The sequence below is a fragment of the Myotis yumanensis genome, unplaced genomic scaffold (assembly GCF_028538775.1).
Source record: "Myotis yumanensis isolate MYYU_CA2020_CCGP unplaced genomic scaffold, mMyoYum1.0.hap1 SCAF_19, whole genome shotgun sequence".
NCBI lineage: Eukaryota > Metazoa > Chordata > Mammalia > Chiroptera > Vespertilionidae > Myotis > Myotis yumanensis.
Genome location: NW_027223770.1, coordinates 23,569,679 through 23,708,480, shown reverse-complemented (window position 1 = coordinate 23,708,480; position 138,802 = coordinate 23,569,679). Strand labels below are relative to the sequence as shown.

Below are 138,802 nucleotides of genomic sequence, written 5' to 3'. Positions count from 1 at the left end.
TTGAATGGTGCCTCTCTCGTCTATAAGCTCCACGAGGGCGGAGCTGTGCCTTTTTGGCTCATGACAGCTTCCCATGCTCCTCGCCCAGATGCTGACATACAGTCCACGCTCAGTCCATGATTGTTGAGTGAATATTTGAGGAGGGGGCTTGTGTCAAAAAAAAAAAAAAAAAAAGTCCTGAAGGAGTGACTCAAAGGCAAAGAATTTGAGGCTGGAATGGGTTGCTTTGGCCATTTCTGGGCTGGAGAAAAGGGGCCTGTTTGGGGCCAGCCCAGCCCAGCGCTGGCTCTTTCCAAGCGCAGGGACATTCACATATTGAGTTTCGGGTTCCTCTTCTGTGAAACAGGGAGAAAAACACAAAACTCAGCGAGCTGTCAGGGAGAGTAAATAAGACGCTGTGAGTTCATGGCCTCCAAAGCCAGCTCTGTCCACAGACACAAGTTGCGTCTTCCACTTCCCTGATTTCTCTTGCCCCAGCGCCCGACGCTCTAGAATTCTCCCGGGAGCCGGGAGCCTGGGGATGCTCTGCGGTGATGAGGCCAGCGCCTGCCGCGAAGTCGTAATTGCTGGGGCAGATTTAATTGCACCGAAGAGCAGATGGCCACGCCGGGCAGCGCGGACACATCGCTCTGTTTACTCGCCTGGCAGCACCGCCCCGGTGGGCGCAGGGGCCTGTGTTCCTAGGGTTTGAGCAAAAGTCAGGCGGGTGTTTTCCAGGCTATTCTTGTCCTTCGTGGAGGCTTCTCCAGCCATTGCTTCCTCTTGGTCTGTGATGGGGGACTGGAGCCCAGGTCTTAGGGAGGGACAGCAAGGGCATGGGAAGAGTTGGTGAGGAAGAGAAGTCCCCAGAGACAAGAGTTTTGGCTTCAGCTCTCAGAAGGGGACAGCAAACAGGGTCACCCAGGGGCTCGGTGTGCCAGCACCATGTGCAAACGGCTTTACCTCCCCGGGCCTCGCTTTTCTCATCTCTACAATGGGAATCACGGAAGGTATAGGATGAGGGGATGAAACTGTAAGGAAACTTTAAAAACAACCTGAGGTGTTGACACTCTAACCCAGTGGTTCTCAACCTTCTGGCCCTTTAAATGTAGTTCCTCATGTTGTGACCCAACCATAAAATTATTTTCATTGCTATTTCATAACTGTCATGTTGCTACTGTGATGAATCGTCATGTAAATATCTGATATGCAGGATGGTCTTAGGCGACCCCTGTGAAAGGGCCGTTCGACCGCCAAAGGGGTCTCGACCCACAGGTTGAGAACTGCTGCTCTAACCCCACAGCTATTTCCTCCTTTGCCCATTCCCACGCCATCCAGTCCACGCACACGTGGCTCACGTGGCTGCAGGTGCCACGCGCACGCTGTTTCTCCTAACCTTTTGCTGGGTCACTCTTCCCTACTTTGGGGACCATCTCCCTTTCCTCTCTCCGGTCACAGACTGTGGATTTGGGATAGGGCTGATCCCACCCCCTAACGCCAGGTGTGGGCCTTGATGTGGACCTGGGCAAGGAGATGTCACTGTGACTGGCTGAGACGTGGGCCTATCGGAGTCAGCACGTGGCAGCAGGATGACGTGGGCTGAAAGGACTATGTAACAGGCCTTCTCTTTCGGGTGGGGTTGCTAAGCTGCAGGAGGCCAGCCTTCAGCTCCTGGGGGCCTATCTTATCATCACAGAGGGAGGATCTGTCTGGAAGGCGGCCAGAACTGAGCCAAGACGCGGAGAGAGATTGGTTTCTAAATTGAGCACCTGGATGCAGCCATGCCTGAAACTAATTACGTGAATCAGTGAATTGGCGTCTTTGCATCAGCCGGTTTGAGCAGGGCTTCTCTTTCCTCCTAACGATTCTGTTGCCTCCCATCAGACCCCTTTCCCACATCACTGCTACCCAAGAGCTGGAATCATCTTTCCAGCGTTACACACGTGATGATGTCACTGCTGTTTAAATCTTTCCCTGGCTCCCCAGTGTCTTCAAGAACAAGTCTAACTTCCTTAGCCTGGCGTTCGAGTCCCTGGGACATGGGTCTGTCAACCGCAGCCTCTTTTTCCTCTCTGTCCCTCAAGGGGGTTCTGCTCGGCTACCCAGTCGTCCGTCTCCACAACTTGGTGTCCCCCAGTTTGAATGCCTGTTTCCCTGGAACTTACCTTTCCACGCTCTGTTCCACGGCCATTCAATCCCGATGGCACTTGGTTGGGCTTTGCACATTGAAATCATTTGCTCTTGTACCCCCAGAAGCATGTGGTGTAAACCCAGGTGCCCCAACTACTGAGTTGAATTCTCGGGGGGAGGAGGCCAGAAATCAATTCTCATAAGAGCCCCCGGAAGACCTCCCGCTCCCCTGCTGTGTGACGTCCCCCTCTGAGTCTCAGCTGCCTGGTCTGTACAATGGGCATGATCTACCTGAGAAGGTCACCAGGGAAATGGGGTGACAGTGTTTACATAAAGACCTAGCGGCACCCCGCTCTATAACTCTGTCTTGTGAGGTGACCCACTGTCCCCAGCTGTCCTAGACACAGAGGTTTCTAATATAGTGGTTCTCAACCTTCCTAAGGCCACGGCCCTTTCATACAGTTCTTCATGTTGTCGTGACCCCCAGCCATAAAATTATTTTCGTGGCTACTTCATAACTGTAATTTTGCTACTGTTATGAATCGTCATGTAAATATCTGATATGCAGGATGTATTTTCAGGGGTCGCGACCCACAGGTTGAGAACCGCTGTAGCGAGAGGTTTCTTTGAAAACAAGGTTTTCCGTTTTACCACTGGGAAGGTCTCTGGCAAATCAGGACGAATTTGGTGCCCCCATCTCTCGCTTTCTTGTTCCCGGACCAGATATCTTTTTTTGTTGTTGCTAATCTTTATTGTTGAAAGTATTACACAGGTTCTCCTTTTCCCCTCATTAACCTCTTCCAGCCTGCTCCCGTCTCCCCCCCATCCTCCACCCCAGGCCCTCACCACCCCATTGTCTGTGTCCGTGGGTGATGCAGATATGCAGACAAGTTCATTGGTTGATCTCTTCCCACCCTCCCACCCCTGCCTTCCCTCTGAGGTTCAAGAGTCTGTTCATGTTTCTATGTCTCTGGGTCTGTTTTTGATCGTCAGTTTATTTGGTTCATTAGAGTCCGCATCTGAGTGAGATCCTGTGGTACTTGTCCTTCCCTGACTGGCTTGTTTCGCTCAGCATAATGCTCTCCAGGTCAGAGACCAGGGATCCTGTGTGCCTGCCTCAGCCCCACTGGCCAATAGAAATCGCTCCATCTGGGGCCCCCGACAGCAGGGCTCAAAGAACAAACGCACAAACAGTTTTGAAAATACTAAGAACTGGGTTTTTTTTTTTTCCCTCCCAGGAGTGATGCGGTCTGCCTGTTGCCCTTCGTCCCACAAAACAGGTCACATTCTGCCTCCTCCCTCTGATCCAGCTCCCATTCCCCGATCTCTCAGCCTCACCCACATGCGGGATGCAGACGAGAGAGCCACGCGGGCCAGACCCCATCTTGGAGTTTTGTGTTCGCGTTGCTCCAAACTATACATCGAAATATTTCCTCCGTGAGCGGCGGCAGTATTTATTTTTTCCTGCATTGACTTCCTGGATCTATCGGGAGCCAGACAGCTCCTCGCCCAAACTCCTCTGCCTCCTTTTAAAACCCAAGGCCACGTCCAACCTCGCAGCCCAAACCGCGCTTACATAACCTCCAGTGACACTAAGTGTTTGTGAGGCCAGCGGCGCGGGGCCGGGCCGCCCGCTCTGGAGCACAGGGGACATTCTGTCCTGCGAAATGATGCTGTTTGGGGTGTGTGCGTGCGCGCGTGTGTGTTTTTCCTCTCTTGAAATTCAAAAACAGCTCCTTTTGCTCAAGCTGTCAAAGAGGAGAAGAAGAAGAAGAAGGGGCGGGGGGGATGGGGAAAAGTCTGCAATAATTTCAGTGCTGGGCCCAGATCAAGAATTGCAAACGCTAAGAGAATATTTTTCCAAAGTCATAAGGCGAGTAGGAGTTGCCGGATTATGGGAAGTCAGAGGCCCACCTTGTGTAATTTCCAGGGGTTTCTGTCTCCTGGCTGCTTCCTCACGGGGGATGGGGTTTTTCACGATGATCCGGTCCTTGCGCGTGCCAGGCGCTTCTCTCCCCTAGCTTACTAGTATTTCCTCCTCACCAGAGCCAAAGCGAGGTTGGTTGGAGGCGTTGAAGGGACCCGTCCAAGGTCAGTATATTGATTATTGGCGATCCATGGTTGGAATCCAGGTCCACCTGGCTCCAAACACCAGCCGCTCATCACCGCCTGACACTGTCTGTAAGCACCTACTGTGTGCAGGCGGATGTGTTTTCATCATTTCGTGTGGCTTTCTTGCTGAATATCCAAGACTTAGCATGTCGGCTTCTCAGCAGTCCTCCAAAGGTGGCGTTTGGCGTTTTCCTAGGAGGGCAGTGATGCTCAGGAGGGTGGCAAGTCACGGATTGGAAGTCACCAGCACCGGCGGTGAAGGGCTCCGTAAATCACAACCGGCCTGGTTGTTATGAAGGCTGTTAGGATCATTTTGCCTCGGAGACTTCCAGGACCGAGGCCCCGGTCTGCCCTGAGCTCATCTTGGCCCTGATAGGAAAGCACAGGGCAGGTTTCATTTAAATGGTCACTCCCCAATTTGAAACATGTCCCTTAAACAGTTGCTGAGCCGTTTCACGGTGTGATCTCCCTGGCCCTGCTAATATCTTCAGGGATTTAAAAAATAGATTCGCAACAAAGAGGCCTTTGTCCGCTGAGCTGGGGCAGCCTGGCGAGGATATTACTCGAAACCTGATCATCAGCCACAAACCTGCTGCACCGGGCCCCCGCCGTGGCAGCGATGACGGCTGCTGGGTTAAATTGGGCCTTTTGTCCAGGTGGAAAGGCCACCGGCCACGTGACATGGTGGGACCTTCACCCTGCCGGGGTCAGTGACCCCCTTCCCTGGAGCGTCCTGGCCCTGGTGACCCATCACAGCAGCCCTGGCTCAGGGGGGTGAGGGGGCACTGGCTCTATCCCTGCTTTCCAGATGGGGAGTGGACAGGGACTTGGTCAAGGTCACCCAACGTGTGAACGGCACTGTTGGGATTTAAACGTAGATCTAGACAGGCCTGGGCCACTCGGCGGGACCAGGCCCTGGGTTTTAGGTCCAGCCATTTAGCAAATGTCTGTTGAGTACTGACCACACAGAGCCCCTTGTTCTAGGCACCTGGGATCCAGTAGTAAATAAGACAAAGACACTGGTTCGTTCGTTCATTCATTCATTCATTCATCCATCCATTCATTCATTTGGCTACTATTTATTGAACTCCTACTGTGTGCTGGGAGCTGGAGAAGCAAACGAGGAACTGTTCAGCAGGTATTTCACACACCTCACCCCATGGTGTGTTGTACCGACCCGACATGACTGGTGTCCTTATAAGGAGCGGGAAGTTTGAATACAGAGACGCACAGAGATGCCGTGTGAAAACAGAGGCAGAGGTTGGGGTGATGTGTCTACGAGCCCAGGAAAGCCGAGGACCGCTGGGAGCTCCCTGGAGGCTGGAAGAGGCCAGGGAGGAACCTCCCCTAGAGCCTTGGCGAGAGCATGGTCCCGCCAACACCTTGATTTGGGACCTCCGTCCCCCCGAACTGTGGGAGAACGCATGTCTGTCGCTTTAAACTGCCCAGTTTGTGGTACTCTTACGGCAGCCCCTGGGGTCACTACCCCATCCGGTTTCAGCCGCTTCAAGATGATGCTTTTCCAGTTGGAGACATGACGTAAGAATGAGCATTGAGACGGCTGGGAGAGAGTGGCTTAGGTTTAGAAGAAGGAAGGGAGGAGGGAGGGAGGAAGGAGAGAAAGGAGGAAGGGGGAGGGAGGGAAAGAAGGGTTTATGTAGTTTCACAAATCTGATCTCAAGATGGTCAGCTCTGTGAGGGGTGGGGCCCTGTCAGTTCCATTCAGTGTTGTGTCTCTCTAGAGCCTAGAACTGCTGGAGCACTGGTTCTCTATTTATTTAATATGTTTTTATTGATTTAAGAGAGAGAGAGAGAGAGAGAGAGAAACATCAATGATGAAAGAGAATCTTTGCTTGGCTGCCTCCTGCACGCCCCTACCTACTGGGGAACTGAGCCTGCAACCCGGGCATGTGCCCTGACTGGGGATCAAACCGTGACCTACTGGTTCCTAGGTTGATGCTCAACCACTGAGCTACACTGACCAGGAGCTGTATCTCTATTTAAAAAAACAAAACAAGGCACCTAGCTACCTTCTGTTTGTTCACCCAGTTTTAGTCCAAGTCTTTGGTTGCAGGCTCTTGCTGTCTTCTTCCCCTTCCGAGGGGTCCCGATCTCTCCGTAATCCTATGCTGTTCCTGTAACTGTTGCATGAATACCCATCTCCCTCTGGTGCCCTGCAGGCTGGGACCACATCTGTTTGAATCCATCAAATGCCTCGTGCCCGGCACATAGTAGGTACTCAATTAAAGTCTGTTGAAGTCAACTGTCTTTTAGAGAAATCCTAACCCATCTCCTTCCTGCTCTCAGCCTCAGTTTCCCCAACGGCGCGGGCTCACTCGAACCCAGTTTGCATGGTGCCAGGGAAGTCACTGGATGTCTGGTTTGGCGGGAAGGGGGAGGGGGTGGTCTCGATGTGTCGTTAGGGCTGTGACTGGCCCTCTCACGGGGAGGAAGGCGTGGGCATGGAAAGATGTTCTCTTTAGTTCAGACAGTGGGTCTCTTGAATGCTGATGCTGGGGTGTCTGGGGCCAGGCGGGGCTTGCACCGTCCTGTCCCTCTTCCCCCAACACCCTTCCTCCTCACCTCTCCTCTACCTCTTCCTGCCTCCGTGCCAGCCAGTGCACCCCGGACACATACATGACCTTCCTTTATGCCAACGAGAGTGAAAGCCAGCCTTCCCGTCCAGCCCTCCAAATAGAAAACCAGGGTCTGTCCGGGGCCCCTGTGTACCTGGTGTCCACTCCTGGGCGGGGTGGGCAGAGATTCATGAAAGGATCCCACGAGATAATGTCCAGGCCTCGGCCAGGAGGGCATCCCAGTGCGGCAGGAGTCGGGGGGAGAACTCCTGGGAGGATGTGGCCCTGAGGTGAGCGATGGCTACACATTACCTGAGCCAAGGGGCGTGGACAGGAAGGAGCCCTACAGCCCCGTGGAGAAGGAAGGCCAGAGGGCGGCCTGGCTGGGGAGAGCAGGGTGAGCATAGCGAAGTCTCCGGGGCTGGGCCTGGAGGGCCTCCCAGGTGATGGTGAGCCATTTCATCTTTATTCCAAACCATGAGCTCCACTGACCTCCTTTAAGGATGGGGGTGGGGTGGGTGGGCGGGAGGAGGGACACGTGCGACTTGATTTGATCAGATGTAGATCCTGGCAGCTGTCCAGGTGGGGAGGGTGGTGGCCAGAAGGATGGAGCTGGGAGAGGTTTCAACAGAACCTGGGGATGGACAGGAGTAGCGTGTGTGCGCGCGTGCATGTGAGTGTGTATGCACGCGCATGTGCGTGCGAGTGCATGCATGCACCCCGCTGAGTGTCCAAGCCGGACAGGCACCTCCATCTCTCTCTCCTCCCGCCTGAGGCTTTCCCCAAAGAAGGGAAGCCATGGCATCCATGGCAGGGGGAGGTCCCGTGCCCGGTGGTGGTCCCCCCCCTTAGGACCCTGCCTTTGAAGCGTCACCAGGCCCCTGCACCTCCTGCCCCGGCTCTCTCCCGGCTCCCTGTGATTTAAGAGGCATTTTCCTTTGGGGTGATATAGATTCCAAAACGCCACATCCATCTCCCAGGCCGGTGAAGCCAGCCTGTCTGAGTTATAGCAGATTGCTTTCTGCATGCGCGAGGGGGGCGGAGGGCACCCGCTTGCTCTCTCTGCTCCCTGCGCCTGGAACATTTGAGCAAACATTCCTGGCTGCTTTGGAAGTTACCAAACCCAGATGAGCTCATCCGAGCCAGAGGTGGGGGCAGCTGGCGCCTGGAGCCGGCCCGGAGCTCACCAGGTGGCCCAGTGGCAAAAGTCAGAGGCGGCTGGGCCTCAGCTGGGGAGGGTGGGCCCTGCACAGCTGGGCCCGGCCCAGAGAACCTGGGTGGGGCCGTCTGCGCGCCTCAGACCTGGCAGCGTGTTGGTGTTGCAAGGTCGCTGGATGGAAGCTGGGAGCCTGGGACCGCACAGCCAGGGTCTGAGAGGGAGCAAACGTGTGATGCAGGCACCTCATCAATTCTCAGGGCTGCCCTGTGGGCGCCTGGCCCGCCCTGCAGGGGCCTCGCTCCATGTAGTAGCACTGCCATTTATTGAGTGTTAACTATGTGCTAAGTGCTCTGTGCCCAGCTCACCCGCCTGACAACCCTAGGCACCGTCATTCTCCCCATTCGGCAGATGGAGAAACTGAGGCTCGGAAAGATAGAGCGCCGACCCAGAGTGGCCGAGTTGAGGCCGACCCTAGTCACCGCTAGTCGGTCCTTGTCTTCCTGTTACACGGAAGACAGCGTTCGGAGGAAGAGCTGCCGGCACTGTCCCGGGCCAAACAGCGATCGTTCGTGAACAGCTGACTCCAATGAGCACAGAGCTTCCTCCCTCGGGGCTCTGTGTCCTCCTCGGGGTGGGCAGGGCCCTCACAGCCCACCAGTCCCTTGGCCGCTTCACAGCCTGGGTGGCAGGGAGTCGGGTGGGGATCCCACTGACTCTTCCCTGGGGAGTTCAGTGTCTTTCCTGCCTCTGTCCTTTGGGTGACCAGGTGCAGGCTCTTATTTCGAAGGCGCTCTCCTCACGTTCCTTCCCAAAGCAGTGTTCCTGCCTCTAAGTTCCCTTCTGTGAAATGGGCGCATGCGGAACCCCGCCGTAGGGTTGGTGTGAGAATGACACACACTCCCTGGAGAGGACTTGGCACCAAGGCTGGCACATGGCAACACGGGAGACCACTTCCCTCCTGTTGTGAGCTGCCAGAGCATCCCTCTCCCACCCCCATTGCCCACAGGGCCCCCACACCCAGGCAGCCTATAGAGGAAGCGTCTAGCCCCTCCAATGGCCCTCCGAGGGAAGGTGCCAGACTGCGACATGGGATGAGCGTTCCTTCCTCACAAATGCCCTTCTACAGGTGGGGAAACTGAGGCACAGAGAGGGGAATGGCCTGTTCAGGGAGCTTAGATCTGGGTGATGCTTTGAGCCACTGGAGCATGAACCTCTGTGATGCACAGCGAAGGGGAACAGGACAGTTCTGAGCAAACGGGGATGAACCCGGCAACCCCTGGCAACCAGGGCGTACCTGGCCACCCCTGTAGCTGCCGCTGCTTCTCAGACACAGAGCGTGGCTTCAGATTCCAACCGCACTTGGGGTTCCTTTCGGGGAGACAGGTCCTCGGCTCTGGGCATCGAGGGGCCAAGTCTGGGTGACCTTCCCCTTGCTTTGGGGGGCGATTCTCCCAGTCCCTCCCACCCCCAACCTACCACAGCCTTTCCTAGCAGGGGATGGGGGATCAACGGAGGATGGATTTGAAAGGCTTTGGCTAGGGACAGGCCGGGCCCGAGTTTTCCCATCCTATATGCTTGTTTAGTTCTGTTTACGAGGCTGGCTTTCCAGCCAGATTCTTGATGGTAATGAGCCCGCGTGGCTGGTTGCTGCAGGGAGAGAAAAGGAAGGGGTGGGGGTGGGATCATGCTAAACAGGTTTGTTGAATAATGATGAACTTGCGTGTTTTCTGACTCATTGTGGGGCGCGGGGCGCCTTATGTGTGATGCCTGGTGTTTGTTGCCGATTGGGAACTTTTTCAAGTGGAGGCTGGCCTGGGCCGCGGAGTCGCCGAGGCCTCGGTTCCAGCCGTGGAGCTGGTTTGAGTTATTTTGGGACCGGGGCCTGGGTTCGGCGCACTCCACTTAGAAAATGGAAAATAGAAGCTCATAGCTGGATGCTGTCTGGGGAAGAGGAAGCCTGGTGGATGGAGGGGTTGGCCAAGCACCTTCAGGGTCCTACGGACCCCAGTTTGAGACGGGCCCTGCCCTGTATGCGCCGTGTGGATCTCCAGCAAGTTCCTAGGGATAGAGGAGGCCGACCTCCAGGGATGGCTTCCAAGATCAAATGAGGTGTAAGGGTGTTTCTGTGCTCAGCAAAAGGACACCTCTGACCAGTGTTGCTATTCACACTCTCAAGCCACGGTCCAGTTTCCCTAGGTCACAGTGAAGCGTGTTGGTGCTGGCTCTGAGCTAGACGCCCGCCCGAGAAAGGAGCGTGCCCCAGGAGAGCTTGATGCTGGAGGCAGTGAGTCCTGGCCCCTGTGTGTCTGGGCCCCTGGGAAGCTGAAATACCTTATGGTGGCCCTGCAGGCAGCCTGGCCTGGCCAGGTGAGCTGGGAAACAGCCACTTCCTGGTCCAGGTATCATTCAAGGGGCATTCAGGGGGCTCCCTCATATTGAAGCCCTGTGGTCAGGCCCCGGAGGCCTCTGGGAAGTGGGCAGGGAGGTGTGCAGAAAGGGGCAGAGAAAGAGAGGATCCCTCCCCAGAGTGGGAGTCTTCAGGGGCTGAAGGGAGGGGGTGCCCACGCCCCACCCCCAAACCCCAATCTGGGGCTCAGAGCCAGGCAAAAGCTGCACAGATTGTGGGCTGGTATGTGGGCAGATGGTGGGGTCAAGCCAGGCCTGATGTGAGTCCGGTCCTGCCTCTCACTTGCTGGGTGACCTGGGGCGAATCCCTCACCTCTCTGTGCTTAAGTTTCCTCCTTTATAAAATGGGAGAAAAAGAGAACAGCAGCTACCTCACAGGGCAGTAATGTAATATAACATAATATATACGATATGTTACATCTATTATATGCTGTGGGCTGTGTGCTTTCCCACACTTGCAGCCTCCCTGATACCACTGGAGACAGGTGTTCCTGTAGAGCAGTGGTTCTCAACCTTCCTAATGCCGCGACCCTTTCATACAGTTCCTCATGTTGTGGTGACCCCCGACCATAAAATTATTTTCGTTGCTACTTCATCACTGTCATGTTGCTACTGTTATGAATCGTCATGTCAATATCTGATATGCAGGATGTATTTCCATTGTTACAAATTGAACATCATGAAAGCATAGTGATGAATCACAAACACAATATGTAATTATCTATGTGTTTTCCGATGGTCTGAGGCAACGCCTGTGAAAGGGTCGTCCGACCCCCAAAGGGGTCGCGACCCCCAGGTTGAGAACCGCTGCTGTAGATCCAGGGACTGAAGCTCCAGTCGAGGTCTTGCTCCTGGTGTGTGGTCCGGGGAGGGAGGAACCGGGCTCAGAACTGAAGACGTCTAGCTCTCTCGTCAATGCCCCTTGGCCTCCCTCGCCCGGCTGGGGGACAGGGGAGAAGTCCTACCCAAAGGGAGTAGCATCTGTGTTCACTGAGGCAGGAGGGGCCTTTCTGTGCTAACAGCCCCGAGTGCAAGAGCCAGTGCGTCCTGCCTTGCTCTGTGCTGGCTGCTTGGGGACAAACTCAGGACTCTGTTTCCAGAAAAAAAACCCACAGTGAAGATGGCTTCTGGGGCCACCTTGAAAGAAAAGGAAAAGGGAGACTCTCCAGTCTCCAAAGACCTCTTTAAACTCACCTCTGACTATGTTCCTTGGCTTTGCTTGAAACCCTTTCATGGCTTCCCAGAAAAATGTCCAAGCATTCCCACCTGCCCTTGTGGTCCTCCTGAGTTGGGTCCTGCTGACCTCTTGAGCTTCAGACCCTGCCCCTCCCATGTCTTCCTCTAAAAAAAAAAAAAAAAAACGGCTGCTAGAACCTTCCCATATCTCATTCAACCTGATTCCTCTGCCTGGGAAGTCCTTTGACCCTGTTCTGGTTATTAAACTCCTATTCCACCTACAAAACCCACCTCTGAAAACCCCTATTATTGCCCCCTCTCAGCACAGTTATTTTATCCCTATAGTATATAATGTAGTCCTGTTAGCATCCAATACTAGGTTTTCCAGACTGAGGGCTGGGATCAATCTTCCACTTTTTTTCCCCCTGACTTCCCAGCCTGAGCCCTGGCCCACAGTAGGCACTCAATGTGTATTTATTCAATGGACAGATGGAAGAGAGACCCCAAAAGATAATCAGGCATCGTGCATAGAGAGAGGGAGGGGATGCTGTTGCTTAGCAACTGGCAGCTACAAGGGTCTCATCCTTTCCAACCCTCAAGGGGGTTACTATCCTTCGTCCCAGCAGTAGCTGGGCTTTCCCCGGAGGCGTCAGCCCTGGGTGCTCCCTGGACAGATGCCAACCGCACCCCTTGACACCAGCACAGTGTGGGGTGGGAGAGGTGGAGGGGACCGCCTGAGAGAGCCATCCTTTCTCTCACAGGGCGGCTGGGGAGGCCAGGCTGATCTGCCACGTAAACCTGATGTCTCTGGGGTCATTCATTGTTCCTCTCTCCACGTCCCTGAGTCCAAACACAGAAGAAATAATAATAATGATAACGGTAATAAGAGAGGCTACCATTTAACGAATGCCTGCCATCTGCCACGCTCTGTGCCACCTTTAAATGTCCAATCCCCGCCCTAACCGGTTTGGCTCAGTGGATAGAGCGTCAGCCTGCAGACTTAAGGGTCCCAGGTTCGATTCCGGCCAAGGGCATGTACCTTGGTTGCGGGCACATCCCCAGTAGGGAGTGTGCAGGAGGCAGCTGATCGATGTTTCTGTCTCATTGATGTTTCTAACTCTCTATCCCTCTCCCTTCTTCTCTGTAAAAAAAAATAAATTAAAAAAATCAATAAAATATATTTAAAAAAATAAAAATCACCATTCCCTCCTTAAAAAAAAAAAAGTCCAATCTGTGACTTTCCTTTCCAACGGGGGAAGCTGAGGCTCAGAGGAAGAAAGGATTTCGTCCGAGGTCACGCCAGATCGTAAGTGGTGAAGACAAGATTTGAATCTGGGTATGTGATGCCAGAGTTTATATCCTTCCCACCACTCGTTCAAGAGAGGGAGTCTTTCTGAGCCCCTCTACCCCAGGCCTCAGGGGAAGTAGGTTCCCCTCCAGGCCTCCTAGGGGACTCTGTCTGCTGTGATTCTTCGTGTGTCCAAGCTCTACAGGGCATAGGTGTTAGCTGTGTGTGTGTGTGTGTGTGTGTGTGTGCGTGCTGTTGTTGGGGGCCTGGTGGACCAGCATGAAGGCTGTGTGTCTGGTGGGTAAACGATGTGAATGTTGGTTATTTTGTGTTTCTGTTGAGTGGGGGCTCAGTAGTGGGGGGGTCCCCTTTTGGACGGGAGCTCCTGGGCTGGTCCAGGTGTGCAGGATCTCAGCCCCTGGGAGCATCCTTCTTCAGCTCTGGGTCCCCAGCCCAGCTGTGTCTCCTTCCCCCGCTGGAGGGGAGGCTGAAGGAAGGGGAAGGGAGGGGAGAAAGGCCCCAGGCTCCTGCTGCTCTGGGCTCTGGGCTCTGGGCTCTGGGCCGGCAGCGGGAACGTGAATTCGTGTGAGCGCTAGGGGGCAATGTGTCTGTTCCAAAGAAACCGCAGGCCCTTGCAGGCGGCGCGCACACACAGGCACATGCAGGGGCGCCCACACCAAGGAGGCGCACACACTGGCGTGTCCATGGGCACAGATGGGCACAGGCAGTGGCACTGGCTCTCACCCTCGCAGAGAAAACAGACGCGTGAGCAGAGATGCAGGCACACGAGGAATGAGGCAGCTGCACACACAGGGACGAACACAGAGGCACACACACAGAAGCTCGGGATTGGGGACACTCACAGAGACCCAGGAATGCACGCGCACACAGGCCTGTACACAAACACATGCAGAGGTCCTGCCTCCCCACACAGAAGAAGACACAAACGCAGGCACAGGCCACACGCTCGCACGACGACATTTGCAGCGTGACGGAGAGGTGACCCAGGCACACCGCCTGCACAGAAACACAGCCGAGCCCAACCGCAGGCACGCACCCTGCTTTCAGACATCCGCACACCTTGCAGACTGAGCTCTTGGAAACAGCCCCAGAGAAAAACTCCCCCACACCCCTCTCGGGAGCGCACGGAATTATTCCACAGGAAACCTGTGCAGGTGTTCAGGGGACCCCCACCCAGAGCCCTGTGAAGTCATGCCTCAGCCTACAGCACATCCCAACAGGGGTCCCCCCGGACTGCTGGTCTGTGGGCCATTCTTCCTGCTGCCTGGGCCCACCTAGGGCTCCAGACAGGCCCCCACGTTCCCTCTGGACACATACGGCGACACACTCACAACCCAGAACCAATCACTCTGGACCAGGTATGTGACCAGCTGTCATGGGGGCTTTGCCCACACAGGGGTCCTCCTCCTGGCAGCCAGTCCCCCTACTGGTCCCCTTCCAGCCCAAGAAGCTTAGGGTCCCCCCAGGTTCTGGCCCGGGGCCCTGTGGGTGGGGAGGTGCCACCAGAGGCCTAGCCAGGCCCTTTAGTTCTTTGTGCCTAAACCAGCCAAGCCTCACTCTCTTCTCCGCCTCTCACTTCCCTGTCACTTTGCTAAGTAATAATTTCCATGTCCAATTCCATTTCTTTTCTAGTTCTGAAACCTCTAAGCTATCAGCAAGAGGATAGTTCACATGAAAACTAATTACACAAAATCAATATTTAATCACAGACCAACAACCTGATCCTGCAGAAAAATCCTTTTAAAACTCCACCGCCCTGTACAAATACTTCTTCTCCATGCTTATTTATGGACCGCATGTTCGGTGGGGGTAATTTTCATTTTTAATTTCAAAAAGGAAAAAAAATATATATATATATATATATATATATATATATATATATATATCTGTCGGACGTTCACAGCCGGGAGGTCCCACTAAGGACCTGGGGTCCGAGCCGGCTTCAGCTCTCTGAGTTTTAAAGTTGCAGGTTTTTATTGTTTGTCTTTTATTTTTATTCTTCTTGGAGGGCGGCGGGGAGGTGTCATTTTCCTCCCGGAGTTCCTTGAGATTCCCCTCTCCTCTCACCCTAAGTTGAGCTCTTTCCCCAGCATTTCTGAAAACCCAGCATCTGTCTTCCCAGCAGCAACTCCGGGGAGCCATGAATTCGCTTGCGCGGAGTGGTAACTTTTTAACTCCCTCCCGCGTTGGTGGAGTGCTTAATCTGAGGTTTTTAAATAAAAAGGGCTCAGGGGTTGGTTTTATTATAACGTTTATTTCATTTCAGATTTCATGCGTAATTTAGCAAACGCTAGACAGACTTAGGCGATAAACACTTCCCTTTGTGGGGGGAGAAGGCATTTTTATACACCATGCTTAATTTTATTTAGATTTAATAGCGATATCAGGGGCACTTCAAAGAAAGTTCCTTTTTTTTTTTTTTTTCTCGTCCTCCCCTTCTCCTAAGAATGCCGGTGGCTCACAAAATTGCCTCGTGCTATTTTATAGCCAGGAGCGTTCAAGGCCTTCTCCCCTTCCTTCCCGCTCACACTTCAGGGAGGAAAATACTCACACAGGCAGGCACATAGAATAAACACCTCCTCTGCCCCCCATCACCTCTAACTTCCAACATCCAACTGCAAGATAGATTTCAGCCTCAGTGGGGATCAGGAAGATCTAAACATTTTAACTAAGATTATTGGGATAAATATTTCATAAAGAGCAGGGCAGATATTAAATTACTCCTATTGATTTTAGTATCACAACCCAATTCCTTGGCCTCTACAGTTTAATTGATCTCTTAAGGAGGCCAACCTCACGCCCCCTGGGCCTCGGTCCGGGTGCCAGTAGCGGGGTCCTCCCGCCGGCCCGTGCGTCCTCCGCGCTCTGATCTTCCTCGCGGATCTGCGCTGGACTTTGCCGAAGTGCCCCCCCCCCCCCCATAAAGTGACCGAGTGGTCACGGCTCCTCCCGGTGGAAGCCAGCGACTGAGGACTGGGAACCTCAGGCAGTGCGGTTAAGGGAACAATTGTGCATGCCCTGGCGAGGGAGGGGCGAGCAGGAGCGCGGGTGTCTGGAGGAGAACCCTAACTTCGGGGGTTCCCGGTCTGCTTTCAGCTCCCGGAAAATCCGAGGACCGGTTAAATTGGGCGCCACTGGTGAGCCGACTGCGGTTGAGAGCCGAGGGTTCGCCTCGGGTGGAAGCACAGTCCATACTTAGCGACTTTCCCGGCGAGTCCAGGCGCTGTGCCTGGAGACCCCATTGTCTGAGCGCCCCGCACCGCTTACCACCCACCTCCCCGCCCTCTGCCCACCCCGCAGGTCTCGCTTCAGTTGGGGGTGGGGAGTTGGTAACTGTGTGAGTAGGAAGGGGGTGAACAAAGCCAAGCTCCCGCCATTCTAAGCCTGCGCCCTCTCCACCCCGATGCGCTGGGAGGCCAGGGCGCGCGCCCCGAACGCACTGGCGCGGGACCCCCGGGCGAGACCCGAGCGGGGGACCGGGGAGTTGGCGAAGTGCGGGTTCGTAGGGGGGCCTGGGCAGCCAGTACCCAGGACCACCTTAACAGCGAGCCCCGCCCCGGACCCAGCTCGGGCTGTGCTGATTGGTGCAAATGTAATGGCTGAAATTGATTGCTGAAATGCAAAACTTGTTGCTGCTTCTCTCAGCGCTGGGCGAGAGGCAGACACAGAGAGGGGAGCTGAGACCCTCGGAACGCCCCACGCAGCCCCCCCCCCCGCGTTAGCCAGGAGAGGGGTGCGCGGACCCCCCAGAGCTGCCCCCGCCCCCGCATTCTGGGCTCCGAGAGCTCAGCGGGAACGCCTGAGCCGGCTCGCCCAGTGTGGTCCTCCAACCCGCGTCCGCCCCCCTCCCCGGGTCCGAGGGGGGACTAGCGAAGCACCTCGGCGCGGAGGCAGGGAACCCGAGCCTGGGAGAGACCCAACCCCTCGTTTCGCTGCCTGTCCGCGCCTGGAACCGGGCGCGGGGACCCCGGCGAACTCAGAGACCGAACAGCGGAGGACCCGAGCGGCAGTCGGCGGACCTGGCAGCGAAGCGGCGCGCGGGGGTGCGGCGCGCCGGGGTGCAGCGCACCGGCCGCGGAGCCGGGGAACCGTGTCTTCTCCTATCCCTCGGGGTCCAGCCCCGGGTGCCCGCTGCCTCCCCAGCCCCGCTGCTCCCTCGGCTCGGGGGCCGGCACGGGTGATGTCGAGCGGAGCCTCCAGCCCTCCGACCAGCTGAAGAAACAGTAGCCGCTTGCTCGGGGCCGACGGGGACTGTGCGAGTGGATCGTGCTTGGCGGAGGCTCGAGCTACCGCGCGCGGGGACTCCGGGGGAGGGGGGAGGGACCGCTCTGTCCGTGCCCGGGCGCCAGCCACGGCTTTAAAGGGTCTCCCTGCCCGGCCCCTGAGCAGCTCCGCTTCGGACTCACTCGGAGAGGCTTCGGGCGGCTTCCTGGGGCTCCCCACCCGATCCGTTCGGACTTAAGAAGGTGATCGCTCCGCTTTCCCTGCCTCCTTCCCGCCTCCTTCCCCCCACTTAACTTTTTGTCTCCACTCGCCTGCAGCTCTGTTCCCTCCCCGCAAACCCACCCGCGGCTGTGCCAACCGCCTGGGGCATGGGCCCTCCAACACGGCTCCTGGAGGCCCTGCGGCACCGCAAGATGTGAGAGACCCGTGTGGGGCAGAGCCAGAGCTTCGGGAGAGGAGCGGAGAAGCCCCAGCCTTCACAGGCCAGGAGCGGTGGCGGTGCGCACTGCGTCCCCGCGGTGCCGAGCGAGCGTCCCAGCCCAGGGCCGGATCGAGTAGCTGGCCGGAGGCGCGCCGCGGAGAGCAGGCTGTCATGCCCTATTGATTCCATCCCCCCCTCCCCCCCTGCCAAGTATGTTTGGGCTGGACCAATTCGAGCCCCAGATCAACAGCAGGAACGCTGGCCAGGGCGAGAGGAACTTTAACGAGGCCGGACTAAGCATGAACACCCACTTTAAGGCTCCGGCTTTCCACGCGGGGGGACCTCCTGGCCCCGTGGACCCTGCCATGAGCGCGCTGGGCGAGCCCCCGATCCTGGGCATGAACATGGAGCCGTACGGCTTCCACGCGCGCGGCCACTCGGAGTTGCACTCGGGGGGGCTGCAGGCGCAGCCGGTGCACGGATTCTTTGGAGGCCAGCAGCCGCACCACGGCCACCCGGGAGGCCACCACCCCCACCAACATCACCCTCACTTCGGGGGCAACTTTGGTGGCCCGGACCCAGGGGCCTCATGCCTGCACGGGGGTCGCCTGCTCGGCTACGGCGGCGCCGGCGCTGGCCTGGGCAGCCAGCCGCCCTTCGCCGAGGGTTATGATCATATGGCGGAGAGCCAGGGGCCTGAGAGCTTCGCCCCGCAGCGACCCGGGAACCTCCCGGACTTTCACAGTTCGGGCGCCTCGGGCCACGCCGTGCCGGCCCCGTGCTTGCCGCTGGACCAGAGCCCTAACCGAGCCGCCTCCTTCCACGGCCTCCCCGCCTCCAGCGGCTCTGATTCCCACAGTCTGGAGAACCGGAGGGTGGCGAACCAAGGAGCCGTCGACTCGCTGGAATACAATTACCCGGGCGAGGCGCCCTCGGGACATTTCGACATGTTTTCGCCCTCCGATTCCGAGGGGCAGTTGCCTCATTATGCGGCGGGTCGCCAGGTTCCCGGGGGCTCTTTCCCGGGTGCTTCGGCTATGCCCAGAGCTGCAGGCATGGTGGGCTTGTCCAAAATGCACGCCCAGCAGCAGCAGCAACAGCAGCAGCAGCAGCAGCAGCAGCAACAACAGCAGCAGCAGCACGGCGTTTTCTTCGAGAGGTTCGGCGGGGCCCGCAAGATGCCGGTGGGCTTGGATCCGGGAGTAGGCTCCAGGCACCCATTAATGCAGCCTCCCCAGCAGGCCCCGCCGCCCCCGCAGCAGCAGCCCCCACAGCAGACTCAGCCGCCGCCGCCGCAGCAGCAGCCTCCGCCGCCCGGGCTTCTGGTCCGACAAAATTCGTGCCCACCCGCGCTCCCGCGGCCCCAGCAGGGCGAGGCGGGCACACCCAGCGGCAGCCTGCAGGACGGGGGGCCCATGCTGCCCAGCCAACACGCGCAGTTCGAGTACCCCATCCACAGGCTGGAGAACCGGAGCATGCACCCTTATTCGGAGCCCGTGTTCAACATGCAGCATCCTCCTCCCCAGCAGGCGCCCAACCAGCGGCTGCAGCATTTCGACGCGCCCCCCTACATGAACGTGGCCAAGAGGCCGCGCTTTGACTTCCCGGGCAGCGCGGGAGTGGACCGCTGCGCTTCGTGGAACGGCAGCATGCACAACGGCGCGCTGGACAACCACCTCTCGCCCTCGGCCTATTCGGGCCTCCCCGGCGAGTTCACACCGCCGGTCCCTGACAGCTTCCCCTCCGGGCCACCCCTGCAGCACCCGGCCCCAGACCACCAGTCCCTGCAGCAGCAGCAGCAGCAGCAGCAACAACAACAGCAGCAGCAGCAGCAGCGCCAAAACGCGGCCCTCATGATTAAGCAGATGGCGTCGCGGAATCAGCAGCAGCGGCTGCGCCAACCCAACCTGGCCCAGCTCGGCCACCCCGGGGACGTGGGCCAGGGGGGCCTGGTGCACGGCGGCCCGGTGGGCGGCTTGGCCCAGCCGAACTTTGAACGCGAAAGCGGCGGCGCGGGCGCGGGGCGCCTGGGCACCTTCGAGCCGCAGGCGCCCCACTTGGCGCAGGAGAGCGCGTGGTTCCCAGGCCCTCACCCGCCGCCGGGCGACCTGCTGCCCCGCAGGATGGGCGGCTCGGGCCTGCCCGCGGACTGCGGCCCGCACGACCCTGGGCTGGCGCCGCCCCCTCCGCCCGGTGGCTCGGGGGTGCTGTTCCGGGGCCCCCTTCAGGAGCCGCTGAGGATGCCCGGAGAGGGCCACGTGCCCGCGCTGCCCTCCCCTGGCCTGCAGTTCGGGGGCAGCCTGGCCGGCCTGGGCCCACTGCAGTCACCGGGGGCTGGAGTGGGGCTGCCTAGCGCTCCCTCCGAGCGCCGGCCCCCTCCGCCGGATTTCACCGCGTCCGCGCTCGGGGGCCAGCCTGGCTTCCCGTTCGGCGCCGCGAACCGGCAGGCCACCCCGCACAGCGGCCCAGGCGTGAACTCGCCCCCGAGCGCGGGCGGGGGCGGCGGCGGCACCGGAGGCGGCGGCGGCAGCGGAGGGGGCGCGTACCCGCCGCAGCCGGATTTCCAGTCCAGCCAGCGCCCCTCGGCCAGTAAGCTGGGCGCGCTCTCGTTGGGCTCCTTCAACAAGCCCAGCTCCAAGGACAACCTGTTCGGCCAGAGCTGCCTGGCTGCGCTCTCCACCGCCTGCCAGAACATGATCGCCAGCCTCGGGGCCCCCAACCTCAACGTGACCTTTAACAAGAAGAACCCGCCCGAGGGGAAGAGGAAATTGAGCCAGAACGAGACCGACGGCGGCGCGGCCGTGGCCGGCAACCCGGGCTCGGATTACTACCCCGGAGGGACTGCTCCGGGGGCCCCAGGGCCCGGAGGCCCTGCGGGGACCAGTAGCAGTGGCAACAAAACCTCGGGGCCGCCCAACCCTCCCTCCCAGGGGGACAGCACCAGCCTCTCCCCAAACTACACCCTGGAATCCACGTCGGGGAACGATGGCAAGCCGGTCTCCGGGGGCGGTGGCCGGGGCCGGGGTCGCAGAAAAAGGGACAGTGGTCACGTGAGCCCGGGGACCTTTTTCGACAAGTACTCCGCGGCACCGGACAGCGGGGGCGCGCCCGGGGTCAGCCCAGGGCAGCCGCAGCCGGGCCTGGGGGGAAGCTCGACGGGCGAGGCACGCGGGGCGCCCACGCCCCATGAGAAAGCGCTCACCTCGCCCTCTTGGGGGAAAGGGGCCGAATTGCTCCTGGGGGACCAGCCGGACCTCATGGCCTCCCTGGATGGTGGAGCCAAGTCCAACGGGAGTTCCCCGCACGTGGGCGAGTTCGCCTCCGAGGAGGTGAGCACCAGCTACGCCAACGAGGACGAAGTGTCATCCAGCTCTGACAACCCCCAGGCCTTGGCCAAAGCGAGTAGGAGCCCCCTGGTGACAGGTTCGCCCAAACTCCCTCCCCGGGGGGTGGGCGCAGGGGAACACGGACCCAAGGCGCCCCCGCCCCCGCTCGGCCTAGGCATCATGTCTACCTCTACCTCGACCCCTGACAGCTATGGCAGCGGCGGGGGCGCTGGCCACCCGGGCACGCCTGGCCTGGAGCAGGTCCGGACCCCGACGAGCAGCAGCGGGGCACCGCCGCCCGACGAGATCCACCCCCTGGAGATCCTCCAGGCACAGATCCAGCTGCAGAGGCAGCAGTTCAGCATCTCCGAGGACCAGCCCCTGGGGCTCAAGGGGGGCAAGAAGGGCGAGTGTGCTGTGGGGGCGTCGGGCGCCCAGAACGGAGACAGCGAGCTGGGCAGCTGCTGCTCGGAGGCTGTCAAGAGCGCCATGAGCACCATCGACCTGGACTCCCTGATGGCGGAGCACAGCGCCACCTGGTACATGCCCGCAGACAAGACCCTGGTGGACGGTGCCGAGGACGACAAAACGCTGGCGCCCTGGGAGAAGGCCAAACCCCAGAACCCCAGCAGCAAAGAAGGTATATGCCCTCCCCCCCCCCCATTTCTGGTCCCCTTCTTACCCCCCAGAGACCCGCCCCGCCCCCCTTGCAGGCCTTAGCCTCTGCAGCCTGGCAGGCCCCATGGAAGGAGGGAGACCTTTGGAATTAGGAGTCCATAGGGCCTTCTTTTAGTGCCCAGCTCAGAGCTGGATACCCTTCCTCTGACTCACACCAAGGGCTCTCTGAGTCTGCCCCTCCCCCCCAGCTCCCCTTAGGTGCTGCCAGGTAGATGCTGGTGCCACTGGGTGCGAGGAACTTAGGGGGCAGTGCTTTGAGGATTATGGCAGAGTCCCCATGCCCCTCCGGCTGGTTGCTCAGAGGTCTCAGCCTCAACCTCCAGGCTGGTTCCGGTTTTTAGGGGTTGCGTGCCCGGCTCCTGGTAGGCAGGACACGTGGGAAGTTATGTTCATGCCTCCCCACCTTTTCTAGGCAGCCAGCCTTAGCTCCAGCTCCTCCCCTGTGTGCCAGCATCTTTAGAAAAAAAAAAAAAAAGTTCCCAGCGCTGGTGGTGGCAGCATCACTATCACTCAGAGGCATCGCCTAATTTGACATTTGTTCCTGATGAGTAGCTGTTTTGTCTCTTGTTAACTGTTGGAGTTTCATTGAAAAGCAGGGTACCTGTAGGGGTTGTGGGAGGCAGGCAGTCTTTCCCAGGTGCAGCCCCTGGACCTTTGGTGGGGCTGGGGGCGGGGGAGTCCGCTTGGCAGAGGCCAGGCCACTCAACCACGGTTTGCGTATGGGGAGGTGGATATATATTCTTAAGACACAAAGGACCCGCGTCTGTCAATATCTCCCTGGCTTTGGTGACAGATGTCCGGTCCCAGCTCTCCTTTGCATTCTAAGCACTCCCCTCCGTCCCCGCAATCAGGCCTGGGGGCTTTGGAGGTGGGTGGGTTGGGGGCTAGTCAATGAACCGCCTTTGCAGTTAAGTAATAACAGTTTTTTAACCTAAAGAAGAGTAGGCTGCTGTAGATATCCATTTCATTTTAATGGGGCCTTCCTCTCCTCCCTTATCCCCCTCCTCACAGATAATGGCTTCTTAAAGTTAGGTAACATCATTTCTTTCTCTCCCCCCCCCCCCCATTTCTACCTTTTTTCCTTTTAAACCCTACTTGAATCCCCTTGGTGTCAACAGGCTGAATAGTATCATGAAACCAGTGACCGGCGATGCAAACCACGTCTTTAAAAACCACATCCCTTGTTTTTTGCCCTCTCTTAGACTTCTTTTCCTCTGCCTTCATTTCCCTAGTCCTCCCCGCAGCCTGCCATCTCTTGGCCCTGGGTTCAAGGGCTGGGTAGGTTTTGGGAGAGTGGCATGGGCAGGAGGGGGAGGGGACGTACGGCAGGAGTCAGGCGGCTCAGACTCAGGGTTCCCAGGGCCGGCGCCTGTCCGGGGTAGCTTTCCCCGCTCAGGGTTTCTAATTCATGAATGCGGCCGGCCTCGCTGCTTGCTGCTTTTCTCTTTGTTCGCCTACTGCCCAGCCCGGGACGCCGCTCTCTCATTTGAAGCCGGGTGTTTAGCATGCACAGCAGACGCTCGAGCCGGCATCAGCATTCTCCAGGCTTCTCCCAGGCAAGGCCATAAATTGGTTAGTTTGGGACCCTCCGCGTCTTCTCCCCTTTTCTCCCTCCCCCCCACCGCCTCCTTTTAAACATGGAGTTGGACACAGCATCCTGCTTGCTCGCCCGCCCCCCCCCCCCCCCCTTTTATTTTCTTGTACACAACCTCTCGATCGATAGCTGGTTAGCACAAATCCCAGCCCCTGTCACTTCTACCTGGCTTGGCCTGGCTGTCCCTCCTCCTCCCCCTTCTCCCCCCTCCTCCCCCGCCCCCCAGTAATTAAGAACATATTGGCCCAAATGGGGTGAGAAAAGTTAAGGAAAGAAAAACCCGATTTAGTGAATTCATAAAGAAAAACCAGTAGCACGTTGCCTTTGAGTCTTTTGAAAGATCTTAGGTGGAAAAGGATTGAGTGGCTTTAATGAGTTGTTTTTTTTTGTTTTGTTTTTTTTTTTAAAGGTGTCCCACTACTCCCTTCCCAGTCCACCCCAGGAATCTTCCTTGACAGGGAAAAAATAAATAAATAAATGAAAAGATGCAGGCTGGGAATGGAGAAATGTCATGAAAGAAATGCTCTATTTTGCTTGTTTCATGATCACAGACAGACGAGGGAAAATGTTTTTTTGTTTGGAAACAGATGCTAGCCTCTTTAGGGTTGATTTGCCCAAGATGCCCGCCTGACGCAGCCCTCCCCTGCACCCAGGAGGACAGGGAGTTCCGTCCACCCACTTGACCTCCTTTGTTTTCCACTCGGTGATGTGGGAAGGACAGGTTCCTAGATAAAAGCCCTAAATCGAGGTCCCTTGCAGCCTCTGCAGCCTTGGGGCTTCTGGTGACGGCTGTAGAAGGCATTCGCATCCGATCGCTGCTCCCTTCCTGGTAGTAAATAAGGAAGATTAAACTTTTCATGATGATAACACCCCACAGTTCCATCTGCACATGTTGTATAAGTAGGTACACAGAGCCTTCAACAGGCCCCCCGAGTCCCCCGGCTGAAAATCACAGTGAAGTGTGCCACTTTGAAATAGAGTAAAAAAAAAAACAACACAAAAAACCAAAAAAAAAACACAAAAAAGAAACACAAGACCATTAAAGTGAAATGTCCCGCTTTTCCTTGAACACGTGCCTATGTGTTCCCATCAGCCGGGGAGCAGTGGCGTCCAGTGGCTTTGAGTAATACCTTCCCCTGGGGCCCCAGCCCCACCAAGCACTTTCGTCCACCCACCCCCACCCCCAACCCCCTCGTTTCAGGCAAAGCCCACTTTTGTAATGATATTTTTTATTTTGTCACGCCGTAAAACACGCCAGTACTAATGTGATTAAATATTAACACCGTTTCTGAAATTCTTCGCTCCGATGACAAAATACTAGTCAGTATTTAACAAAATGACCCGTGCTCAGATCGGAGAGAAGGAATACGTCTTCAGAGCTGCACAAGCCGGGTAGCCACGGGGACGTGCCCAGCGTGTCTTATGGGGTTCAGATGCCCTCCAGAGGGGAGGAAACTCCACTGGCAAGTTGCAGTTCTGGGAAAGTCTAGGCCAGCATGACATGTGATTACGATTTTTTTTTTTTTTTAAACCAGGAAAGCGAGTCTCTCCAAATCACGCTTCCCCTGACTTCTTAATCAACCCACCGAACAACTTTTATATAATGAAACTCTACATCTCATCATGAGGCCCCGTTTGCACAAAGTTGGAGTGGGGGGGGGAAGGGTGAGGTTGTGCAAAGGGGGGAAACACACACACACACACACACACACACACACACACACACACACACACACAAAACCAGCCTGCGTTTGGGCCTATTCAGGCATCCATGACATCAGTGAGGTTGCCATGCATTTGAAATGAGTTTGCAGAATTGTCCACCTATCTTCGTAATAGATGTGTGGCCATGGAGGAATTTCAAAACTGATAAAGAACTCGAAATAATGCTAGATAGCAGATGAAGGAGAGCTTGTAGGAAACAGTATGCTTCTCCCCCTCCTCCTGCCTCTTCCCCCAGAATTTTCAAAACTGGAATTCACCGTATTCTGTTACAAGTCGATCCTGGCCAAACTTCCATTCTGTGGGACACTCTCTCTCTGTCTTAAAATCGGGAGCAGTCTAGAAACGCTCTTTCACATACATGGAAGGGGGAGAGGTCTCTGTCTTCGCCCTGCACGCAATCCTGCCCTTTTTGGGAAGTAGGACATGTCTACAGTGATGCGGGAGAAAATTTTGGAATTTCACGCTCCCCTCAGCGTTCCAGTCAGAACACAGTGGAACGGTGCTGAGAAATCCGAGGCAGGCGGGATTTGAACACCGAATTTCCTTTAGACATGGGGCGGGCTGGGGGACGGAGGGGGGGCTCTGAACCGTTTCCCCCACGTCCCCCGCACCTTTGGAGAGCTTTTTCAGGCTCACGCCAACTTGTCTGGGGCAAGGCAAAGGAGCCTTGCATTCCCGTCTCCCTGTGAAAGCATCCAGCCAGGGCCGCATGCCTCCATGTGACTTTTTGCAGCCTCCGGAAGATGTAACCCAAAACTTCGCAGGTGTTAATCGGGGGGTAATGTAAATAGGAGCCCCCTTTGTGCAGCTGACGTGGGGGCCTGCCTGCTCCCTGGCTAGTCCGGGACATACTACTACTGTGCTTGGTGCTTGTTTAATATTTCATGGCTATAATAAACCTGTCTTCTTTGCCCGCCTCCCGACATAAAACCCCAACCCCGCACACATCTGCAATTATACATTTCCACTAAATATTAATAAAGGACAAGGATGTTTTCAGGGGCTGAAAGCTTCTTAGTGTGGAGCTTGCTATGGTTTCTGCCCCTGGATTTTTTTTTTTTTTTTTCCTGGCTGTTTTGCTTTTAAATAGCCACTGCCTTCTAATATGTAACATATACTTATATATTCTCCTCTGTGTAAATATATACTTTTTTTTTTTTTTTTTTTTTTTTGCAGATGGGAGGGTTTTCCTCAAGGATAGCTTTCTTTAATATAAATCCATTTAGATGTCTTGGGAGGCCCCCCCCTTCAGTCCCGGAAGTAAGAGACTGTTGAAATGGACTTCTTATTTTATTGAGGTTTCTAGGAAGGGAGTGAGGCTTGGTTAATCTAATTTCTCTTTCTAGCAATGAAAGCCTATGGTTCCTGATACGATTTCGTTTTGCCTGACAGAGGTATTTAAATTTCCGCAAAGAATCTTGATGGGTCCCGAAAATCGGGCTGCCCTCGCCAAGAAGTTACTCGATACTCCGGGCTGATAGGAAATCTACATCTTGCATAAATATTCGGGCGAGGACCCGGTGAAATTAGAGGGAGGAAAATTCCTCCCGCCGTGGAAGTCTATATCCTTGGAATGTCACAGGCATCTCCTGAGCCCAATGCATGCTGGAAGGTTTAGCAGAATCACCGTTCTCGCCACTAGAGTGACAGTACCTTTGGGTCGTGTTCTCTGCCCTGCGAGTGATCTCCTTTGCCCACAGCACTCAGCAGATAAACGCTCCTAGGAAGGAAGACGGCATTGAGCTCTGTTGAGTTCATTGTAGAGATGAAAAGGCTGTGGCATCATGTCATAGGATCAAATGTTTTGGGAGGTCGCCCAAGCCCACTGTGACATAAAAACACTCGAACCCTCTCATGCGGGGGCGGTGGGGGGGGGAGATCTGGGTTTATGGGGGGACCCCTGTAACCAGTGGGTGCACCTTCTAGCCTCTCTTCACTGCTCCCCCACCTGCTCATTCCCCCTGGCTTCATCGCGCTGCCTCCAGTTGGGATTTTGACTCGCCCAGCGATGTGTTTGTTTTAGGACGATGTCTATTTTTAGGCGTTTCTCAGGCGGACAGATTTGAGTGTGCGTTTTTGATCGCTGGCGGCGGAGATGTTGATACGTCCATGAATGCGTGATCGAGAAGGGAGACGCTTGGGGGGGGGGGGACATTGTCAAGTTTCCTCGTCTTCTCGCACACGCCGGAGCCAGACGAAGGGGTGTGGGGGCCGGGCGTGAAAGAGTCCGGCTGCGGTGGGTGTGGGCTCTGGGTCTGTCCGTCATCCGCAGAGGAAAGCAGGGCCCCGTGCAATTGCGCGTGGGAAGAGCACCCCTCGCCCCACCCTGGCGTACACACGTGTGCATGTGCACGGCCTCGCGTATTTCCATCACATCCCCCTGCGACTCCTCCACTTGCCCCCTTAATCTACTTTCTGAGGGCGAGTGGGAAAGAAAGCTAAGCCTTCTCTCAATGGCCTTCCCTGGCAGGTTTTGACTCAGTGAAGGCCTGTAAATAGAGGGAGGTATTGGAAGGTCCTAATGATGAAATCTGGGCCTCCGGGCCCCCCTGGGCGACGGGTGACTGTGACCTGGAGCATTTCGGTAGCAGACACACGTGTTTTGTGCGTGAGCGTGCATGGAGGTGCCTCTCTGGCTGAGTTCCGCTCACGCGAGACTCTTAGGCCGGGAGAGGAATCTTTGAATCAGCATCCCCCCTTCCCAATCCCCCCCCCCCCCCAACTCCGCCTCTCAGCTGTGGGAAGCAGACGCCGCTTCTCACTCGTGGAAATTCCCCTCCTGTAGGGTCATCTTCTGGTACCAGCGACGTGGCACCTTTTGCTCAGTGGGTCGCCCAGCGCAGAGGTGGGCCTGGGAGTTGGCTGCTATCGTCCCACGATGGGACAGCAGGCATCCAGCACGCAGCCTCACCCCTGGGGACCGGTGGCCTGCGGGTGTGAGTGAGGGGACACCTGTGGGCGCGTGTGCACCGCAGGGGGCTCAGCCTGGCACACGTATTTTGTGACCGGGCTGAAAAGCGGGGTGACGTTTCCTTCACTTGAGCGAGGAGAGGGACGTCGGAGAGCCGTGGTTCTCACGGGGTGGAACCGGCACAGGCTCGCTTTGTTCGCTGGCCTGCATTTTAATCAGCCGCCTCTGAGGTTTGGGAAGCGAGTGGAGGGTCTGCTCCCAACACGGTGGGTGCTGGCCCAGAAAGGACACGAGGTGGGGGGGAAGTGGGGGGGGGTGGAGGGGCGGTAGAGAAAGCGCCACTGGTTTCTTCACGGTTTGGAGTCCCAAGGGGCTGTTTCTAACCTGTGCCCGATACTTGCAGATGTTGGCCGTGCACGTCCGAGTGGGATTGGCTCCCCGGGAACCCATGGAGTCGGGGTCCCTCGCAGCCACGGTGCCCCAAGCCCTCATTCTCCGTCTGGGCTGAGAGAGCCGGTCCGTTTTCGTGATGGCTGCTTCCTTGCGCAGCTGGCTCTGAGAGAGATGTTGCTAGCGATCGTGTGCGTTCCCTTTCATGATTTTATACATCATCGTACGGACCCAGATGCCCTTTAAACGTAAAGGCAATTGATTTGAACGGTTTGGAGGACTGGGTAGCATTCGCGGTAACAAATTGGCTCTTTCTGAATGTCCCAGAAGGAACATCAGACATGGAATAGACTTGCCCGAAAGAGGGGAAAAAGTCCCAATGAACATCCCAGCGCAAACTCACCTTGGGGGGTGGGGGAGAAGCAGGTTTTTATGTTCTGATCTTTAAAGGAAAGCCCAGGGGGCCAGCGACATCAGCTTCCCCACGCCCACGCGAGCTGGTGGGATCCCTCCCGTGCGACTCCCAGCCTCTGCCCTCTTTCCACCCATGTCTCCCAGGAAGGCCTCGAGCTCCCCATGAAAGGTTTGCCGCTGGGATCCGGACCCTTGGCGCCGTCTCAGGTTCTCTGGGTTGCAGGCTGACTTACTCGTACCCGGTGTTTGGTTTGGGTGAGATGAGTGAGGTGTGCTGGACAATGGTTTACGGAAGCAGGGAGACCCTGTGTCAGAGGCATATTTGGGGTTCATTGCAAAGTCTACTGCTTTGAAGACACTTGGGTGTGTGTGTGTGTGTGTGTGCGTGTGTGTGTGTGATCTTGCTTTCAACCTTGCTTTTATCTCAAAAAAGTATCGCCATGGTTGCTCAGAAATAGACAGCCCGTTCCCTGTTCCAACAGCCTGTCTTGGGAGAACTAAGTGGCTCGAGATGCGTTTCATTCTGAGAGTTTAAAATTAGTTTGTCTTTCTCATTCCTGATCATAATTTCAAGAGTGTCGGGGTACAGAGATTTCATTTGACCTTAACGCTCGGGTCAAAAATTCACTGGAGTGACAGGGTCTCAGGCCCTTCTGACGGGCTGGCTTTGTGTGATGTGTCTTGGGAAGTCGCTGCCCCAAGTTGAGGGCCCCAGCGTGGCGTTCCTGGCCATATTTGGGAGCTCCTGGAATGTTAGTAAGTGAACAGTTAGTGAGTGAACCCCTCCACGCACACACTTGCTCTCTCTCTCTCTCTCTCTCTCTCTCTCTCTTATCCCTCCACACACAGAGCAGGGTGAGATGTCAGAAAGATATGACCCTTTTCAGTCGCCGCCGTGAAGCAGTGTGTTCAGACGCCCTTGGATCCCGGGACACAAGCATTGTCGAGTGATTGGCAACGACCACCAGGAATAAACGACTTCTGAGGGACCATCTTAAGATGGGAGAGGGGGTGGGGCAGTCTGCAGACAACATCGCCGGCTTTGAATTCCCCCAGGCTCAGGGTCGGTTGAGAATTTGCGGAGAAGAGTGAGCGGGTTCTACCCTGTTGTCCGCGGGGCTGTTTAAAAAGTCCTTACACACGTGAGCCCGAGTCCTGATGGGGACACTCTGGCCTCCTTTCCTATGAGCCAGAAACGCCGCTCCCCCCCCCCCCCCACACCGTTAGGAATTCTGGATGGAGTTGGGGGTGCAGTTTATTTTTTCTCAGGGGCGATCGTCAAGGGGGAGAGAAGTGCATCCATATGAGTCCGTTGCTGTTTACCGACACTCAGGGTTCCGGAGTGGAAAATAACTTGTTAATGTGGGAGTCATTTAGACAGCACCTCCTGGGCGCAGCCAGGGGTGCGTGGCTCGTGTCGGGACCCGTGTCGGCCACTGTCAAGGACAGAAAGTTCTTGGCCGAGCTCTCCCCGTGGGTCCCGGGGTTTCCACGTGGCCGCAGATGTTTTGGGGGGGGGGGGGAATAGATGTGGAGGACCCAGTCCAAGACGGCTGACCGCATGGTGGGTCTGTGAGCAATCAGGGCCCGTGTCTGTTTAGTTAGTGGCCTAGGCAGACACACGGGGCCGGTGGGGGGGATGAAGACCCAGATGGGCCCCGGGTGGGTCGAGCCCTGGGTACGTGCCTGAGGCTAACGTCTCTGGCAGAAGAGCCGGGCCCACGAGAGGCCTGCTGCAGACACATCCAGCTTTGCAGTGGTGCCCAGCCTGTTCCATAGAAGAGGGACGAAGGGGGTGAGAAAAAGGAGTGACCTTTTCCCCCGGTGACCTCGTTAAGTGACCACCGCGGTTTTCCTCCTCCGCCTGAGCCTCTTCAGGGATAATCTTGCCTTTCACAGACCTTCCAGGATGGTCCTGCTGCCTTGAAATGCAGGCAATGCCCTCCCACACAACATATATATATATATATATTTTTTTTTTCCCCCCTTATTTTTCTGAATGGTAACCTGAAAGAGAACGAAAGTAAGTGATGAATCCGGCAAGAGGGAGGCTTCCCTGACTTGAGATACGCCAAGTGTGGGAAGCAGCTGGAGAAATTAGAGTCCCCTCTCTCCTCCCTTTCAGGGGACCCACGGTCCAGCCGTCGGAGGCCCCTCATGCTTTTGTAGCGAGGCTTCATTGGCTCAAAACAAATGGACCGTTTTCATCCCCCGCGATGTAACTTTTGGTGGCGGTTTAGGAGTTGAGGGGAGAGAGGCTGAGGCCCAGAATTTGGCTTTTTCAAACGGGAGCAATTTCATGATCCTTATGCCGTGACTATTTCTAAATTGTCTGGGCATCAGGCTCTGGATGCCTTGGGCTGGTTTTGGCTCGTAGGCAAGCACGCACGCATACACCCACCCACTCTCGCGTGCGCGCGCGCGCACACACACACACACACACACACACAGGCCTTAGAAGTCTCAATAAGAAATGAAAAAAAAAAAAAAAGTGTGTGTGTGAGTGAGTGCGTGTGTGTGTTTTCCCCTCTAAGAAGCAGCTCATACTAAGTTTTGGCCCCGTTCAGTTTTAAGTAGAAGCTTATTGATCTCATTGTGGTCAATTTTTGCCGAATTTGTAATCCTGTTAGGCCTCCGGGAGAGGCATGATTAATTTACTTGTACATTTCACTATTTTGGGTCAGTGTAGTTAATAAGCATTTATTTTGTGCTCAGTGTGTGTGAAGCATTTTGCTGGGATTGGAAGTGTACGTGTACGTGTGTGTGTGTGTGTGTGTGTGTGTGTGTATGTACAAGGGTGAGTGTGCACACTAGTGAATCCCCTCACCCATCGGGATAAAGGCCCCCAGTCTTGGTTCCCACCACCTCCTCCCCAGGAAGCGAGGACGGGTGGCCCCTTCCCCCATCACTTGTCGGGGGAGGAGGGAGCACAAGGCCAATGGTCCAGCCAGCCTGGCCTCTCAGAGACGTGGAAACAGCCCGCGAACACGGGCTTCCTTCTGGCGTCTCGGTTCCCCGGGAAGTTTCTGAGCGTGAATTCTTAATAGACGGAGCTGAGCGCCGACACACGGAGAAGAGTTCGGAATCTTAAGCCACGTCGGGGCACCGTCCACGCTGCCGCTTGACAAATAGCGGTGCCGGGTGTGTGTGTGTGTGTGTGTGTAACTTTTAGGGAAACGCATGGTTTGACTTCCAAAGAAGGAAGAAAAAGTGTGCTTACGGCCCCGAAAGCCGGGATAACGGAAAACAAAGCCAAACAGCCCGCAGCTCCGGCCTTTCCCAACACGCAGCCTCTGACAGGGGACGTGTGTCATGTTGATGGTGCGGGCGCTTCAGCCGGGGGGGTCTCTGGGTGCCCCCCTGGGCTCCCCACAGCCTTCCTGTCTCTCTGTGTCCAGATGATGGGCTAAAATCCCACTTTCACTATTTTATGATTTTTTTAAAACCCAGGTTTGGGCCATCCGAGTTTTAGAGCAAAGGGTTTCCTGAGCACTCCCTCCCCCCCACCCTGCCTTTTGCTGAATTATCCTCGCACACGTCTTCTACCGAGATCTTGCCTCTGCAGAGCGAGGGCCGGACAGGGTGTTTTCGGCCCCCAGCCAGCCAGCAATGAACTTGAGGCGCCGAGGTTACGGGCATTGGGAGAGATGGAGGTACCGTTTCTTTTTTTTTTATTTTTTATGCGGGCTCATTCAAGGCTAATGCTCATCGGTGTCTGGTCTTACATTTGGAGAGGGTCTTCATTGAACCCTTCCAACCAGAGTCATTTCCGGTAATTACGACACCCCAGGCTAGGCCAGTAAATTTTCCAGAAGCCTGTCTGGAAGGCCGAGGCGGCGGGGCACACCTGTTACCTGTATCTGCTGCTATAATTATGACGTTTCGGGACTCCTGGTTTGAAAGGAAGAATTTAGGGACGGAGCAGCGCCCCAGGCGTTCTGGCTCAAGGCAGCGGAATCCCAGGGCCCCCCCCCCCCACACACACTCAGTGCCCATCATAGACTCTGCATGTCCTAAATGAATTAATTTAGCTCCCCGACATTTGCTATTAAGTAGTTATTTTGGGAATCCAAGAGGGAAAGAGCTGGAAGACTTAAGAAAAAAAAAACTTTTGGGAAAAATTAAAAAGTGTTGCATTTGGAAGTTTGAGACGGACGGGCGTCCAGGCGGGCGAGCGCGTTTGATGGGACGGGAGGTGGCCAAGCAGCCTGGCCCCCCCCCCCCCCCCCCCCCCCCCCCCCCCCCCCCGTCCCTGCCTCCGCTTTTGGTTCTCCGAGGAGGGAATTTTTCCGTTGTTAGGGAAGGCGGAGGCCGCAACACCCCAACTGGCGGCTGTGTGTTGGGAGGACTTGTGTAGGTTACTCTCGCTTTTCAAATGGAGAGAAACTTAGTTGAATGGGAAAATAACAGCATTACTATCTTGGTGTTGTTTGCTTTCGTGTTTAAAAATAGTTTGTTTTCGTATCCTGAATTTCATCCCTGCTTGTTTGCTTGTCTGATGGAAAGCAGTGAGAGTGTGTGTGTGTATGTGAGTGAGTGTGGGTGGTACCAGCGCACACCTCTATCCACAAGCAGGCAGGCAAATGGTTGCCATCGTGCACCCCCAAATCGGTTGCAGTTTCACAGCTGGCTAAAGGGATCCAGGGCATTTGCTTTTAACTTAAACCATCTTGTCCCTTCCTCTCCCATCAGCAAGACGGCTCCTCACCCCCCCACCCCCACCCCTCACCTCCCTCAGCAATATTTATTTCTTCCTAAAAAAAAAAAAAAAAAAAAAAAAAAAGGCACGCTGGGCCTGTTGCTGAGGTGCCTGTTGGAATCGATTTTTCTGGGGTTATGTATTAAATGTGTTGGAGGGCGATTTCGGCCCTCAGCCCAGTTGCCCCAGTCCTAATGGTAGGAGGGCCGGTTATAGAGAGGCAAAGACTATTGTAAATGGCTTATGCAGAAAAACCATTTAGATAAAAATGCAATTTTCTCTTCTGCATAGAGTGCTAAGAATTAATAGCACATTCTTTCTAAATGGGTATTTTTATATTATATTTTCCTCCTAATGAAATTTTTCCCCCCAAACAGGAGCCTGTCTCATTTGAAACTTTAGAGGAAAATGCATCTGTTGTTCTCAGCCTGCGAAAACTGGTGGCCCTCCCCTCCCTCCACTGTACCCCCGATAGTGGAAGCGAGATGGCGCACAGGATGGGGATGGCAGTTCCGCAACAGCATGGTCCACGTGGAGGCGGAGGGCAGGGAGGGGGCCTGGGTTTGCCCACATTTTTTTTCCCTCTCTTGGGGGGGTGGGTTTGGGGGGATTGGGTGGTTTCGACAACTAGAGAAGATGGTGTTGAAACTCGAGCTCTTTGTGTGCCTGGGGCCTCCCATCCCCTTACCTGCCCCGAGCAGGAGGCTCACCTCCCTGGTCCCCGGGAATTTCCCATCATCCTCTAGGTGAGTCCCTCTCTCCCTGGCTTCTTCAGGGAAGACCCCTGGCCCATGCCTCTGTTTCCCGTTTCAGGACAGTGGAAAAGGATGCTTTTAGCCCCCAGCACCCGTGGTGGTGGTGGGGGGGTGGGCAGCTCTCTGCCAGGGTCTATGTGGCCACTATGGGGGGAGTGGAAACTCAGAACTTCCTAGAAGACCGGGCTGGCTTCATGCATTCCAGCAGAAGCTTGCAGCGGCCCCGAGCGCAAAGGGTTTGAGAGTTTTTTGTGCTGGCTGCCATGGGCCGGCGTCTGCTGACCAGGTTTCCTGGTGTGTGTAACGGGGGAGATACTGGGTAGACCTAGGTTGGCAACTCAGCTGTCCAGACGTGACCGCAGTCGCAGCTGCCCGTGTCGTGGGCGGCGACCATCCCGGAAACGCACTCTTATCGTTTCTACTCCTGAAACAGCCCTCAGGGGAAAGCCTAGGTACCACTGCAGAATGGGAAAGAACGTCTCTCACTTTGGTGCCTCTTCTCCACCACATTTTCCAGCTGAGAGAGCCAAGGCCCAGAGAGGGTGAGCAACTGGGGCAAGGTCACACAGGACCGCTGCAGAATAAGGACTGAACCGTGGCTGACCCTCAGCCTTGGTCTTCCCTCGCTGCGTCTTGACCCCCGTAACCTGGGAGCTAGGATCTAGTTTCGCTGGGCTGAGCCGTGTGCAGACCGGGGCCGGGGTCTTCTTATACCAGAAGTTTCCAAACCTTGTATAGAAAGCACCGTGACATACATTCCTGGTGACGGCAGCACTGTCCCCCTTCCTCTGACGGAGGCGGGCATTGTAGAGCAGACAATTCCTGACCTTGAAGAAACCACCGTCATCCCGGATCCCGCCAGACGAGGAGTCTAGGTTTCAGGCCTGGTCCTTGGCTATTCTGAGCTGTGAGACCTTAGCTACTTCTGTGCTCCCAGCTTGGTTTCCTCTCCGATACAACTTAAAAAAGGGGGTGGATAAAGTTCCTACCTCATAGAAGTCTTGTGAGGACTGATAGGATGATCATAATGTAGTTAACGGTGTAGGCCAGGGCTCCTCAAACTTTTTAAACAGGCGGCCAGTTCACTGTCCCTCAGACCGTTGGAGGGCCGGACTATAGTTTAAAAAAAAAAAAAACTATGAACAAATTCCTCTGCACACTGCACATATCTTATTTTGAAGTAAAAAAACAAAACGGGAACAAATACGATATTTGTATTTGCCTGTGGCCCGCGGGCCGTAGTTGGAGGACCCCTGGTGTAGGCTCTGGAGCCAGATTACCTGGGGACACACCCCAGCAGCTCCCCTTCTTAGCTGTGTGACCTTGAACAGGTTGCTTAACCTCTCTGTGCCTCCATTTCCTCATTGGCGAAAGAGGGCGATACTAGTTCCTACCTCATGGGGCTCGGAGGATTCAGTGAGTTCATACGTGCGCGAGTAGACACTCGGGAGGCGGCCTGACACAGGGAAAGTGCTCTGCCGGCACCAGCTTTAATTGAGCACCTACTGTATGCCAGCTGTTTCATAGGGAGTGTCATGTGACTCTTCAAAGTCCATGGTACCGTTGCGGCTATTGTTTGCCGCATCTTGGGGACGAGGAGACGAATCGCAGGGAGGCCAGGTGGCTTGTCCTTAGGGATCGAGTGGTTGAGGCTGGAGGGAACTATGCCAGGCTGCGCATCAGGCAGCCAGCACAGGCCCTGGCACCGGGGACTTGCTCAGGAAACGTTATCCTGTCAGAGGGCAGGGCTGGGCTGGAACCGCTGCCCCTGCAGCCACAATCTCAGGCCTTCCTGTTGGGTCCGGTCCTAGTCTGGGGCAGTCAGACCCTGTGCGGCCAGCCATGGTCAGGCACGGGTGGCTGGCGGGGGACGGCAGCGCCGCGGTATTTGGGTATTTATCTTCCCCTTGACTGCTCTCTCTGCACACTGAAGGGACATTCCCTGATACTCGTGAGTAATGGACAGCCTTCTCGTTGAAGGAACTCACGAGAGGACCTGGGCCCCGGCCTCTGAGCATTCTGCCAGGAGCCCGCGCCAACGGCAGAACACCTGAGGGCTGGCAATGGAATAGGAGACCCCTGTGTCTGGTGCCTTCCGTGGGGCCTTGCGGACCTGGCAGGCTTGGGCCGAACAGAGAGAGAGAGCAAGAGAGAGCGCGAACTGGAGAGCCACTGGGCGCCCCCGCCCCGGGTGAGAGTGGGAGGGTCGAGGAGGCGGGCGGCCCCGGGTGCGAATCCCAGCTCTGCTGTTGTGTGCTGTGCGACCGTGGGCGGGTGGTTCACCTCTCGGAGCTTGGGTTTCCTCGCCTGTAACACAGCACCTCTTCCAGCCTCAGCGTCCTTGCTGCAAACGGGGGCGGGGGAGGGGGGGGGGAGTGACACCCCGTCCGGGGGGCCCTGCTGTGCTTCTCACTCTGGGGCCCTTGGCAGTGTCGGGAGATGTGTTTGGTTGTCACACCTGCAAAGGAGGGAGGGCACTCCTGGCATCTAAACGGCAGAGGCCAGCCCTGGCCGGTGTGGCTCAGTGGATAGAGTGCCGGCCTGCGGACTGAAGGGTCCTGGGTTCGATTCCGATCAAGGGCACGCGCCTCGGTCGCAGGCTCCCGGCCCCGGTCGGGGTGCACGCGGGAGGCAGCCATTCGATGTGTCTCTCTCACATGGATGTGCGTCTCTCCCTCTTCCTTCCACTCTCTAAAAATCGATGGGAAACTATCCTCAGATGAGGATGAACAACAACGACAAAAGGTAGCGGCCAGGGATGCTGCTAAACATCCTCCCACACACAGGGCCACCCCCCAGCCCCCCTCCTCCCCCACAAAGAATGATCCGGCCCCCGATGTCCAAAGTGCCGAGGCGGAGAAACCTGCCCTACCACAAGGGATTGAAGTTCATTTCAAAATAAGACTCAAAACATGGCAGCAAAGTCTGCCTTGAAAGCGCAGGGCATGCTTATTCATTCAACGAACGCATGCCAAGCGCTGACCACGTGGCAACACTGCTGTAGGTGCCCGATGCAGTGGGGAGGGAACCAGATAGGAAAAAGCCCCCTCCCCCTCCCCCTCCTGGAGTTTACATTCTAGGGAGGGGCCCGCCGGCCAGATGAATGACCAACCAGACCAATGCCACGGAGTCAGCAGGGCTGGGGACAGAGGATCAGACGGGATGTGTGTGTGAGTTTCTAGGAAGTTCCCTGTGAGGCGGTGACAGTAAGCTGAGACCCGGAGGATGAGAAGGACCCAGCCGGTGGCGTGCTGGTCACTGATCAACAGCCTCCTCTCTGGGGGAGGAGGGGGAAGGTGTTACGCTAGGAAGGGTTTGCCGATTCCCCTGGTGTAAATACCCCCACCACGGCCAATACCAAGCTGCCCATGCAACCGTCAGCTGTCAACCTGCTTGCGGAATTGCTGGATCTTTAACAATAAGGTTCCCACAGCCAGAGCCAGCCCTGTCAGGCTTGCAGGAAGGGTGTTCCAGGCGAGGGGACCGCGAGTACAGGAGCCCCGAGGCAGGACTGAGCTGGCGTGATTTTTTTTTCCCCAGAAACAGGGAGGGGCAGGTGTGGGGGTAGAGACGATCCAGGAGGAATGGGACCGATGGCTCATAGTAGATGTGCGATTAATGCTGGTTGAATCTGAGCTCGAAGGATATGAGAAAATGTCCGTTTCCTCCTGTTTTCTTCATGCCTAGCCCCTGCTGAAGAGGCAGCAACTCTTCCAATAGTTTGGTGGCACCTGGGCCACAGGTTAGGACAGCGGTGACCTCTCCCTCCCAGGACAGGGTGCTCGGGCCCCAGGGCGGGGCTCAGCCTGCCACAGGTAGAGGACTTGGGGGATGTCCGTCCTCTCCCTAATCTGGACATGGCCATGATTTATGTCCCGGCCCAGGGAGCCTCTGCTTCCTTCTTTTCCCAGGCATTGTTCTCCGGGCCGGACAGAGGTCACCGGACAGGAAGGTGCAGGCCCTGCCGGGCCGGCCTGAGGAGGAGCAGGGGCCCATCTCTGGGGGACCCGGGCTGACATCCACCTTCTAGAACAGTGGTTCTCAACCTTGGCTGCCCATTAGAATCACCTGGGAATCTTTTTAAAAATCCTGATTTCTGGGCCGCCTCCTCCTCCGGAAATTCTGTTTCTTTGTGATGGGGTGAGGCCACAACATTAGTAACAAAGAAACAGAATTTCCGGAGGAGGAGGAGGCCCAGAAATCAGGATTTAAAAAAGATTCCCAGGCGATTCTAATGGGCAGCCAAGGTTGAGGACCACTGGTTGAAGGCCTCCCAGTCAGGAGGCAGAGTGTAGATTCACACCTGGGCCTGTCTGACGTGGGAGCCCCTGCTCAGAACCCACGAAGGACCAGAAGGGAAGCTGATTTCCTACCAACAGATGCTCGGAATAAAAACCCACGTGCAGTCTCGCCCCCTCCCAGCAATTGCCAGCCATGCCGTTGATTATTCAAATCTTTACCATCTGTTCCCCGCGGGCGAAGGGCCAGAGTCTTGGGCCTCTGGGCCTGGGAGGTGGCTTGGTGTGACGGAGCCTCGGTCTGCTTGTCTGTCAAATGGGTCCATTCGGGCCTCTTGCAGGATCCCTGTCAACAGGGAGTATTGTTCCAGAACCATATCTGTGAGCAAAACAGGCATCATGCCTGTCGGGGGAGGGCATCACCCTGAAAACATGTAGGTAAAAAGGACAATCGCATTCATGTTCCACAGGAAGTTGGCCGGTGTGAGGAGAGAGGGCCTGGGGCGGGCCCTGGGCCAGGTGGCTCTGACGTGTGAGCAGAGACCAAAGGGAAGACAGTGGCAGCTCCCCCCAGCACCTGGCACTGGCTCAGCCGCCAGTAGGTGCCCGATGATTGAATGAACGAAGAAAGGGGCTTTGTCAGCTGCAGGGGTGCACACCTGCCTGGCCCCAGGGCTGGGGGGCGAGTGCCCCGTCCAGAGACGTCAGGCAGCACGGCCACCCCGAACCCACGGAGACCCAGGAGGGGTGATGGCTGTTTCTTCCGGAGGGGCAGGTGTGAGTCCAGGGTCCAGGGTCCCAGCTCCCATTTCTGCAGGGGTGAGTAGGGACGGGAGGGGAGGCCTGGGCATTGCATCTCCTCGTTCCCGGCCTGCTTTTCCCGTTTCTGCATTGCCAACACGGGTCCCTGCCAGCCCCTCCCTTTCCATGGGTTGTGCTTGCCCGAGACCTAGTGACCCTGGACAAGGCCCTGTCCCACCCAAAGCATGCTAAGACGTCAGGGTGGGCTGTGAGAGGATGCCCGTTTCCTTATTAGTCACCCGGCGCTGGCCAGGGGAGCTGGCCGCTACCTTCCGACCTCAGGGAGGAAGAGAGGGCAGGAAGCCGGGGCCTCTGCTGTAACAGCTCTGCCCCGTCCCCTGGCCTGATCCCCCACCACCCTGAACCTCAGTTTCCTTATCTGTGTTTTGGGTTGAACGGGGTCCTGATGAGGACCGTGGGAGAAAATGAGAAGCACTCAGCCCCCTGGCTGGCACATCCGAGAGGTCGCTGAGCTTAAGCTGATACAGATGCTTCCTACCTCCCGGGCGGGAGGCCTGGGGAACCTCTGAGGGGGAGGGATGGTGTGCTGCAGAGATTGGGGGAGCGGGCGCCCCTCTACAAGACCCCTCGTCCCCCCCCGTGGGCGGTGAGAAGTTTGCCGGTAGGGTTTTTGGCAGCTGAGCTTGGGTGCGGTGGAGGGTGGAGATGGTGGCCCTTGTAGCTGGCAGAAATCCCCCAGGTGGCTGGATGTTTGAGCATGTAAAGCAGTGAGACGAGGCATTTGAGATTTTAAAAAACTGAGCGTTTTCTGGACGCTCCTTCGAGTTTCCAATCCCCTGGCCCCATATGCCCGCTTCTTAGAGTCTCTGTGCGTATAGGGTTCGGAAAATCGGCCGCATGCTGGTGTTGGGAAACTTTTCTAAAAAGCACCCAACAACGCTGATAGCATGTAACAGAACACGGATCGCTCCTACTCTGAATATAGACGGTGCCCTGTGCTCCCTGGGTCCTTGGGCAGTTACGAGACAGACCAGGCGCGGCCCTGACCCACCGTGCCCGGCTGGAGGAAGCCCCGATAACTAGTACCTGCTCCTTTGTCACGGGCCGGGGTCACCCTCTTGGGACAGAAAAGACAGACCTCGAAGGGCTCTTCTTCTGGCTTCTGTTTCTCCCCAAATCCACGTGCCGCTGCGCAAGCCTGCTTGCTGGGGACGCCTCGGTTTTGCTTCTGGAAAGAAAGCTCTTCGATTCTCCACCTCCAGCATTAATTTACAGTTTAATCAAACAGAACCCTCCTTCCTGCCCAGGATGGGGTATATCCCCACCAGCTTGAGTTTTAAGGACCCGGTGCATCCACTCTTTGCCTGCCGGTCCCTGGGGGACAGAAAAACATCTCCGGCTGTGGTTCCCAGGTGTTCGCTTCCCCTCTCTCTCTCTCTCTCTCTCTCTCCCCCCAACTGCCGCCCCCTCCTCTCTTCCCTTCTCTCCTTTTCATTCCTGGAACAATTGTCCGGGCCAGTTCCTTTGGGCCCCTCCACATTCCTGGCCAAAACCAAAAACCATTCTTAACCCCCATGACCAGGCCTGCAGTCGTTTTGTCTGGTATGTGGCGTCCGCCCAGGGTGGGGTGGGGGGCATGCATGCTTCCAATTTATATTCCGGCGTGCCAGCTTCAAGGGGAGCAGGGGCTGGGGGCGAGGGAGGTGGGGGGGTCTGATGGAGCAGGGAGTCAGAACCACCAGATTTCAATAGAGGAGAGAGAGGGCGAGGGAAGGGCCACTGGCTCCGGGGTCTCAGGCCAGGGGCACAAGGGGATTCTCGGTGAGGCCAGGCCCCGGCCCTTCACCCCCCCCCCCCGCCCCACCCCGCCCCCCACTTGTTAGCCACAGCGTGCGGATTGGGGATTTTACTCTGTATTCTATTTGGTTATTATTATTTTTTAATGAGGTCAGACTGGAAACCCATCTGCCTGGGCTGGCCTGCCTGGGTTTGAAGGCAATTAAACCGGAGACTAACCTCTTAATTAGGGTTTCCCTGTGTAAATCTCATTTGATAAATTCCTTATCATCCTTGGCTTTAACTACAGCGAGGCCTCGAGAGAGGGGATTGGGCTCCCCCCTGGGACCTCTAAATGAATCCTCCCAGAGAGGCCGCCCCTCTCTGCAAACGGGGCGCCCGCCCGCCCCGCCAGAACCTCCCCCAGGAAGGCCTGGGAGAGAGGCCCCTTTCAGAGTTAATTAATCAGAAATTACAGTGGTGCCTGGTGGCTCTGGAGAACTTGTCTGCCACCTTCTCAGTCCCCGGGTCCCCCTCCAGCGCCCTTCTAGGTCTTTCTTTAAAAAAATTTTCTCGGGCGTGAACTGAACTCTGCAAAAGGGAATCTGCACGCCCCCCCTTCTTTGCCACTCCCCACTTTTCCCTCGAAACTGTTGGTCCGTGTGGATGGTGAATTTTTTTTTGCCTTCCCTTTTCTAAATGCAAGTGCGGCTGGGAGTGGAAATGTCAGGGGTCAGGCTTCAGGCTGCAGGGAGCAGGGGCGGCTGACTTTGCCTTCCCGGAGAAATCCGAGCTGAGCTTAACCCCTTGGCGCCCAGCCCCTGCTCTGGGTTCTGGGCACGTCCTGTCCTACTGTCTGCACTGGGGTCAGAGAATTTTGTCCCCAGGACTCCTCTTTTAGGGATGGGGTGGGGCAGTCACAGAGGCTTCCCTTAGACCAGTGATGGCGAACCTTTTGAGCTCGGCGTGTCAGCATTTTGGAAAACCCTAACTTAACTCTGGTGCCGTGTCACATATAGAAACTTTTTGATATTTGCAACCATAGTAAAACAAAGATTTACATTTGTGATACTTACTTTATATATTTCAATGCCATTTAACAAAGAAAAATCAACCAAAAAAAACGAGTTCGAGTGTCACCTCTGACACGCGTGTCATAGGTTCGCCATCACTGCCTTAGAAGAATGTCACCTCGGACTGTGGTCCCAGCAGCATGTGCTGAGCACCTAGGGTGGGCTGGGGACCGAGCTCAGGTGCCCGCATCCCAGGCGACCTGTAAGTCCCAGCTGATAACGGGTAGGGGTGGGATTAGGGCCCAGCCCTTCCTGTTCCGAACCCTTGATTGCCGAGTACCAGAGATTCCCCCCTCCACCCCAGAAGCAAGAGGAGGGGCCTGACTTAAGGATGGTGTTTGGACTCCTTAGCACCACCCCACAGCCACTGAGGGGACAGGGGGCCAGTTTGAGAGCTGAGCGTGACTCAGCGGGGGCATCCTCATGTGCCTGAGAAGCAGCTGCTTCTATGGACCCATTTTACAGATGAGGTGGGTGAGGTGCAGAGAGGGAAAGGACCCGACTGGGGGTGTGGTTGGTGGCAGGTGGGAACCAGGCCGCTGCTCCACCTGGAGACGTCTCCAGCCCATGGAGACAGGAGAAGCAGTACAGAGCTGTGTCCACGCGGCCTCCTTCACCTGAGCAGTCACCCAGGGGCATTGTGGGAGGGAGGGTCTGTGAAATGGGGCTCGGGAGGATGTGGAGGAGGCCAGGTTTGCCAGGCTGGCATGGGGCCTGGCCCACCAGTGGCTTAGGCCAACCCCTGGCTGAGCTGCCCCAGGACACAGGGCTGCATGGTGATGATCACACCTGTTAGCTCTGAGCCTCAGTTTCTGCATCTGTGAAGGGGGGGGTGATGGCAGTGGCATCCTGTGAGTTCTATGGGGAGGGGCTGCACGGCTCACACACATGCAGCCTGATGGTCAATGACTCACACCTGCTAAGTGTCAATACACATTAACTGTTATTATTATTAATTATTGATTCCTAATTATGGAGAAAAAAAATATAGGCCCCAATGATGTCCCAAAGGGAACAAGCCCCAGGGGATGATTGGTGCCTCCCCGGAGAGCCAGGAGTATGAGGGCTCTCAGTGGGAATCAGGGAGGGCTGGGAAGGTCGACCTCGGAACCAGGGCTGTGTGACTCTGGGCAGGTCACCTCACTTCTCTGTGCTCCCAGGGAATCCAGGACAGGCCAGCTCCCTCGGTTGGAAGTGGGGTGAGTCTGGACCTGGGGTCTACACGGGGAGCAGAGGAGGGGTTACTCCCTGGCCTTGTCCTTAAGGGGGCAGTGGCTTCGGGACCCACCCTACTGGCTGTGGTCAGTTTCCCCGTCCGGAATGGGGAAGCTCGGAGGAAGCCATACACCCAGACGTGTTTTAGGGATGGGGTGGGGTAGAAAGCTGCTCGGATGTCAAGGATTACTATTAGGATAACAGAACGTGGACCGTTGCTCTGCAGCGTGGAGGGAAGTCTGAGCACACGGCAGGCATAGCACCCGGCAGCTGCAGGTCTGCCCAGGGGTCCAGTGCTCGGTGTCTGCCCGGGAGAGGGCACCGCGGGGTGGTGAGAGATAGTCATGTAGATAACAGGACCGAGGTGATGTTTTGGGTTCTGGCTTTTAATCGTGGCTCCCTCTTTTGTCGCGTGGTTCTGAGAAAGTCATGTTGTTGCTCTGCACCTCAGTTTCCTCGTCTCTAAAATGGGTATAGTAGGCGTCCTACCTGGTAGGGAGGCTGTTTGGATTAAGTGAAGTGAGGCAGTCAAGGTGCCAGCCTGGGCTCCCACGGGATGATGCCATGTTCTTGGTCTCTGGTCACCTGTCGCCGTGACAACGACTCAGGCCCAGCTGAGCCCGGGGAGGTCTTTGGAGCGGAACTCGAATTCTCCCCTTGCCGGCCTGCGGCCTCCCTCCCTCCCTCCCTCCCTCTGAAACCAAAGCCCAGCATCTGTTTCCCCAGGAGCTGTTTAATATTCCACCGCAGTAAGATGAACTCACTGGAGCCACCCGAAAACAGCTGAATGAACCCCAGCGCCCGCGGCCTTTCAGAGCAGCTCCAGACCCCCCTCGGGCCGCGGGAGGCTGGTAACAACAGCAGCTGGGGCAGACGGGCCCCTTTCCTTCTTGGTGCCCCAGGGGAGCCTGTGCCCCCAAATGGGGCTCCAGGAGGGCCGGGTGGGGGAGCTGGAGGCCGGGGAGGGGCGGCCTGGGTTTCCTGGCCTGTTCAGGGCCTCATTTGTACTTCTTGGCTCAGAGGTTCTGTGTGTGGGGCCTCCTGAGGGAGGCTGAGAAAGCTCGGCCTTCCCCTGATTCTTTTCCGGATCCTCCCCCACCCCAGCCTCAAACCGGGCCCAGTGGAGGCAGGAGGCCCCAGCCTCAAGCAGCACCGTTTGACGATGATGATGATGATGATGATGACAATGATGATGATGAGATAGCGATAGCAGCCGCCAATGAGCGCCTGCTGAGTTCCAGACACTGTGCAAAGCGTGCTCTCTGTGCTATCTATCGACTCCTCAAAGCCACTGGGGCAGTTGACTGTTCTTATTCCCATTTGACAGATGAAGAAGTTGAGGCCTAAGAAGTGAACTGGCTTGTCTAAGATCACGCCGCTAGGAAGTGGCCAAGCAGGGCTGCATCCAGAGCCCCGTTCTTTTCCTGGATGGCACACAGAGGTCTGCCCTCCACCCTTTGGGACCCAGTGGCCTCGTCTATAAATGGGGGTGGGGCCCCCCTGCAGGGTGGTCTGCGGTTAAGTGATGTCACACCGCGGAGCATTTTGAACAGGCATACAGTCGGCGCTCACGGAAGTGCTTGCCGTTAGCATCGCCGTTAGCATTGCTGTATCACCCGTGGCCTGTTCAGCCTACACCTCAGCACGCTCACCCCGTCCCCATCCCCAGTTGTTCCTGCGTGCCTCGATTTGCACCCCAGCTCCTCAGAAAGCCAACGGTAATAAAGTGCTTCCAGGGAGAAGCTGAATTAATTCCATGTAATTATCCCTGATAAAATGAAACATTACTTGCAATTAGTCTTGGGCAATTTCTCTATCGAGAGGCAGCAAGGCAGTAGGGTGAGAAAGGGCTGACTTGGTGCTCACTGAGCCTGGGCCTGGGCCTGCGGGCAGCGGGGGACGAGCTGCCCCCTGAATGTCGCCGTCACCAGCACTTAAACCCACAGCAGTGATTCCTTCCCAAGGCAGAGAGCGCTGGGGAGAGCCAGGTGAGAGCTCCCACACAGCCCCTCTCCCCCGTCCTTATTCTATCAGAGAACCCTCAGCTACGGTACTGGGCTTGGTTTTTCCGGCAGGCAGCTGGGCACTGTTTTGCCCCACAGCCTTTCTGGAATATTCCAACAGTGGACCTCCAGAAATGATATCCTGGGTATATTATTTTCTCCCCGTTGTTCAAACCCCAACAACACCATTTCCCAGCTGTGAGATTTTTTTTTTGGTCAAATCACTTCCTTTCTCTGAGCCTCGGTTTTCCTCATCTGTGAAATGGGGATAATGTTGGCCATGCAATGAGTTAATGCTGGGTCGGCGAACTTTTTCTTTAAAGGCTCAGATGAGAACTATTTTGGGTTTTTCAGGCCATCAGGTCTCTGCCGCATTTCCTTACCTGCCCTTGTCATGGGAAAGTTTCTGCGATGTACAGATGAGTGGGTGTGGCTGCGTACTGTGAGCCGTTATGGACCCTGGCATTGGGATTTCATGTTTTCACTCCTCATGAAATACCCTTTTTATTTTTTTCAATCATTCAAAATCTAAAAACGAAATTCTTAGCTCACAGGCTGCAAAAAAAACACACACCCCAAAACCAGAGCTCAGGGGGCGGGCTGTATGTCGTTGGCCGACCCACGTTCATACGTGGAGAGTGCTTAGCACCTGGCTCGGCACAGAGAAACTGTTCAATAAATGGAACGGACGGTGATTATGTTCTGGACTTGGCACTCCTGTTATTGGTATATTTAAGAGCAAGTTAAAAACAGGTGTGTACCGTGGACTTTGGGTGGTGATGATAATCACCCCCTTTTACTGTTGATACCGCAGCATCGTTCCATGTTTTAGGTATGTGTTCTTTGTCCAAGGCAGGACCCATTGCCCGCATGGCGGGGACACCGAGGCCCAGAGAGGGAAAGCGCCTTGTCCAAGGTCACACAGCTGGGAAAAGGCAAAGGTGGGGGAGCAGAACCCACGTGGTTCTCTGCCTATCTGAGAGGGCCTCAGGGTCTCTTCCGGCCATTGATGTGTGGGAAAGCTTGCTGTCTGGGAGCCAGCCAGAGTTCCCTCTTCTCCAAGCCTCAGTTTCTCCCCTTGGAAATGGCTGCCCTTACAAACCTCTGTCTGTCTCCTGGGGTCTCGGACCCTGAGACTCTCTCCCCGTCCCTCCTTCCAGTGGTTCTGCAATCCAGGTTACACCCGGCCAACATTTTCACCGCCTTGTGGCAAAGGGTGGTGGGACCTGCCCACTGTGCTGGCCAGAGCGGCGTGGGGGAGAGCCTTGCAGGCTGAGGCGAGGGGTTGGGTGGGGGCGAGGACTGTGAGATCCTGCGTGGCGGGTGCTGAGTGCGCTGAACGCCAGTTATCACGGAGTATGAGGGCACTTAGCGATTGTATGCCCTTGGGGGGGTCCCCTCGGGTCTTCGAATTTCCCTTTACTTATCGGAAAAGGGGGATCGTGAGAATAAAGGAAGGCGCTGGTGGAAGCTGAGGCTTGGGCTGGCCAAGTAGCAGGTGATCATTACTTAGGTCTGGTTGTTGTTTTATTATTATTATTCTTCTCATCGTTCTTCTTAGCCACTGATGTCCAGGCCTCTCTTTTGAAGATTGTGAACTTCGATTATCCAGAGCTTGAATCGGGGGATGCGATGGGAGAGTAGGAGGCCGGAGACAGGAGTCTTGATCCTGGCCTGGCCCGGCCCGGCCTGGACTCATCGTCTGACCTCCACACTTTGAACAGAGTCTGCTGGTTGAGTCGGGGTTTAGAGAATCAGGGGATGTGATTCCTCTATTTCTGGATGGTCTGTGAGAGCGTGTGGCCTCTCTCAGTGCATTTCGAGGAGGGCCGGGGAGCAAACCTCCCAAGGAGGTCTTATTTCCTTGGTGCCTTCGAAGCCTTGAAAAGCCCCTATTCGGGTTGGTCGGGAGGCCCAGGTGATGTGGTTTGAGTCTCCCTTATTCTAGTGATTTTTTTTTGGTGGTGGTGGAGTGGGGGTTAGTTCCTGCTCCCAGGAATTGATGCAGTCAGCATATTGGTTGCGGACCTACTATGTGTCAGTGGTGAATAGGTGAGACAAGGCCCCTGATTTCATGGAACTCACATTCTAGAGCAGCCGTGGGCAAACTACGGCCCGCGGGCCGGATCCGGCCCGTTTGAAATGAATAAACTAAAAAAAAAAAAAAAAAAGACCGTACCCTTTTATGTAATGATGTTTACTTTGAATTTATATTAGTTCACACAAACACTCCATCCATGCTTTTGTTCCGGCCCTCCGGTCCAGTTTAAGAACCCATTGTGGCCCTCGAGTCAAAAAGTTTGCCCACCCCTGTTCTAGAGGCTGTGGCAGAGAGCAGGGCCGTTATGAGACGTTTCGGGTAGCACCAGGCGTTACAGTATTGAGGGTTTGGAGAGACCTACTATAGAAGAGTCCGTTAGGTGAAGGGAGACGTGACAGTCCTGGTCCAGCGAGAGGGGAGAGCCGGCAGGAGCAATGGTGCCACCCCTTGGTGACGTGAGCTTTGTTGTCACACCTTCTGCAGGTGGAGAGGACTGGGTGCTGGCGTGGGCAGCCAGGCCGGAATCCTCTGATCTGCTCAGACTTCTGCCCCTGACTGAGCCTGCACTGGCCTCAGTTTCCCCAGTGTGCAGCACCAGCCAGCCCCCGGTCTTTCTAGGGTCCAGTTCTGCCTTCCTCAGTGGACCCCAGGGACAAGGGGCTGTGATCGCTGCCAGGGGAGGGGCGGCACCGGGTCTTAACCTGCTTCTCCATACCCGAGACCCAGGCAAATCCGGAAAGTCCTCTGAGAGGCGGGGTGTGGGTGTTGGAGGGTGTGTTGTGTCCTGGGTCTCGGGGGAAAACTTGACAGGGGGTGAGGCTGGGTGGATTTAGTCATGTGCCCCCACCCCTGTGCCACCTCCCCCTACCCCCCTGCCTGTGAACTGGGGCTAAGAGATTAGAAGCTTTCCGCCAAGGTGACTGTGAGGCCTCAGTGAGTTTCAAAGGATGGACGCGTCCTAGGCGTTCGCCCTGACTGCTGTCTGTGGCTGCTAATACGATCACATGTCTTTCTCCCAGCAGCCCTTCCCAGCAGGTGTCTGGCCTCGTCTCACAGATGGGGAAACCGAGATGCGGAGATCAAATGACTTGCCCTCAACCCTCCCGCTCCACTGTTGGATGACCTGGGACGCCTCTCGGTTCCCCTTGGTGCCTCGGTTTCCCCGCCTGTAACTTCAGAGAGGAGCTCGTTGATGTTAACGCCCAGGGCCCGATGGTGACGTCCATTGTGCAGGGGTTGTCGGGGGGGGGGGGGGGTGGGGCAGGGATGTGGAGGCACAGGGACGGGGTGTCCCTGGCAGGGGCCACCACCTCGCAGGGCTGGGATCAGGACCCGAGCTGTAGGCGTCTGACCAAGTTTTCTTGGGGGCCGAGTTCCAGGCGTCTGACTTGAAAGCTGCCGGGGAGGAAGGGCTGGCCCAGTTAGACCAGAGCTCAGAGCACCGTTCCCGTGGGGGTGGGACTGCGATCCCATCACCGGCTTCCGTTGCAGAGCACAGGGGGCCTGTGTCCACAGAGCGGGTGTGTTTCTCAGCCAGCTGTCCGGCACCAAAGCCCGAATGGATCAGGTGCAAACCTCTTGTCAATTTTGACAGACTCTCGAGGTAGCTCCTCTGCTCAAAAGCCTCACTGCCCCCTCCCCTTTGCTCAGAGGAACAAAGCTCACCTCCTTCCCGGGGCCTCAGTCCTCCATGGCTGATTCCATTTGAGCTGTGTAGCCTCCTCCTCCTCCGTGTCTGCTCAGGCCCCAAATCAGGATCCCTGGGCTGCCCCCCTGGTCACACGGGCGTTTGGAGCAACCATCTGCTTCTCCCCCTGTAAAGCGCTGGACTCATCCTTCTGCACCCCCGCCCCTAGCATGTCCACTACTCTGCAAAGTCTTCTTGGACCCGCCTGTCCCCTGTCCCCTGAGACACAGGGCGGCCTTGTGCCCCGAGGGCCATGATGCAGGTAGGTGTTCACCAGCATATTTCTCCACGAGGCTGGGAGCTCTGCGCTGGGGTCGCCTTTCTGGGCCCAGAGCCCAGCACGCAGCCGGGGACGGGGACACCCGTTTGCATGTAATGTTTTCACCCATTGACTCCCTAGAGCAGCGGTTCTCAACCTTGGCTGCCCATTAGAATCACCTGGGAATCTTTTTAAAATCCTGATTTCTGGGCCTCATCCTCCGGAAATTCTGTTTCTTTGTTGCTAATGTTGTGGCCCCACCCCATAACAAAGAAACAGAATTTCCGGAGGATGAGGCCCAGAAATCAGGATTTTAAAAAGATTCCCAGGTGATTCTACTGTGCGGCCAAGGTTGAGAACCACTGGTGTTAAAGGGTCGCGGCATTAGGAAGGTTGAGAACCACTGCCCTAGAGGCTGCCCAGGCCCAGGTGTGGGGAAGGATGGTCACTGGAGACTGGGCATCACCTGGGTACCAGGCAGGGCATCCCCTCCCTGCAAGGCAGGAGTAACAGTCCTCACCTCCATAGAGCACGCCTGGCCCCCGCAAAGCTCTCTCTGGACGGTGTGGCGAGATCTGGGAAACTGCCTGGGCATGCAGGCCACTCAGCCCCGCCGACCCCCGCACGGGAAGGTCACAAAGGTCGCACAGAGCCGCGGGTGGGTGGGCAGGCCAGGTGTCCCCAAGAACCTCCACCCAAAGCGTCGGCACTTCCAAAACTTGTTTTTTAAAATTCAGATTTGTCACTGAGTCTGGTCTATCCCCCAATAGGTTGGAAGCAATGAGATCCTAATTCTGCAAATGCGTCCGTATATTTGTCTGATTTTATAAAAAATGATTGTTGAGTGGCTCACCGTGTGTCAGGCAGAGTGAGTGCTGGGAGCTCAGGGAGGTGTGGGCCCTGGTGTTAGGTTGTTAGGGGCTCAGAGGGGGACAGGGCTCTTCCCAGGGTTACCCAGCGGTGGGTCCAATGCCGTGGGGTGAATTGTGGGTAAGAAGGTGAGAAGACACAGGGTGGGAGGGGCTATGCTAGAGACAGTGACGGAGAGAACCACAAACGTAAGAATCATGCGAGTATTATACTATATCTTGGGGCGTCCTCGGTGCCTGAAAGAGTGCTAAGTGCTTTGCTTACATTATCACCGGACCTTTCCGATGGCCCTGTGAGAAACAGACTTCTTCACACCCATTACATGGATGAGAAGACTGAGGTTTGGGGAAGTTAATGTCCCCAGAGCTGGGGCTGAAAACCGTTGTTCCAGACTCGCCGTGCCATGCTCTCTCTGCACAAGCACCACTGTGGGCGCTGTCGGGAGGAAGGTGCTGGCTGAGGGGTTTGTCCCCAGCCCCCCCCAGTCTGTCACATCTCAGCAGCAGACAGGCCAGGAGTGGCCCGGGGGTGCGCAGGGCTGCATCTGTCACAGGTCACTGGCCATGTGGCTGGAGGCAGCAGGAAAAGGAGTCCAATCATGCTCAGGCCGGGGAGAGGGGCCTGCTCCGTCCCTCCTGTGGGCCACCCCGCGTGTCTCCTCCTTCGGGGCTGGGGGAGGCTCGGCATCCGGCCCCCCTCCGCACCCCCGTCCACTCCCGCTCTCGGCAGCCCGGTGCCAGGATGCCCTTGCTGCTTCGCCTCAGTGGAGCCCTCAGCCAGTTCTCCATCTAAGTGACAGCTGCCCTCAGCCAAGTCAACTCCAATTAATTCCCGAAGCTTCCAGGGGCCTGGCTGAGCCTCGCACAGACGGAGCTGCCTTAGTGCTGGCGGGAGGCGCCTCCTTCACCCTGGTGCAGTCCAGGAACTCGGGGTCTCATGGGCCCCTTCCGATCATTGATGGGGGAGCCCTCCCTGCCCCTCGGAGTCCCCACGCGTGCCGTGTGCTCTCCCCCATCAGATGGGGCCGATGTGGCACCTTTCGGGCCGCATCCACGGACAAAGCATTGAACGGGCCTCGGGTTTCGTCTCTGGTTACTTTGTCACCCGGGGTGTTTGATGAGTGTCGGGGCCCTTACCAAAAAGTTAAGAGTGTTGATCTCAGAGAAGGAGAGGGGCAGGGAGAGGAAGGGAGAGAACAAGGGAAGGAGAAGTTGAAAAAGAATGGGGGGTGGGGGTGGGGACAAGACAGATGGAGAGAGAGAACGGGGAGAGGTAGGACCTACCACGCTGGCCCATGACATTTTATTTTTCCATGTGACTTTGATAAGGCCACACACTTTGGCCTCAGACAGACCTGGGAGTGACCCTGGTGCTGCCACTGACCAGCTGGGGACCAGTGACGCTCCCTCCCTGAGCCTCAGTTTACCGTCCTGTAAAATGAGTTGGAGTGTGGGGCCCTCTCTCCCTGGGTGTTGGGGGCATCTGATGAGATGGAACGAAGCTTGACCTGTGCGGAGCCCAAGGTCGGTGTTCGGGTGACATCCCTGGAGCTGGCTGGTGGACATGTGGTCAGTTTCCTTTTTCCTTTTCTCGGTTGTCATGGTGACACCATTGCTTGACGTTGATGGGTGGGCACAGAGGGGCGGGGGATGCAGATGGAAGGCTGGGCTGAGGAGTGGCCAGTCCCCAGGCCCATACGAGGTGGCCAGGTGGAGTGTCACTCAGGCTGCTGGCCCTTGGTCCCTGATACTTGGAATTTGGGTGCTGGTTCCTGGGGCTCAGGTGAAGGCATCTTAGTGTCCCTGGTTTTGGAAGGTCCTCCCCCACTCCCCCATCTCCTCTCTACATTGAACGTAAAATCTCGTCGCCCCCATGGATAGAAAGCGTCAGGGGGGTCGTACATCCATCCACCCCCAGTCACTTGGGAGAGGACCAAATAGGCCCAGAGAGGGGGGGTGACTTGCTCAAGGTTACACAGCTGCCAGGAGGGAGTGTCATCCACTTCTACAGGCGGGGAAACCGAGGCTCAGCAGGTTGCATTTGCCCAAGGTCACGGAGCTGATGACGGGTAGGGCTGAGATTCAGACGGAGGCGGGATTCGAATCAAGACTTCCGAATGCAGAGCAGGGCCCCCCCCAAAGCTGCCGAGTGTGGGGGAGGAGTGGAGCGGGGGTTTGCTTTTGCTGCTTCTCTGCATGGTTGGTGGCTGTGTAGACCCTCTTGGTGCTGCCTGATGTGTAGCTTAGCTTTTCTGTTCCTGCTCGTGAGCCTGGAGGGAATGTGTCCCCATCCCCCACGTGGCCCAGGGAGGGTCCTCCCGGGGGTCGTGCATTCTGGGTGCGACGCCCAGCCCTTTCTTGGAGACGGGGAATAGGAGCGATGAGAGTCTGGCGACACGGATGTGTCTGAGGGGCCTGAGGGGCTCCCAGGCTGCGGGACAGAGGTGCCGAGAGGACGTGGCTCAGCGTTGCGGCTCCCAGGCCCGCCTCTGCTTCTAGGCCCAGGGGCCCAGCCCCCCAGCTGAGTGGCAGCTGTCACAGATACCAGCGTCTCCCCCGGTCAGGTCCAAATAAAGGAAAAACCGAAATACATTTGCCTTTGTCGGAATCCTGCGAGGGTGAGTGGGGCGAGAGTCATTCGCTATTGTGCTCTGGGGCCCACACGGCTCCTTACATAAGCTGGGAGTTAAAAATACCCCTGGAATTCTAATTCTCCTGCTCTGCCTGGGGTTGCACCCTGGCCCCCCACCCGCCCAGGCTCCGAGGGCAGGGGGTGGGGCGGGCCTCTGGGACCCGTGGTGGAGGCACAGAAACTCCCAGTGGCTCCGGCTGCCTTCAAAGCCCCAGGCTGTTCGACAACAGTGAGTGTAATAATCCCAAGAGCAGCAGCAAAGCTTTTCTGAGGGCGCATCCCATGCTAAGTCTTCACCCACATTATCTCATGTAATCCTCCAACAGCCCGGGAAGTAGGTTCCCATTTAAAACCTGAGTCAACACCTTGCCCAGCTCTCCCCCGCCCCGCCCCCCCCGCCCCCCTCCCCCCCCCCGGGATTAGCACCCAAGGAATCGTTGGCCCGGCGCTCGCTGGAGCCCACTTTTGACTTCCACCACTTCCCTCTGGTGAGCTGGGGACAGGAGGAAGCCGGGCAGAAGTCCCCTTTCTGAGGGTTTGAGGATGGAGCAATGGCTGCAAATGCCAGAGGCACAATTGTCAGCCAGGGGGGCGAGCAGCTGCCCCCCACGGGTTTACCACGCCTGAGCACGCGGCTCACCCACATGGGAACCCGGTCCCAGGAATATTGAATACAGAGCGAGGTGGTGACGGGCCTGTTTTGCGGACTCGGAAAAAGAGCCCTAGCCGGTTTGGCTCAGTGGGTAGAGCGTCGGCCTGCAGACCGGGTTCGATTCCGCTCAAGGGCATGTACCTCGGTTGCAGGCTCCTCCCTGGCCCGGGCCCTATTAGATGTGTTTTCTCTCACATGCTAGTCCTTTCTGTCTTTCCCTCTCTCTTCCACTCTCTGTAAGAAAAATCAACGGAACAATATCTTTGGGTGAGGGTTAAAAATATATATAAAAGAAAGGAAACTTGGCCTCCTCGGTGGGCGGCCTCTCCAGATGGAAATGAACAAGGAGATGTTCCCAGGTAAACACATACAGTCTTGTCCTGTCTCCCTTCACCCCGGTCATGGACAGCAGAAGGGGCACTGAGCCGGCCCTGTGGGTCTCCGCTGGGGCGCAGGCCGGTCAAACAACACGGGGCTCCCAGCGCCTGCAGGTGCGCCCTCTGTGCCAGACGGCGCTCCGAGCCCTGTCCTGGGGTCATTTCACCTGATCCTCCTACCTGCCTCCAGGACCGCCCGTCCTGTTACGTCCCCCCTTTTTTCGGACAGAGACCCCGAGAGCCCAGATGATGTGAGCCGAGTCCTGTGCCCCGCAGACGGCAGGCGCCCTCCCTCCGTGGTGCGGCCTGAGAGAGGACTGGGACCGCATTCCTTATTCATACGCTCGCCTTTTTGGTACGGGCTGTCCTTCTCCCTTTCCTGGGAGTCACTGTCCCCGCTGTGGATAGAGAAGCGCGGGAGACAAGAGCCGAAGCAGGTCTCGCGATGGGAGCGGAACAGGGCGAGCAGGAGGCAGCCGGTACCTCCATCGTGTGATACTAAGTCGGTGGCAGAAATGACAGAAAGGAATGGTGGTGTCCGGCGAGGGGGTGGGTGCTGGGAAGGGGCTGGATGGATCAGCGAGGACTTGTGCACGTGAAGAAAGTATAGGAAGGGCCTTGGAGGGGAGGGAGAGCAGAGCATCCCGGCTCCAGGCCCTGCCCCTGTGTGGTGACGGATGGGGTCCCTTCTGGCCAATGGGAAGGTGTCCTTAAAACTGTCCCAAAGTCCTTCCTTGCTGGGCAGGTGTCCATCCTGGGAATCAGAAGCCCCTCGTCTCGCCCTGTGCTGCCTGCATGGGTGAGGCACAGTCCGGGGGATACAGTCTGAGTTGATGACAGCCCTGCCTCCCCCTGGGACTGCCCCCCGCCCCCCGCATGCACAGCATTATCGGCTTTTTGATGGTCTCCCCCAGCTGCTCCGCACAGGGCCCGCCAGGAATCACCACCCTAAGTCACAGAGGAGGAAACTGAGGCCCTGCAGTTAGGGGCCAGCTGCCCAGGTCTGGGGGGATCCAGGAGTCCACCTTGGCCCCGCCGCTAGGAATCCTGGGCCAAAAAGGAGAGGGCAGGGCTCCTTGGTGGTAACCTGCCCCATGGAGCCTCAGTCTTCCCATCTGTCAAGTAGGGATGGAGGTTCTTCAGAGCCAGAGCACAGGCCCCAGCTGAGTGCCGGCGGTGCCTGGGCTGCTGTGCGGAACATACCAAGCCCGCCCCTCCCCCAGGCAGCCAGTCTGATGGGGGAGGCTGACAGCTAACACGTGGGAAACACGACAACACCCTTCAGGTTCCACGGTGTCTGCCGGTGCCAGCACCGAGTAACTCCAGGGCTCCCCCCAATCCTGGGGGCGGTTTATCTCTGGGTCCTGGCGTGGGGGCCGGCGTGCCTGCCACCCCAGGAGCAGGGACGAGGGCCTCTCGGAGCCGGGGCAGGCCCCGACTTGAGGCGGCTTCCGCAGGACTTGATTTATCGGCAGCCACTCGGCAGCCGGGGGAGCCTCGGGGCCCAGGGCGTGTTGGGTCCCCCCGGCTGGAATGAATCCGGCGGGAGGATGCGTTGGGTCATGCTTGGGTTGTCAAGAACCGAAGAATAATATTCCCTCTTCAAAATATTCCCCGTGGATACCACACTCCCTCGTTCATCCCAGGCAGAGGCTAGGGAATCCTACACCAGCGCTCTGTGACCTCAGGCAAGCCCCTCACCCTCTCTGAGCCCCAGGGACCCTCCTCTGAAGTGGGGAAAGGGGTCACCCAGCTGCTGGGCTTGCTAGGGGATGGGATTAGATAATCCACGAAAGGGGCTCCGCTGTGCGCTGATAAACTCCACCCTGTGTAAGAAGAGCAACCGTCTCGGGGTGTTGGTGTCTGGCTGCATCTATAAGTTGGGAACAGAGTATCTTGAGAAAGTTTAGCCATTCCGGTCCATCTGGAACCGTCACTCAGCAAACCCAGGTGGCAGAGGCGTCCCTAAGCCTCCTTGTAGCTCAGGAAATGCTGATGCTGCAGCCAGTGAGCAAGGGAACCAGGTGACAGGAGCTTGGGTGTGTGGGTCTTGTCTTTCTTGGGCGGTGCCAACATTGGCAAGAGGCCTTGGTTTCCTGCCTGGGAAATGGGCACACGCTTTGCTGTGTCGGCTCCTGGAGATGATGCGTGTAAAGTGAAGTGCGGAGCCCCTCTTGGAACCGCTCTCTTCGGCTAGCCCTCTTGCCAATCCAGATCTTGCAATGCTGGGAACAGAACTCCTCTTGGGGGTGCTAGGCAGCAGAGTCACTGGGCGTATAGACGGCATGGGCCCCAGGGCAGAAGTGTGAAGGCTGTGCTAGAACCCAGGGCTCGCTCACTGTGTTCTGCCCTGGGGCCTAAATCGGAGGCCACTCGCTTCCGGCTTACCTTCTCCCCAGGAAGCCTGGCTTTGGCGTTAGTGGCCTCCCAGCCTCACCGCCACTAACCAGGCTCACAACCTCAGCGTCTCCTTCCGGGAAATGGGGCGAAGACTCCAATTTCATGGACAGGAGCGTGTCCATCTGGCCATTGCCAAGGAGGGGAACGAGGCTTGGGGGCTTCTAGACAGGTGCAAGGACCCCTGGCCTTCTGACCTTCCCCAGAGACTAATGACAGTCCCAGAAGCCCTGTGTGGGGGTCTCTCTGCATACCAGGCGATGACAAGGCCCCCAGGGCGATGACGTCACCCCCATTTCAACCAGGAACTGAGGCTGGGAGAGGGAAAGTGGCAGACGCCTCGGCAAGGCATGGTGGTGGGACTGGGACTCTAGCCCCCAGTCTGTGACTCCACAGTGACTGTGCTATGACGCCGGCTCCTCAGGGGGAGGCTGTCTGCCCCGTTTCCTGCTGGACCCGCAGGGCTAGCGCACACCTGGCCCCTGGTCGGAACTCCACAAAGGCCTATGAGTGGAATGAATGAGGGAAGGAGCCAAGGAGAGAACTTCCTCTCCAGCCCCAGCATCTCAAAGCTGGGTGTCTCTAGGGCTCCAGGGTGGGGGCCCCAGATCCGGTTAGTCATGGCCTGGCCTTGGCTGCCTGGGCCCGTCCTTCTGGGAGGATTTTCTCAGCTCCCGAGGGAGGCCTCGCTCTTAATCCCAGAAGGCGAGATGGGCGAGGTGACTCCGGCCTGGCTGGGCCTGCACAGTGTGCCGAGGAGGGCGGGTAGGTTATGGAGTTCAGTATCTGGGTGTGCTCTCTTGGCCCAACGTGGGCCCCCCAATCCCAGCTTTTCTCATGTCTGCTGAATCAGAAATTCACCTTCGGGGCTGTGTGACCTTGGGAAGGTCACCTCTCCTCTGAGATTCAGGCTATATAAAAAGGGAATAATGAGAATAGTCATCCATGTACAGTATGTCTCAGAATAGAACCATTGGTCACCGGGGGGCAGTAATTTAGCAGTCCTCCATAAGGACTGCTCTATTCCTTCCCTGCCTCAGAACTCCCAGTTCTTGTGCTCTTTGAGTCTAATTCAGACTAAGGTGTGAATGGTTGTCAAACAACCTTTCCCTCCCGTGTGTCTAACCCAGACATCACTGGGACCTGTGATGTTTCCGGTGCTGTGTGACTGAGTGAGAAGGAAATGGAAGGGATTTTTTTTGCTAAGCGTGTAGGGAGGAATAGACTCCCTCACCCTTATCACCCAAAGTCCCTTTATACGGCAGTTGAGGATGGGCAAAGGGCATTGGTCTGGTTGGGGGAATCCAGACTTTCAGTCTTTACTGCACTGAGCAGTTTGGCACCTCTTGTTAAGGACGTTCCAGCACATAGTAGACCCTTAGCGAATGTCTTTCTGGAAGATGACGAGAGAATGGGCTGTGGTCTGGACCTGGACAGTCTTCCCTAGCACCCTTTCACTGCCTCTGACCAACTCCTACACATCCTCCAATGCCCAGCTTAGATGCCCCTCCTCTAGGAAACCTTCCCAACTTGGTTCAGGTCCAGCTAATCTTTTGGGAACTCTAGCTCATCAGAGATGAGCAAACCCCCCAGTCTATCCTTTCCAACCATCCTATTTCCCAAGGGTGTACAATGGCCACCCAGCAGGAGGACTTCGCTGGCTGAGGTCTCGCAGCCGAATCCGAGGCAAGAGCAGGGGGATTTTAACCAGACGTCGTCGGCGTCTCCAGATCTCTGCAGAATGCCTTCAGGCACGACAGGAGGGCATGCATGCTGCCTCTCTCCTCATGCCTCTCCCACGCTGCCTCCTCTGCCCCCCACCCAGGGCCTCCTACAGAGCTGAGCAAGCCTCTAACCCTCTCTTCCTTCTTTCTCCACAGCCCACGACCTCCCCGCGAACAAGGCCTCCGCAGCCCAGCCCGGCAGCCATTTGCAGTGCCTGTCTGTCCACTGCACAGACGACGTGGGCGATGCCAAGGCCCGAGCCTCCGTGCCCACCTGGCGCTCCCTGCACTCTGATATCTCCAACAGATTCGGGACATTCGTGGCCGCCCTCACTTGAATCGACAAGAATGCCCCCTCCCCCGCCAGGCCCTTCCCTGCCCTCTCTCCCCTCTCCTCCCCCCTGAACCCCATCCCCACCCCATCCCCCACCCCTCTAATAATTGGAGAGGGCCACTATTGCTGAGTGAACGAATTATTTTCTAGATTGGTACCTGCGTAGTGGCATATGGACCGGAAAGGGTTAATTTAAAAGGGAAAAAAAAAAGAACAACCTCAAACATTTTTTTTTTTTAAAGAGAAACTGTCTGCCACAGTATGTTACCAGTGTTAAATTAACCCTTCTGCAGTTAGCAAACTTTTGCTTAAGCCTTTTCCTTGCTTAGATAATTCCCCTTTTCCTGTCATCTTGGCGTACGGTTTTTTAGATGGCCCCTCCCCTTGTTTTATTTCCACGCTGCTGTATGTCCAAGTATTGTTATTTCATAATAAGACAAGAGTCGCCTTCCTTTTTTATTCTCTTTTATTCTTGTTCCTCCCCCCGCATCTCCGCCTCCCCCCCCCCCTTTATTTTTTTTTCTTTTTTTTTTTTTTTTGCTTTGTTCACTGCTTATTAAAATGGAAATCCTGGAGAAGAGTAGTTCTGGAATATTGCCGGGTGAAAGTCAAATTGTCATCACAATATTATATATTGACATCCAACTGTCATCAGTCAGGCGGGAGCCAAACAATGAATGCCCCCCTTAGGTATTCCACCGGGGATTTTGTTTTGTCTGTTCCCTAAGAAGAGAGAGAGAGAGAGAGAGAGAGAGAGAGAGAGAGAGAGAGAGAGAGAAAGAGAGAGAGAGAGAGAGAGAGAGAGGTTTTCTTCCCTGCAAACACACGCTCAGCTTTCTGCTGGAGGCCGCCCCTCTCTGCACCGAGGTGGTGACGTGGCCAGCCCGCTCCGCGGGAAGGACTCACCACGCTTGACAGCGGCGTTTTTTTCTCCTTCTCTGGGCCTCTCCCCAAATGCCCAGGCTCCGACTTTTCACGCTATGCTGAGCAGCCATGGGGGATGGGGGCCTTCGAGCCTGCAGAGTCTCTGGGGTGGGGGGCTCCAGCCTCCAGCTCTGCTACAGCCAGGCCGCTGGGGCTTGGGCGCTGGAGTTGGGGGCGAATCAATGCTGAGCCGTTGACCTTTGGTGACAGCTGTTCCCAGCCAGGCAGCCCTAGGGAAGGAGGGGGGCGGGGAGAGTGGGGGGGGGGGGGCTGGGTGTACCTCCCCCACCTGTTCTCATGGGTCCCCACTCTGATCTGTTTTATCACTTCCAACCTGGGCAACCCCCATCCCTGGAAAGAAGGAGGGAGCCCTCAGCTTGCTGAGCCCCCCTTTCCAAGCCTGGGAATTTTGTTGTTGCTTTTTTTTTGTTTGCTGGGTTTTGCAGGCTGCTGGGGGTCAGAGGGAGGATAAAGGGAATATAACTCATGACTTGGATACCTGGGCCTTGCTTTTTGAACCCTAGAATTCCACTTCCCCCCTTTTGACTTAATCTCACTCTATTGCAAAATTAGAGCCACATCCCATGTGTCCCATGGAGAATTAACTTTTTGAGAAGTGATGAGGGGGGCTGGGCGAGTGGGGCTCCTGGACCCCGCAAGGCATGCTCCCTGGTCCTCCCTGAGTGTGGTCACCAGAGGCTCAGGGTGACAGGAGCAGGCACCTTGGGGTGCTGTTGATGCTTATGAGGGTCTTGAATGATCTGGGGGGATGGGGTGTCACTGAGATTCCAAGGTGGGTCAGATAGGAAGTGATGGTATCATTCCACCCAGATCGGCGGCCCATATTTTACTGGTTTTTGTTAACAACCATGCCCCATTTTGAGCCTCATCTCATCTCCCCTTTTGCCCCCCCTCCCCCCCACGGGTCCCCAGAGTTTGCAGACCTGGCTTTTTTTAGCAAGTGACCTGAAGGCTTTGGGCTCACCATACAACATCCACATTGTTTATTTCAAAGAACTTTTCAGCCAAGGGAGGGGAGAAGAGCTTCCAGAAAGATCTTTCTCTTTCCATAGCCACCCCCCCCCCGCCCCCCCCCCCCCCTTCTGTCCTTCTGCTGGCCTTTTGGCTCGGGTCGGAGTCTGGACAGTGCAAGGTCCTGGCCTGGACAGTGTGACCAGGGGCTGACCCCCCGCCCGCAGAGGGCAGGCCGAAGCAGGCGGAGTGAAGTTATCAGAAGAAGGTGTGTGAGCTGATTCAGGTCTAAAGGAGAGAAAAGGGGGGAGACGTCCCCCCCCCCCCCCGCCCCCCGCCCCTGCCCCCTGCTGTCGCTGGCTGCAGGGGAATCAGCCAGTCAGAACAAAACCCCACGCCCCCTCCCATCCTGCCGTGTACAGCTGTTTGAGCGCTTCATCATTTTATTTTTTTAAAAAAACAGTAATGATTTCTCCTCAATTGCTTAAGGCCGGGGAGCCAAGCGTCTTGACTTCTGTCTTTTTGACTTTCCCAGCGTCGAGTCCATCGGCCCTTGGCCGTGAGCTCGTGGTCTTCGCAACCTCAGAAACCCCTGAAGTTTAAAACTTTCTCGCTCCCCCCACCCGGACCCCACAATGGAACAGCTTTAAAAATAGCCTTAAGCAAAAGGATGTTATTTCATTAAATTTGGTTTAAATGGAAAAGAATAAAAGCAAATTAAAAACACACCCAGCCCACGAGATTCCAAACACTGGTAATTGGTACTGCATAGCAAAACTCTTCGGGAAAAGAAAATGGAAAACGTTATTGCACATGTAAAATATGAAAACTTAACTCTGCTGTGTGTTAGGCAATCCTGTAATCTTTTTTGACTCTTAAGAAGAAATTCATTTCTGAAATGCTTGGTTGGAAGACTGTGACAATAGCTCATGAAATTGAGTGTTATTTTTTTCTTTCTTTTTTTAAAAAAAAAATATGTAAAGTGCAGTCTTCTGTATTCATGCATATTGTATATACCTGTATATGTTTTCCTGAGCAGCTAAATAACAATAAATATGACGTTAATGGTGACTGTGGTACGTTTGTGGGCGGGGCTTGCCTTATTTTTTTTTCCCCTCTCCTACGCCTCCCCTTTGCCTGGAGGTCTCTTCAAATCACCTGGGGGATGAGAGCGTAGGTCTGGATGCCGTCCTGTGTGTGTGCGCGCGCGCATGTGTGTGAGTGGACATGCGTGTGGTGATGCAAGTCTAAGTTGGGTCGTCTCAGGATGTCTCCGCTCAGCGCTATTGACATTTGGTTGGGGGACCCTTCGTGGTGGGGGCTGCACCGTAGGGTGTTGAGCAGCATCCTTGGCCTGGGGATGCCAGTAGCACCTCTTCCCGCCACCCCCCCGACGCCCTTGTGACAACCAAAACATTGCTCAGTGTCCCCTGGGAGGACAATCTGATAGAATTAGTATCTGATTAATATAGGGGGGGGGAAGGAGTATGGGGAGACCCAGGTGGCTGCGCTGTGTGGTGGCTATTTTTGGAGTCTTCGAGTCCAGTTTCAGAAATCAGAAAGCTTTGTAAGTTCCTGCAAGTTATGCAGCTGCTCCGTTCCTCCGTGTTCTCGTCTGTGAAATGGGTCTAACTGGTGGAGATGTCCTAGAAGACAAGGCAGTATGTGTGGATGCAGCAGCACTTAGGAGGGCTCCGCGTGCATACATGGTTAGCGCCGTGGTCAGAGCCTGGCGCAGCTGACAGCGTTTTGGAGTCTGTTTCTTCTGGGGGGGTTGCTGGTTCCTCTGCGTCTGGCCATGGGCCGTGGTGGACAAGTGGTTCAACCCGGTCTCCATTTTCTTGTCTCTAAGATGGAGCAAATAACGTCTAGCTTGAAGGTCACTGTGGGCACCAGGCCTGCTTCAGCTCTTACACCTGTCAAAGCTCTGGCTGTCTCTAGGCTGGCCTTCGGGCAGTAGCTTCACTCTGACACCTGCAGCCTTAGGCTTGAGGGCATTGCAGAACCTTCGTCTACAAAGGGGAGAATGGAGGGAAAAGGAAGACATGTTAAAAGTGAGGGGAATATGTCCCATAACGAATGGTACAAAGGATGGGAAATACGCTGAGAGATTCATGAACCCCGTGTAGGAGGCTTGGGGAAGGCTTCCTCCAGCAGGTCATGTCCGGTGGGGTTTTGACGAAGGAATAGGAGTTCATCCTATTCATCCCAGCATATAAATGGACCCCAATTTGGCAGCCATTGTGTTGTATTCCTTCCTGTCGGCTTTCAAAGTTCTCTTTATATGTGCCACGACATATTCGTCAGCACAGAAAGTTTTAAGGACAAGGCCTCTATATTCACTTTCATTTGGAAGAGCTTAAAAGTCTCTTTAACCTTTAAAGGTCTCCTGCTCAGAGTGACAGTGGTATATGATCATGTTCTGTACCCAAGGAAGGGAAGAAAAGTGGGAGAGTGATGAGCAGCGGGTATGGGCATTGGGGAGACTTGAGGTTGCTGTGAAATGAATGGATGAGTGAGTGAGTGAATTCGTGTCTCAGAGGACCAAGAACCGAAAGGCCCACATGACATGGGCCTGTAACATCGGGATGGATATTGGTACTTGGGGGGGGGAGAGGGAGGGGTGGGTCGGGAGGGCCGGGGCGGGGGCTCCCGCAGCAGGCTGGTACATCTTGCTAGGCTGGCCTTCCCATGTTGGCAGAGAAACCCCATCTTTGCCAGATGTCCGCCCTCAGAGTGGCTGCCTCCTGGGAGGGGATGGAGGAGGAGTTAGAGCAGCGGTTCTCAACCTGTGGGTCGAGACCCCTTTGGCGATCGAACGACCCTTTCACAGGGGTCGCCTAAGACCATCCTGCATATCAGATATTTACATGACGATTCATAACAGTAGCAACATGACAGTTATGACGTAGCAATGAAAATAATTTCATGAGGAACTGTATTGAAAGGGCCAGAAGGTTGAGAACCACTGAGTTAGAGGGACCCTCAGCCCTCGAGAGCGAGGGGCAGGTGCAAGAAGGACACCCCATCCCACCTGCTTTGAACAAAGATTAGAAATATTCACAAGACCGGAGTGAAACATGGATTTCCCTCACTGACAAGGGGATCAGCGGGAAGGACCCCACCCGGGGCACCCCAACTGAGTGTAGCAGAGGTAGGGTGTGTGGGAGGTGTCAACCCTTTGCCCCCAGACCAGGCTGACCTGAGCTGGCAGTGATAGGGGTGAGTATCAAATTCTGCAATGGTCACCCAGTGTGAGAGGATGGGTTTAAGACCCTAATTCTGCAATTATAATCCTGTGGAGCTGGCCCAGGAAACCGGGGAAAAATTTTAAATTGATATACAAATGTACATCACACCAAAATTCTCCATTTTAATGACTTTAGCGTGCATAATTCGGTGGCTTTTTAGTGTATCCACAGTGTTGTGCAAACATGGATTTCTATCCAATTCCAGAACATTCTTATCACCCAAAAAAGGAACCTCGTACTGATTTTCAGTTAATCCCAATCATTCCCCTTCTTCTAGCCCCTGACTGACTTGCCGTGGCTTTGCCCAGTCTGGACATTCCATATAAATGGAATCATATTTATGTGGCCTTTCGTCAGACCGCTTTTACTCAGCGTAATGCTTTCAAGGTTCATTCCTTTTTATGGCCGAATGCAACTCCATTGTTTGAATATACCACGCTTGTGTAGCCATTTCCCAGTGGGTGGAATTAGAGCTGTTTTCCCCTCTTGACTATCACACATAATAATGCCGCTACGGAGCAGCCGTGTACGGGTTTTGGTGGGAACACGTGTTTCCAATTCTCCGGGGCGTACACACCTGGGAGTGGGCTCACCTGGCCGCACGGGAACTCCCGTGGCGGAACCTTTTGAGAAACCGCCATGCTCTTTCCACAGCAGCGGCCCCCTTTTACATCTTGGGAGGAGCTGTTCGTTTATTTAGCCCAGGGTTCCCCACCCCCTTTTTTGCATGTTAAAAATGGAGGTATAATTGCTGTGACATTGAGGTGAACTGGAGTGGGGTTTGGGGTACACCCTTGCCTGTTATCAGAACCTGTGCAGCCGAGAGTCAGGGTCCCTCAGTGCACACCACGCACTGACCGGTTGCTTACCCTGCATGTCAAGGCTCAGGAAGCTGGGGGCCAGGGTCACGCAGGAGGTGAGTGGCTGGCCGCATGCACGTTTGGGGAGCTCAGAGATTGTGGGCTGGCAGGGGGGCCACCTCCTTTTATTTTTACCTACGGTAGGGATTTGAGCAAACAGGAATAACCTCCCAGCTCCCAGCAAGGCCTGTGGCCACCTTGTTTTTTCAGAGAGAGCGGGGACCTGGGAACCTGGATCCGGCAGCCTCCCTTGATCGTCCAGGTAGGATGCCAGCCTCACTCTATGACGTGGGAGTTGCTAGGGAGAAGAGAGGGGCTGGGCGGCAGATGGTCCATCAGCTCGCTGGCTGGGCGGCTGCTCTCTGAGCCTCAGTTTCCGCATCTGAAAAATGGGGCCAATTCTAGCACCCACCACACAGAGGCCTCAAGGCGGTAAGCGGGCTTTGCCCAGGGGCTGCTCTGAGCAAACATTCGGCACCGGTCAGCTGCTGTGGTGGCAGAGTGAACCGTGATGTGCCTCAGTTTCTCCCGGTGCAGATGGAGGTAAGTGATAACAGGAAACACCCGTGCGATGCTCGCTCCAAGGGGCCTCATGCGGGTGAATTATATCAACAGCTGATGAATTGTATTAATAGCTCATCATTACGTTAGGAGCCTCATCGTCCAGAGAAGGAAGCTGAGATGCAGAGAGGGAAAGCCACTTGGCTAAGGTCACCTGGGCACTTGCTGGAAGCTCCGCTCCCGGTACCGAGAGGATTCAATCATGATAAGCACAGGGCAGGCTGGGCCTTTCGATTTGAGGGGCCGGGTCTTTCCGGCTCCGTTCTGGGCCCTGTCCACAGTCCCCACCCTGTTCCCTGCCCTGGGCAGAGCCCAGCCAAACCTCCCCCATCCCTTTGGCTGGTGTTGGCTACGGAGGCAGGGAGGAGAGGCTGGGGAGGGGGAGTCTTTTGATTTCCCTCCTCCCTTCGCTGCCTGCACAGGTGCTCCTGGCAGCCTCCCCTCCAGCCCTCAGGCAGGACCCGAGGGGAGATGATGGAGGCGGGGACTCCTGTCCTCCAGCCCCTCCTCTTGGGGCTGCGTCCTACATGTCTGGCCGGTGGTATGAGAGCTGGGGGCCCCGCAGGGACCAACGGGATCAATGCCACTGGGAGCTGTGGCTGCTGCGGCCTTTGTCCTCTCCATTACAGCCCCTCCCCATGGGGTGGGGGAGCCTGACCCCACCGGACTCTCACCCGCAAAAGCGCATTCTTCCCGGTGCCTCCGGAGCCCCCTCCAGCTGCCCCAAGCAGCCCCCTCTCCTCCAGCCTTTGTCCCAGAGAGGACCCCTCAGGAGCTCGGAGCCCCTCAGAGGACAAAGGGCTCATTGAGGCGCCAAGGCCGGGCAGCGGGGGAGGAGAAGGATGTAGGGCAGAGTGACTGACGATCGTGGACAAGGCTGGAGGGCCCAGGGACCAGGTTCGAATCTTGCTCTCACCACACAAACTCCGCGTGGTCCCGAGGACCCTGCCTCTGGGAGCCTCGATTTTCCCATCTGTGAAATAGGGTGAGTAAGGGATGGTGAGCGTCCACAGTGGCTGGTTATTGCCTGTAACGTCTATTCATAACGTAGGGTGTTGAATATTGTTCACATAGATCCCAAGGCCACCGTGGTGCATGGAAACCCCTGGGGCCGGCTGTGTTTCCAAATCTGGAATTTGGGAGAATGAGAAAGGTGGGCTTATGCCGTGTGCTCAGTGGTACCCTCCAGGGGGGCTGTAATCATATATTGGAAACCATCGGCTTACTCTTGTTAGGTGGGGTAAATAAAAACCTCTGGGCACACACATTTGGGAAAAACACTTTCCGATGTTGGAGCCTTTTTGAATTTCAGAATTGCATATCACAGAATGTTACCCTTCATGGATGGAACTCATTCATTCACTCAGCAAGTATTTACTGAGCATCGACTATGTACCAGGAAACCCAGGGGGCTCGCACTGAGGTGTGTGGGGTGCTGTCCGTACCTGCATCGACCTGCACCCAGTCTTTGAAGAAGTTCCAGTCGAGTGCGCAGGCCCCTCTTCTCCAAGCCCAGATACACTGTCTAGAAAGTTCCAGACACTGAGCCCAGAGGCCGTGACTCTGGTCGCCCCCTTGACAAGTGGCCGGAGGGTAGGATATCTGTGACAGCGTCAGACCCAGGTGTCGGCGGAGAGAGGCTGAGAATTCGCTGAGCGTTTCAGCAGCCGGAGAAAGGGCATCCCGGGAAGAGGGCACAGCCTGGGCAAAGGCTGAGGGCTCAGAGGGTTTCACGGGAAAGCCGCCAAAGCCGAGAGCCTCGGGGATGAGAGGTCGAGGCAAAGAGGGAGGTTTGAGCCAGAGGCCTGAGAGGAGACACTCGAGGGTCATGTGACTCCGAGTCCCATCCCCCACCTCGTCAATTCCGGGCCCAGGACCCCAGCCAAGATTTCTCCTTGGAACTTGGCTTTTGGCACGAGGCTGAAGGAGTCCTTGACGGCCCTGCCTCGTGGCCTAGATACGTCAGGTTCTCTCTCTCTTCACCTCTTTTCTTTTTTTCCTCTTCTGTTCTCTTTCCTTCCTTCTTCTTCCCTCCCTCCCTCCTTCCCTCCTTCCCTCATCTTCTTTCTTTCCTCCCCTCTCTCCCTCCCTCCTTCCCTCCCTCCTTTCTTTCCTTCTTCCCCAGGCCTGTGGTCTGGAACGGCGGTCGCCAACCTTTCAGACCTCACGGACCACCACTGGTCTGAGGACCACCCGTTGGCGACTGCTGGCCTAGAAGACCCTCAGTGGAGCTTCTCATGAGCACACCAGCTGACGCTGTGTTCAGCACTCTGGCAAGCCTGTGCATCTTCTCATCAAATTCTCCCCCTCCCCCAACCCTATCCTCTTAGAGATGAGGAAACCATGCTCAGAGAGCTGAAGGAACTCCCACAAAGCCATTTCGAATGGGGGTGGGGGCTGGATGGACTTAAGCCCAGGCCATTGGAAGCTCACCCGTGGGCCCTGAAGCACCAGGCCATATCGCCACAGGCCTACATGCTCACCTCTCCCTGCTTTTTCTGCCTCCATTACGTCTTGGGAACTCCTCTTCATCCTTCAGAACCCCGATGAAATGGCCTTTTCTTTGTTTCTTCAAACCTCCAAGCAAACAACGTTCTCGTTCTCCATCCCACAACTATTTGAGAGCCTCTATGTTCCAGGCACGGTGCTAGGCCCTGGAGAAACGCCGAAGGATAAACTAAACTGGCCCTGCCAATTAACAAGCCAACACATTGTCACGAGTTTTGAAACATTACCAAGGACATGAATCGAGTATTCTTATAAAGAACAGTGAGTTGGACCCGACTGGCATGGCTCAGTGGTTGAGCGTCGACCTATGAGCCAGGAGGTCACAGTTCGATCCCCAGCCAGGGCACATGCCTGGGTTTGCGGGCTCCATCCCCAGCGTGGGTTGTGCAGGAGGCAGCTGATCCATGATCCCCTCTCATCATTGATGTTTCTATCTCTCTCTCCCTCTCCCTTCCTCTCTGAAATGCATAAAAATGTGTTAAAAAGAAAAGAAAAAGAACAGTGGGGTGGGATTCCTCTGTGTCAGGTAATCAGAGAAGGCCTTTTGAAGAGGCGAGATTGGAAAGTGCCTTCCAATGCGGGGGACTGGTGAGTGCAAAGGCCCTGAGGCAGGAATCGCTTGATGTGTTCGAGGAACAGCAAGGAGGCCAGCGCGCCTTGAGCGGAAGGAGAAAGGAAAGGGTGGAGAGTCGTCTCCCGCCGCCTCCCTCCTGGGGCAGAGGGATCAGACACAGGCCTCCTGGCATTCCCAGGGCTGGCCTGGCACCCGGGAGGTGAGCAGCTGCGGTGGCTCGAGGCAGTCGGTGAGTCAGCAGGCAGCTCTGCCCCTTCCCCCCTTCCCTCTGCGCAGGACGGTGGCTGGGCCCTCCCCGCTTGGCTGGCTGCTCTGGGAAACCCTCCCGAGGGTCCACTGGGTGGCGGGTGGGCGGGGGGGGGGGGGGGGGAAGCATGAGAGGTGCTGAGGTGGACCCAGGACAGGGGCCAAGGACAGCACTCGCTGGGAGTCAGGCACCATCTGCAGCTCATTTTCTCGTGTCATTTGCATTTTCTCTGAAAGCATTTTTTCGAAGGTTCCGGCCAAGTGCCTGTCACGGAGCCGACAGCGTTAGAGGAGCATCCGAGGAGCTGGTGGGCATCAGGTGTGGCCCCTGCAGGCCTCCGGCCTCCCTGCCACCCCTTGCCACCCCCCTCTCCTGCCCGAGGCAGCTGGCCTCTTGGAGCAGAATCGACAAGAGCCACAAACCGGCCCTAGCTGGTTTGGCTCAGTGGATAGAGCGTTGGCCTGCGGACTGAAAGGTCCCGGGTTCGATTCTGGTCAAGGGCACACATGCCCGGGTTGCGGCGACCTTGATCCCAAGTGGGGAGCATGCAGGAGGCAGCCGATGGGTGATTCTCTCTCATCATTGATGCTTCTCTCTCCCTTCCTCTCTAAAATCCATAAAAAATATTTTTTAAAAAAGAATCTCCTTTAAAAAGAAAAAAGAGCCACAAACCATGCATAGCCAGTGTTTGCAGAGGCTTCCCTTGTGCCAGACGCCATGTTCAGAAAGCACTGCCCAGTCTCCCCGAGAGCCCTGTGCCAGGGGGAGGCCACGATCCCCACGGAGGCGCACAGCATGCTCACGGCGAGCAGAGTCCAAGCGTCCAGCAAAACTGCCGGGCAGCTCCTCCTCCTCTCAAGTTCCTGGTGGGCGGCTCTGCCAGCGGGAGCACCGGTCTGCCAGGTCCGCAGGCTGCTGTCTCCCGGCTGCGGACAGGAAGGGTTCTCTGAGGTCCTTGAGCACAACCAGCCATTGTATAGTGGAGGAAAGGAAGTCCTTCAAATAGACGGGAAAGGGTGGGGCTGGGACCCGAACCAGGAATGCTGGCTTCGGAAAAGGATGAATGATGTCACTTCGGGCATAAGAAGGGCGCACCCCCTAAAAGTGCACGGCTGGCTCCGCGTGTCTTCAAGGCGGGGGGTGATTTTGAGTTTCCTGGTGAGACAGCTACTTCCTTTCAATTCCTCCCATGACATCAGAGAGAGAGTCCTGAGTGTGCTAGGGTGTCGTTAACACCCTTCTCCAGCTCTTGCTCATCTTCCTTTGAAACTAAGAAGCCCAGGGCCATCTGCAGGCAATGCTGCACATGAGGACTTACTGGAGCTCTGTTAAGAAGGAGCCACTTGAGCGGAGCCCAGGAGGGGCACTGGGGGTTTGACAAGGAACAGAGAGGGGCATTGTGGGTAGAGAGAACAGCAGGCACCTAATCCTGGAGGCACGGGTAGGTGTGGCCTATTTGGGAGAGTGGGGAACCATTTGATATGACAGAGACTGTGGGGTGTGGGTGACAAATTAAGAAGGGGCCAGAGGGAGCAGGGCCCCGATGCCGTCTGAGAGAGCTTGGGATTTATTCTATGGGTGATGGCGTCGTGAAAGGGCTCTGAACAGGAGCTGGGGTTTGGAGGGAGCGAGACTAGAGACAGATAGGTAGTTAAGAGATTCTCCCAGGGCTCTGGGTTCAAGATGATGGGGACCTGGAAGAGGACAGGGGCTGTGGGGATGAAGACATCAGTGTTGGCCTGACAACTAGGCTTTGCTCAATAGCGGTGGTGATGACGATGGTGATGAGGATGGGGTAGTGGTGATGGCGGTGATGGCGGTGATGGTGCTGAAGGCTGTGATAGTGATGATGATGGTGATGCTGATGATAATGATGATGATGGTGATGATTGTAATGATGTTGGTCGTGGTGATGCTGATGGTGGTGATGGAGCTGGAGGTGGTGATGGTGATGATGATGGTGATGATGGGAGTAATGATATGGTGATATGATGATGATGATGGTGATGATTGTAATGATGTCGGTCATAGTGGTACTGGTGGTGCTGATGGTGGTGATGGAGCTGGAGGTGGTGATGGTGATGATGGGAGTAATGATATGGTGATATAATGATGCTCCTGATGATGGTGATGATTGTAGTGATGTCAGTCATGGTGGTACTGGTGGTGCTGATGGTGGTGATGGTGCTGGAGGCGGTGATGGTGATGATGATGGTGATGATGGGAGTAATGATATGGTGATATAATGATGATGATGATGATGATGGTGATGATTGTAAATGATTAGATGATGATGGTAATAATGGTGGTGATGGTGGTGCTGTTGATGAAGATGTAATAACTGCAATGATGTTGATAATGGTGGTCATGAGCATGGTGGGGATCATGGGAATAACACCACAAGTCGTACTATCAACTAACATTTAGTTTTATATCCCTCATCTCATCATTATTATGAAAACACGATCCCAGAGGATCAGCACCGTTTTTATCCCTTATTTTCCGATGAGGAAACCGAGGCCTGCTCATGGCCCCCCCAGCTAAAGAACAGCAGAGGAGGGGTGGGGGCCAGGCTGGCCTGTTTGCCGAGCTCTGTGCTCTGGACTCCAGGCCTCCTGCTTCTAGGCAGCTGTTGGGAGAGGCTGTGCCCCACCCTCCCCCCAGGCCCAGGACACCGAGGTAGCAGGCTTCTCTCGACCCTGGCCTTTGTCCTGCGCTGACCCTATGGGGTAGACTTTGAAGGCACTGGTTGCGTCTTTGGCCAGTGAGCTGTCATCCCCTGGGACTTGGTGGCTGCACTCTGGTCCCCGGGGAAGGGGTAGCATTTCCACAGCCCTCAGCCGTTTAGTGCCAAACCCGGACCCATGTGAGATGAGCGTTGGAGGAATTTGGCCCATATGGATCCAATTTCTTGTGGAATATCCAGCAAATGATGCTGGACGAAGGCAGGCTGCCTCGGCCAGACCTAAAAGTTGTGGGCGATCGCTTCCTAGACGTTTGACAACTCCAAGATTCAGCAGAAGGAGCCGGGGGCACTGGGCTGTGGCAACGGGTTCAGAGGTGAGGAACCGAACGCCACAGCTCATCTTGTGAGGGTGGCGGGGACACCTGGATGGGGCCCGAGATGCAAGGGAATTCGGCCAGGCTGGGCGAAGCGCTGAGCAGGGCGGCCTGGGGCACAAGAAACTCTTCCTTCCGGAGACACAGGATCACATAGTGTTGGGCGTGACGCATTGTTTTCCTGCCGTGTGACCTGAGTGAGTCTCTTGACATTGCCTAGACCTAAGCGCCTCTATCTGTCCAATGGGGCGAGCAGACCTAGACAGTACTGAGCAGGCCATTTGGTTTTATCTAACTTCCCTTTCCTTCCAGGAATCTGTTTCTCCTTTTCTCAACACATGCTTCTGATGGGGGCTGCCAATCATACCATCCCACCCTCCAACTACAGTGATTGGTCTAAAGAAGGGCATGTGACTCTCACTGAGCCAATCAGAACCCTTCCCTGGGATTTCTGCTCTTGGGCTGGACATGAAGGTAGCTCTGTTTCCATAGAGGTCAACCCTCAACTGCCTGTGCCTATGACTGTGTCCCCTGCTCTGTGGTGAGGCTGGTCTGTGAGAAAGGAAGTGACCAGTAAAGAGAGATGCAGATGAAAAAAAAAAAAAAGGAGATATCCAGGGGAGGTTGGCATCTCACAGAATTTTTGGTGACAAGAGCTGAGAACATCTCCCGTTTTGCTTAAGCTAATTGGACTTGTGTTTCCGTCTCATGCGACTAAGGAGGTGTTGATAAATGCCGGCCTTTTCTGGCTTTCGAGGCACCTCCACGGTTCATTACCCTCATTGTTCCTCAGAGCTGCTCTAGGACATGGGTATTAATATTCCTATTTATAGGTATTAGTGATCATAATCCACCCCATTTCCTGAGAACTCAGTGCTGGGCCGGCCACTGAGCGAAGTCAGCCTCTTGTAGTAAATACCTGCTTGCCTCCTACAGTGCCCTTGGAGGCAGCATTTATTCATATTCCTTCCCGACAGATAAGGAAATGGAGGCGCAGAGGGGTCAAGGCACTCCCTCCAGGTCACCCAGAGCCAGAATTCAAATTCGGGTCAAGTTTTCAACCCCCTTGTTACTGATGTGTGAGGGTGGGGTTGATGCTGACGAACAAAGATTTATGAAGCACCTACTGTGTGACAGCCACGTCCAATGCATTATGGCTTTTAGTTCTCACCATGGTTCCATAATATAGATGCCATTTTTATGCCCATTTTGCAGATGAGTTAAGAGAGGCTTAGAGAGGTCGACAGCTTACCCATGGCTACCCGGCTAGAAAAGGCAGTGCTGGTCTAACACCGATACACATACGTTCTATATTGTACAGTTGGTGGTGTTGGACTGACTGAGAAAGACCTCAGTTCGCTCTCCCCGCCTCTCCCCTACCTCTGCCTCTTGATGATGTGGCTTTGTAACTCCTTCCATCCCAGAGGCACAGTCTCTTTCCCATCCCTTGAAGCCAGGCTTGGCCATGGGACTTGCGTTAGCCAATAGAATGTGGTAGAAATTGGCCCTGCGTCCGTTCCAAGCTGGGCTTTCAGGGGGGTTTGCCGGTTCTACTCCTTCTCGGACTCCTGCCCGGCGGCTATGAGAGGGAGCTTGGCCGGCCTGCTGGAGGACCAGAGGCACGTAGGACAGAACCACGTGGACGTGGCCCATCTGAAGATCTGCCAACAGCCAGCTGAGCCCTGGACAGGACGGAGAACCCAGCCAAGGTGAGCAGAGCCACCCGACCAACCACCCACGCTAGACAGGGGAGCCATGACGCTTGGCATTGGATGCCCCGAAGGTTATGTCATTATGTGGTCACACAGATTTATTGTGACAAAGAGAACAGGCCGTGACAGTGGGGGAGGAAGGGAGAGTGTTTGTCTTGAGCCGTCGCTGGCTGTGCCCACTCTGCTAGATGCCATAACGAAGGACCGAGGGACACCACCTTTGTCCATCACCACCCCCCCCCCCCCCCCACCTTTCAGCAGCTGCGAAGGTGTGACATAGGTTTCCAGAGCGGCGCTTAAGTGCCTGTAATTAATAGCAGGGCTGACTCAGAAGGGCCGTCCTGCCTCCTACCCCGCCTGCCCACCCCGCTCCGAGTGGAGTTTGCAGGAGTTGAGTAATTGTATTGTTTATTGCACTAAATGGAACATTAATCAGGCAGCTTGAAGGCTCTCGGGCTGTTTCCATGGGCCGTGCTCTCTGCTGAGCATCTTGATGGGAAGCAGGCACTCGCTGGCCCTGCAGGGTGGACACGGGATTCCTGCTCTCCAGCCTGCCAGGCGCCCCCTTCCCCTCTAATGCCTCTCCGGTCTTTCTGTGTATGGGCCCATTTTACAGATGTAGAAACTGAGTCCCAGAGACGTCAAATCACTTGCTTAAGATCCCTCGCTTAGCAAGGAAGGGGGAGGGAGAGGATATGAAGCCAGGTGCACCCTGTCCAGAGCCAGGCTGTGAGCAAGGCCCTGCAGGCTTCCCCGGTCACCAGCGGACCTCCCGAGGTTGCAGGCGTGTTTTGCCTCAGCACCTCGAGGCCCGGAGGAGAGAGAACAAAGCTGGTAGATGGCACTGATCCCAGAGATGATTTGCCTGAAGCCTCACAAAGCCTCCCCCACACGGGCACTGGTCAATCTCAAAGAGTTTTCCCCAACTGGGCTCAGGGTGGCAAGGGGGGCGGGCATCGCTGATGGGCACAGCCCTGGGAAGTGCTGTGACTTCCCCCCTCACTCCTGTGGGAGGGGAGGGGCCATCTCTCTTCCCCACACCCCCTACAACGAGGCTATTTTTAAGCTCCTCTTTTCACCATCAAACATGGTCATGTCACAGCCACCACGTCAGGGACACCTTGGCATCCCAGGAAGTGACGTTCAGGAAGGCAGGGCCCGGAGACGCCTCGGCTGACGTCGGAGCAGCTGAGCTGGCACCGGAGTGGGGCTCTGATGAGTCACCCACTCTTCCTCAGGTCTCACGCGGGGAGCTGCCTTATTGGGAGTTCCCTAGTGACAGGGACAATGGCCCAGCCATTCCATCTCCTCACTGGAGTCCTAGGTGCTCTTCCCTCACCTCCCCTGATCACCAAGGGCTGAGGGCGCTGCCCTCCTCTGCAGCCCCAGGACGACGGAGCCCCCTCCAGCCCAAAACCCTCCCCCAACCCACTGTCCACGCCACGGGGCTCCTTCCACAAACCAAGTGTGATCACAGCTCTCCCCTTACTCAGCTTGCCCCCCCTCTCTTTCACCGCCTTCCCCAGATTATTTTATTAGAAAGGGATGTTTGGCAGCTAAAAGGAAATAGGTTTGACAATCCTAGTTTTCGGAGTTAGACGGCAAGTGTTCCAAGCTGAGCCACTTCAGCTGGGTGACGTTGGGCAAATGACTTAGCTTCCCTGATCCTCATTTTCCTAATCTGTGAAATGGGAATAATCATCATCCTTCCAATCTCGTTCTGAAGAACGTGACAACTTGTATTTTCCAAAGACAGTCACACTATTTCCCATCCCTCACTCCCTTGTAGAACCTCACCTCTCCTAGGCGGGGTCTCACCACCCACACCTCAAAACTGGGGGGGCATCTGTGATTGCCTCCACCAGTAGGATGCAGTGGAGGTGCTGCTGTGACTCCCCAGGTTAGGTCATAAGAAATGCCACGCTCGCACACGTGCCTGGTTCCTTTGGGATCCTCCCTCTGGAACCTGGCCGCCGTGCGGTGAGGAAGCTGAAGCAGCCTGTGGGGCAGAATGAGACCCCCCAGTGAACAGCCCCAGCCGGCTCCCCACCCACAGCCAGGGCCAACCTTCCTGCTCTGTGAGTGAACTGTGTTGGGAGTTGACCCTCCACTTCCATGCTTGATTTGCCTCCACGGACGTCATAGGGAACACAGGTCAGCTGTGCCTGCTAAGCGCCCCCATAAGCACACTAAACGATTGTTGTTGCTTTGAGGCATTCAGTGTGGGGGTGATCTGTTATGGAGCAGTAGAGTACTGGTGAGTAGAGTTTTAGGTAAGACAGTGCAGGTAGGGGGCTCAGCCCAGGACCATACGCATTGCAAACACTTTATATATATTATTGATTTCAGAGAGGAAGGGAGAGGGAGATAGAAACATCAATGAGGAGAGAGAATCATTGATCGGCTGCCTCCTACACGCCCCCGCTGCCCCCCCCCCCCCCGCCCTCCTCCATTGGGGATCGAGCCTGCAACCCAGACATGTGCCCTGACTGGGAATCGAACCTTGACCTCCGGGTTCATAGGTTGGCGCTCAACCACCGAGCCACGCCGGCCGGGCTGTAAACACTTTTGACACGGAAGAAACTGAGCATTGAGACAGTGGTGGGCTGGCCAAGGTCACGCAGCTCTGGGCCACGCTGTCCATCGACTTCTTCTGCTCTTTCTCTGCATGGAGGCGGGGAGGACAGGACTGTTGGGTTCTGAGCCCATCCTACGCCTGGGGCTCTAATGTCTTCCCCCCCAGGACTTAACTTGTACCCATTGCTCAGAGCAGGGTGTACCGACGGGCCGTGGGCACCTCCCTCCAGGTTTGCTGCCAGCCCTCTCCTCTCCGGCTCTCCCCTCGCAGGCCCTCCACGGCTGCCCAGGAAGATGGGGCCAAGTGGTCCAGCCGGGCACTGGCAAGCGAAGGGCCCCGGAGGCAGGGCGGGGGCATCTCCTGGCACCAGCCCCTGCTTCCTGTCTGCCGGCCGCTTGCACTGCGGAGCGTGAGTTGCTATGAGAAAGGATCTGGGTGACTCTCTCCTCTGGGCATTCATAATACTGTTAATTAAGCGGCCAAGGGAAGAACATGGCTGGCGCCAAGGAGAGGACAATGGTCTGAAAAGGGAACAGAGAGACGCATCAATGGCTTCCCATGCGGGGCTTTCAAAAGAGCAGCTGCAGGGAGCAGGCGGGCGCGAACAGAAGGGACGTCGCCAGTCGCCAGTGTCGCGGTCACAATGTGGACGGGCAGGGAAGGGCTGCGCGGAGGCCCTGCCAGCCTCCCAGCTGTGCTCCTCCCGGGCACCCCCTGCCTGCCCAGCCGGACGAGGGCTTCTCTGGAGAGGCTGGGAGAAGCAGGCACCAGCTGGTCCGCATAGACTCCTCATGACTCCTTCCTTTGCGTCCTCATCTACAAAATAGATAGGCCGAACTAAGCCCCACGCCTTCTTCTGAGCTGACATTGATTGGAGGCGGTTGCCTCCATGGAGGATAGAGAAGCAGGATCAGGGCTCCATTGGAAAGCATGCCGGAATTGATTAGTGATGTCTGCTGTGGGCATGGGATCGGCAACTTATGGCACGAGTGCTATCCATGGATTGGATCTCCAAGGCCCATTTATTTACTGGGTAAGTAGCTAAAACACACACCCAAAGGGCAGGTCTTTTTCCTTTTCAGCTTCCTGGAACTCCCCCGAGTATACATTAGGGGGTGTGCACAGGTTGTCTATGAGTGTGTGCTGTGTGTGGGCATCTGGGATGTGTGTTTCCACGCCAGTATGAAAGGGGACGGATGTGCACCCAGGTGGGGAGCGGAGTGTGACTGTTTCTGTGGGGGTGAGCGGGTACACGCGTGTGGGCGAGAGTGTGCAGGGGCTGTGGACATGTGTGTAGGCCGGGTGGGGGGTGTGGGGAGGTCTGGATTCACGGGTGTGACGGGTTTGCGTGGGTTCCACTCTGATCTGTGTTTTCTGCCGGCGCTTCTCAAACATGACCGTGTCCGCACATCCCGGGCCAAGGGGCTGCTAGCCTGCAGGCCTGATGTTAGTATGGGCTCTGAGTTTCTGCATTTCTAGCCATCCATTAGATGCTGCTGCTCCACATACCACACTCAGGGTCACCAGACTGCTGGCACCGGGGTGGGCAGCTCACCAGCCAGCCAGCCAGCCCTGGGGTGGGAACCCAGGCCCCTGCCCCCAGCTCCGGAGGATATGGCAGTCCTGGGTGCTCCCATGGGGGCCCCCATGCTGTGCCACCTCCATCTTACAGGCTCCATGAGGGTGGCTCTGGCATCGAGGGGCGTCAGCGGGTGGGTTTAATGTGCCTGGGCAATTCTCACAGCGAGATGCCGGCAGCCATAACTCACCTGCTAAATTATGGCCATAAATTTCCTCCAAGAGATGGGTCCCCAGGCAGGTGGGTGGGCTGATGCTGGTATCATGGAGCAGAGTTCAGTCTTTCATTTTAATTAAACAGGAGCGTGGGCCTGTGCACGACCAGGGTAGCCCCGAGGACCGGGCCCATTGTCCCTGTGCCCGCTGTGCCTGGGCACGAGGGTGGTAGGCCAGGCAGCCCGTGGTGGCATGGGTGGGGGCGGTGAGCTCTGGTGTGTGTGTGTGTGTGTGTGTGTGTGTGTGTGTGTGTGTGGCAGAGAGAACCAGGAGGCTGTATTCTCAGCAATCAATCCTGGTCCTGCTTGTGGGGGGTCAAATGGTGGTCCCCCCAAAAGATGTCCCGGAACCGTGAGTGTTTGAGAAAAGCCTTTGCAGGTGAAATAAGGTGAAGAATCTCGAGATGAGATCAACTTGGAGGAGCGTGGGCCCTCAATCCAATGCCAAGTGCCCTTAGGAGAAGAAGGAGCGATGACAGAGGGGAAGGCCACGTGAAGACGGAAGCAGAGATTGGAGCGACGCAGCCACAAGCCACAGAACGCCCGGAGCCCCGGAAGCTGCGAGAAGCAAGGGAGAGTCTCTCCTGGGACCTTTGACCCCGCGGACACCTGGAGGGTAGACTTCCGGCCTCCGGATCCGTGAGAGAATGAGCTCCTGCCGTTCTGAGCCGCCAGGTTTGTGGTGATTTGTGACAGCGGCCTCAGGAAGCACATACGCTGCTCTGTGACTTCGGGCAAGTCCCCCAACCTCTCTGAGCTGGGTTTCCTCTCCTGGCAGAGGGGTTTGTATCCTGCCCTCCTCCCAGGATGCACACAGGGCTCACTCCCATGATGCCTGCAAAGGGCTCATCACAGCCTGTGACCGGCAGTCCCAGCGCTTACTGGGCACGGCTGCGGGCGAGGCTCTGTAAAGCGGGGTCAGTCGGGGTGGGGTGCGTTAGCCGAGACGGCCCGTGGGAAGGGCTTTTGCAAATGGGGAGTTTAACGGCCATGGAGCTGGTGGCCCCCATGTGCCCCAAGAGAGGTCCTTCCACCTTGCACTTCCGCCAACACTCACATTTATTCAAAGCTTTTCTTTATGTCAACTCATTCTTTCCAGTTAAAGGAGTGCATTCAAAGAGGACATTTTATGCTGCTATAGTGAGGGGAAGTGCGTTTCACTTGCCCCAAATAGACACGGTACCTTAAACCCAAATGCAATGGACACAGAGCCAGGTGCTGCTCTGAGCCCGAGGCCTGCTCGCTTTTTGTAAAACAGGGAGATTGCCGAAGGGGAGGCATTAAAGACAACAGCATCAAAGGGAGAACAGTGCTTTCATCAGGTAATTCTTTAGGCTGGATCCACGAATCCTCCTAAAGTGACTTCTCAGGGCACCTCCCCCTCACTGTGGGTGACCATGTTGTAGTCCCACCCCTTCCTGTCTCTACTCCTGGAACTCTGGGGCCAGGGTGGGCATGGGATGGACTCAGCCAAGGCCATAGTGGAGAGCACAACCACTAGAATCTGGCTCTGACTCCTAATCCAATTCTCTTTCTATTGTACTAGACTCTCTTGCAGCTACTTTGAAGAGGCCTTTAGCCAATACATCGCTCTGTCCCAAATGTGTGAGACTAACGGTGGGATTTTGGGCTCTGGGTGGCAGACAAGTCACTCCTCACATGCAACAGTCTTGGCAGAGGGCCAACCCCGATGATTACCCTTCAGAGGTGAGGACCGGGGTGCTTAGGGCTGAGCCCAGTGCCTTTATCTCTTAGAACCTTAGTCTACCTGCTAAATGGTCCCAATCATCCCATGCTGGAAGATTACTGAGAGGCTTGGTTTGCTAAATGGGCAGTGCCTCCTGAGGTACTTGGAGCAGGCATGGGCAGGGTACCTGCTATCAGCATGGCCTATGGAGTTCCAGGCCATTATTGCGACGGGCAGGGGCCTGGACCTGGGACTGGGCAGCCTGCATCAGCTATTGTGGTTTAATGGTGAGCAGTGTTGCTCTGGTGGATTTGCAAGTTCCTGAGCTTGGCACAGAAGTGGGAACCCCTGCCAGTCCAGGTGGGGTCAAGGGGGCTGGGTCCTCAGATGTGGGCAGCAGTTAGAGCCAAAACGTCCCTGGTGGTCTGTGTGGCTGCAGAAAAAGGAGGTCCGGGCAGCATTCCAGAGTTACAGACGCCCTGGGGACTCGGGCTCATCATTTCTCCTTTTGGGCCTTGCTTTGCTCATCTGTGAAATGGGCACAACTAGTTATCAGATGTCTGGATTCTCACTCAGTCCCCCGTTCAGGCAACTGACGGAGCCCCTCCTCTGTGCAGAGTCAGGTGCTGGAAGAGAGGGAGAATAATATCCTTGCGTCCAAATCCCCACTTCAGGCGACACGCGTGAGAAGTGCCAGGAGCCCTGAGGTGCCCTGGCCTCGCAGCCAGGATGATGTGGGGGAGTGTAGAGACTCTAGGACAGTGGTTCTCAACCTTCCTAATGCCGCGACCCTTTAATACAGTTCCTCATGTTGTGGTGACCCCCAATTTCATTGTTACAAATTGAACACAATTAAAGCCTAGTGATTCATCACAAAAGCAATATGTAATTATATATGTGCTTTCCGATGGTCTTAGGCGACCCCTGTGAAAGGGTCGTTCGACCCCCAAAGGGTCTTGACCCACAGGTTGAGAACCGCTGATCTAGGAGATCCTGGTCCTGGAATCTGGGAATCCCAGTGGGTCAGGGTCAGGGCTGATCTGATGTCAGGCTTAGTATCAGTTCTAAGTCCCCCCCTACCCCCTGCCCCTCCCAGGGAGAGGAGGTGACACAAATGACCTTGGGCAGTGAGGCTGAACTTGATACTACTCCAGCCTGCTCCCCACAAGCCACTCCTCGGGGTCCTTCCTCTGTCACAGGAACAATGGCTGTTCTCTCAACATTCTGTGAAACGTGAAGAGCCCTGTCTCCTGTTACTGAGCTGAAAACAGGGGGCTGGCGATGCACCTGGGCCTCCAGATGGGGCCACCACCCCTGGCCCACCTGGGGGCCACCCCAGCTGCTAAACAGAAACCTCTGGGCGGGGTTCGGGGATGTGGGGATCAACCACAGAGGCTCTCCAAGGAGGAGGCCTGGCTTTACAACAGAGAATGCGAGAAGGCCGGCCTCAGGCTCAGAACTTGAGGTTGTCTGGGATTTAGTGTCATCCTTTTCTCTCTCTCTTATATTTATTTTTATTTACTTTCCAGGGTTATTATACTGCTTTTCTAGGTTTTCTGTAAAGTTTTCTTTCAAAATAAATTTATTTACGTGCATCCATTTGAAGAAAACATACACCGGGGCACGATTCCTTCAGGGAACGCGTGGAAGAAGCAGGACTCAGGGAGACGGGCCTGGTGTTTGGGAAGTGCTATCCTGGGTGTTGGGAGCCACTGCAGGTCTGAGAGCAGGGGAGGGACCGCCCGTGACTGTCCCCCTGGAGGTGCCCAGTCAGGGGAGTCGGGCCCAGGCCTCTCCTGCGTCCAGGAGGCCCCAGGCCCCGGACTTGCCCAGTGACGGAGAAATATAGAGAGACGATAAGGTGGTGAACCGTGGCGGAGGGTTTATGAGGCAGCCATGCTCCAATGGTTGAAAGTTAGGGAAAATGTATTTATTACAACACTTTTCATGGGCAAGTTATCATTTTGTCAAACTTTATTAGAGGGACTAATTAATGGGTTGTAAAAAGTACTAGTGCATGGCCAGAGAAAGAGCTGGTCCCAGGGCCATTGGCAGCCCCAGGATTTATGACCCCTCGGTTCCCCATTTATTAATGCGAGAAGGCACGTGGGGTGGGTTATATATGGGCCGGTGCGGAGCTGCCTCCCCCCCCCCCCCCAAGGGGTCCTCCAGCCACTGCCTTCTGGGGACGGTGGGGGGGTGGGGGGGTGGGCAGGTGGAGAAGGGCAGGGGCCTGAGTTAGGAGAGGGACACCTGGCTGTGTGACCTTGGATGACATTCTCCACTCTGAGCCTCCGTTTCCTCATCTGTGCACCTCAGGGCGGACGCGAGGAGCCAAGAAGGCCCTGAGTAGGGTCATGCCTTGTAAACGTCTCTGCAATCTGAGACCAGCTGCTGCGGGACGGTGTGGCCAAATGATGGAAGGTCAGGCCAACAGCAACAGTGACCTTGATGGAGCCCCCCCTCTGGCAGCGGCTGGGGAAATACTTCTCTCGTTCCATTCCCCTGATCCACACGCTTCCCCCAGCCCTTTGCATGGTGGCTCCTTCTCATCTCTAACTTCTCCGCTCAGGGGCCGCCTCCTCCAGGCAGCCCTCCCCCGCCACCCTGACTGTCCCCATGCTCTGCACTCGCTACTCAGTGCTCAGTTCGTTTCTCCCGCGCCCCGTGCAATCTTGACTTATTTAGCGATTGGTCTGCTTGCCTGTGTGTTGTTTCCACGTGATAACAGAGCAGGGTCTGTGTCCATATGTGTCTTGCTCCGTCCCTGAGGACAGAGGGGGTGCAGTAGGGGCTCATGGATGCTTGCTGGGAGGATAAGGGAGGGCCTGTGAGCATCAAGACTGGGAGGTGGGACCACAAAGGGCGCATGTAAGGAAGTGACAAAAAGCCACTCCCTCGGCAGTGACCACAGTAGGCACTCAATAAATGCAGGCCGCTGGGTGGGAGGGTGGACTTGGGCCTCACCCTGACCTTCCCCAGGCAGCAGCAGGGCCAACTGGGGCTCAGCCTTGTGGCACGAACCCCCTCTGTTCAGGCCAGGAGTTACAGGGCTGGCTCCCCTGGCTCCCCAAGAGGAGAGACCATTGGACTTTTGGTGGAGACGATGCCCAGGGGCCTTGATTGGGAACCCATGTCCCTATTGGCTGTTTCTCAAAGTCCTCTTCGTAGCAAACAGTGGGTGTGGGAGGATCAGACTACCCTGCAGACATGGCTTTACATCCTGGCTCCCCCACTTGCTGGCTGTGAATCCTTGGGCACGCCACTCAACTCTCAACCTCAGTGTCCCCGTCTGTGGAGCGGGGACGCTGAAGGCACGCAGCTCACCAGGCTGGTGCGGAGATTCAGGATGATGCCCGGGAGCTCCTGGCCCCAGCTGGGGTGCCCTCCCCTGATCTGTCTCAGTCTTGGCCGGGCCAAGGGCAGGAGGCAGAGCCTCAGCTACTCGTGGGCTCAGCTTTCATGTGTGCGGAGCCTTGTGACTCCGGCGAGGACAGCTGGCCCCTGGCAGGGGACACGTTCTCCTTGTGGTCTCTGGACTGGTGTGGCATGAGGTCAGTGAGTGGTAGCCTTGGCAGAGACCACTGTGCAGGGGCCGGGGCAGGACAGGGGAGGAAGGTGGCTTTGAGGGAGGAGTGAATGAGCCACAGTCTGCATTTCTACTTGTTACCCTTTTCCCCTCGGGAGGGGACTGACACCCACGGGTGACATTCTCAGCCCCTCCTAGGTGGGGGGCTGGCATCCCAGGCTCCTGTGAGGGACAGCCAGCCACTTCTCCCAGCCTGGGCATCTCCTGGGTGAGGTTTCCTGTGCCTCACTTGTTTCCTCCTCCCCACAATGCTAGGGGGGTTGGCGTGATGAGCCCATTCTTCAGATGAGAAAACTGAGGCTCGGGAGTGTAAGGCATGTGGCTCCGAAGAACTACTGGTCCTAGGTGCTGGCCGACTCTGAGGGTGTAAGACGCAATCCCCGCCCTGGAGGATTTCTCTGTCCAATGGGGAAGATGAACCCTGAATGACAGACGGGGATTGGAGACAGACCCCAGACAGAGGCACTTCCTGGAGAAGGGACATTTTAGCTGGGTATTGAACATGACTTTTGTAGGGACAGAAAGAGGGGGATGGTGTTGCAGACAGAGGGGCCAGCGTGGGCAGAGGGGCAGAGGGTGGAGAGGAACTGCTGACTGGCTGGCGAGGCTGGGTGACTCGGGGAGAGAGGGCCTGGTGTCCACAGATGCAAAGCCAAGCAGACACCTGCTGTAGGCGTCTCTGACGGTGGGCTCCCCGTTGTCTTTAGAACCAAACCCCAAACTACTGACCTACCTGCTGGGCTCTGGGGGACCTGAGCCTGCCCACCGCTCCCTCTTGCCCGTAGTCCAGCTGTCCCAGCCTCTGGCTCTCTCCCCTCATCTCTTCTCTCTCCTTCTAGAGACATCTAGGAGGCTTCCCAGCACTTCCCTTTGGGCAGCCCCGGTTCCAGGTGTAGCCAGCTGCTGGATTCGGCACCCACCGCGGGGCAGAGGTGTGGGTGAGCCTCCAGGCCTCCCAGGCTGACAGCCACGGAGGGAAAACTATACAAGCCAGCAAGCTTTGGGCACCTACTGTGTGCTGGGCATTGGGAAATGGAGAAGAACAGGTGGGGTTCCTGCCCCAGGGTGGGGATGGTGACACCAACCTTAGTGTCAGAGGAGCTGGGTAGCGAGACCCAGGTGGGTTGCCCAAGAAAGGTGAAGCGAGGAAGACACACCTGGCCCACGAGGTGAGAAGGGAAAGATGCGCCATGGTTTTCCCGATGCAGCAAAGGAATTGCAGGTGGGGGCACCGCCTGGACAGACGCGGAGGTGGGGCACCCCTTACTGTCTCTAAGACCCCGCAGGCGCACAAGGGGAGCCAGGGGCAGAGGGGGCCTCTTTCTGGGGGGGTCCTTCCTCATCAGGAGTCGGGGTGACCCTCCCTGGGGGCCTTTGTATCCCCCACAGAGGCCAGGAAGCCTGGTCTTTGCAAGCAGGGGCTGGCCGCAGAGGCACATTTAGTCCAGTTAGGAGAACACACTCCCCCGATGTACTTGGGCATCGCTGTTATTTGCAGGCAAACGGAGGCCGCTAATTGTAGCAGGAACACGGGCCCCATGAAAGCAGCCCCCGGGGACTAGTTAGAAAGCTGTTGGCAGTGTGCGAGCCTTCACCTTCCGGAGGACTCTCCGCTTCCTCGAAGAAGCTGATTTATTCCGTCAGCCGCTCCCCCAACATCTATCCAGGGTGCCCAGCGCGCCAGGCTCTGTGCCAGGCTCCAGAGACACGCGGTGATGGGGATGCACGCGGCCCTGCCTCCGTGGGGCTCCGTCCCAGCGGGAAGAGGCAGTCACAGTTGTGACAGGCGCTGGGAGGGCAGAGGAGAGGAGGTGAGAGAGAAACGGGGCAGGAAGGGCCTTGGCTTGGTCTGGGCAAGTGATTTGTTTGAGAGATGATTCTAGAAAGCACTGCAAGAGGACTGAGGCAGCAGGAAAGAGAGGGGAAGGCAGCTCATACAGAACATGCCTCTCAGAGACGTGCCCTCTGCAGGGGGTAGGGGTGGGGATGGGGGGGTGGGAGCCATTAGCTCCCGGGCCCTTCCAGCGTGCCTTCTGGGAAATCCTTTAGGTCAGTGATGCTGGGGGTGGCAGCTGGGCACGCCAAGAGAATATGGAGACGGTCAGGTCTGAGGACTAACAGGACCAGGGGGCAATGTATTTGTTGCTTGTTGCTGCTGTAACAAGTGAACACAAACACAGCGGCTTGAAACAACACACAGTTCTTCCGTTATCGTTCTGCAGGTCAGGAGTTCTACAAGCAAGGTGTTGGCAGTGTTAAGAAAACACCATCCAAGGGAGTAAACCTTAATGATCTTATTGGCTTTATTCAGCCATTCATGCATCGGGCAGCATGCAAGCAGGCCGACAGAAAGGGTCTCCCGAGAGCTGTACAAGGAGGTGTTAGAGGCAGAAGGGAGCGGGAACAAGGAAGGGATATGAGGCAGGAAGGGGACGGTGACGGCAAGGTCACCTTCCTCTAGCAGACGACAGGGGAAGCTTTCCCGAGGGGCATGAATCAGGCAATTCCTGATCGGCTGGTTTCAGGTTCCAGTTTGGGGAGAGCTGAAACTGTAGTTAAGTTCAGCCTCAGCTTGGTGACATGGGGCTTAGCATCAGTGACTCCATTTGGGGCCTGTTGTCTGGTTTTTAACAGCAGAGATGATTCCTTCGGGAGGCGGCAGGGGGAGAATCCATTCCCTTGCCTTTCCTAGATTCCAGGAGCCATCTGCCTGCATTCTTTGGCTTGTAGGCCCATCCTCCACCTGCCCTCACCTTGCCTTTTGTGACCCTGACCCTCCAGCCTCCCCCTTATGAGGATCCTTGTAATCACGCTGGGCCCAGATAATCCAGGATCATCTTCCCAGCTCAAGATCCTTAACTTAATCCCACCTGCAAAATCCCTATTGCCAGGCAAGGTCACCTGTTCCCAGGTGAGTACACTAGTCGCAGGTTCTGGGGTTAGGACGTGGATGTCTCTGGGGGCCGTTATCCTATCCATCATCGGTACCCACAGCACCTGTGCTAGGTGGGTGCAAGGAGACCTCCTGAGGGCAGGGCATTGCTGCAGGGAGGCTGAGCCTCAGTCAGAGACAATTCCCCTCCATCATCGTCCCTTCACCTCCTTCCCTGACTGAGAGCCCAGGGGATGCGATAGCTGAGGGAAAACGCACAAGAAAGGGACCATGAACATTTCACCTTCTTTCCTGTGTGTGTGGGTTTTTTTTTTTCTTTTTTTTACTGCAGTGAAAAATACCTTGATTAGACAGTAATTAAGAGTGCTTTGGACAGCACGAGGCACCAACAGCCTCCCAGGTGTTTTTAAGTGCCAAGGCTGCCAAGAGAAAAATTTATTTAGCATCATAACAGGCGCTGTGGATGCCAAGTTCGCCTTCAGCCGTGGCACCGTAACCCTGGTGAATGGAAACAAGGTCAGAGTTTAGTGCCCGCTGGAGAGGGCAACTGAGGCAGCAGAGTGGGTAAGGCAAACGCGCAGGTTGGGAGCCAGACGACTTACTAATTCTGGGTAAGGAGTAATTCTACTCCCATGGCCAAGGTGCGGACTCCTGGGAGCCTCGGCGTCCTCACCGGGAAGTCGGGGCCTGTACTATCTACCTCACCGGCTCTAGTGTGCCGGGAAGTGAAGCAGTTAGGAATGTGAGCTCTGGGTTCCAATCTCGCCACTTCCGCTTATTCGCGGATGACTCTGAGAAGGCTTCTGAATGGTTTTCAGTCTTAGTTTCTTCACCATCATGTGGGAATAATAACAACCCTATGAGCCACCTGTGGAATTGTGGGTAAGCTAAAGAAAATAAATAAATAAAAGGACTTAGCCCCAGTGCTTGGCACAAATGAAATGCTCAAAAAACTAGTAGCTTGCATTATTGGTATTAGAAGTTGGCTGAGTATTAAAGAAGACAATGTATATGCACCTGAAAAAAAAGTATGTGTAAGGTAAATCTAATAGTTCAGGTGATGGTGCTTGTGCTAACAAATAAAGGTGATGCTGACCTTCCTGTTTGGGTAGCCCTCCTCCAGGCACTGACTCAGGCACCCAGGCTCCTTCCATCTTGTGGCTCTTCCATCTCCAACATGTGACTTGGAGTCCACTCTATTGAGCTGGCCACTTTGGGAAGAAAGGATGGGGAGACCCACCACTGGTAACACTGATAACACCACTGATATGTTAACCATATCAGTCCTGAAGTGAGCCATCACTTCCTCTCACAGTCTATTGGCCAATGCTCGTCACATGACCCCACCTAGATTCAAGGGATCCTGGGAAATGTAGTCCCTGCCTGATAGCCATTTCCCAGCAGCAACTCTGTTATATGGAAAGAGAGCAATGATTCTTGCTGGTGACCTTGACTTAGCCCAGCACCCTCATTTCCAGGGAGTGACCTGGAAATGGCCGGTGAGTGGGATAGGCCTGCACACCCAGTGGGTTGGAGCTGGGTGTGTGGAGTGGGTGTGTCTTTCCTCCTTGAATCAGGGTGGTGGTGGTGCTGGAACCATTATCCCCCCGACAGATAGTAATGAGAGGAGTGATTCCCATTAGAGCAGCGGTTCTCAACCTGTGGGTCGCCATTCTGTGGGCCGCGACCCCTTAGGGGGTCGAACGACCCTTTCATAGGGGTCGCCTAAGACCACCGGAAAACACGTATATAATTACATGTTGTTTTTGTGATTAATCACTATGCTTTAATTATGTTCAATTTGTAACAATGAAAATACATCCTGCATATCAGATATTTACATGACAATTCATAACAGTGGCAAAATTACAGTTATGAAGTAGCAAGGAAAATAATTTTATGGTTGGGGGTCACCACAACATGAGGAACTGTATTAAAGGGTTGCGGCATCAGGAAGGTTGAGAACCACTGCATTAGAGCCTTGTGATCGCACTTAACAGTCTAAACAGCCCGAGAGTGTTTTTATTATGATCATTGCCCATGTCACCGATGAGGAAACTGAGGCACACATAGCTAAGTGCCTCACCCAGGTTTTCACCACAAACAGGGGCTGGCCCAGGACTTGAACTCAGATCTTGGGGGTGAATATGATCATCTTGGGAGGCCAGGTCACGGTGGAGGGTCCCACATTGGGGACTGGGCAAGGGGACCCTTCACCTCCCCCAGCAGATGCCATCCATACAGTCCTGCCGGACAAGGCCAGGCGCCTGCCGAGCCGAATAAACAAACCGGTGGCAGAACAAAGGCGAACAGTTGTTCTTTCTGGAAACTCTAGTTTGTCCTTTGAGCTGGTCAAACATGCCCTTGCCACCTCGCTGACCTTCTTCATTGGCTCCGTAAGCCCTTGGGTGGCTGCCGTGGGCATTTTTGTTCACCCAGCACTTAACATGGAGCCAGACACACCAAGAGCCTCAGCGGGTATTTGTGGAATAAAAGAAAGGGAAGCCTCAAGGGAAAGTTGACCTAAATGACAACTATTTTTTATGTGTGTGTGTGTGTGTGTGTTTAGTTGTGGACGGTGGAGGTTACACAGACCCCCAGCTAGGTACAATGCCCTGCTCAGAATCCTCACCTAGTCCTGGGAGGCAAGTCCCATTGCTATGCATGCTTAGCGGACAGGGAAACTGAGGCACTCCCTTGAGGCTCCTCGTTGGTCAGGCCAGCCTGAATCCTTTTCCCCACCCCCTCTGCTGTCTGGTGTTGCCTCCAGTTGGCCAGGTCCTGCGGAGCTAGGAGAGGACAGGGATTGAGCCAGCCTGCGGGCAGAGACCATGTGACTGACCCCAGGGAGACCCTTCCTTTGGTGGGTGGCCCAAGCTTCCTTGGCCCTGTCCAGAGTCACAAGGGGCTGAAAAGTGACCTCTGGGTATCTATAATTAGGCCTCGCCTGGCCAGATTTTCTGTCTGGGCTAATGTTGCTTGTGGCAGGCACCATGCTAAGCCCTTTACACGCTTGCTCTGACCCTCCTGGTAAGCTCCCGGCAGATGCACTAGCCTCCTCTTTTTCAATGAGGGGCCTTGCCTGAGATCACTCAGCTGGGAGGGGATTGAAGCTGGATTTAAACCCAGCCCCTGGCAACTGCGGCCCCCAGACAGTAACCAGCAGGCTCTGTTGATGAAAATAGCTCCACGTGTTCAGGGTTTCAACTGAGTAGGCAGGAAAGAGGCATGCTCAGGGCTGCTTGGCACTGATTGGCCACACAGGCCTTTCCCCTCTGCATGTGTCTAGTTCCGTCCCCTCTATTGGGTTTCCATGCAATTGTCACCTCCTCCAGGAAGCCTTCCCTGACCACACCCACTCCCAATCTGCCCAGTTTTTTTTCTTTTTTGAACTGATCTCCAGGTGAAATAGCCTTTACTTATTTATTGTTTGTCCCGCCAGCTAGATGCAAACTCCATGAGGGCAGACAGTGTTTCTCTTCTTCCCTGTGGGATCCAGATTGACATATAGTAGATGTCCTATAAATAGTTGTTAAGTGAGTAACTGACTGAGGGGGAAAGATCCTCAGGGGCAAGAGGCCACCAGGATGGATGGGCAGGTGACTGAGTGCGGAGACAGAGCCTCGGGCCACCTGTGTGCTCTGAGTGGGACCTCCTCCTGCTGTGGGAGGACAGGGAGCGGGATCCAGCCCCTGGGAGAGAGGGAGTCCAGGCCGTGTGCGACAGGATGCCGAGGGCAGCCAGGGCCAGGCCGGGGATGGAGCGGCCTCTCCTTGACCTGGCTCACTTCGGAACATCGGGCACGGGTAGCCCGTGGAGCAGGTTCTGGGACTGAGGCCTGGGTGTCCTGATGAGTCACTGGTCTTTGCCCAGACTGGCTTCTGGGACCTGCAGTTTGGGCAGCTGGACAGTGAAAATATGGTGGGACCCAGCGGTAAGGAAAAGGGGCATTTGTTGTGACTTGGCCAGGCTGCCCCCTTTCCCAGGGCCTGGCATTTCCATCAGTAAAGACTATTGAGGAAATGAATGAGGGGTTGGTCCTAGACCAGCCGTGGGCAAACTACGGCCCGCGGGCCGGATCCAGCCCGTTTGAAATGAATAAAACTAAAAAAAAAAAAAAAAAAAAGACCGTACCCTTTTATGTAATGATGTTTACTTTGAATTTATATTAGTTCACACAAACACTCCATCCATGCTTTTGTTCCGGCCCTCCGGTCCAGTTTAAGAACCCATTGTGGCCCTCGAGTCAAAAAGTTGGCCCACCCCTGGGCTAGACAGAAGCCAGAATGCTTTTCCTTTCCTTTCCTTTTTTTTTTAATTCTCACCCAAGGACATGGAAAGAGAGAGAGAGAGAGAGAGAGAGAGAGAGAGAGAGAGAGAGAGATGTACCCATACAACTCAATAAAAGGAAGATAAGCAATCCAATTAAAAAATGGGCAGAGTGTCTGAACTGACACTTCTCCAAAGGTGACACACAAATGGCCGGGAAGTATGAAAAAATGCTCAACACCACTTATCACCAGAGAGATGCTAATGGAAACGACATCACCTCAATGAATTCCCGAGTGCAACCGTGCTCAGGAATTCTACGGGATTCTGACGTTCCAGGGCATTCTATTTCCCTAACACAATTCAGCATTCTAAATCTTTTTAAATTGAGAGACAATTTCTCTATATTAAAGTGCACAAATATTATATGTTACACCCATGTAACTACCACCTGCATCATGATATGAAACATTTTCAGCCCTGACAGCTCCTACACTCCTCTTTCTGGTATTCTAAATATGTCTAACCTTTGGAAGAAGTCCCTAAAACAGGAGTCAGTAAACTATGGCCTGTGGGCCAAATCCGGCCCACTACTTGTTGTTGTTAATAAAGTTTTATTGGTACACGGCCACACCCATTTGTTTACACCATGTCCATGCTGCTTTTCTGCTACAAGGGCAGGAGTTGAATAGGCGTGAGGAGGCTGTATGGTCCACACAGGTGAAAATATCTGGCTCTTTATGAAAAAAAAAAAATGTGTCTAACCTTGTCCTAAAGCAGAACTTTCTCTGATGATGGAATATTCTGGGCCCACGCTATCCACTAGGGCAGCCACGAGCCAAGTGTGTTCACTGAGAGCTTGAAAGGTGGCTTCTGTGACTGAGAAGCGGACTGTGAGCATTGTATCTGATGTACGTGAATCGACATTGAAACTGCCTGGGGTAGTCTCCGTGCTCAGGGGTTCTAACAGGGACCCTGACGACCCCAACAGCACACATCTGGAGAGAGACCCACGTTCTGAGAAGGGACATAGATGTGTCCCCAGGGTTGGGTCTCCCGGAGGTGGCCCCACGCTCTCAGGCCGGCAGCTCTGGGGTTAATGAGGCAGCAGCTGGGGACTGCTGGAATTTCCCTCGGAGTGTTGTTTGTATTGATAGATTTTTGGATGATGCTATAGCAGTTAAAAAAGAGAGAGAGAGAGACAGAAAGAGAGAGAGAGAGAGAGCGAGGGGGAAAAAAAAGGGAAAAAAAATCAATGCTCGACTGATTGTACCAGGAAGGGCAGTCGATTGGTGAGAAAGCGTCAGCCGCGTATTGGGAAATAGATTTTTCTGCCCTCCAGACATTAGCTTGAAATTCTTTGAAATGAGGGACCACAATCTGTGTCAGAAATGAAAGATTAAGGAGGTTAATATGCTGGGCCTCCCCTCCTCCTTTTTAATTTCCACGTCCTGGGTGCCCTTGGCCTCCTGAGGCAGACACACAGGTTCCTGCCACACTCTGCCTGCGTGCCCCCCCCCCCCCATTCTTTGGGGGCGTTCGGAGGGGCAGGTGCCCCTCTCACCTGCTCCCCAGGCTGGATGCAGACTGGAGGGAGGCTTGCATCTGTTTTGAAGGGGCGGGGGGTGGAGGGTACTCAGGGCCTCCGGATCTGGCGGCCTGTTCCCTGGAGGTGCTTTTCAGGGGGCTGGGGGCCCGGTCCTGGTTCCACTCCTGGCTCCTCACAGACCTTGGGGGTCCCTGGGCCGCGGGCAGCCTCAGTACGGACCGTGGGGAGGCCCTGTGCCGAGGACACTGCTTTTCCGAACCCCTCAATTTCTTGAGTTACCGATTTGCATGCATGATATGAAATTCACATGCGTGACAACTGAGCAGTAAGCTCCCGCGTTAGGAAGAAGTGAGGGTTTTATTCCCAGACAACTGAACTCTGTTAGTAAATCCCCGGGTAGGCTGTCTTCAGGCGAAGTCGTTGGTAATCTTTCCCCAGAATTTTATCCGTGTCCGCTTAGCTCTTTCCTTTAACAGCTGGACCGACGTTCTAGCCAACAAGCCGCCGATGGAGGCGAGAGTTCGGCCTCCTTGGGCCTGCTCTGCGGGGTTTCCTTCTTGGTCTCTAGAAGATTCTAGAAAATACCAGGTCTCTGGGACCTGCCCTTCCTGGCCCTGGGATCAGCACCTCTGCGAGGACTCTTCCCTCCTGCTAACACCGTAGCAAAACCAAGGCCAAGGCAACACTCACCCTGTTGTGCCGAAGGCTGTGCAGAGACTGGCAAAGGGAGGGAGGGAGGCTTGAGGGATTGGGTTTGGGTTTTGGGACCTTTGGGGGGACCCAGGGCCCCCACTGGCAGCTGAAGCAGCCGCCTGGGATGTGCAGACCTGAGGGAGGAAGAGACGCAGGTATTGGGGTGCAGAGAGAGAAACAAGTGGGGGCCGCCGGCCATTTCCTCGGGTGGGTCTGGGAGACGCTATCTTGGGGTCCAGATACAGGAAGCGGTGAGGCCAGCCTTGCTTTTACTCCGTTCTGTAACCTGCAGCCACTGAACATCTCCTGTGGTTGAGTCCCCCCCCCCCCACCTTGAGCAGGTCCCCCATTCCATGGCTGCAGCACCAGCACTGGGGAGGTGGGGGGAGGGGGTGGGGAGGACCGGACTGTGGGTGCTGGAATAGGCTGGAACTCCGGCCTCAGGCGGGCTCTGGGCACCAGCCAGGAAGAAGGGCCTGTCCAGGGGAACATCCCCAATGGAGGTCCACCCGGGGCAGAGTGAGGGGGGGCGGTGTGAGCTATAGCAGAGAAGAGGGTCAGAGGGTGTCTCCTGACCCTTCCCCTCCAAGGTCAGGCCAAGCCCCCACTCTCTCTAGAGCAGTGGTTCTCAACCTTCTGGCCCTTTAAATACAGTTCCTCATGTTGTGACCCAACCATAAAATGATTTTCGTTGCTACTTCATAACTGTCATGTTGCTACTGTGATGAATCGTCATGTAAATACCTGATGTGCAGGATGGTCTTAGGTGACCCCTGTGAAAGGGTCGTTCGACCGCCAAAGGGGTCGCGACCCACAGGTTGAGAACCGCTGCTCTAGAGGCTCCAGCACCTTCTCCGTAGCAAATACTACTGGCAGTTTGTTTTTTTTCTCTGTTGGTGCCATTTGTGGGTAGGATGGGTCCCCCGCCCCCAGACTGGACGCTCCCCAAGGGCAAGGCTGATGTCTCTCCTCACTCTCCAATGGCCCTCTCAGGCTCCATCTCTCTTGTTCATTGCCGCATTCCCGGGACCCAGCGAAGCGCAGGGACGTGCACGAGATGTTAGGCGGCCGAAGGATTGCGGGGGAGCCCTGTGAAGGGGGAGAAGGTCATGCGAGCCGTTTAGTTTGTGCCGCCCCCAGCACGCCCCTGCACTGACCCCAAGAGAAAGCGAGAAGCACAGGAAACGGCGCTCGACTGATGCTTTCCGTGGGGCTAACCCCCCGGGGGGGCCCTGCAGAGACTGAGGGCGCCATGCCCAGGCGCGCTGCATCCCAGGTGGAGCCCAGTATGAGGTTGTCCAGAACAAATGGATTCAATCCCCCCTCGCTCTGTAGGCGTGAGGGTTGCTCCACGCAGGCACCTCTGGGAAGTAAGGATCTCTGGGGTGCTTTGCCCTGGGATCAGCAGGCCCCAAAAGCTCTGTTTGTCCCTTACGCTGCACATTTCAGCCTGGAGCCCTCACCTTCTGTCATTCCAGCAGCGTGGATGAGACAGGGCAGGCGGTGATCGGCATCCGGTCTCCTGGACCAGCAGATCTTGGAATTTTATAAGGGATCTTGGATTGGAAGGTATGTGACAGCTCATTTCATTCATTCATTCATTCATTCATTCTTGTGGCAGAGTCTGACCAGCTGATCACTAAACCCATTTCCCAGTCTTCCAAGGCACACAAATAGATCCCATGTCCAGCCTCCTTTGCACTCAGTGCAACCATGCGGCTGAATTCTGGCCCATGAGAAATGAAAGTTGGCAGGAGTATCATAAGCCAAACTTAGGCCTGGCTCATAACCTCCCTGCTACCTAAATCCTCTATTCTTTCTCTTTCTCCATCTACCAATGGAATGCAATTGAACGCAGGAGACTCTGAGATCCTAGAGGAGGGAAGAGTCACAACATGGAAGGAGCCTGGGTCCTTGGATGTCCAGGATCAGAAGGAAGGGCGTCCCTGGCAGGAAGAACAGCATGAGCAAAGGCCCTGAGGTAGGAAAAGAAGGGAGGCCAGGGCGGCTGGAGGAGGTGGGTTTGAAGAGGGAGGTGATCGTCAGCATGGCAGAAGCATGGGGAACGTGGGAAGGAATCTGGATGCTTGCCAAGAGCATGTTAAGTATCTTATGAGCCATGTGTTTTGCTGAACACTAAAGTTAAAATGATGAGCAAACATAGATGCTGTCCACGTCTCCTCGTGCTCAGATTCCAGGTGACCGCCCGCACATCTGCTACTGGAACCCTCTCGGGTGTCTCTGCCAACCTTCCTTTGCTTGTTTGCCTCCAGTGACAGGGGGCTCATCACCTAACCAGGCAGGCCAGAGCATCTCTGCATGGTTCTGCTATTTTTCTATTTTTTGGTTCATCCTCACCCGAGGATATTTTTCCATTGAATTTTAGAAAGAGTGGAAAGGAGAGGGAGAGGGAGAGAGAAACATCGATGTGAGAGAGGCACATCGATTGGTTGCCTCCTGCACGCACCCTACCCAGGGCCGTGGTGGAACCTGCAACCAAGGTACGTGCCCTTGAAGGGAATCGAACCCAGGACCCTTCAGTTCGTGGGCGGATGCTCTACCCACTGAGCCAAACGGGCTAGGGCTCTGCATGGTTCTGGTGGTTCAAAGTCCTTTCCTAAGTGGCCTCCGTGGCCAAGTGCTCCTCCTGTGGCTGCGGAGAGAAGACGAGAGGAGATGGGTGCCCGTCCGGCCTGTGCACAGCCTCGGAAGCGAGCGAGCCCCGCGCATCTGGATGGCGGAGCACAGCAGATGGCCCAGCTGACGCCAGCACATCCTGTAACTTTATGGCGGCGGCGGCAGGTTCTCCTCCCTGCTGCGTTTATGGGGATGTCTTCAGGATTTCCTTTCTGATATACGAGGGAGGCAGGCTCGTCGGCGGGGCCCCTCCAGCGGAGGGTAATCTGTGAGTAAATTACGACAAACCAGCCGCCAGTGTTTGCGCCGGCCGCGCCCTGTGTGTGCTTTGGGATAAATCTTGGGAGTCACGTGCCTACGCGTGTGACCCTGGGGACCAGACAGCATGAAAGGGTCAAGTACAAGAGGCAGAAGGGAACTTGTCCTTCGCTCCCGCTCTGGACCGGAGGACAGAGCAGAAAGGAGGTGGTAGGAGGGTGTACTGGTTTCTGGGGCTGCTGTAATTAAGTACTGGGCAGGGTGGGCTTAAAGCAGCAGGAATGTATTCTCTCGTAGCTCTGGAGGCCAGAAGCCCAAAGTCAAGGTGTCCACAGGGCTGTGCGCCCTGGAAGAACCCTTCTTTGCTTCTTCCAGCTTCTGGTGGTTTTGCCGGCAATCCTCAGTGGTCCTTGGCTTGTAGACACTTATAAGGTGTTCTTCCTTAGTGGGACTCTGTCTCTATCCAAATCTGTCTTTCTCTCTCTCTCTCTCTCTCTCTCTCTTCTTTAGTCTTCCCCAGAGGATATTTTTCCATTGATTTTTAGAGAGAGTGGAAGGGAGGGGAGAGACACAGAGAGAGAAACATCGATGTGAGAGAGACACAGCAATTGGTTGTCTCCTGCACGTGCCCCAACCAGGCCCAGGGATCGAGCCTGCAACCAAGGTACGTGCCCTTGACCGGAATTGAACTCGGGACCCTTCCGTCCACAGGCCGATGGTCTATCCACTGAGCCAAACTGGCTAGGGCCTCCTTTCTCTTATAAAGACACTGATGATCACCAAAGAAGGGCCTACTCTCTACCTATAAGACCTCCTCATACCTTGATTGCATCTGCTCTGTTTCCAAATAGTGTTGCGCTCCGAGGTTCTGGGGTGGACATGAACTTTGGGGGACATTCTTCAAGCCAGTACAGAGGCAGATAGGGTGGTTCTTGAACGAGGGAGGGGCTGGTCCAGAGGTGGGAGGGGCTTCTTGGGGGGATTTTCTTAGGATAACAAATCTCATAACAGCTTCTGTTCATCCTGAGAAATCGTTAGGCCCCTGTGGGCCTATGTAGGCTGAAGAAAAGCATTCTCTATAACCCAGCAGCTTCCTTCCTGGGAACATCATCCCCGCTAGAAATGAGCCCAAGGCCATTGGAAGACGTGCGCTAGAATGTTCACAGCAGGATTATTCATCTTGGCTGAAACCTGGAAACGACCAAATGCCTGTCTTGATGGGTTGCAAGAAGAGCCACAATTCTTTGCAGCCGTCCCATTAAGAGGCAGAATAGTTCTCCTCCCCTTGAATCTGGGCTGGCCGTGTGGTTTTCTGTGGCCAGTAGGATGTGGCAGAAGCGATGTGTGCTGGTTGCAAACTTAGGGCTTCAGGAGACCCTTGCACGCTTCCCCCAGCTTCTGAGAAGTCTGTGGTCACCATGTGAAAAGTCCAGGCTAGCCGGGTGGAGGATGAGAGGTAGGTGGAGCAGAGATAAGCTTTCCTAGCTGATGTCATCCTAGACCAGGCAGCCCCAGCCACAGATACAAGGACATGGTCGAGCCCAGCCCAGAAGAACCACCCAGCTGATCCCAATCCAAATCTGTCTGCAGCAGTATGTGCTAAATGAATGGCAGTTGTTTCAAGGCACAAGGCCTTGGGGAGCTTTGTTACTCAGCAGTAGCTAACTGATACATCATCGAGAGTACAATGGATACCTGGTGGTGTAGTCACACAATGGAATAACACACAGCAAGGAGAATGAATGAGCTACTGCCCCCTACAACAGGGATGAATCTGATATCATACTGAGCGAAAGAGGCTCAACACAGCAGAAGGCATAGGATATGATTCCATTTATGCAAAAAGTACAGAAATAGGTGCAAGTATTCTATGGTGAGGTAAGTCAGGACAGTGGTTGCCTTAGTGACTAGGAATGGGCACGGGGGTCCATCGGGGGCTGGTTATACTGGTGTGTCCGCTCGGTGAACCGTCCCTGAGCCGCATACTGACGCTGTGTGCATTTTTGTGCATGGAGGTTATACCTCGGTCGAGATGAAAAACGCCAGGTCTTTTGTTCCTTTTCTAATTGCCGGAGAGCCAATGGGATCGAGTCTTATATGAAAGACAGGTGTGCGTGGGAAAATCACACGCCACAGTCAAAACAGCCTTGAGAATGCCCCGGGAAGCTGTCATCTCTCAATGAATCCAGCACGGCCAGTTTTTCCTCCTGCGTTGGGGCTGATCACTGTTTCTCCGTCAGACTCCAGACGGAGTAGACGCTGCATTTAGGGGTCACACAGCGAGACTTTTATCCACTCAACAAATATTTATCGAGCACTTACTTGGTGCCAGAGGCTGTGCTTGAGGCAGAGAGAGAGAGAGAGAGAGAGAGAAATAAGAATAGACTGAGAATAGGTGAACAGACAGAGAAAAAGCAACAAAGCAAAATGGAGACGGATTTCATCCATTCATCTTACAATATTTATTGAGCACCTACTTTGTGTGAGAGGCAGATCCAGAGAGAGCGAGAAGAGAGAAGCCTGGTGGATTGAGTTTGCAGCTGGTTACATCAGAATCATACGGAAACACACACAGAGCCAGGTCTGATTGCAAAGCTCCGAGCTCCTTCCCCCTCCCATTCCACTCTCAGGACCTTACCTGGGGCAGGTGGGTAGTACAGGAGTTCGTTCCCTCGGCTGCTCACTACAAGGATCTGGGAGACCCTCAGAGAGACTCTAGACTCGTGGGCCCCGACTCTGGTAATGAGGCTGGGGGGGCAGGGGGGCTGGGGCCCGGGGATCTGTATGTGCACCCCCCTCCCCCGGGCTTGGCGGGTGTGGGAGCCCAGGTGGTGGACACGTGTCCCCAGGGGGCCTCCCCCCGGGGCTCCTGCTGCTGTCACAGCCACACACGTCCTTCTGCAAACACACCCGGCCGGTGATTGATTCTCTGCCATTCTCCTCACAGCCCAGCGCGCCTGACTGAATGGCCGACGTGCCGCCCGAACACCCCGCTGGAACCACTTCTCTGCCCTCTGCCCCGGAAGTCGTTTGTTTGTTTTGAGACACAGCCTTTCTCTCCGGCTGAAAGGCCCCTGGCCTCCCCCGGGCTGCCCATCCAAACGGGAACCCCGGCTGGAGAGGACCCTGGGGCTGGGGGTGCTGCTGTGTGGGTGGGGGGGCCCTTGACCCCAAGGCCGGGGCTGGTCACCCTGAGTCCTAGATCAAGGGGGCCCTAGATGTGTGCAGGTATTTGTCATGTATGAAGATACTTTCATCTGCCTTAAACTGGGTGGCTGCTGGGCAGGTTCTCCCCCTCCCCCTCCTTCCTCTCTTCCTTTAACCACTATTTCTGAAGCACCTCCCATGAGCCCGGCCTGGTAGTTGCAGGGCCTGTGTCTCTCTAGTCTAGCCTGTCCGTCTATAGGAATGAATCCGTGGGCAATCTGTTGTTAAAACACCAGGCTCCATGCAATCCAGCAGCTGGGCTTGCATCCGAGTCCTGCCTCCCCCTGTGCCTCAGCTTCCACATCTACTTAGTGGAGATGATAAAGCCAGCCTTGGAGGGTAAGCTTCAAGGTGGGGAGAGGGGCTCCCCAAGATCCTGGAGGAGAGAGAAAGGCCTGGCACCAGCCTCGCACACCGTAGGTGCTCAGAACCTCTTCCTTTCGCCACACCTCCTAGCCCCATCTTTCTGGGTCTCTGTTCCCTGGCCTCCAGCCCCGCCTGGACATGAAGCTCCCTACTGTGGAGAAGGGAGGCCTAGGCCAGGGGTCCCCGAACCCCTGGTCCTGATTCTCACTCTGCGGTACCCTGCTGTTTGACCTGGGGCAAGTATCTGCCCCTCTCTGGTCTGGTCCCATCACCTCCAAGGCTCTTTCTCATGCCGTGTGTCCAGGCTGTGAGTTTATGGGGACACTAGACTCAGTTTCCCCCTTCTGCATGCTTTCTGTCTTTCCCAGCACACAGTAGGTGTCCAGGAAGGAACATGGAGATGAGACGAGTGGGCCATGAGCCATGTCCGGGCACCAAATAGTGCAGATCTTGTCGAGGGGTCTCTGGCTGCCAGCATGTGGCTCCTTCTCCCGGGAGAGCCGGGCCAGGCTGAGCGGAGGGGCAGATGCTGCACTCGGCCTCCGCCACTGGTGAGTCAACAGTGGGGATGGGGTGGCATGAGGGGACCAGCTCTGGCCTCAGAGACACCCCAACCGTCTGATGGGCTGGAGGGACAGTTGGTCCTGCCCTCCCCTCCCCTCCCAGGGGCTTCCTCTACCACTTTACTTTCTCCCCTCCTTTCTGGGTCTCTAGCTGGTCCAGGAAACAAGGCCCCACAAACTCACCTGCTACTCCATCCGTCAGTCCGTCCGTCCGTCCGTCCATCCATCCATCCATCCATCCACACACACACCCATCCCATAAGCACTGGCTGAGCCAGGCCAGGCCTGTGCCAGCGCTGGGGATGCCAAGGGGAATAAATCCGCTGTGGTTTTGCCCTTTAATATCACTGAGTCTAGGCGGGGTGACAGCAGTTCAGTAGGTACTGATAATTCAGGGTGTCGGGGGCTGTGATTCGGATGCACGGGGAACATGGGAGCCCACAGGGGGCCCCTGAATCAGCCCGGGGTGGTGGCTTTCAGGGCAGGCTGCCTGGAGGAGGGGGTGTTTGAGGAAACATCTGCAGGAGCTAACCAGGGGAGGGATCGAAGGGTGGAAGCGTTCCGGGCAGAGGGAACAGCATGTGCAAAGCTCTGAGAGTGGCACGTGCAGCTCAGACATGGCTGGACATGGGAAACCAGGAACAGTAACACCCCTGACCGCAAGAACCACCCAGACGCTCATCCCCATTTTACAGACAAGGAAACAGAGGCCGGGAGGTGGAGACTGGTCTAAGGCCCCTCGTGGGAAGGGACCCAGGTCCCAGCTGCGCAAATCCCTTCCTCACGTGGGGGTCAGGGGGGGAGGGGGGGGAGGGCCAACAGCCCAGCTCCAGAGGGGCTGAGAGGCAGGCTGGACAGGCTCCCTCCCAGAGCCACCTTGGGCTGGGCTGGAGGTCCCCAGGCCCTGAGGGTGGGGGTGGGGCGTGGGAAGGCTGTAAACTGGTTTGGGGCGGTAGGGCTTTCCTGTCGCTGCCGGTGGCCCCTGCCTTTGTCCTCATGTGTCACTGAGGAATGCAGCTCCGGGCTGGATAAAGGCAGCTTTGTTTGGAGGCCTCAGGAGGGGGGAGGGGGAGGCTGAAGGGAGGGAGGCGCACGGCTAGGAAAGGGTTACCGTCCTTCCCCCCCCTGGCTGGCCCCGGTCTCAGCTCTGGGCAGGAAGCACCTATGCCCTGTGGACACCCACATCCTCTGTTCTGCCCTGAATGTACTTCCTGACCTTGGCGAGCAGCTTCCCCTTTTCTGAGCCTCCGTTTCTGCATCTGGAAAATGGGGGGTCATTCGCCAGCCTCTCTGGATGGTTTTGAGGTTCCGGCCAAGTTAAGCCACTTGGTTCACTGTGTCTGTAGAGGGTACCGAGGAAGGAGGAAAAGGCAGCCCAGAGAGATGCAGCGTCTTGCCCAAGGCCACACAGCGTGACCTTGAAGGGGAATGAAGTCAGATACTCGGCCAGGGTGGCGGGCGGCGAGATGAGCACCTCCTTGTCTCCCTCTGCGAGCGGCTGGAAGCCAGGTGCACGGTGGGCCTTGGCGAGGAAGGGTGACAGGAGTCACTGCATGCACCCACTGGTCAGGGCAGCCTCATGAGGGTGGGCACCGGGGTTGCCCTTGGTCACTGCTGGCCCCCAGTGCTGGCACAAGGTGGGCAGGGAAGCCCAGTGGTTCAAGCCTGGGGGCTGTGTGACCTTGGGCTGTGCCAGCCCTCTCTCTGTCTCGGTTTCCCCCTCTGTGAAATGGATCTCACAGCACACACCGGACAGGGCTGTGGGGCAAGTTCAAGGAGATCATGCGCACAGTCCGCTCTGGACCCAGCAGCGGTTGGTGGGATTAGTGAGACAATGAAGATCGGCTTGTGGGCTGCACGGAGGACTTTCTCAAAGTCACAGCGGACGGTGGGCTGGGACCAGCCCGGGGCTCCTCCTGGCTCTTCCTGCGCCGGAAGGAAGGGTGTGAGCCCTGGAGGGGCCGCAGTCCCGGGTGGGCCCACTGAATGGGGGAGACGTAGGCAGCTCTGCCTCTTGGGAGGCGGGGTCCTGTGGGCTGGAGCTCAGGGACAGGGCCCCCCCGCCTGCTCCCCAGGGTGACGGATGTGGACAGACAGATGGGGCCGGACCGAGCGTGCTTAGTCATAGCCCAGATATAACCTTGGCCCCAGGGAGCGGCTATCTCCGTCTTGTTCCCTTCCAGCAGTTGTAGCCAACCCCAGTAAGTCCGAGGCAGCCCCTTTGCTCCGTGAATGAGTGGGTCTGAGCTCACTCCTTTTGGATGCAAGAGAAGCCCAGAGAGGGGGAGTGATTTACCCAAAGCCACACAGCAAGCAAAGGCAAAATCATCCTCTCACTCACTCACTCACTCACTCACCGACTTGGCAATACTTTTGGAGTCCTGAGGGTGGTTAAGTCCTTCAGGAAACTTATTCCTAGAGGAAGCCCTGGCTTGTGCAAAGGTACGATGGTTAAGGGTTTGGCTGCTGAAGCTGGTCTGTGGGTCAAATCCTGGCTCTGCCACTTGCTGTGTGACCTCAAGCAAGTGAATGAACTGCTCTGTGCCTCCGTTTCCTCACCGATAGGTTGAAGATATTCATGGTGTTTAAGTCACGGGATTGGTGCGAGGTTGACAATGAGTAATACATACAAGGGGCTTAGCAGGAGGCCTGGTACACAGTAGGTGCTCAATAAACACGAGCAGTGAAGAGGGTGTGGGAAATGAAAGACAGGTGGAGCGTGGCAAGTGCCAGGTGGTGGTTGGTAGGGAATGTCAGGAGCCCAGCGTGGGAGGTTGTGGGCCAGGCCGGATGTTTGGGGAACCACAGAGGGAATAGAAGGCGTCATGGGGGTGGACTTGCCACTGTGGAGTGAGTGGGTGGGGTAGGAGAGACTCGAGGTGAAAGGTCAGAGAGGGGGCAATCCAGGAGCATAATCATGGGGACAGGGTCCAAACAGAGGCAGTGGCAGGGAAGAGAGGGTAGCATCATCCAGGATAACACCCTGGGTTCCGATGGAGGTGAGGGGCCCACGGAAGGAAAGGGGAGACGGAACGCAGCAGCAGTCGTGATGAGCGGGAGCCACTCCCGGGAGCCTCCTAGGTGCCCAGCGAGGCCTCGAGGGATCATCCTGCCCAGGGCTGGTACATAATTTGGGGGGACCCAGTACAAAATACAAATGCAGGGTGTCTTGCTCAAAAAAGCAGGAAAAAAGTGCCAATAAAGGTGCTAAAATAGAAAGCTTTTTTCTTTCTTCCACTTATCTCCTTTGCTCACATACACTCCCCACTGTCCCCTTGGACTTCTCTCACAAAACACAAGTTCAAAGGTAAAATGAAGAATTCCAAGACGGCAACAGCAAAACGTTAAAGCAGGTGCAGGGGCCTTCGGAGTGCAGGGCCCGGTGCGACTGCAGAGATCACAGGTCCATCCGGCTGACCTTGGCCATGCCCATTTCACAGATGACAAAACCGAGGCTCTGGGGAGGGAAATGCCAGGGACTATTTCCGATTTCAGAGCGCACTGTATATTTCCCCCACCTGTGTCTGCTCATTCCAATTTCCACTTACCAAACTCCAAAGAAAGGTCTGAAGCAATTTAGAGAGGCAAAGAGCCCCGAGGGAGGGCCTGGCCTCGGAGCTGTGTGACCTTGGTCAGGCCACGCGACCTCTCTGTGCACAGTCTCTTGGCAGACGCAGGCTTAGAGGCCAGAACTCCTGCCTGCAGCCCCTGCCCCCACAGGGCTTGCCCATGTCCATTCACATCCCCCTTGGTGTCTGAGGCTTGAAACAGTCATAAAAAATGAAACCACAGCCCCCCAATGTGCTTGCCGGCTTCTCAGCCCTTATTTTTTTTGGCCGCTAAGGAGACTAATAAATGGTTTGCCACTTGACGTAATCATTAAGAGCTCCACTGAGCTGTGGGCAGCGTTTCCTCCCCTTCGTGGCCGGCCTGGGGCGCCCAGCCACCGAGGGTGGCAGTGATGGATGGTGTCATCACGGGGCTTGCCCAGTGGGGAGTGCGGGCGGTGGGCGGGCATGGCTCCCTCTCCTGCGGGTTCCTGGGCTATTCATTATGGGAAGGGGGAGTTGAAATATGGGGATGGCGGCCAGCTTCCAGCATGGGCACGAACCATCCCCGGGAGACTGTGGGCCAGGGTGGATCGGAGGACTAGTTTTTTTAGGTGCGAAGAGTCAATTGACAAATGGCCAATGAACAGATGGAAGGAAAAAAGTGATCTCTATATTGGGTAATCCAAAAGGACACCTTAAAACATTTTTTTAAAAGTTACAAGATCGGTAAACATTTTTTAAATTTTAATTAAAAAATATAGATGATAATTTGAATGCAAAAACGAACTCGAATCTCTGGCCCTTCCTGTATCTACTTTCTGGACAAGATGGCTTTGCGGTTTCCTATCAAGTGAGAGTTTTGAACCGGGGCTCAGTTTTGTGACTAGTTTGGGCCGACGGGACGTGGCAGATGTGATGCGATTCTGTGTCAGCTCCAAACGGAGGCCTCAAGTGGCTTTTGCAGCTTCGACATGCTCTCTCGGAGCCCCGCTGCCACCAGGTGCGCAGGCTCGGGCTGGTCTGCTGGAGGACGAGAGGCCTCGTGGAGCAGAGCCAAGCTCCGGGCATATGAGAACGCACCATCAGGATGGAAGAGCCAACTCACCGGGCATGCACGAGCCTGGAGGAGTCCAGAAGAACTGCCTATCTGATCTGGAGACCCGTGACCAATAACAAATGCTTACCGTGGGAAGCAGCCATAGCTAACTGATAGGAATCCTAATCGCCAGTGTTGGTGATGGCGTGGGAGGGCAGGTGGTTAAAAAAGTTTGCATAACCCATTGAAGTACCTAAAAGATGGAATGGCTTGTAAAGCAAAGTGATATGATAATTTTGTCGGCCTCAGTTTCCTTGGCCGGAAAATGGGGGTAATAGTGCCTATCTCACGGGTTTACTGGGAAGACTCAACGAGTGGGTCAAATGCTTAAAAAATCTTCCCAAAGTGTTGTTTCCTTTTTTCTAGAATCTCATCATGGCGGGTGAAGACACTCAGGGAAGCTCATGGATGGTCTCCATTTGGGGATTCATTCGTTTTTCTGAAATTGAATTTATTTGTGATTCCTTTAAAAATCCTGGAGCGTGTGTTTCCTGTGGACAAAGATATATCCGCAAGGACGCCCATCCCAGCATTGCTGATAGTGAGCCAATGGAAGCAGGAAGCTCCGCACTGCAGAAGCCATCGCGACGCATGTTGCTGTTTATTGTCACTAATTTTACCTGATATTGCTCAAATAGATTAAGATAAGGCCAAAAGCTAAAAGACAGTTCAGCCATGGAAATCAGGTTTTGGAAGAGCATTGACTGACATTGAAATATTCAGACTGTTAAATTAAGAAGAAAAAAAAATCACATTACAAAATAAAACTGTGTGATCCCAATTCTTGTAAAAAATTATATATATATTTTCTCTCTCCCCGCTCAATCTTTGCAGAGGAATATGTCTGGAAGGCTATAACCCACAGTGTTTTCTGGGTTTGTCCCTGGTGGCCGGGCTAACTTTCTCTTTTGTCTTCTTCAGCTGAACACATATTCTTCATGTTTCTTTTGAGTTGCTTCTCTCCTAGGTACCATCCATCTGGGGTCAAGTTCTCACAATGAACCTTAGAGGTGGGTGCCCATTTCTCAGAGGACAACATTAAGGTCGAGAGGAACTCAAGGAATGTGAGTTAAATCAGAGAATGAGTGAATGAGTGAGTGAGTGAATGAATGAATGAATGAATGAAAGAAACCGGAAACCTATGGCCAAGATGAGGGGCTCTGGAGGCCCCCAATGAGCAGCAGTCCTTTGCAGGTGGTGGTGTCTCCCCCACGAGTCTGCTACGCTCTCTGAAATCCCCCCCATTTCTGTTTCCTTCTCCCTTTCCTTGGACACGGGACCAGGACCCTCCTGCCTCTTTTGCTCAAGCTCCTCGCTGCATTTTCTCAGGCCCGGAGGAACCCTGAGAAATGATCTCGCTCCACATTCTTGGTTAATTTTTAGAGTGTTTTTAAAAATAACCTTTTCACTCCGACGAACAAAGAACTATTCATTGTGGAAAAGTTGAAAAATGATAAAAGTACGAAGCAACAGAACTCCCCTCCCCCACCTCACAGTTCCACCCCCCCAAACCATCCGGGTTGACAGGCGGGTGGGTTTCCGCCCAGGCTTTGTGCCTCCTGCGTTTCTCCTGACGTGGTTGGCCTCAGGCGGGATGGACATCCTGCGACCTGCTGGCTTTACATCGTGTCAACAAGAGGCCATGCGAACACAGCACAGCAGTGGGCTATTCCCAGGTGTGGGAATCGTGGATCCACTTGTCCCTGGGGTCTGAGGACGCCGCAGTTTTGTGGGGAAGGGTGGTCAAGGAAGGGTGGGGCGTGTGGGGTCCCAGACCCCCACTCTGAGCCCAAACTGCTCTTGTCTAGCTCCTTAATATATTGGGGGTGGGGGAGAGGGCGAAACCCACAGTTTTGATCAAAAAGGAGAATCCTTTGTTTCATAAAAGGTCCAAACACCATCTAGAGAGGAGGTGAGATTTGTGCCCAAGCAAATCGGAGGCAGACCCGGGGCGGGACTCAGACCTCCTGCCTTGTGCGTTTATGGGAAGATCATTTGTGGGCGCCATCTGTATGCCAGGAAGCTTGCGGTTGGACTGATGGGAGAGGTGGCTAGAGCGGACGGAGGTGGCGAGGAGCAGAACAGCAGGGAGGGACGGTCTCTGGGAGGTGACCTCTGGGCTGGAGCGGTGAGAAGGCCGGAGGGACCCTGCAGACGGGCTCCGTGTCAGCAGGGCAGGAGCCGGAGGAGACGGGTCAGAGCTGCGTCCCGGTGAGAGGTGAGCGGCGGTTTTCAGCAGGGAAGGGATGTGACCTGATTCACATTCTTCAAGGTCATTAACTGCCGTCAGGCTGTGGCTGGAGGTCTGCCCAGGCCCTGCAGGTCTGAAAGGATCCCCGCCCCCCACCCTCTGGCACCCCTCCTGGTGGAGCGCCCAGGGAGCGGTCCATCAGGCCAACCGCACCCCACCCTGCACCTGTGGGGGTTGGGGAGCCGGGAACAGCAAATCCCTTTCCTGGCCTGGCCTGAGTCCTGACTGTCCTACCAGGCCCTGGTGTCACCCCTTGTTCTGGGGCAGCAGCCAGAGCCGGGCTGGCTGCCCTCTGCTCTGCCCAGCCTCCCAGTGACCCTCTGACCTCGCTGGTATGCCAGGACGGGGTCTGATGACCAGAGCTCACTGGGCTCTCAGGTTGGGACGGAGCCTGAACCACGTGCCTCCCATCAGCCCGACCAGCTCACACTTGCCCCACGTGCGTGGAGTCTACAGCCACTCAGGGTCACACAGTCCATCGGGGGTGCATCTGGCTTGCAGGACGAGTCTCGCAGACCCCATGTGCCCATTCCGGGCTCTGCTTCTCGGCCCCTGGGTGGAGGCCTGCCATTGGTCAGAGGAAGGGAGATGGGGAAGGGTGTTTCTCCAGTGGGAACAGCGCATGCAAAGTCCGAGATGGGACAGTGTGTACAGATGTGGGTGTTTTCTTGGGAACTTCTTTATTGAGATAGACTTCACATACCATACATTCTATCTGAAGTGTCCAAGTCAATACTTTGTAGTATAGCCAAGAATTCTGTAACCATCACCACAATGAATGTTAGAACAGTTTCATCACCTCACAAAGAAAGCCTGTACCCTTAGCTCTCATAATCCCCCCGCCCCACCCCGAAATTTCTTCATCCTCTCAGCTTCTGGCAACCACTAATCTACATTCTGTCTCTATAGATTTGCCTATTCTGGATATTTCATGTAAATGAGACCATACACTATGTAATCTTTTGTGACTGGCTTGCTTCTTGCACTCAGCGTGGTTTCAAGGTTCATCTGAGTTATGGTATGTGTTTGGACATCATCCTTTTTTATGGCTGAATACTATTCCACCGTATGAATCCACCACATTTCGTTTGCCATTCATTAGTTGATGGACATTTGGATCATGTCTACCGTTTGACTATTAGGAATCATGTTGCTATCCATATTCATGGACATTATTGTATGTACATGTGTTTTTCTTTCTCGTGGGTCTATTCCTAGGAGAGAAATCGCTGGGTCAGACGGCAACTCTAGGTTTAAATTTGAGCAACTGCCAGATGGCTCTGAAATATGTGTTTTTTTAAAAAAATAATGAATGTGTGTGCATGGGCACTTGAATTTGCACATGCATGTTAGGAACGTAAACACATTTGTATATGAGGCCGAGTGTTAAACTGGCCTCCCTCTTAAATCGTAGCGATGGTGATCGTTTTTGCCCTACTCGTAGAGCGAGGTGGGTCAGGAGGTCCTGACAGGGGGACCAGTGTGGGCGAAAGCTGGGTGGCAGGAGTGAGAGAAAAAAGTGAGTTCTCTCTCTGGAAAAGTACTGGCAAGTGGCTGGATTCATAGCAGACCCCCACATGGGAGCCCACGTCTTCCTTCCACCCTCCCAGCCTGGGCCACCAAACCCACAGCATCTCATGCAAATCGTATGCAAATCGCCCCCCTCCCATCAGCCCCGCGGCACCCAGAGGAGCGGGAAGTATTCTCGGTTGGGTCCTTCCCTTCATTAATTTCCGAGCCGTAGTACATTACTCATGGATAATTAAGAGTGAGCTATTAATACAACATTTAATATTCAAGTGCAGTGGAGAGGAGAGGCCGTAAGTCACAGAATCCTATTCGACAAGGCATTGCCGTTTAGCAATGAGGTATTTTTTTTCGCCTTCCAGATGCTCGGGGCCGCTTGCTTGGAAGCGTGGGCCCGGGAGCTTCATCTATCGATAGAATACGAAGAAGGCCCTTAAATCACCGGGAAATCCATGGGAAGGGTCCGGTGGAGACAGCCGGGCAGTAATTACACCCAGAATTGTAACTGTGTCCACGGGGCATGGCCAGGGCCCGGACATGGCCCAGTCACCCCCACGGCGGGCAGGGGATTGATGGCGAGGAGGTGGGGCAAAGCTAGAGACAAAGGACGGAATGTGCGGATGTGACTGTGCGTGTCCACACCTGGGACAGGGGAGGGGTGGAGTGTGGAGCTGCTGGATTCTGCCCCCCCTCACCCCCAGCCCCCATGCCGTGTTCCTTCCCGGCCAGAGGCTCAGGCAGTCGGGACTGGCCCAACGCCCTCCCCAGGTGACCTTGAAAATAAGGCCCCTCCTGTGTTGCAGCCTCACTGATCTCCAGGATTTGACACAGAAAAGGAGCCCCACTAAAATAGGGTGACAAGCGAGATGCCTTTGAGCACCTCGAGGCCTCAGTGTCCAACGCCATGGAGTGGGCTGTCGGTGGAGCCATCTCTAAGACCCGGTTCTCAGCCTCCTCTGCCTGGAGGGGGCCGCTGGGTGTGGCATGTGGGACTGAGACGTACATGCCAGCAGCCGTCAGTCACGGAGGCCGGGTGGCAGGTGCGGCTGGCAGACCTGGGTCGCCTCCTGGGCCTGCTGCTCCCTAGCTGGGCGTGAAGGGCTGTGGATCTCATGGGGGTTCCACCTGCTGGTAGTAGGCGGCTTTGTTATGTGGCCGTGGCTTTGGCCGTGGGCTGACTGAGTGGCCCTGGGAGTGGGGATTGGGATGGCCCGTGAAGCAGGGTGGGGGGTAGGGGGACTGGCAGGGATGTGGAGGTGGAAGGAAGGCCCCTCTTCACCAGGTGTGAGCTGGGAACTTGCACGCGGATAGTCTAACTCTCACACCCAACCTTCCTCCACTTTCTGGGTGAAGTCACGGAGGCTCAGAGACGTGGCAGAACCTGCCCAGAGCTGCCCAGCAGAGCCCGGTTGGAGGACTCCAAGATCTCTGTCTCCAAGGCCTGTGCTACGTTCATGCTCTCGCCTGGGATCCAGGGGACTGCTTGCTGGGTGGCTGGGGAGGTGGTGCTAACAAGCTGGGGCCCAGAGTCAGAGTAATTAAGGTTCAATGAGGTCAGAAGGGTGGGGTCCCGGTCCCATAGGATTGGCGTCCGTATAAGAAGCGACACAGAAGAAAGGTCCCGTGAGAATACCCTGGGAAGGCAGCCCCCGCGTGCCCGGAAGGAGGCCTCCCTGGAAACCCAACCAGCTGGAGGCTGGATCTTAGACTTCAACATCCAGAACTGTGAGAAAATAAATGTCTGCCGTTCAGGCCAGGCAGGCAGCCCGTGGTACCTTGTCACAGCAGCTGAGCTGACTCATACACCTTGCGTTCCTCTCCCCCTTCCTTCTTGTCTTTTTCTTCCTTCCACTCACCCCTCCCTCCATCTTATCACCTATTCATCCATCCATCCTCCATCTATCCATTCATATTTTACTCCTTCCTTCTTCCCTTTCTCTTTTCCAATCTCCCACCCTCTCTCCCTCCTTCTTTTCCTCCATTTTCTCCGTCCGTTCATCCATTCATCCTTCTGCTCCCACCTTCCTTGTCTCCACCCCTCACTCATGCCACCCTGACCTGCTGAGGAGAGTTTTTTTGCTGCTGCGACACCCCCACCCTGCACCCCGGCATCGCCTGGAGCATATCACAGCCTGTTCCCGGGACTCAGCCCGGGGCTAGGATGGGAACCTCTTAAACTTCCCACCCATGGTCATCTCTCTTACTTAGTTGTCCCACGGGGGTATCTTGTTAAGTCCACTTAACTTACCCTCCAAATTTGATTAAAAAAAAACCCAAAATCCAACCAGCCGTGCGTTTGCACCCTGAGGTCCCAACTAGAAGATTAATTTTATTGACATAAATAGGACTGATTAAACCCCAACAGCTGCCCAGGTGTCTCAGGCTGCAGAGGCCAGAGCACGCAGGGCCGCCTTCCCTTCCCGCGGGGCGGCTGGCCGGCAGGAGCCCGGCACCTGGGGCTGGCAGAGAATTCCCAGCAGCCTCTCCCACCTGCTCCACCTTGGCCCTTCCCAGGCCTGCTCCATGCAAATCACCCAGGCGCCTCATTTGCATACACACCAGCTCATTTCCATATCCCCCAGCTCGGGTGGCTGGGCTGCCACAGGGCTGGCTGACAGCAGCCCCTTTTGTCTTCAGAGGCCATCCAGGGAGCTGCTCCTTCATCGGATTGGGGGGTGGGGGGTGAGGCGGGGGGAGAAAGCAAAGAGAAAGAAAAGGGGAGGGAGGGAGAAAACCCCTCCAGACAAAGAGACAGGCACCATCTGGGCACCAGGAAGAAAATGCTGCTGTCTGGAGTTTGGGCCCTGGGGGAGGCAGGGACGGAGGGCCAGGCCCGGGGGCTGGCTGGAGTGGGTCTGAGACTTGCCAGACTTGGCTGCCCGCCCGGCTTCGTCATCAGCTTGGCTCTGGCATCCTGGGCAGGTGACTGGGAGGCTGGTGCCTCTGTTTCCCCGTTTGGGAAACGGGGCCCTCACACCCGTGTGTGCATGTCGCCTGGCAGGTGGCAGCCCCGCTCCCGCTCCCGCGTCTGTTGCTGCGGCTGCAGACCCAGGGCAGGGAGCGGGCTGTGGAGTCTGCGCAGACGGCGCTGCCAGCACACCCTCTTCTGTGGGGCTGGGGTGTCCGGCTCCCCCTGCCCCTTTGTCTCTCTGCGCCTCAGTTTCACCCAGTTGGTGGGACCTCCAGGAGCTGGTTCCCTCGAGTTCTCCCCTCCTTTGGCTGTTCAGAGAAAAGCCACAGAACCCTTGGTGTCTGGTGATGACCATCATGATGGCGATAATGATGATAGTAGGAATGTTAACAGCATGGTGTGCAAGTGGAAATCCAGGCCTGGCCAAACCCTGTACCTGGATTTCCTCATGGCATCCTCGGGACCACCCCTGGGCCCGGGTTTGCCGCCATCTTCATTGTACAGACGAGGGCACGGAGGCCTGCACTGAGCCTCGGCCTGCCTTTCCTGCAGGCTTCAGAGGGCCAGGGCTCTCACCTCCTACAGGGATTGGCCTACCCTGTACCACCAGAGGATGAGCCGCATCCGTGCCCGGGGAGCAGACAACAGACCCTGCTGTGGTGCATGCGCGGGAGGGGGTGCCACTCTGGCAGTGCCAGGGTGCTTGGGCCAGGCCCTGCCCTATCTCAGTGGGTTGGGCCTAGGGCTTGGTAGGCAAGAAATTGGGGTTCCTTGGAGTGGGGAGAAGGACACAAATATCCGATCCTGTGCTTTGTCCCTGACCTTGTGACCACCCATCCCTGGCTCCACCTCTGGCACTGTCCACCCCCACGTCTCAGCAAACCCCCCAGAGGTGTGACTTCAAGCAGCCGCTCCATCTCTCCGAGCCTCAGCTGCCTCATCTGTAAAATGGGGATGATAAGGGTGCTTCCTTAGCCTTGCGGTGAGAATTGAATGAGTAACACGCATGCAACTGTGGAGAATGGTGTCTTGAGCATTTCATATCGGTGTTCATGAATTTGATTCATTCCTTAATTTGTGTCAAGGGTTTGTAGGGAAATACAACTTGCTCCTTCTGCAGGAGGTACTAGTATTTGCCTCAAGGGCTGCTAAACAGGGTCTCCCCCTCCCTCTCCCTTTTCCTCTCCCTCCCCTTTCTCCTACTATCCTGAAATCAGGAACAATGTCCCCCAAGGCAGGAACCAGAGGGTGGCTCACATGACTAGGGCTGGCGGACAAGGCCCTTTCGGGGGACTGGTAACTCTCCCACTATCTGCAAGGCTGGCTTCGGGAGCCTCTCTCTGGGCCCCCTGGGAACTCCCTCCCCTCCCCCCGCTCCCCCTCCCCCCTACTCAGAGGGCCTGGGGGGATGTCCGCAGCTCTCCGTTTGGCCCCCGTCCTCCCCACCAGTGCTTTCACACTGTCCCCAGGTTGCATTGCACGTTTAAATTTAGCAACATGCAAAGCCTTGTGTAACCCTGGCTGATTTATCTTTTCAATCCTGGCTCCCATGTGGGACCGAGGGATCGCTCAGAGCCTTTTGGAGGGGATAGCACTGACATGACCAGGAGTTAGGCAAGAGCCCCCAGAGTCCCCCTCGGGCTCCCCATGAACACATCCCGCTTCTTCCTCATTCCTCTTTTTCCCTGAGCATCCGGGCCACTCCAGCCCTCACCTCTCTGTAGGTCAGAGGGAGCCAGTCAGGCCAGGGGCGCTTTGCAGGGGTCAGAAGATACGGGTCTGAGACCTGGCTGACTTCCGAGTCTCTATGCAACTTGTTCAAGACCCTTCGGGTCTGTGGGCCTCCATTTCCCACCTACCCCGTAGGGTGTCAGCTCCTCTTCCGGTTGTCCTTGAGGGTGGCGTGAAGATGACATGGATGGGAGGCATCTGTGATCTCTGATTAACCGTCTTCTCTTGAATTTCCCAGAAGCCCTAGCGCTAGAAATCTTTGTTGATTCATCGGTCGCTGGGGGAGGGGAGAATGGGGTGGCGTCAGGGGTCCCCGAAGGGGTACATAGGAGGTATCATGCAAGTGGTGGCCCAATGGATGGCACCTTCCAGGGGTGACCATTTCTGTAATGCGGCCCGTCCAAGGTCACTCAGTGGCGAGGACCAGCTGGTCACTGTTTTCTCTGCTCTGAGCGCCTGGTCCCCGGGAGGGACATGGGCCCAAGCCCTGTGTGCACCCGCCCGGGAGGAGGAGGCCGAGGCCGAGGCCGAGGCCGAGGGATTAGCACCCAGGGGCACACGGCCACCTGAGGAGGCCGCCTGCTCCCTGGGAGCCAGCTGGTCTCAGGGGGGGAGGAGGCGGGAGAACATGACACCCCGGGACACTTGGTCCTGTCACTCCCGGGGGATTTGGTGAGCTCCTGGGGAGCCTGGTTGGGTACATGCTGTGCTGGGTGGCCGGGAGGTGGGGGAGCTGGGACATTCTTTGTGAGTCCAGCACCGTGCCAGGCACATAGCAGCTACTCCATATGCGTTTTTATATGAACTTAATAAACAGAAGCATTATTGACCTCCTCCTCTGAAACTTCACCCCGTCATCTCTAGCCGCCGTGTGTCCCCACCATGTCCCGAAATGCAAAAACCTGGGAGTCCCCCTTGCCTCCTCCCTTGGCTCACTCTCCACACGCCACCTGCCTCCAAGACATGACAGTTCTACCTCCAAGTGTATGGAAGCCCATGTCCTGCCCCCTCTCCCCTCTCCTCCCCCTCTCACCTGCTTCCTCTCTTGCTCCCACCACACTCTCCTCCACCAGTCTGCAGGGGGAGGCCCCCAAGGCCCAGCCCCTTCCAGACTGTCCACCTCCCTGCCTTCTCCTCCTCCTCCTCCTCCTCCTCCTCCTCCTCCTCCTCCTCCTCCTCCTCCTCCTCCTCCTCCTCCTGATCAGCCTGGCCCCGGGTGGGAGCCATTCAGCAGCCTCCTCTGGGCTGAGCCCTGAGGGACAGAGGCTCAGAGGCTCAGGGGCAATTTATGGGTTTGCAGTTCCCTCCTCCTGGCTCCTCCCAGCACTTGGCTCTCACCCACCCCCGCTGTATTTCACGCCCATTGAGATTGAGGGTCCTCCATGTTCCTGCAGGGAAATTGGGCCAAGAGGAGTTTTAATGCAGTTTTTATCAGCTGCATCACGCTCGCTTGTCGGGGGAATTACAGGTGGGGGTGGACAAGTGCTCCGAGCAGGCGATAAACTCCCTAAGTCTTTACTCCCTGCAAGAGGAGCTGTGGGCCTTGCAGACCTCAGGGAGGCGGGGGTTCAGATGGCTTTGAGTGTCTGTGTCTAGACCTTGCAAAGGATCCTGGGACTTACCCAGGTGTAACAGGTGTGGTTCGTTCATTCATTCATTCATTCATTCATTCATTCATTCAACCCGTCTTTAACCAGTGCTTGCCCCGGGCCTGGTCAGCTGTGGGAAGAGGGTTTGGAGGTGTCAGAATGATCACAGGGAGATGAAAAATGTCCCGTGTCCAGGAGAAAAGGGGACTCGGGTTGGAGAGAAGCGGACACACCTGGAAAAAGTTGTGGGGTGGAACCCACAGGAGCTGGGCATGGGCTCAAGGTGTGTGGCTTGGCAGGTGTAAGCAGAGGAGAGGACCTTGACCTCAGACCCTCAGGGGAGCGTGGGGCACGGGAGAGGCCATGGTGGGAAGACCATACTCCCTCTGGGCCATGTCTCATTGAATTTTTATTTCTTGGGCTACGCTGATATGAACAATCTCTTATACCAGCCAGGCAGGCCCACCGTGGCCCTCACGGTCCCCACTCCTGTCTCCTTTCCCAGCCGACCAGGCGCACGGCTTCCCTTGAAACATGGGCCTCCCCCCAGCTCTGGGGAGGGCGTGGGTGTGGGTGGTGGGCGTCCTTGGGCCACGGGGAAGGGGTAGGAGTGGTTGGGGAAGTGGTCTTTCTCCTTTCTCCTGGGCTACCCTCTGCTTGCGTCTGGGCTCAGTGGTATTTTATTGTGTGTCTCTCAGCAATGCTAATTCATTCCCTCTTGTGCATTTTTTCTCTCCCCGCTCCTTCCCTCCCTCTCTTTCCTCCCTCCTTCCATTCAATACGTATTCATTGAGAGCCCATGATGTCCCAGGCACTGTCCTAGGCACTGCGGATGCAGCAGAACGAGTCAGACCCAGGTCCCTGACCTCACGGAACTTACGTTCTGGCAGAAGCAAGACCCGTGATAAACCAAATAGGTCAACACACATAACCCGTCCGATGATGATAGAGAGGAATCAGAGAAGGCTGACGGGGGAGCATCGTTCCCCGGAGAGAACCGCTAGCCGGACCTGGATCCCCTCCCACCACGTACGTGCGGATCTGCAAAGGGTCCAGGCGCGGTGTGACCCGTTCTACACTCTCTACGGGCGCAAGCATCCCACAGGCATGTTCCGTGTCGCTTTCTTGGCTCGCCGTCCTCGTTTGAGAATGATCCTTGTTGATCCTCGACGCTCCAGTGGCCACACTGTCACGACGATAGACCGTCCGGCGGTATGAATATGTCACTACGTGTTGAGTCCTCCTCCTGCTGATGGGTGTTTAGGTTGTTTCCAATTTTTTTTTCCTCTTACCACCCAAGCTGGAGGACCTTTCTTGTACCAGCCACCCCCACCCCCCACCCCGGGCCCCCATGCCACACCTGGCGATATCTGCCAAACTGGTTAACACCCTGCGTAGGGGGGAGGATGATAAAACAAACAAAAAAAGCTTCTGATCCCAAGGCTAACTTCATCCAGGGCTGCTCCCAGCTCATCTAAGCCCGATTTCACACTCTACGAGGGAGATCTCAGCATGGACCAAGGTCACAGAGACCAGAGAGGCTAAGCAACTTCCCCAAGGCCACCCAGCCCAATTCAGGTGCAGAGCTCCTGAGCTTAACCACTGCCCTGCACTGCCTGGTCCCTTTCCCGGAATCACTCTCCGCCATCACTCTCTGTCATATCCCTCAAACATCCCCAGCTTGGTCTTAACTCTGAGCATTCACACCCGCTGTTCCCTCTGCCTAGAACACCCTTCCAGTCTCATCTCCAACGCTGTCTCTCAGGACCCTTCCCGGACCCTTTACTCTTTTCCGTTTCCTGTATTCACTACACGTGTAATCGACTCGTCACTTGGGTGATGGTTTAGCATCTGCGAATCCCATCGGGGCAGGCCCTTGATCCTGTTCATGTCTCTCTCCGTAGTGCTTAGCATTGCAACAGCATACAGTCGGTGCTCCATAAGTGATGTTTCCGCAGGGTGCTCGCTCCGTGCCAGGCCCTGGGCTGAGTGCTTTACAGATGTGATCCCGGTTCATCGTCGCCATTAACCTCTTGAAGTCGGGAGATGGTCCTCATTTTACAGGCAAAGGGGAGGGAGGGCGGCTCAGGGACATCCAGCAGCCTGTCCAGGGCCAGCCATCAAAGGCAAGCAGAGAGGGAATTTGAAACCAGGTCTGCCTGCCTGTGTCCCCACCGCCTTCACATGTCTCCCCGGACACTTGAGCACCACAGAATTTGCACCTCGGAGCTCGGAGATGACATCATTTCACAAAAGGGGAATCGCAGGCCAGAGAGGAACGGACACTTGCCCAGTGTCACACACAGGTTGGCAGCAGGCGAGGCCAAACCCCCATCATCTCCTGGACTCCCGGCCCCGGGCCACTCTGCCCCAGGCTCTCCCACCCCCTCACAGTGAGGATGACACGCGTGACATCTCTCTCTACACATGGGGGGCCGGTGGCGGGGGACATGGCCCGGAAGGCAAAGCGTGGTGGCGGAGCACGAGAGGCATGGATGAGAGATGTGTCTGTCCCCGGGGCTGGATGTTCGAGGCGGCTCCATTATTCAGGTCATGAGGCTGCATCCGCCAGGCGGGGGAAGGGAGGCCTGCTGCAGCCTGGACGGTCAGCTGGCCCGGCCGCGGGGGGCCGCAGGGCCCTGGGAGCTGTCACCGCTGACTGATGGATGGGGACAGCTTCCAGTCGCCGGCCATCCCCGCCACGAGCCCCGTGGCCATCTCTGTGGCCGCCCACGCTGGCCTCCCGCCCAGCGCCTTGCTTTGAACGTCTACAAGGCCTTTTGTTCCCGCAGCAGGGGCTGGGCAGGCGGCGTTGAGGGGCTCCTCTCGGAGGAAGAAGCTGCCTGCTGGGGCTTCCCCCTCCCCCTGACCCCTACTGCTCTCCTCTAATTACCTGTGGGCAGGAGGGGCCTGCCAAGGGGTCCAGCTGGGGAAGGGGATGGAGGGGGTGGCGGCTGGAGTAACCTCGCATTCCAGCCCCCAGATCACAGATGGGAAATGAGGCCCAGAGACTGCCACAGCCTTGCTCGAGGTCACACAGCAAGTCATGGGTAGGGCTGGGGCTGAACCCAGGGTGGTTAGACTCCCCAGGATAAGGGTCAGGAAAAAAAAAAACAACTGGTTTTGAACAGCACTGATGTGCCAAGCACTGGATACCCGCTGTCTCCTTGAATTGGACAGACCTGTTTCAGGCGATCTTTGCTTCCCAGCTGTGTGTCTTCAGGCAGGTTAACGCCCTTCTCTGAGCCCCGTTTCTTCGTCTATGAAATATACATACGTACTGAGGACCTCCTATGTTCAGGAGCACACGGAGACATACATTAGTCACAATCTCTGGCCTCAAGGATCTCTCTACCACGTAGGGAGACAGATGGGTCAGTAAAAAGCCAGGCACACGAGGTAAGTGCATTGGTGGTGGTGATGGGGAGGGGGGGAGCAGAGGTAAATAGTGGGAATTCAAGGGGGACCCCCATCCAGCCTGGTGTCAAAGAGGACTCCATGGAGGGGGCCTCCAGGAGGGTTCGATCCGGGGAGCAATGGGGAGCCATGCATGGTTCTACGAGTTTGGAGAGATCTCTCCAGGCTGGAGGAGCGGGGACAGAGCCAGGGGGTGGCAAGGGGTCTCCCAGGTGAGAGGTGACCAGCACTGGGCCCCAGTTCCTACAGCTTCACACAGAATGGGCTCTGAGCCAGGGGACCATGGGCGAGTCCTTCGAAAGCTAAGCATAGAGTTCCCTTGTGCCTCAGCAATTCCACTCCCAGGTCTGTACCCAAATAGTTGTCAGCGGGGACGCGGACAGATACTATACACCTGTGCTCATCACAGCACCACTCACAGCGGCCACAAGGTGAAAACAGCCAAGTACCCGTCTCAGACGAACAGACAAAGGAAATGTGGTTCCTCCAGACAGTGGACTGAGACTGAGCCATGAAAAGGAACAACATATCGCCACATGCTACCGGAGGGGAAGCAGCAAGAAAGACAGAGAGCGCATGGTTTCACTTTTACGAAATCCCTACAACAGGCAAAGCCAGAGACACAGAAAGCAGAAGGGAGGCCAACAGGGGCTGGGGAGAGGGGAGGAGGGGGAGTCATTGCTTTAAGGTGCAGACTTCCTGTTTGGGGTGATGGGAAAGTTCTGGAAACAGATGGTGGCGGTGGCTGCATGACATCGTGGTGCTATGAAGGCGCTTGATGCTACTTCATGGTCCACTTAGAATGTGGCAAGTGGCAAATTTTACATTGTATATATTTTTTATCACAACGAAAAAATTAATCATAGAATATATCGAAACCCACCGAATTTACACTTCAAATGGGCGGATTGTGCGGTCTGTGAGTTATAGGGCAATAAAGTGGTTAGAAACGAAACAAAATGATTGGGAGCCGTGCGGGGAAGGGGAAGGCACCTTTGGGGATTCTAGGGGGTCACAATGTCCCCAATTTGGCAAACGATGGCCAGCCGTCTCTGACTGCCCCCCCCCCCCGCCCCCGCAACCCCGTGGATGTATAATTTCCCCAGAGCCTTTGAGACATCCCAGCCCTGCTCCTAAGCTGACATGCTGTGTGCCCTTGGGCAAGTCACATACCTCTCTGGGCCTCGGTTGCCTGATCTCTACCTAAACTCCGTTTGCTGAGGGCTGACTGTGTGCTGGGCTCAGGGTCAGCATTGTCCCTTCCAGAGCAGGACCCAGAGGCCCGGAGCGGGGGAGAGGCTGGCCCGGTCTCCCAGGGCAGCCGTGGCCGAGCCGGCCTCAGCCCCGCTCCCATTGGCCCAGGGGCTCCCTGACCCGCTTCCCCGCCTCCCCTCTGTGTCTGTTTGGAGCCGGTCACGGATTTTGTTCCTCCTGCAAATGATCTCCATGTGTCAGGGATTGAGTTTCCCCGCGTCTGGCCCCGTCCCCCTGGGGACCCGAGGCCCCCCACGGTCCGATGCGGCCTGCCGGGCGGGGCCTCCCCAGCAGCTCGGTGGCTCCTGCTGACCTGGGATGGGGCCCAGGCAGGCTGGGGCCTGGGCATCTGGTTTAGCCATCAGAGCAGGGGCTTGTTTCAGTTTCACTGACCCATGGAGCCCCCGGGAGAGGGAGAGAGAACAGACTGGCAAGTGGGGGGGCAGTGAGGCAGCAGGGGGGTGGGGAGGGCTGGAACTGAGCAAACAAATACCAGCGCATTAATGGGGGCTCTGTGGCCGAGAAAACACACACACACACACACACACACACACACGATGAAAAGCCACCTTTCACACACCTATTTGCAGACCTTCATGCAATGCACCCTTTGCTCTAGCCATGCAGATGGCTTGCTATTTTCCATGCATGCTCCGTGCTGCCCAACCTCTTGCCTAGGCTGGTTCTCCCACCGGGAATGCCCTCCGGGCCATTCCTGCAAAGGCCAACTTTGCGATTTCCCACACCCAAGCTTCTGGGGACCCTCCCCTGTCCCCCACCTCATCCTCCAGTGGCGCCCCCTCTTCTCAGACCCGTTAGTGGGCAGGGGCAGCAGGCTGTGATTTTGAGCAAGTCCCTGGGCCTCCTTGAGTGTCCCGGTGCCTCCCCTCCCTGTTCGAAGGCAGCTCCGCACCTCCTGCCTCGCTGGGTTCCCATGGCAACCCCACTAGGAGTGTCTGTATTTTGAGGACGAGAAAAGAGGGTTCAGAAAGGTTTAGCAACTGGCCCAGGGTCACCCAGCCGGTTAGCGGGAGCCTGGATTAAACCCTAGCACCTGCTTCTGTTGCTGAGAACGACCAGCCCAAGAGTCAGACAGGCCTGTGTCTACTGCCCCCCAGCTCACCAGCTGGCCCCTCATGGCTCCCGGGTCCCCCTGAATTGTCACCCTGACAGTGGCCTATGATTTACAAGGGCCCACTTAGTCCCTGCCTAGCCCCTCTGGGTCTGAGCCTCCAATCTGCAGGCAGGGAAGTGTACTCCTGCTCTGGGGCCTCAATGCTGGGAGGGCAAAGGCGGTCCTGCTTCTCAGAAGGGGAAACTGAGGCTCAAAGGCGCCACTGGACTTTCCGAGGAGCCACAGCCCAGCCGGAGGAGGGCTGGGGTTCAAACTCAGGCTTTGGCTTTGCCTGTCGAGCCCAGACCGCCTGCTTCCACTCCGCAGGTGTGAACGGGGCCACGAGGGGGCTGTGCGTCTTGCTAGCTCCTCACCGATCCCGGGGGGCAGCAGAGCAGTCGTTAGGGCTGGGAGAAGGTTCCCAGGGCACTCGGGGCTCCATGGCTTCTCCTGCCCAAATCTCAAGTGGGGTGGCAGCTCTACTTCATCCATCAAATGGGGGACCGTTAGGACCCGCGCTGCAGGTGCTCACGGAGATAAGAAGGATGTAGGGTAAGATGCACCCCTGCTTCCACGTGTCCTTGTTCTCTCCAGGGGTTCTTGCTCTCTGTAACGCTATCGGTCATCGGCTTGGCGTGGCGTGGGGTAGGCACTGAGGCTGCCTTTCTAGCAGAAGCCTAGTTCATGGTCATGAGGATTTGGGGTTGGGTCGGGCTATGATACTGGCCTTGGCCGCTCCAAGCCTCAGTGTCTGCATCTGTGAAATGGGCTGATGCCCCCAGCCTCACCATTCTCCTATGATCACAGAGTCTTCAGCTCTTCTGAGCCACCAGATGCCAGGTCTTATGAAGGCCCACACAGGCCCCTCTGCCCCCAGCCCAAGGCCCAGTGGGACCAGCTTGTCCCGAGTGGACAGTGGGTGGGTTTAGGTTTCAGCACCCGAGTTTTCCAGCCCGTCCCTCCATCTGTACCGAAAATACCCGTGCAAATTCCCGGGGCCTCCCGGGGACACACCAGAGGCTAAAATAAGACCTGAAGTCAGCAGGAGCCTGTCCCTGGCTGCCGCCGATGCAGCCGGCCCCTGGGGAGCGCAACTCGCCGGGCACAGCCAGACCCTGAAACAACAGCCAGCCAAGTGGGTGCTGGGCTGAGCCATCTCCAAGCTCCGAGGGGTTTTAGGGTATAATTCCCCGCCCTGACCCCGACAGGCAGCCAGTGGTCTGAGGTGGGGCCTGGAAATCTGTTTTCCACAAAACTTCCAGAAGATTCTGCTGCCCTGGCACTGGCTGTCCACCTTCCACCGCCCTTGACACAGATTTGCACTTGTTTATTCACGCCGCTGTCTCACTTCTGGGTCTGAGTCACCTTTGCCTGTCTGAGCAAAGGCTTGTGTGGAATAAACGGATGCACGAACGAATGAATGAGCGAGCAAATGAGTGGATACCCAGCTCACTGGAGAATTCCGGACTTTCCTCACCCCTGACAGAAGGGAAAACTTTGGGACCCATATTTTCCTTGGCACCTAAGCTCAGTTGAGAGGCACGAGGAGGCGTTTTCTAGATTGCCGGGGGCCCCCTCCTCCAGGCAGTCTGCCCTGATTGCCATGACCCCTAGGCTGCCCTCACCCATCTCATGTGGCTCCCTTATGTCTCTCTCCCCAGCGCCCACCCCAGGCCTGGCACAGAGTGGGTGCTCAGTAACTGCCGATGAGCCAGAGGAATGAATGAGGGGCCCACCTGACGGGATCCTCCTCTGGCTTCGCTTCATGATGGTGGGGCGTCGTGGAAAAGGCCGCCCTCCTCTTGCTCCGCTCCCCCTCTTTTTCTTGGCTCAGGTCCCGCTGCATTTCTTTGAGTTCTTGGCACCTTGTGCAGCCCCCAAGCCTTTGCGTGTGCTGTTCCTTCTACCCGAAACTCCCTTCCCTCCAGCGCAGCGGTTCTCAACCTGTGGGTCGCGACCCCTCTGGCGGTCAAACGACCCTTTCACAGGGGTCGCCTAAGACCATCCTGCATATCAGATATTGACATGACGATTCATAACAGTAGCAACATGACGGTTATGAAGTAGCAACGAAAATCATTTTATGGTTGTGGGTCACAACATGTGGAACTGTATTGAAAGGGCCAGGAGGTTGAGAACCACGGCTCTAGCGCATGGTGCTGTCCCTGATGGTGCTCAGAGGCCCATGTTCTAATTGAAGCCGCCATCGTCCCACTTGCGATCCATTCCTGGCTTCTACCCCACGGACCTCAGTTGTCCCCATCTCTGCAGAGGGTCTGAATGTTGGGGCCCTGCCCCCACTGTGGTTGCCCTGCTCCCCCGCCCGGCCCGGCCCCTCCAGCCTGATGACATCTTCACCGCCCATCCGGCCTCAGCATCTTCTCCCGGCTGGTGGCTGGGGGGCCGTTATCTGGCCCGAAGCAGGTGGAGGGCCCGCGAGCTCAGGGCCTGCCGGCCGCCTGGTTTATATTTTTAACACCCGGCTCTCGGGCGGTGACAAGGTGTCTGCTAAGTGAGGTAATAGGCAATTGAGTGGGTTCCGCTTTGCCGAGGGCCCTCATAAATCACGTCTGTCAGGGGCCTGTGTCACGGTCCAGGGCAGCGGCCGCGCGTCGCCAATTAGCCAGCCTGCACCCGGTGCTGGACTGCAGCCCATCGCCGGCACCATGGCCTTGGCAGGGCCCAGGGGGCGTCGGCCCCACCCCATCTCTCTGTCCTCCCAGCTTGGCCCGGCCTTGGGCAGACGGGGAGGAGCTGACACGGTGCAGGGCCTGCCCTCAGGATGGAGGCAGCTGCTCTGCTCAGGAGGCCGTGGCACGACCCCCGCCAGTGTCTTCTCTCTGGGCCTCAGTTTCCTCATCTGTAAAGTGGGTGCATCTTAACAGAAGGAAGCGCTTTGTTCTCTGAGTGGTCATGCTACCTCGGCCACAATGATGATGATGGTGATAATGAACACTTGGATGGCTCTCTCCACCTCACCTTGCCTAGCTCCAAAATTTTCTTTTTGGGGGGACGAGGGAGGCTCAGGAGGGGTGAACAGCAGCTCAGATAGTATGAATGGCAGCTATGAAGGCAGAGCACTGCTCCTGTAATCACCAACAGTCCTGAGCGGTAGCCACTCCCATTTTACAGATGGGAACACTGAGGCACTGCTAGGTCAGTAACACAGCTGGTTTGATAAAAGGCAAGTCTGGCTTCCTAGTTCGGCTTCCTCTCCTGTGTGGCCAAATAGTTCCACCTGGTGCTTTGGGGGGGAGTGTGCCTCCATCTGGAGAGCAGCGTAGGCAGCAGCCCAGCAGATCTCTCCTTGGATATTGGGGGAGGGGGCGAGTCCTGTATCAGGAGGGCATAGATAGACCCTCTCTGAGAGCTAAGCTGTTGGCAGAGGGTGCTGACAGGGAAACTGGGGTCAGAGGGGGTGAGGAACTTGCCCAAGGTCACACAGCCAGTTGGTGGCAGGTATGAGACATAAAGCCTGCTGGAGTCTCTTGGGTGGGGTTCGAATTAATTCCTCAAACATTGCAGCTGATATAAAATTCAGCCCCAAAGCATACCAGCGCCTCAGAGAGCCTAACTTTCTTCCTGTCTGCAAGGTGGGGGTTCTCCTCCAGGCCTGGTTTTAATCTGGTCCCGGCATCGCCACTCAGCGGCCCAGTCCTGTGCCCTGGCTTCTCCTAGACTCACTCTGCTTATCTGTAAAGTGGGCTCATGTCAGTAACTGCCCCAGAGGACTGTGAGGACCAGGAGGAACAAGGTGAGGGCTCAGGCTCAGGCATAGTAGTACTAGATGGTGTCACTGTAGGTGATTTTTGTTTTATTCTTTTTATATCACTTTTCCCCCCAAGTTTGTATTTCACCAGCCAGGGGGCAGGGAGGCTCCCTCAGCAGGTGGTGGGGGCCCGGGCCTGCACAGGGCAGGTGCTCCTGGGCCTGGCCTCCAAGGCAGGAGAGAAGTCCTGAGGTCCTTTCTTAGAAATGCAGGCTCGCCTGGAGGGAGAAAAGTGCCACATAGATGCACACGTGCACACAACCTCACACACAACCTCACACACTTGCATCCTCACACTCACACACCCTCACACATACAATCTCATACATAGTCCCTCTCTTTCTCTCTCTCTCTCTCTCTCTCTCTCTCACACACACACACACACACACACTCCCTCACAGACCCACTGCCACAGAAACACAGATCCTTCACAAGACCCACTCTGCACATAGTTCTTAGTCCTACTGTGTGCTCTACACGGGGATTCTGAATAATCCAGACCCAGAGAAATGCCTGCCCCCTGACAATGAGCCCCCGAACCCCATGCAGTTGCACACACAACCTTACTCCCCAACCCCCACACATGCAGGAGGCCCCTGTCAGTCTCCACACCCCACTCTCCCCTCCACACACTCTCCCTGGTCCCAAAGCTTCCAGCCCCTTCCTGGGGGCTCAGAGAGCAAACAAGGCAGAGTGGAGATTCCACCCTCCCCCTGGGCTCCCCATACCCCCTCCTTGCTCCCCCTCCCCCACTAGCAGCCCCTCCTGCCTCCCTATCCCCCCTGCTAGCAGCCCCTCCTGTCCCCCCTGCTAGCAGCCCCTCCTGTCCCCCCTGCTGGCCTGACCAACCTTTGTGATGGGCAGGGAGCCTGCAGAGGCCCCAGGAAAAAACATTCTTCAAAGGGAGCTCGCGGCCCCTCCTCTGCGGCTGCACTCAGAGCCCCTGAGGACTGCCCTGAGGGCCGGCCTGGTCAAAATAGGGACAGAGGGGGCATCCGGGCGGTTGGGAGAGATGAAAGATGCCCTGGCCGGACCGACCCCAGCAGGACAGTATTTCCTGAATATTTTTGCCTCTTGTTGGAGACCAAACACAAGGGGCCCGCCAGGTGCACAGGCTTCTGTCCCTCCGGACCCCATCGGTCCACTGGCGGGCAGCCCTGGGTGGGGGTGGGGACCAGGGCCCCGGAGACTGCCATCTGCATGGCCGTCTTGGCTGCCTCTCCTCTCTGGGGGTCACCAGGGGCTGGGATCGATGCCGGGCCCAGCTGCCCAGCGGCACCCCATTAAGAGCCCGGCCTGGCCTGGCTCTAATTGATTAAGCTGGGGCGGCTGCATGGGCCCAGGTGGCAGGGCCTGGGCAGCCTCTGGCTCCCTCATGGCACAGCCTGGCTGGGGACAGGGGAGTGGGAAAGAAAGAAGGCACGGGGCGGGGGCGTCTGGGAGCCCCAATTAGGCCAGGAGCGGTGCAGCCTGGGCTGCTCCTAATTTGGTTTGGGATAATGAGCTGGGAAAATGAGCTCCTGTCTGCCTAGAGTTTAAACCCCATCTGGACTGGGCCCTGGGAATAGCCTCTTCAATCCCTGCCCTGTGGACTGGGGGGCAAAAAGGGGGGTGGGTGGGTGAGGGCTGGAGGTGCGGCGGCTCCTCTGGTGGGCACAGCACTCGACAGTGTGCAAACGCTTTCTCCTTTGTGCCATCAATGGCATCATCTCGGGGAGTGTGTGTGGGTGGGTTAGCGTTACAGCCCCATTTTACAGATGGACAAACTGAGGCCCGGAGAGGAGACACGAAGTCCCAGTAGACTCCTGGCTGGATCTAAGACTCGGCCCTAGATCTTTGCACACAGGAGCTTCTTTTCCTTCCTGAGATATACTTTTGGCTTTGAGGGTTGGCAGGTTTGGCCAACGGAACCACCAGAATGCCCAGTTCCATTTTAATTTCAGATAAGCAGCGAGTAGAACGCACTGATGTTTAAAAGATGATTTGTTCCGGATTTTATCCGGCAACACCGTTCACCGTGTCGAAGGGCCTTGGGGGAGCGGGACAAAGGTTGGAGGCAGTCAGACTGGTTCCAGTTGGTTCTGGCACTGTCTTCCCGTGTGGTGGGGGTGGGCAGAGTCGGTCCCCCTGCATCACCTCCCAAGGTGTCCTCGTCCTAATTCCTGGGAACTGTGACACGTTACCCTCTGTGGCCAAAGAGGCTGTAGGCTAGGATCTTGACACAGGGAGCTTATGCTGAATTATCTGGTGGGTGGGGCGTGGGGAGCAGTGTACACACAAGGGTCCTTATGAGAGGAAGGCGGGAGGGTGAGTCAGAGAAGGGGATGTGCGAGGAGGGAAACAGAGGTCAGAGGGATGTGCTTTGAAGACGTAGGATGGGGCCACGAGCCCAGGAGCCCAGGAGCCCCTCTGGAAGTGGAAAGGGCAGGGAGACAGTCTCTCCTACAGCTCCCAGGAGGAACGGGACTCTGCTGACATCCTGACGGCAGCCCCCTCAGACTCTTGGAATTCCGACCTCCAGAACCGGAATACATCCGTGTTGTTTTCAGTCACCAAACGCGTGGTGATTTGTTACAGCGGCAATAGGGAGCTAATACGGTGGCCTCGCCTTGGGTGAGTCGCTTACAATTCCTGGGCCTCTGTTTTCTCGTCTGTAGCCTGGGGGTGGTCCTCCTTTTCCCACAAGGTTGATGTGAGGTTTGCCCAGGGCCGAGCAGCCAGATGTCCCCCGTGGCTGCGGTTCGTGTGAAACCTCATGGGGTCCTGAGGGCCCAGCTGCGGCCTCCTTCCCCGGGCCCCTCCTTTGGCCCAGCCGGAGGCGTCCCCAGGGATTTCTCTGTGCGACTGTGAAATGCAGGTGGGATGCTGATGATGGGCCCCTCCAGCCTCCGGTGCAGAGGCCTCCACCTCTCGCGCAGGTTCAAAGTCTCGAATGTGAAGAGCTCGCGCCTCCCAGAACCCCGAGACCACGGCCCCTGGGGACACGTGGCTGTGAGTCCCAGGAGCCCCAAGTCCATGCCCGCGGCCCTGGGCTTATGCTCTGACAGCCAGCCCGAAGCTCCAGGACTGAGATGTCAAGTCTGGAATTTTAATCCATGACAAAGCGGGCGGTTTTCTCACGTTTCACTGTGGAAATCCTGGACTCTGAGCGCCCAGGACACCCCCAGACACCCCGGTCTGGACGGAGCATCCAGGATCCAAGTGGATGGGGTGACCTGGCCTGCGAGGCTTCCATATGCCACCCACTCCCGATTCCCCAAAGGATGGGGTACAGGCAAAGACCCCCCGATGTCCTCATGTCCTTGAGGGCCCCAGGACCCCCAGGAGAAGATGCTGGGGGTGTGTGTGTTAAACCGGATAGTGGCTGAGAGAGCTTTATAAACAAACAAACAATGTCGGTTAAAGGAATTGCAGACATCAGGCCATAAGGGGAGGGGAGAGGGAGGTTCTGGGGATGAGGGGCTGAGGGAGGGGGGGTGCCCTCTCACCTTACCCCGTGTGAAGGGGGCTTTCTCTGTGAGTACCCTAAGTTGAACGATGGCACGTTGGGGACTGTCTGTATTTGTTCCAGGCGCCTTGCCTTCCTCACCGCACACTCCTCAGCCCCTGGAACGGGCCTGGCAGAGGGTAGACCAGAACCCCACTTGCTGAATGAATGGTGAGCCTCTAGGACAGCGGTTCTCAGCCTGTGGGTCGAGACCCCTTTGGAGGTCGAATGACCCTTTCACAGGGGTCGCCTAAGACCATCCTGCATCTCAGATATTTACATGATGATTCATCACAGTAGCAACATGACAGTTATGAAGTAGCAACGAAAATAATTTTATGGTTGGGGTCACAACATGAGGAACTGTATTTAAAGGGCCAGAAGGTTGAGAACAGCTGCTCCAGGGGAAAACTCACTTTTTCAGACTTTGATGGAGACCACCTTCTCCCCCTGAACAGAAGAGGCCTGGGAGGAGACCACCCTCCTGGTCTGAGCCCCGGATCACATGCAGGAGAGTTGGAAAGGCGCCCCCAAAGGTCATCCAGCGCATCTCTTTCGTGCCCATTTAGCAGATGAGGAAACTGAGGCCCCCAGTAACCACGTGGGCTGCCCAAAGTCACTCTGCAACCCAGCGGCGGAGCAAGAACCGGCTTACAGGACGGACTCTTGCCTCTTGTCCAGGAGACCTCGGGGTCCGGGTGGCCACAGACGCCTTCCCGCAGCAGCGAGTGTGTGGTATTTCTGTCACGTTACTTAATGGCAGGCAGGTAAGAACCCCTCAGTCTCCATCATCTGCGCACGTAATAGGGAGGAGAACGAATTCAAATGTCACTCGCAACAATAAAGGAAAGTATTCTTAGCGCACGGCGTTCAGCGGGGCCGAGGCGAGGGCGCAGCGCGTTCCCAGTGAGTCACCCGGGGAGCAGAAGCCGGGGGATCTCAATTATTCCCTGACAGCGTCAGCGACGGCGTGCGAGCGCCCAGGTTATTTTTATACTCGAGGCTGATGGATACGCGTGTGCAAAGGTGAGTGAGGTAGGGGTGTACATGCGGGTTCCGGGCACATGCAGGTGTGCATGTGCATGAGTGCCGGGGAGAGGGTAGAGTGGCTTTGTGCAGGGGTGCATGTGTGCGTGCACACACACGCAGGTGACACGCACAGGTTTGGGCATATAGTGTGACCTGTGCACCCCCTGGACAGTCAGCCCATGAAGATGGGTTCCTTGTCTCGCTGGTGTCCAGCCTGGTGCCTGGCACAGAGCAGAAGCTTCATAAATGTCTGCTAAGCACATAACAAATGCCGAGCCCTCGCAGGTGTGGCCGCTGTTCTGCACCCTGTCCCTCCCCCTCCCCCCCACTCAAAGCCGCTATCTTCCTGACCTCCTCCTCTCCTTCATTGCATCCCCTTCACCCATGGTCCAAGCAGTGGCCTGGGGGCTTCTTAAAACTCAAGTTGGCCCGGCCGGCGTGGCTCAGTGGCTGAGCGTCAACCTATGAACCAGGAGGTCATGGTTCGATTCCCGGTCAGGGCACATGCCCGGGTTGAGGGCTCGATCCCCAGTGGGGGGCGTGCAGGAGGCAGCCGATCCATGATTCTCTCTCATCATGGATGTTTCTCTCTCTCCCTCTCCCTTTCCTCTCTGAAATCAATTAAAAATACATAAAACAAAGACAACAAAAAACAAACAAACAAGAAAATCCCTCAAACTGGAGCAAGTCGCTCTCCTGATTAACGAAACAAAAACAACCCTGTGGCTGCCCCATCTCGCCCAGAACAAAACCCCAAATCCTTTCCAGAACCTTCGAGATCCTGAGTGGGCTGGGCTTGCCTGCCTCATCTCCCACCGCCCCACTCCTGCCCCCTCAATTCTTCCCGGAGGCGGGGGGCGGGGGGGGGGTGGCCTTTTCCTGCCTCGCAGTCTCTGCTTAAATACAGCATCTCCCCTGGGAGGCCTTCCCTCCACTCTCATCTGCATTCCTCCCACCCCTGCCCTCGATTTTCTCACGTATCCGTTTCCCTGTTAGACTGTAAGCGCCGGGGCACAGAGTCACACCTGCTCGATTGTAGAGTGGCGCCAGCTGGCAGCGCAGCCCTGGGCGCAGGGCGGGCACCTACTAAGCCTGGGCAGGTGGCTGGTGAGTGGGCAGGTGGGGCATCCTCTTGGGCAAAGGTGCGGCCTGAAAGCTACCAGTCTGTTGAGCTGGGAGAAAACCCGCTCCCTGCCATCCCTCCTTCTCATGTAGCCCTAACCCCCACCTCTGCACGGGCTCTTACTTAATGCGGGTTTCAAGGGTTCCCATTTCGTTTCCATTGGACATCTTCTATCGCTGTTTGAATCGGAAATTTGCTGTACATGAAAAATAACCATCAGATTGGAAATGCCAGGGGCCGGTGGCTGCGGTGGCTGCGGTGGCTTGCCCTGGCTCCCGAGCCCATGCTGGTGCCCTCTCTGTTAGCGGTGGAAGCGCCCAGCGAGGTTTTTGGTGCTGTAACCGGGAGCCGGCGCATCTGCGTCATCCTGGCGGTCAATGCCATCTGCCTCACTGTCTGTGAACAGCCCTCACCCACCCTGTAGCCCCTGCTTTCCTGCCCGGAACGCCCCAGCCCAGGAGCTGAACACTTGTCCATCCCCTCCCGGCCACCCCTGGTCACCCTTCGCATCCTTGCCTCCAACTCGGGGTCCAGAGGACCGGACTGGGGGCCGCTGGCCTCTGGCCTCTGCTCTCGGGGTGTCAGCCCTCTCCTCTAGCAAACGGGGCTCGGATCTGGCACGACTGCCTGGCTCTGGAGCGGCCCTGAGGATGAGCTGGACCCAGAGCGCAGCCCGCAGGCCCAGGGGGCCAGTCTTGGTGGAGTCTTTCCTGAGCCTCTGGCCGCCTCCCGGGACAGTTTGGAATTTTTATTTTTTGGCCTTTGTCTGCCAGAGAGCAGCGTGGGCCTCTTCGCATAATTTTCATTCCATGAGGCCGGAAAGGGAGTCTGCGCAGGTGTTTCGGGGAAGGGGGAGGGGGAGCCGGGAGCCCGGGGCGGTCGTCTTTGGCGGGAGGCCAGCTGGGCCTGCCTTTCAGGACAGAGGGGCCGGAGCAGAGCAGCGGGACCGAGTGCCTTCTGTCTGCTCCTGCGGGCACTAGCTGCGGCACACTCCCTACCTTAGTGACTCTGGGAGGGAACCCGCTGTTGCCACCCATTTCACAGATGCGAAAACCGAGGCCCGGAGAGGGAAGGCGCTGGCCCACGCTCACACAGCTGGGACGTGGCAGAGCCGGTCTTTGAACCCAGGTCTGCGTGGTTCCAGATGTGTGACCTTCACCAGGAGAGCTGTTCCTTTAGGGTTCTTTTCAAGCAACAGCAACGCTTAGGGAACACAGGAGGCCCAGAGAGAAGAGGCGACGTATTGAGGATCACTCGGCTACCCCCCCCCCCACCCCTGTCCCACAGTGATTGGTGTCACTACCCTGTTGCTTCTCTGTCTTTTCTGGAAGAATCTCACGTGGTCTGCACCCCTGGCCCAGTAGGGGAGGGGGGTGACTCCTCAGCACCCGGGAACTGGGGAAACGCTTGCTTCTGACCCCCTGTCCACCCCATGGCGGCTGACTGTGAGGGGCTGGAGGTGTTATTTTGCCCAGAGGAAGCTTCGGGCAGGGAAACCCTTGCTCGGATCCTGGGCTCCATTTCCCTCTGCCTCTAACATGACTCAGCTCTAGGGAGGGAGGAGGCGGGAGAATTTATAATAAAATCCAGGGGGTTCCCTAAGGCCAAGGATTCCCCGGGCCTCGCTGCCCAGTGGCCACTTAGGCCTGCAGGGCCCTGCTGGCAGCCAGGCCCTGGCTTCCCTGCTCCTCCCTCTCCTTGTTCTCAGCCGTCCCGGCTCCCTCCCTTCCTGGCCCTCGGCCCCTTCGCCCTCCCTGGGCTCCACCAACCTCTCCTCTTTTGGTTGTTCTCTCTCTCTCTCTCTCTCTCACTCTCTCTCTCTCCCTCCTTCCTTCCTTCTAATTCCCTCTCTGTTTTGTTTTTTTAATATATATATTTTTATTGATTTCAGAGAGGGAAGGGAGAGGGAGAGAGAGGTAGAAACATCAATGATGAGAGAGAATCATTGATCGGCTGCCTCCTGCACGCCCCCTACTGGGGATCGAGCCCCTAACCTGGGCACGTGCTCTTGACCCTAAGGAGCCAAATTGGCTAGGGCTGTCTGTTTTGTGTGTATGTTTTTGCTTCACTTCCATTTCACTTCAAATGCTGAGCGTTTTACCCCAAAGGGTGAAATAGGAAAACAGATGCAATGGACACAACCTTATCTACATAAATAATCCAGTGTCTATTTTTTGGGGGGGAGGGCTCAAAGGGAAAAATATCTATAACACACAAAACAAACATTTTACGAATTGAGTATAAGATAAGAAAAAGTGAACCTCTCAAATGCAAACCTGAAATCCAGCTCCCACTTTCCTCTCAAACCAGTTCTGACTCCAGCGGTTGGTCGGGGCTCCTCTGAGCCTCGTTCTTGTCTGAGAAATTGGAGAAAGACCATTCCACCCCCAGGGGCCATTGGGCGGGAAGCTCAGGAGTCAGTCCAGTGTGGGGGGTGGGCGCCCTTGCCTTGTACCTACCCCGAGCAGGTGCTCATGGGATGGTTCCAGCTGTGTGCCCTTGGGCAGGTGGCTTGCCCTCTCTGAGCCTTGGTTTCCTCATTTGCAAAATGAGCACAGGTTTGGGGTCCTGGCCTTGCCACCCAGGGGCATCTCCCTCCTGACTCAGGAACCTGGGAGAGGTCGGGGGAGGGAGAGGGGGCAGATGAAATTCACAGACGTGAGGCCTGGGAGGGGAGCCAGGAGAAGGGAAGGCATCGCTGTCCAGCCATCCTGGCCAGGTGTGGGGCAGGGACTCCTGACAGATGCCCCAGTCCTGGGTTCAAATCCTGACCCCACTGCGGACTCTGGTATCTGGCTCCCTTCCCCTCATTGGCTCCACTCTGGTCACGTGTGCGTCTCCTTCCTGCTCATCTTCCAAACCTGCCCACCTCCTTCCTCCCTCTCTGCTCTCGCTGTTCCCTCGCCTGGAACATTCCGCCCACTCTAGCCTGATGCTCCCACTGTCTCCAGGAGTCCTTCCCCACCTCCAGACCTAAGTCAGGGTCTACTCCCCGCCCCCCACCCACCTGCCTCTCATCGTTGTGTGGCTTCCGGCGGGAGTCTTAACCTGGGTTAGGACTGCGTCTGCAGAAGGTGCTCAGGAAAGAGTCCTGCGGTTTGAATTCTGACCTCAGCTCCACCAGCCAGATGTTATGACACGTTTCCAGGTGAAGACAGGGAGGTTCCAGGGGTGGCGGAGGGGAAGGAGGGTGGAGGGGGAGGTCAAATCCCTGATCCAGGCCTCAGAGCCGTGAGGTGGCAAAGCAGGGACAGAACGCAAGCCCCTTGGATTAACCAGTTTTGGGAGGCCATGCCACCTGCTGCCTTCCAAGTGTGGCAGGGGGGTCGTCTGGTCCAGGCCAGGTCCCTACGGGGTATTCTGGGTAACACGGAGGCTCAGAGAGATGGAGCAGCTGGCCCAAGGCCACACAGCAGGTTGCTAGGGGGCCTGGCTAGAGCCCAGCAGGCCCCACCCCGGGGGCTGGGACTGAGGCAGCTGGGATTCTTGCAGGCAGCACCCCTGCCCATTCTCCCCTCCCTTGACATTGGCTGGGGCACCCAGGCCTGTATTCCAGCCGGCAGGGCCGCAGGCCGCCCTGGGTGCGCGCAGTCCATTAGCGGGGCTCGCCAAGTTCATCAATAATAGATCTGGCGGTGGCTGCGGGCTGCCCATGCGCGGAGGGCGGAGAGCACCCATAAATCAGCCGGATGGGGGCTGACCAGACCGGCAGCACCACCCTCGGAAGTCAGCTGGGTCCCAGGGCAGGGGCCCAGGCAGCTCTCCTGCCAGCCCTCCAGGCTCCTTTAGTCTCTGCTCCTCCCTCTCTCCCTGTCCCCTTCTCTCCTCCCCCATCTCTCCCTCCACATGTCACCTGGTCCACTGGGTCCCCTAACACTGCACTTGCTCCTCTGAGCAAGCTCAATACTCCCCCCCACCCCACCCCCGAAGCCGGCCAGCCCCTCCATTTCCCTGATGGTTTACAGCCTCCCTTGGGTCAGGGTTCAAATTCTCCAGTGAGTTCCTGGTGCCTCAGTTTCTGCCTCTATGAAATGAGGCTCATACAAGTATCCCCATGTCAAGTTCATGGGCATGAATAGGCCATGGCAGTGCCTGGGACCCATTCCCCCCCAGAAATAGCTCTGCCCCTTCTCCCAGCCACATGTGGCCACCCCCAGTACTTGCAACATGTGCATATTCCCTCACAACAGTCCCCTGGTTCTCCTGTCCCTGAGATCATGCCTATGCTCTATACATGCCCACCTGTGTGCCAGGTACATGTTAGTCACAGACACACTCCTTTACATATGCATCATGCACACACAGGTGCATGCTGGTTAAATAAGCAGATCACAGGTCGGGAGAAGGTGCACCCGGCCAAGGAAACAGCATGTGCAAAGGCCCTGTGGTAGGAAAGGCCCATGTGCTCAGGGCCTGTGGTTACTGCAGCCACATTTGCATTTTCCCCAAAGGGAACTTAGATAACAGGCAATTTTATAACCTGATGCAGAGTGTGACTCAGTCTCTTGCACAACCTCTGCCAAGCAAATGCTTCTCAGATCCAGGCCTTTCAGCTCCCGCCATCCACCTTGAGGTTTTCTTCTAGCTTCCCCTCACCCAGCCCCTCCTCCCCTGCCCCCCAGAGGGGCTCAGGTCTCCATGGTCAAGCCCAGGCACCCCAGTGTAGGTGGGAGTTGGGCTGAGGAAGGGAGGGCTCGGAGAGAAAAGGCCAGCCATAAATTCACAGTGAGTTGCTGCTGGCAGCTCTCTGCCTGTTCTCAGAGGCCATAAAATTTTACTAGAGGGGCAGCCACACAGGATTAGAGCCGGCCAGGGTGTCGGCCCTCCATCACCTGCCAGGCTGCCCCGCCGAGGGCCATCCATTCTTCCTGCCTCCCCAGCCAGCTCAGGACTGGTCACCGCCTGCCCACCAGGCCACTTCAGTTCAGGAAGTGGTGCCCACCAGCCTCATGAGGCCTCTCAGGGAGCTGGCAGGGCAGATGCTCACTTGACAGATGAGGAAACAAGCCCCAAGGGTGGCCCACTAACCAGGGCCACGCGATGGATTAGGTTGAGGTGGCAAACTTGAGCCTAGGACTCCTGCGTCCTATAGCAAAACAGTAGTTTTTCACCCTTGGTTTCTGTGTGTATTCATCCACTCATCCACTCATTCACTCATTCTTGTTTCCAGCTATCCATCCATCCACTCTCCTACCCAACCACCCATCTACCCATCAGTCCATCCATCTATCCTTCCATCCACTCTCCTACCCATCCACCCATCTACCCATTAGTCCATCCATCCATCCATCCATCCATCCATCCATCCATCCATCTACTCTCCTACCCATCCATCCATCTACCCATTAGTCCATCCATCCATCCATCCATCCATCCATCCATCCATCCATCCATCTACTCTCCTACCCATCCATCCATCTACTCATTAGTCCATCCATCCATCCATCCATCCATCCATCCATCCATCCATCCTTCCATTCACCCATCTAATACACATCAGATACATGCAAGGCAAGAGGTAAATAAAACACAGCCCTGCCCTCAAGGAAACAAACAGATGGTGACAAGGGAGAGGCCAGCACCCCCCCACCCCGCAAGGCACCCACTGTGTGTAGAATGATGTGCTGAGTTCAAGGGTGAGAGCATAAATGATGACCACGGCTCTGATCTTTCGTCCAGGGCTGGCTGTGTGCTGGAACGTGAGAACCATCCTGCGGCCATGCCCCGGGTTGGCATCAGGGACCGACCACCTGCCAGGCCTTCCACGGTGAGTCCAATCAGTCTGGTGGCATCTGATGCTTTGATTTGTTTGGCAGGAGGGAACTGAGGCTGGCAGGAGGCGGCAGTGGTGGGGAGCAGCGGGGGTCAGGTGGGGAGTGTGGGGCTCCGTCCCTGGGTGGCTGAGGAGCAGAGGCTTCTGGGAAGGGCTTGCGGTGGCACCGGGTAGGCTCCGCCTGGCTGCACAGGAAACATCTTTGCCTGGCAAACAGGATGGTCGTTTGACATCTGGGCCTTGGGGTGCATGGGTGTGAGGGGAGAGGAGCCCAGAATAGTTCCTGCCCTCCCTATGCCCCCTGCCCCCTGCCAGGCCCCTGCAGCCCCAATTCCCCCTCCCCCGCCCCATACGGTGCCCACAGCTGGGAACCTTCACCAGCAAGGCCGCTTCCTCTGAGCGCCCCCCCTCCCACCCCCGCCCCCAAGTCCTGTACCCTCAGAGGGAAGTATAGGCTCAGGGAGGGGAAGTGGCTGGCCCTTCGAGACCCTGCCAGTGCGTGGTGACCCCCTGGTTAAACCCAGCCTCCAGCGCCAGGCCCAGGGGTGGGGGGTGTCAGGGGCTGGGAATGGAGAAGGAGTGGCACTGGGGGGTCTTCCCTCCTTCTGGCAAAACTGCCATCTAAGCAGATCTAGGTCCCCCTTCTCTTGGGGCTCCCAGCTCTTGTCTCTGTAGCCCGGTCCCCAGGGCATTGCTCTCGCCACTGGGAGCAGCTGGTGACAGGCCCTTCAAAGGCAGTTCTGATGGCGGATTTCTGTCCCCTGGCGCCCTGGTGACACAGGGGTGTGTGTGTGGTGACCCTACCTCCCGGCAAACTCTGAGTCTCACCCACCCTGACTGCTCCCCCTCCCACGACACACAGTGCCAGTGAGGGGATGAGAGGGGCCCTGGCAGCTTTCCCAAGCCGGGGGGGGGGGGGGGTCGGGGGGGGGGGCTGGGCACACTGACCACCACCCCAGACCGCCCCGTGGTGCGGGGAAGCCCAACCTCATGCTGTGCAATCTTGGGCAGAGCACAGACCCTCTCTGGGCCTCATGACAGGACTGGGAAGGACACCAGCTGGGAGGCTCTTCTTGCTCTCAAGTTTTCTGATTGGATGATTTTGAGTTTCCATCACCTTCAGGTTCAATGAGTTTGTTACATGCATATTCTGATTCTAAGACTCTTTGGTTCTCAGGCTCACTCTTTCCGGCATTTTCTCACGTTGCACTGCGGGGCGGGGGCGGGGCAGGGGGGGATGGGGGGGTTGAGGTCTGGGAGGGCGATGATCCCCCAAGGTTACACTTCAGAGGTGTCCCACCACGTCGGCCCTGCTCCTGTGTCCCCCAGTTATTTGCATGGTAGCTCCCTTCCTTCCCATCCTCCCTGCCTTCCTTTCGTGTTCACTTTCTCCTTTATTCAATCACTTATTCATTCAACAAACACAATGCAGAAACAACCTCACCGGCAATTTGTGGGCCTTCACCTCAGACAACATAAAAATGTGTTTTTGTATTTTTTTTTTTAAATGTGAGGCAGGTGGGACTACACTAATATTGTGTTTTTGGCTTTTTACAAATACGTTTTTATTGATTTTTAGAGAGAGAGAAATAGAAGCATCCACGAGAGAGGAACATCATTGATCAGCTGCCTCCTGCAAGCCCCACACTGGGGATGGAGCCTGCAACCCGGGCATGTGCCCTTGACCGGGAATGGAACCGGCGACTTCTTGGTTTCTGGGTAGACGCTCACCGCTGAGCAACACCGGCCAGGCCATAAAAATGTTTTCAACAAGGTATTGATCTATCAGAAAAGGCAGGTTCTTTGGAATTAGTCAGATTAATCTGCCTGACCGCTTCTAGGCTGTGTGAGTTTGGGCAAATCACTTTCCCTTTCTGGGCCTCAGTTTCTTCGTCTAACAAATGGGGATAGTGTTGCTCACCCTGCTCTTCCTTGCCAGCTGGGGTGGTGGTGGGGTGAGTGCTCCTCCTCATGGGGACACTGGGCCCCGATGAGACACTGCCGCCAGGGCTACTATTTTTTCTTTGTTGTTGTGAATCCTCATCCGAGGATATTTTTCCATTGATTTTTAGGGAAAGTGGAAGAGAGAGGAAAGATAGAGAGAGAAACATCAATGTGAGAGAGACACATCGATTGGTTGCCTCCGGCATGAGCCCTGACCAGGAGAGGAGTTTGCAACCGAGGTACGTGCCCTTGACCGGAATCAAACCCGGGACTCTTTGGTCCACAGGCCGACGCTCTATCCGCTGAGCCACACCTCCTAGGAGGGCTACTATTCTGGTGGGGAGACAAAGTTGGGAATGGGGCCATCCTGGGAGCTCAGCGAGGAGCCTGAGGACTGAAGAGGCACCTTGGCCCCCTGGCCCAGCCTCAAAGGCCCATCTGGGCATGAGCCTCCAAGCTCCTGGGCCACAGACGCCGAGAAGCTGGGCGTGAAATCTGGGCGCACGCGGCGCAGCGAAGCCAGGCTGGGCGGACGCAGACTGTCCTTTTGATGTGCCTTTGGGGTGTGTAATTAACTGTAACTGAAATATTATTTGATCTTTTATGTGGAAAATCAAATTGTGTTGTGTCAGACATGAATAAACACACACCCTCCGTTCCTGCAGAGGCGGCGGCTCCTCCCCAGCCCGCCCCCCACCTCAGACTCCCGCCCCACCCCCTTGGCCACGGTGGAAACATAATTCTCGCCTTTTAAACTTTTTTCCTTTTGTCTGCTGGTGAAAGGCTCCATTGTCCTGGGGGGAGGGCGTGGAGGGGGCTGGGGCCGAGCTGAGGGGCTGGGGCGGGAGTGTCCGGCCCACAGACAGGACTGGGGCTCGGGGGCTCAGCCTTGGGGGCTGCACGGCTCAGTCCCTGGTACTGGGTGACCTTGGGCAAAGCGCTTCAGCTGCCTGAGCCTCAGTTTCCCCACCTGGGTCCCTCAGGCCCCTGGGGGGTGGGGGGGTGTCACATTTTATAGGTGACTGGCCATCCAGCTCCGATGGTAGAGTTTGAGGCCCTGGGGTTCCTTTACAGATAGGTGGCAGCCTCTTTGCCGGCCCTGAAACCACTCCCAGTGGATGAGCTGGGTCCTGCCTGACCTTTTCCTCCAGGGAAGCCAGCGAGAGAGATGGCAGGATGCTCGGGAGGGGAGGGGGCACAGTATAGCGGTTAGGGATGGAGTCTGGAGCCGGCAGGCCTGGGTTCAAGTCCTGCCTCTGCTATCACCGGCTGTGTGGCCTCTCTGAGCCTCAGTTTCCTCACCTGGAAAACAGGGATGACCTCCCTCATTGGGGCGGTCATCCCCAGTGCACCTTAGCCTTTGCACATTCTGCTCCACCTCCCTAGGATGCCTTTCCCTCCCCTCAGCTCCTAGTTGACACTTATCCATGTGTCAGGGCTCAGCTTAGGCATCACTTATCTTTCGGGCGGACCTTTGCTGATCCATCTGAACTTGCTTGCCCTTCCCTCTGCGTTTCCTGGCCGCCTCCCATGACATCCCCCCCCCCCCCCCCGCCCCCCGGCACTTACTCATTCTGCCTTATGCTCTGCACTGTGACTGCAGGGAGCTCCCCAAGGATGCCTCTGATGTTTGCGGCAGAGCGCCTGGAACAGCATCAGGCACAGAGTAGGCGCCCAGGAAGCTGCCGCAAACTCCGGCTTCATCGGGAGGGAGGCTTCCCTGGCCCAGACTGTGTCCGGAACCGCGCCCCACCCGCCTCCCCGCCCCCAGAGGTTCTACCAGTGCCTGCGGGGAACTCTGGTGCCGAGAGAGCGGGAGTCAGAGATGACCAAGTGAAGACACGGGAGCTGGGCCTGGGCCAGAGCAAACATCCGGGAATTAACAAAAATCAACAAAAAGAGAGGAGCCACAGTCATCGTCTGAACCTGTAATATTTACCTGCCGGGGAGAGAGAGGAGTTGGAAGAGGGGGCGGTCTTGCTGTTGCTGCTGCAAGAGGGCCCCCCGGGGTGGGGGAGTGGGGCTTCTCGCCTCCCCAGGCAGAAAGGCAGAGAGCGAGCCAGGAGAGGGTCCCGCCTCCAGCCCTCTCCCTGTACAGCTGGGGAAACTGAGGCCAGCGAGGGGACCGCTTCCCAAGGTCACGGGAGAGGAGAGCGCCCAGAACGGTTTCCACGTCCTGACTTCTGAGTCAATGCTCTTGTTGCTCTAAGAACAACACTGAGGAGAACAGCAATAAAAGCGTTTGCTAAGCACATTCGAGGCGCCAGGTCTCGGACAAAGGCTTTCCATGCAGGTACCATCCTCATTCCCTTTTTTTTTTAAATCCTCACCTGAGGATATTTTTTCCATTGATTTTTAGAGAGGGCGGAAGAGAGAGGGAAAGACAGAGGGAAATATCGATGTGAGAGAAACACACAATTGGTTGCCTCCTGCACGAGCCCCAACCAAGGCCTGGGCTGGGG

General features: G+C 56.2%; 1 protein-coding gene and 1 long non-coding RNA gene across 4 annotated transcripts; both read left to right on the top strand.

The window, feature by feature from the left end:
- Positions 1-17,157: 17,157 nt before the first annotated feature.
- MN1 (MN1 proto-oncogene, transcriptional regulator) lies at positions 17,158-60,990 on the top strand. The gene is made up of 2 exons (XM_070399291.1): positions 17,158-21,458; positions 57,846-60,990. Exons 1-2 carry the CDS (start codon positions 17,705-17,707, stop codon positions 58,025-58,027), a joined length of 3,936 nt encoding a protein of 1,311 aa, XP_070255392.1. The 5' UTR covers positions 17,158-17,704; the 3' UTR covers positions 58,028-60,990.
- Positions 60,991-67,856: 6,866 nt separating this feature from the next.
- Positions 67,857-104,176, top strand: LOC138997612 (uncharacterized). Of its 3 annotated transcripts, XR_011469000.1 has the most exons (5): positions 67,857-67,902; positions 93,222-93,312; positions 93,602-93,724; positions 98,580-98,762; positions 103,788-104,176. It is a non-coding gene; the product is annotated as an uncharacterized lncRNA (long non-coding RNA). The 3 variants fall into 3 exon arrangements; XR_011469002.1 differs by lacking the exons at positions 67,857-67,902; positions 93,222-93,312; positions 93,602-93,724 and adding exons at positions 97,842-98,184; positions 98,302-98,447; XR_011469001.1 differs by lacking the exons at positions 67,857-67,902; positions 93,222-93,312; positions 93,602-93,724 and adding an exon at positions 97,842-98,184 and having other exon boundaries at positions 98,302-98,762.
- The last annotated feature ends 34,626 nt before the right edge of the window (positions 104,177-138,802 follow it).

What these genes read in the sequence shown, in the direction of transcription:
- MN1 (XM_070399291.1), top strand. Translation starts at nt 17,705, where the DNA reads ATGTTTGGGCTGGACCAATTCGAGCCCCAGATCAACAGCAGGAACGCT. An exon ending in GAACCCCAGCAGCAAAGAAG is followed by an intron (nt 21,459 to 57,845) that starts GTATATGCCCTC and finishes CTTTCTCCACAG; the next exon opens with CCCACGACCTCCCCGCGAAC.